The 106,943-nt window shown below is 37.3% G+C and overlaps 12 protein-coding genes across 28 annotated transcripts in view; 4 read left to right on the top strand and 8 right to left on the bottom strand.

The window, feature by feature from the left end:
• LOC137951935 (uncharacterized) overlaps positions 1 to 573 on the bottom strand; it is a 2,440-nt gene extending 1,867 nt beyond the window's left edge. The window contains exon 1 of the mRNA XM_068798930.1: positions 185 to 573. Within this exon, the coding sequence (XP_068655031.1) occupies positions 212 to 520 (309 nt within the window). The 5' untranslated portion in view covers positions 521 to 573 and the 3' untranslated portion in view covers positions 185 to 211. The remainder of the gene's footprint in view (positions 1 to 184) is intronic.
• A 5,491-nt stretch (positions 574 to 6,064) lies between these two features.
• On the top strand, positions 6,065 to 16,409 carry LOC137951641 (protein NARROW LEAF 1-like). 5 transcript variants are annotated; one of them, XM_068798444.1, is made up of 7 exons: positions 7,287 to 7,530; positions 8,298 to 8,581; positions 9,174 to 9,693; positions 10,285 to 10,428; positions 12,609 to 12,849; positions 14,727 to 15,227; positions 15,570 to 16,409. In XM_068798444.1, the coding sequence occupies exons 3-7, from the start codon at positions 9,196 to 9,198 to the stop codon at positions 15,992 to 15,994; spliced, it is 1,809 nt and encodes a 602-aa protein (XP_068654545.1). In that variant the 5' UTR covers positions 7,287 to 7,530; positions 8,298 to 8,581; positions 9,174 to 9,195; the 3' UTR covers positions 15,995 to 16,409. The 5 variants fall into 5 exon arrangements, with proteins under 5 accessions (XP_068654548.1, XP_068654545.1, XP_068654544.1 ...); XM_068798447.1 differs by lacking the exons at positions 7,287 to 7,530; positions 8,298 to 8,581 and adding an exon at positions 6,065 to 6,186; XM_068798443.1 differs by lacking the exon at positions 8,298 to 8,581.
• Positions 16,410 to 21,634: 5,225 nt separating this feature from the next.
• On the top strand, positions 21,635 to 25,306 carry LOC137951408 (uncharacterized). 3 transcript variants are annotated; one of them, XR_011112125.1, is made up of 4 exons: positions 21,635 to 21,932; positions 22,809 to 23,895; positions 24,277 to 24,754; positions 25,223 to 25,301. XR_011112125.1 is itself a non-coding variant. In XM_068798044.1 (4 exons), the coding sequence occupies exons 2-4, from the start codon at positions 22,857 to 22,859 to the stop codon at positions 25,239 to 25,241; spliced, it is 1,389 nt and encodes a 462-aa protein (XP_068654145.1). In that variant the 5' UTR covers positions 21,635 to 21,932; positions 22,809 to 22,856; the 3' UTR covers positions 25,242 to 25,306. The 3 variants fall into 3 exon arrangements, 2 of the variants coding, with proteins under 2 accessions (XP_068654145.1, XP_068654144.1); XM_068798044.1 differs by having other exon boundaries at positions 24,277 to 24,607; positions 25,223 to 25,306; XM_068798043.1 differs by having other exon boundaries at positions 24,277 to 25,226.
• LOC137951410 (scarecrow-like protein 23) lies at positions 25,226 to 28,966 on the bottom strand. 10 transcript variants are annotated; one of them, XM_068798052.1, is made up of 4 exons: positions 27,411 to 28,966; positions 27,255 to 27,315; positions 26,671 to 26,867; positions 25,226 to 25,881 (listed from the first exon to the last, which is right to left on the bottom strand). In XM_068798052.1, the coding sequence occupies exons 1-2, from the start codon at positions 28,749 to 28,751 to the stop codon at positions 27,265 to 27,267; spliced, it is 1,392 nt and encodes a 463-aa protein (XP_068654153.1). In that variant the 5' UTR covers positions 28,752 to 28,966; the 3' UTR covers positions 25,226 to 25,881; positions 26,671 to 26,867; positions 27,255 to 27,264. The 10 variants fall into 10 exon arrangements, with proteins under 10 accessions (XP_068654153.1, XP_068654147.1, XP_068654152.1 ...); XM_068798046.1 differs by having other exon boundaries at positions 26,671 to 27,070; positions 27,175 to 27,315; XM_068798051.1 differs by having other exon boundaries at positions 26,985 to 27,315.
• Positions 28,967 to 29,706: 740 nt separating this feature from the next.
• LOC137951962 (RNA polymerase II C-terminal domain phosphatase-like 4) lies at positions 29,707 to 44,087 on the bottom strand. Its single transcript, XM_068798964.1, has 9 exons — positions 43,877 to 44,087; positions 42,677 to 42,952; positions 41,966 to 42,042; positions 41,746 to 41,870; positions 41,482 to 41,644; positions 40,342 to 40,634; positions 38,551 to 38,739; positions 38,437 to 38,475; positions 29,707 to 30,198 (listed from the first exon to the last, which is right to left on the bottom strand). Exons 2-9 carry the CDS (start codon positions 42,838 to 42,840, stop codon positions 29,884 to 29,886), a joined length of 1,365 nt encoding a protein of 454 aa, XP_068655065.1. The 5' UTR covers positions 42,841 to 42,952; positions 43,877 to 44,087; the 3' UTR covers positions 29,707 to 29,883.
• Positions 44,088 to 54,951: 10,864 nt separating this feature from the next.
• On the top strand, positions 54,952 to 62,090 carry LOC137951499 (lecithin-cholesterol acyltransferase-like 4). 2 transcript variants are annotated; one of them, XM_068798193.1, is made up of 12 exons: positions 54,952 to 55,380; positions 55,494 to 55,763; positions 56,770 to 56,861; positions 57,734 to 57,852; positions 58,521 to 58,656; positions 58,830 to 58,881; positions 59,120 to 59,220; positions 59,554 to 59,736; positions 59,858 to 60,015; positions 60,830 to 60,884; positions 61,207 to 61,260; positions 61,424 to 62,090. In XM_068798193.1, exons 2-12 carry the CDS (start codon positions 55,529 to 55,531, stop codon positions 61,841 to 61,843), a joined length of 1,605 nt encoding a protein of 534 aa, XP_068654294.1. In that variant the 5' UTR covers positions 54,952 to 55,380; positions 55,494 to 55,528; the 3' UTR covers positions 61,844 to 62,090. The 2 variants fall into 2 exon arrangements, with proteins under 2 accessions (XP_068654294.1, XP_068654293.1); XM_068798192.1 differs by having other exon boundaries at positions 54,952 to 55,763.
• A 111-nt stretch (positions 62,091 to 62,201) lies between these two features.
• On the top strand, positions 62,202 to 63,028 carry LOC137951501 (large ribosomal subunit protein eL27x-like). The gene has a single exon (XM_068798194.1). It carries the CDS (start codon positions 62,414 to 62,416, stop codon positions 62,819 to 62,821), a length of 408 nt encoding a protein of 135 aa, XP_068654295.1. The 5' UTR covers positions 62,202 to 62,413; the 3' UTR covers positions 62,822 to 63,028.
• Positions 63,029 to 64,787: 1,759 nt separating this feature from the next.
• LOC137952298 (protein CYSTEINE-RICH TRANSMEMBRANE MODULE 9-like) lies at positions 64,788 to 65,837 on the bottom strand. Its single transcript, XM_068799425.1, has 3 exons — positions 65,417 to 65,837; positions 65,103 to 65,289; positions 64,788 to 65,015 (listed from the first exon to the last, which is right to left on the bottom strand). The coding sequence occupies exons 1-3, from the start codon at positions 65,442 to 65,444 to the stop codon at positions 64,970 to 64,972; spliced, it is 261 nt and encodes an 86-aa protein (XP_068655526.1). The 5' UTR covers positions 65,445 to 65,837; the 3' UTR covers positions 64,788 to 64,969.
• Positions 65,838 to 77,776: 11,939 nt separating this feature from the next.
• On the bottom strand, positions 77,777 to 78,647 carry LOC137951287 (uncharacterized protein PHLOEM PROTEIN 2-LIKE A4-like). The gene is made up of 3 exons (XM_068797874.1): positions 78,597 to 78,647; positions 78,271 to 78,404; positions 77,777 to 78,188 (listed from the first exon to the last, which is right to left on the bottom strand). Exons 1-3 carry the CDS (start codon positions 78,645 to 78,647, stop codon positions 77,798 to 77,800), a joined length of 576 nt encoding a protein of 191 aa, XP_068653975.1. The 3' UTR covers positions 77,777 to 77,797.
• A 6,010-nt stretch (positions 78,648 to 84,657) lies between these two features.
• LOC137952350 (uncharacterized protein PHLOEM PROTEIN 2-LIKE A4-like) lies at positions 84,658 to 85,683 on the bottom strand. The gene is made up of 3 exons (XM_068799490.1): positions 85,605 to 85,683; positions 85,386 to 85,510; positions 84,658 to 85,292 (listed from the first exon to the last, which is right to left on the bottom strand). Exons 1-3 carry the CDS (start codon positions 85,656 to 85,658, stop codon positions 84,887 to 84,889), a joined length of 585 nt encoding a protein of 194 aa, XP_068655591.1. The 5' UTR covers positions 85,659 to 85,683; the 3' UTR covers positions 84,658 to 84,886.
• Positions 85,684 to 97,547: 11,864 nt separating this feature from the next.
• On the bottom strand, positions 97,548 to 98,231 carry LOC137952206 (auxin-responsive protein SAUR71-like). Its single transcript, XM_068799282.1, has one exon. The coding sequence runs from the start codon at positions 98,140 to 98,142 to the stop codon at positions 97,726 to 97,728; it is 417 nt and encodes a 138-aa protein (XP_068655383.1). The 5' UTR covers positions 98,143 to 98,231; the 3' UTR covers positions 97,548 to 97,725.
• A 4,352-nt stretch (positions 98,232 to 102,583) lies between these two features.
• Positions 102,584 to 104,050, bottom strand: LOC137951288 (tetrahydroberberine oxidase-like). The gene has a single exon (XM_068797875.1). The coding sequence runs from the start codon at positions 104,048 to 104,050 to the stop codon at positions 102,584 to 102,586; it is 1,467 nt and encodes a 488-aa protein (XP_068653976.1).
• Between the last annotated feature and the right edge of the window lie 2,893 nt (positions 104,051 to 106,943).

A 106,943-nucleotide genomic window follows, 5' to 3' on the forward strand; every position in this document is an offset into this window, starting at 1 on the left:
TCATCAGCTGAGCCTGATTGCAACTATTTTTGGGGTCAGGAAAACAGAACAAAAAATATAGCACCTCATAATACAGAAAATAGCCTAATTAAGAGGTGGCTGAGCCATATCAAAGAACACTTTAACAAAAAAAAAAAAAAAGAAGAACATAAAATTCAACTCTAAAAACCTGAGAAGAGAATACCGTGAGAAGGTAAGCGATCCGGTGCTCTCAGGTTTGATTTTGATGAAATGAAAGACAGGCAGAGAGATCGACTTGAGCCCTCTGGCACTGTTCCCGCTTCAGCTTGGTGCCACCACTGGCACACAGTGCCTGAACAGCATCCGACTCCGCGGGACAGCAGGTGGATACGATGCACAGGGCGAGTGCATGGTTGAGGTGACGACAGCCAAAATCTCGCTGGTACAGATCTCCGAAACGGCGATGACACTCGCATAGTGCCCGGTACTGCCGCTCGCAGCCCGCCACGGCCGCATCTCCGGCCGCCGTCTGCTTCTTCTGCAGTTTCGATGGGCCCATGAGAACTGCCGGATAGGTGTCGCCGCCACTGCTCGAATTACTTCTATCCAGTTTTATTTTGAGTAACCGGATTTCAGTGTCCGGGTACCCGATCGTTTACTTTATTCGAAAGGCCCGATGTTAAAGGAAAGTGGGTTTTTGACAAAAGCCCATGGATAATGGAAAAAATCCAATCTGGTCCATTCCCACCACATGATAAATTGACCATCTCCTGCCTAAACCGAGTCGGGTCAAGCCTGGTCAAGATGAGTCGGATCGGGTGTAGATCGCGTTCAACCCAACCCGAGACTTTCCCATTGCATTTCTTCACCTGATAAACCTCTCGACTGCAAAACGCCGGCCGTCGGAGTTCATATCTGTTGGGCACCATGTCCTCTGACCTCCATCCATCTTCTATCTCCTCCTACCTTCGTTCTCTTCACAACCTTTAGTAAGAAGCGGAAGAAAAAACTTACATTTATTTATTCAAACTTCAGAATTACAAGCCGCGATGTCTTTGCAATGTTAGATTTCAACTCATGAACTTCTAAACATAAATGAAATTCATAAAAACTTAAATGGAAAACACATATCCCGTCAGGGCAATCTATTGCAGAGCTCGTCTATGGCAACATCCATGCACCCTTATGTTAGACTATATCCAAATTTAAAACTCCTCTTTTCCATCAAAGAGATGAGAGACGACCACCATCCACCCAGGAAACCACCCAATGAATGGATCAATTATGGAAATTGACTTACATTCTTCAACTTGACTCATTCACATAATTAATATATATCATTGAATATTGATACATCTTCAAGAATGTTTCCTATGGATATAATATCTTTATACTCAAACAAAGAAGATTAATTTACATGAATCGTGGCGGTAAATCCTTTAGAGCAAGTATTATCTTCCACATATTACAATGCAATTGTCTCCTTTGAATGAGAACTTTATGTAGTACATTTCTTTATGAATGAGCTTCCATAATGCTCATTCATGATTATCTTACATTGTCATTCTCTAAATTTTATGTATACAACCAAATAAGAGAAAAAAAATTTAATGGAGTTTTTTAATTGATAAATTGCGATACAAACATAAAGAGAATCGCAATTACATAAATTACTTAATAGAACTGAGTCTCATATGTTCAACACGTCCCTTATAAGAAAATGGTGCTAGACCCACTTTGTTTGCTTTAACATGTTCTTGAATAACTAAAAACTTTATGTCAATATGTTTACTACGTCTTCCGCTCTTATTGTTCTTGGCCAAAAACACTGATGCAGAATAATCGCAATTTTGTGAATGACAAACATTACTCACTAATCACCCATTTCTACCTTTGAGAGTCAGTGCCTGGGTTAGGACACCGTGATGGAGAAATTTATTATTAAATATATATTATTTGGTTCAAGTGAGGATTACTGTCATTACCTCACAGCTTGGTGGAAAGTGTTAGAATATATTATATAATTAGGGTGATACTAATATAATTAGTTTATATTTCTTATAACCTCTCCATTCTTGTTTTTGGGTCTTTTTGTTTTTCTCCGTGAGTTAAATCCGTAGTATTTGGGTTTTTGTTGGCGCCCGAAGTCGAAAATGATGGAGTGAACTGGTTGCGAGGTGGTCGTCGAGCCCGGTGAACAAGATTGGATAAGCAGAGCTTAATGGGGTGGCTAGGACATAAAACCCGAGCCTTGGTTACCCAATGAGCGGCCTGGATGAGACTCGACATCATCTACGTGAAGAGAACAATTCTCCAGTGCAGGTTTGAGCCTCAAGATAATTTCTTCAAGCCGCTGGGACCGTTTCTCGATCAGTCGACTGAAGCGAGTTCAAATTTGAGCAGGAATTAAAGGATGGGAGGGTTGAGATATAGTTGATGTAAATCCAAAGGCTTTTGTGGATGGCGTCGTGAAGGGTTATGAGAAGTTGAGTGATGAGTGAAAATCGAAGTATTTGGAGTTTTTGTAATCGAATCATTTGGTGGAGCTACTGAATCATTATACCTAGGAGTGGAAGATGGAGTGGAAGATCGACTTGTGTTGAAACCATTGGGTTAAAAGGCTCGAACCTTTTAGGAAAGCAACCCCACATATCTTATACAAGGATGACCCGGTCGATACAAACACAAATTCCAATAACTTGGAAGAGATTGGGTTGCGAAGCTCCTGATGATGATGATGAAAAGGTATGGGATGGAAGTTGTGATGGTGGTAATGCAAAGGAGAGTGATGGAGATAGTTTGCCTGAGAATGAAATTGATGCCTGGCATCGTACTGAAGTAGTGAATTCAATTAAAGATGAATAAAATTTCAGTGGTGATTACTGTGAGGAGGATGAGAATGATGCGGTGGCTATGGGACATGGTGAGGATGGTGTATTGGGCATGGACGAAGAGAGGTACAGAGCAGAAGAAAGCAAGGAATATTGGGATGCGCAGTTTCGAAAAGCTCTAAGCAGTACTGAAGCAATAGAGAACTTAGTTAAAAATTCTGTTGAGAGATATATTCCATTTTACAAGAAACAGTTGCAAACAATGTATGAGGAGATCGAGGAGAAGGAGAGAGAATCATAATTACGAGCAATGTATGAACAGAGTGAGAAAATAGAGATGGAGATGTCTCTGATATGGACTCTTGGCTCACTTGGTCATTGCTAAGTTGCTCAAAGTGATATCTGCTCCAGTTGAACAGCAAGAAAAGGTTTTTGGAATTCTGCTATCAGTTGATGGCAAAAAGATTCTCAGATTGATAGATTCTTTTGAAATTCTGCTAACTGGACTAGGTTGATGTCAGAAATGAGCGAAGACAATTTTCTGGGACTTGCTATCGCATGCTTTGAGCGGAAAGTTGTCTAATTGCACATCAGCTTGTCAGAACAAAGATAAGTAAGGGCTAAAGTTGGTCTCGTCTGTATAATCCATAAGATTTCAGAAAGGTACAAAGACTTGGGAGGATTCTAATAATTTTTTCAGTTCTTGAAGGAAAACAATGTCTAGCAAAGAAAATAAGCAATGGAAAAGAGAAACCAGTCTGGGGAAGAGTATTTTTTCTTTGAAAACGTTTCCTAGTAAAACATGTGCAACCAACTAAGGCTTAAATACAGATTATTTTACAAAAAACATTACTGTTGCATTTCAACCCAGTAATCTCAGTTCCACTGTGAATGAGAAAGATCAAACAATTAAGATCTTTACAGTTCAGCTCAAGTCTATCTGAAAATGATTAGCAGAAGTTAGGAAATCATATCTCAACTAATAACCATGAGAAAGGTCGTGTTAAAGTTGTATCCTGGTTTATCTCAAAATGAATAGCCAAAGGTAGGAGGTTATGTCACCCCTGATAACTAGACTATTTGCATCGATAAAGATATACTGCTGTAATAATCCATCAGAGAAAGGAAAAGAGAAAACAAAATGTAAACAAAGAAACTCAAGCACAACTTACTGTGTCTTTTCCAGAAACAAAATGGGAACAACAAAACTTAAACATGCTTAACAGCTACTTTTAAGAAAAACTAAAGTAGGCAATAGAAGAGAATTTGCAATTGAAGAGAATGGCAAACTGAAACAAGAAAAAGAGAGAGGAAATCATTTCAGCAAAGAAAATCCAAATGTTTAATGAACTTAAAGTGAAATTCCAGCATATACAGTCTGTAAGAATTAAGAAAATGTCACTTCTTTTCACTGGGGGGAGGCAACTGGAGAGAAACCAAACAGGGGAATAAATGATACTTTGACATCATGTTCCAAACACTTCAAACTGTTAGCAATACAACTCAATACAGCTCTGTATACAAAAATGAAGTTACTTGCTGTCAACAAATTCTTCAGTACAACTTGCATATCCCTGTTTCATTCTTCTTGGTCATCCCACACACTGGAATCCTCCCTTTAATGCAAAATAAAGCACATCTTATTGTAGATAGCAATCCTTGTTAAGAATAGTCCTATATGACTTTAGGATAAGAAAACTCTTGTTTGTGTTACTTGAGAAGAGATCTTATAGCTCCATCTAGTCATTCTGAGTTAGACTTAAACCCATTTTAACCTCCACTCTACAAGATCTCTTTCATTTTCCACAGGATAGCCCCCTTTTCAGCAGTGTCTACTTCTCTTACTCTTTCATCTCTTGAAATGGTAATTGGTGTAGAAGAAATGAAAGAAATTGTTCCTCAAGTGCTTCTTGCTGAACACTATCATTTAATCTATTCCTCATGTAGCATTGAGGAATCTAAGAAGGTAAATCACATTAAAACAATTTGGATTTTTCTTGAGTTGTTCATAAAAAAGAAAATTTTCTAACAATGACTTATAAAGATTGAAATCTCATGCTCAGAGTTTGATTCAGTCAATACATAAGAAATGTAATATACTTGAGAGTTTCAATCCTTTCCATATCTGAGTCTTACAAGCAGAAACATAAAAATTAATCAATCAATACTCTGAACTTGTATTAAAAAGTAGAACCCTTTTTTAGTTACAAGTAGAAGGGGAGGAACCGATCAAGACCAAATCTGGTGCCTCAAAAATTTTCCCACTATTGGAGCAGAGACATCAAACTGAGGGAGAGGGAGACATGGAGAACTTGTACTAAAGGTTGTGGAGAGGCATCAGCAAGACGAGATAGTCAACCAGATGAGTGAGAGCCCCTGGTTATGCTGTCCAGAACCAAGTGACTTCACCAAAGCTATAAATTTACTTTAGAGAGTGGAAACATTGCTCATACTCCACCTACTGTCAGTTCAAATGAAAAAAACTAATTTTTCATTCCATATTGTGACTTTCTATGTCTCTGCTACCCGCACGAGTTTGATGTTCTAGAGAAGCAAGAACATCCGCAGGTTAATCATGGGCGAGCTTTAAACGGTGGGAGACATCTACCCTACATGAATGGTGCCATTCAGGAGATCAGAAGGATACATATATCAACATCGGATACGTATAATGACTCTTCCCTAATTGATCACTTTTCTAAACACTTAAAAAAACCAGTGAGTCAACCTCACACCAGCGCCCCTCCAATTGAGCCTGTTCTGGGGGCCCCCCACCTCCCGTAATCAAGCAATCACACTGTTAACAAATCAAATTTACACGCCGTACCACAGAAAAATATTAATTCGTACAAATTAAACATCTGTCAGCACCTCACGAAGCCCTAATAATGGATGTGGGGCGCCAATCACCACCGCCGGCTCTACACCAGGCCCCACCCTCGACGATCACACCTCGAGAACACCGCCCGGTCTCACCCCGTGTCCACATCCCAAAAGCTGGATGACGAGGCACGTTACCGGCACAGGCCGGTCGGACCCGTCCGGTGGACGGGGGTGGGTCCGGCTGTCTGGCCGGATATGGGTCGCCTTTCAGTTTTTGCCACGTCTGGGGAGAATCGAGAGCATCTGTGACGTTAAATCCCAGGGAGTGGAGAAGATAAGATAGAGTGGGTGTTTTTGATAAGTGATGAGACTTGGCTGAGTTGCAGAGTAATTATATGAGAGAGAGTGATTGGGAGTTGTCTGTGAAAATGTGTTAGAGCGAGGGTCAACCGCTAAATCATGATATCATCAGCCAAAGTCTCTATCTGTAGGGCGAGAGAAAAAGTGCCTCAAAGGATGTCGTTTTACAGTGCAGATGACAAGTGGCAGAGGTGATCGTACTACTGATATGGTAGGCCCTCTCCAACATCTATCATTTGTTTGTGGAAAGATGTAGGTTCGGTGTTTTTTTTTATATTTTTACCATTTTTTGCGGATGGGGAATGTGGTTGATTCTGCTGAAAGGGCAGTTTGGCATATGTGATCTGATGCTCTTTTCCTGTTCTGGGTATGAAAGATTTGATGCCTGTGAGTTTTTTTCTTTTTTTTTTATTGAACTTGCATCTGTTCTTCTGGGTGTACCTTTCGATGCTTGTGAGTGGTAACCGGTAAGCGACGGCCTGGATCAAGTAAAGAGAAAAAAGGTTTTGTTTTCCCTGCAGGAATTAAAAGAGAGAATCTTCCAGTGCAGTTCACGCTTCAACGTTCAAAAAAATCCGAAGAGAAGAACTCTGAAACAAAAGTGCATAACCCAGTAAGTAAATTTGATAGCAGGGGAGAAGGAGGGGAAAGAAACACAAAAACAAATCTCTCACTGAATGATCTTTGGAGTTGTGCAACTTTAGGGGGGCAAACGTCAACGGGGCCAAAAAAAAAAAAAAAAACAATTTCATTTTTTTTTTAAATGAAGTATATGGGGCAATGGGGCCTAAAGCCTGAAACTTTCGAAGATAAAATAATTTTTTTGCTTTTTGTTAGATATGTTACATCTTGGATGTAAAATTAGTCCTCTCGTTTTCTGTTTTTTTTACTCCCCCTTCTTACTATCTTGTAAGTCCTTCCTTTGTCCCACCATTAAAATCTTCCTATATCAGCAGTCTCAACCCATGCCAAGCTAGTGAAGACAACCGAAAAGAAGAGGAAAAGCAGAAAATACAGAAATAGTACTGAAAAAATAAGCTGAAAATGCTGAACGGAAAAATATTTTTAATCTGTATATTATACTATTATTGTTTCTTCCACTAAACTCCAAAACGGAACCAATAATACAATAATTGGATACTTAGATCTTTATCTTTTTCAGCTGAATTGATAAAAAGGAAAAACAAGAGGTTCAAGTATCTCTGATTAAACCTTAAAGTGCTAAGAGTCTCAGGCGCTTAAAATGTAATTTCAGGCTTTTCCTCTTTTTTCCATAAATACTTGTGGTCGACTCCTCTCTCCTCGGACCAAACTCCGCATAGTGTATAGACTATAGCTTAGTGTACCCTTCATTTGTTTTCTCATAAAAAGCTACTTCATTTGCAAGGTGCTTTCATGGGTTTCTCTAACAAACCTCCTGAAAGTCCTGCAAGCTGGCTGAAGAGATTCCTGCACGGATCTGCCAGATGGGCGAGGTGTGAAAAGTTCTAGGTCATGAGACTTTTCAAAAGAGGCCCGGATTTAATACCGACCTTATGAATTCTTTAACTGATAGGTGAGTTTCTTCAATTAGCTTTCCAAGGCGAGTTTTTAAACAACTTTTAGTCGATTTTTCATTGCATGAAGGAGGCGGAATTCCCCTTATCTCCTTTTACTGGTGTTGCTTCTGCCTTCTAGTTTGTTACTGCATGCTTGCCCTGTAAAGCTTCCGAAAGGGAGTACCTTTCGTTTATAATGTTTCGAGTGAGTGAAGTTTCCCTTATTGTTCCATATTGCCGAAACACTGTAGTGTATTATTAGTTAATTTTGATTTTTTTTTTATTTCGGGGTCGTCTTCCCCTCTGGTGACTGCTTGGCCATTAGATTTCGTCTTGCTGTCCCTTTTGCCTCCATTCTGCTGCAACGCCGGTCGAAAATGGGATTTTTTAAGATTCCTTATTTTGCATGTGCAATCAGTACATTTCAAATATCTATCTCCTCTGATCGTTGTTTCTTTTGGTTGCATCGTCATGTACCATTTAAGCTTACAGAACTTTTTTCCAAAGGGATTTTTCTCATTTCTTATCGTGTCTGTGTCTGTGATCATTGTGACTTCCTATGAAGTATGCGCTTTTTAGTTATGCTTGGCTATTGTTATCGTTTTTCCTATGAAATGTTTTTTGTTTTCTTGGTGGGTCCGTTTCTGATCAAGGATGGATTAATTTTTGCAATTTATGTTACATGTCTTTTGCATTTTCTGAGACCGAGAAAGAATGGATAGAGCTCCTTTTTGGTTCTGTTTTTGCTTTTTTTTTATTTATTTTTACTATTTGCCTTCCGAAGGTACATTTCGAGGCACTGATTTGGTACTACACTGTGACTGACAGCAAAGACTGACATCTGGTCAACGTTTTCTCCAGTTATCCTTCTATATTCAAGATGTAGAAAATTGGTTTGTGCTCCCTTGTTTACATTAGAAGGGAGTTTAAGGTAGAACTACCTTAGATTTTGCTTTTCACTTGGGTTGTCTTCGAAAACTTCACTAGGAAAATCTTTCACGGGTATGCTTATTGAGGAGCTCCATCAATGTGTTCTCTCTATTTGTGAGAGTATGTTGGTGGCCCAAGGTAACTTGTATTTATTTCTTTCATTGCTCTGGTGCAAACAGGAAAAAAGACCCGACATTTAATTGATTTTGCTGTCGTTTTTTTCTTTTTTTATTTTTAGATATTTTGTGGGTTTGTTCTGCTTGTTCAAAGAACATGTTGGTTACTTATGTACATATTTAGACACGTATTCTAATTCTAAAAAGAATATGCTACAACACACAAAATTCCTTCTTTTTCACTCTGGTGAAGTGTAGGGTTACATTTTTCCTTTCTGTTCCTGATTAGGAGTGCTTTAACATTTTGATTCTCTGCAAGGCTTAATCACTACGATGCTTTGATTTTGTTTTTCCTTGTCTTTTCTGCCTCCACGCTTAATGACTCAAACATCTTGCTTGTTGGATTTTGATGTTTAGACTTAACTAATGTTTTTTCTTGTGTTTTATTTCTTTGTCTATGCCCTTCTTGTGAACAACTGCAATTTGGAATTCTGTCAGCATCATAAAGCTGTTCTTCATTTTCTTTTGTCAACTTAAGCTAGATTTTGTAGTTTGCAATTTTTTCAGGATCAATTCATAGTCATCTGAAAGTGCATAATAATTCCCATGATCAGTTCCATGTAGGTTTACTAGAAAATGGATAAGCGCCGAGCACTGGACTTGCACGGCCGCCACTCTGCCTCTACCCAATCAGAAGAATCTGTATTGGATCTTGAAAGAACATTCTGCTGTCATCCTAACATGCACTCCTCAAGCCCGCCAACTCTCCAACCATTTGCATCTGGGGGTCAACATTCTGAGAGCAATGCAGCCTACTTCTCGTGGCCAACCTCCACTCGGCTAAATGGTGCTGCTGAGGGTCGTGCAAATTATTTTGGTAACCTTCAAAAGGGGGTTTTGCCTGAAACTCTGGATCGCTTGCCAACAGGACAACAAGCTACCACTTTGCTTGAACTAATGACTATAAGGGCATTTCATAGTAAGATATTGCGCCGCTATAGTCTAGGGACAGCCATTGGATTTCGGATTCGACAGGGGATTTTGACAGATATACCAGCTATTCTTGTTTTTGTTGCTCGAAAAGTTCATCGTCAATGGCTTAACCACATCCAGTGTTTACCGTCACACCTTGAGGTGAGGAAAGGTGGTAGGACCTGAATGATGTCGATACCTCCATATACTCCATGGAGGCAAAATACAAACTCGAATATCATTGGAGAAAAGGATGGTAATCCTGAGACTTAATAGGGGAGTTATATTGTGATAACTTTTGAAATGCTGGAAGTTTAGACCGTGGACTTGCTAAAGAATTAAATAGTTTTTGGCCAAAAAATAGTAGTTGACTAGGTGGAAGTTCAAAGTAGTCACAAAAAAATCACCATACAAAGACTTTGTTAAGGTTTTCTGAAGCTCCAAAAAATTATGTCCATGACTGTTCTACTTCACTATATTTCTTAAATAAGTTAAACCCTTTTTGAGAGGATCATCAGGTTCCATGATTTGAAATGAGCACTCCCAGCAATTGCTCTTAGGGGTGATTGGAGTTAACTAAATGATCTTTTGAACAATCATAGACAACTGAAGTGTGTACATCAACATTTACAAAGTGCCATTTGCATGTGGTTGAAACAGTCCAAAAATATAGATTTTGTTTCTTTGTGATCTTTTACCTATTATCTTTTATGGGTCTGAAATTGAAGTTGTGCCTATTTCTTTGGTTGATAGGGACCTGGAGGTGTATGGTGTGCTGTAGATGTTGTGGAATTTTCCTATTATGGTGCACCAGCACCGACTCCCAAAGAACAACTGTACTCTGAGCTTGTAGATGGGCTACGGGGAAGTGATCCATGCATTGGTTCGGGTTCTCAGGTATTATATTTATTTCTAACATGACATGGTGGTTCAATAATGTATATAGATTGCTTTTGTCTCGATTCTGGCATTATGATGTCTAATCCACTAGTAACCAGATCACTGTTGGACAAGCATGATATCAGTTATGAAGAGATGGATGTGAATGTTGGATAATTAATCATGAGAATAACCTCCAGGTTGCTTTGATATTAGTAGTGATAGTGAATGATACTGTTGTTTGATCTCTTTGTTTCCTCAGTAGTAGTTGTCGATGCATTGGCTGGAGTACTTTTAGGGAAACATAGTCGAGCTTAGTGCTATCTATCATCTATGATATGAGTTAGTTGATATGAATTAGTTGGTAGTTTTTATCAAATTGCCTCATTAAGAGACATTTTCAAATCAGAAAATGTGATTTAAACTTGAAAATTTGTACCTGATAAAAGAATGGTCTAAATTGATCTGCTAAATAAGTGGGTGGTACAATATTTTTAATATATATCATGATTACCTGGTACTAACTGAGTAATTTATTCATAATATTGTTATAAAAGTAATTACCATGGCATGTCTTCCTGTAGGATTATTAGGCTCTTGACAAAATCTGTTGAACTTTATGGTATGCTTACTAATTTTTTATCTCTATTAATTCATTTTTTAAATGTGATTGGAATTGTTGTTACTTTTCTAGATAAAATAAGTCAATGGAATAAGTACTTTTTTAATTACCCTATTATCTTTTATCTGCAACTTTTCCTATTGATTTATTACCCTAATATAGCTTTGGTTGATATCACTTCAACACATTGTTTTAAATGCGGCTCCCCTCCCGTAATCAATTGTATTTTTTTTCAGTTGTTTCTCTTTTCTTCTGGTGGTCTTCCTGCCCCCTGTTTTTGTTCTCTAAATGAAATTTCCCATATTTAAAGTATATTTTGCGTAAAAACGAGACATGAGTTCAAATATTTTTCTTGCTAGACTTATTACCACTTTTTTCTGTGTTCCTGTGCATTAACAGGATCAGGTGAATATACTGTTGGTTCTGCCATCTAAAACATAATGCTTCTCTAAAAGGATAAGTTCTTACTGAAGTTGAAAGAGTGTTGGGACATACTCATCATTGAAACTTTGTATCTTTTTAACATTAATAAAGAATGTTTCTTTGGATTTGTTGCTTGAGTTCCATCCAGTTATGAAAGTAAAATGTGCGAGACAGTTGTGGCACGTTTTCTTTCATTCTATGTACTTATTCATCCTTATTCAAAGTTTTCTTTAGGGATATGAGGCCCCCAACATTATTGAAATGAGGCTTTGATGGTGATGATGATACGAGGAATATCAACCAAACCTACAGTGTTGTCTGTTTAAAGTGTATTTTTCTTGTTATTGTTTGTATATCAAAATGATGTTATCTTTTTTGTAAGAAATAAGAAAAGGCAACTGTTCGATTATCTAAGGCACTGAGGTCATGTGCGCTTTTGTGACTTGGTGAAATATCCATCGTTGGAAACCTAATGTGGGTTTTGACACATAACCCCCTTCATTTCACTTTTCATTTACTGGCTCACATGAAACTGTGTACAGAATCATGTTTTATGAGATCCGAGAAAGGTTTTCTTGCCATTGTCAACCTATCATCATTTAATTAAGCACTTCTTCTAATTCTGAGAAGAGCTGGGCCGACAACAAGACCTTCTAATGTTGTATCTTAACTTTCTGGTTTTTTAACATCCAAATCTGTGAATTGAATCCATCCAGTTATTTTCATATTTGATTTGGATACTGAAAATTTTCGCATGTTAATGAGCGCTTTAGTGTTCATTCATTTCAAACAACTTCATGATGTGTCATTTTGTCCTCCTTCCTATTTAAAATTTGTGAAGTTGGGTCCAAAGCCCATCCCAAAATGAATAGCTACCTTAGAGAGCCTCTTTCCTAACTAATAAACTCACGATCCTTGTATTCACTAATCCATGTGGGACCATTCCTTAACAAAATTAAGTACTTAAGGGTATATAGTTTGACAATTAAATGGGTCTCCTTGAGTAGATCACAAATGTTTTTCCCCCCATTTACAGTATGCATCAGTTGATCTCAAATATGTTATGAAATATGATTGTTGCAAGAATATTATCACCTTTTCCATATTCCTGCCTTAGCTATCTTCATAAGTTGGTAATCTTGCTTCTGCTTAGGTTGCGAGTCAAGAAACTTATGGAACTCTTGGTGCGATTGTGAAGAGCAAGACAGGCAACCGGCAAGTGGGGTTTCTCACTAATCGCCATGTTGCAGTGGACTTAGATTATCCAAACCAGAAGATGTTTCATCCTTTACCACCTAATTTGGGGCCTGGGGTTTATTTGGGTGCCGTTGAAAGAGCAACATCATTCATCACAGATGATCTTTGGTATGGAATATTTGCAGGAACAAACCCAGGTAATGTGGTTCCTTTTTGCTGTAGCTTTTATATTCACTGAAACTAGGTCAACATTTGAGGATTTTTTGTTTCTTACAGAAATAAATTATTCTAAGGAATCTCATGTTCATCATCGTATGCTTTTAAGGAATTTTATCCTTATTCTTAGGGTTGTCAACGATCATCTTTCTATATGCTGACATCTATTGATCTTGCTGTAACTGGTCCTTGTTCATTCCCTCTTATTTATAGGTTGAATTGGATATGAAAGTTGTTTTATTTATTAAATAGATTTTTGGGGCTTGTAGTTTCATTGTGGAACCAGTTCTGATCTCTACCCCTTTCTGCAATATTTGTTAAAAAAAATCTTTCTGCATGCCAAGTGGATCTGGTTCACCATAGGACGTGGTTGATAAACTTATTATTTAGTGGATAATTTTTCATGCCAATGCAAATATGAGTAGACATGATTGGAATTCTTTCCCCTATCTACAATTCATGTAAGAGCTTCCAAAACTCGTCATGACCAATCTGACCTTGTACATGGAGATGATTTGAGAGGCAAGGTCCTTGCTGTGGTATTTTAATCTGGTGTCACTACTATTGGGGGTTTTTCTGCCAAGCCTATCTCACACATATTCTCTGAAGGTTTATACTTGCTTGATAACTATGCAATTGGTTTGTTTGGTCTATGTTTGCACCATATATTGTTTGATTTCCACATATGTTAAAACATATCTCTTGTAGTTCCACGTATGCATGCATCAGTCCCTTTTTTCTTTTGACACCACTGTGTTTACATTATAATGTGACAGGTAAAAGGGAGAAAATAGACCAAAACAAACACATTTATTGGAACTATAAGCGTCCAAAAGACAAATGCTGGAAAAAATCTAAAAGGAGCAACTGGAAACTCACACTTTATGGAGTAGAAAGTTGGATTATCAACAAGCAGCATCTTCAGAAGATGTGTGTGGCAAGAGTTGAGAATATTGATGTTAGAATTTTTGTTGGAAAACACTAAGATGAGATAACGAGAGAAAGTTATTTGAGATGGATTAGATATTGTGAGTGTTACTGTAGAAATCTAAGTTTATGAAGAAAAAGGAAGGAGAAGTTGCGAGAGAGAAGTTTTGGCAACAAGCTGGACTGAGTAGGGGTTGAGTTTGAGCCCTAATCCCGTTTCTTATAACTTTAAGTAAAAGTTTTATAGAATGTCCAAAATGCTCCTCTATCATAAAGTACATGAACTTCTCCTCAAGAGAAATAAAACATAAACTAAGAGTCTAATGTTACATAAACTTTCCTAAGAATTAAGGTGGACAATTTACCACAAGTGCCCATAAGTGAAAAGTTCTAACACCCTTCAATGTTGCATTACTCAACAGTTTGCATAGTACTGCCCCTATCATCAGTGGTTTCTTTGGTGATGGGCATTAGGAATGATGAAAACAACATAAAATTTGCACAAAACCAATATAACCTTGATTGGTAAATGATAAATTGTTGAGATATTACTCAGCTGCTGCTGTTGGCGATGAAGATACATTATGTTCACAAGAAGATATTAAAGTCCAATTATTCTCCTCATAACATATCCATCTTGTGTACCCTTTTTTTACTCTGCTTTTGCTTTTACTTTGTGGCTGAAATGTGCTGTAACATTGTTCCAATACTGGGATCTGTAGTGTGCATTACCTTATTGTTACTTTCAAATGCTCAGATGACCTGAGGTGGCATGATTAAGCTGTGAAATGTTTTAGTCTTAGTGCTGAATTGCAATACCATTGAAACAAAGCACATCTTTGTCTGATTCTATCTTTTCTGTCATTTACTTCTACTGATTAAGATCCGTCTGATCCCTCCACGTGCCCAATACGATTCGGTGCACATGCAGAAACATTTGTGCGTGCTGATGGAGCCTTTATTCCATTTGCTGATGATTTTGAGATCTCCCATGTGACAACATCAATAAAAGGTGTGGGTGAAATTGGTGAAGTTATGTGTGTGGATTTGCAATCTCCAATCAATAGCCTAATCGGTAAACAAGTTGTAAAAGTTGGAAGAAGTTCTGGTTTGACTACAGGAACTGTAATGGCTTATGCTCTAGAGTATAATGATGAAAAAGGAATTTGTTTCTTCACTGATTTTCTTGTTGTCGGGGAAAACCAACAGACCTTTGATTTGGAAGGGGATAGTGGGAGTCTTATTTTACTGACAGGGAAGGATGGTGGGAAGCCAAGGCCCATAGGGATTATTTGGGGGGGAACAGCAAATCGTGGGCGGTTAAAGTTGAAAAGTGGTCATGGGCCTGAGAATTGGACTAGTGGAGTTGACCTTGGACGGCTCCTTGATCTTCTTGAACTTGATCTTATCACAACGAATGAGGGTTTACAAGGTGATTAAAATCATAATGATTGTTGTATCTTTTCTGGTTGCAATTTTTATTATTCATGTTGCATTAAGGTTCTGTAAATGCAAATCAGTGTTAGCATCGTTGATCTTATTGGCCACTGCCAACAGAGTCTTCCATTCTGGGTTAAATACTCAGATAAATTTTTTTCTTAATTTGGACAAAGTAAAGGCATTTCTCAGAGTTATTGATTGTCCTGCATGGCTCAGAAATGGAAGTCCTGCTTGGCCTTGCAAAGGCTATCAGAAGATCACCATGCCCTTGTTGCAATTTAGTTTGATTGGATTGTAACTGATTGTTTTATGTTTTTCCTTCTTACATTTCCAGAAGCTGTTCAAGAACAAAGAAGTGCCTCAGCTGCGGTTGATTCTGCAGTGGGTGAGTGCTCCCCTCCAGATGGCACGCTTCCAAAGGAGAAAAATGAAGAAATTTTTGAGCCTCTGGGTTTGAATATTCGACCATATCAGCCGGAAGGGGCATCAGGCTCAGGGATGAACACAGCTTTTACCCATGAGTTCCAAGTTGACCGGGTTGAAACTGCACCAAACATGGAGGAACATCAGTTCATCCCAAGCTTTATTGATGCATCTTTATTACACAAGGATGAAGAAGTGGAACCAGCATCAAAGAATCTTTCTGCCTTAAGGAATCCCACAGACGAAGAAGACCTTTGTGTTTCTTTACAGTTGGGAGAAAGAGAACCTAAGAGACAGAGATCAGATGTTGGGTTTAGCATAGAAAACCCTAAGTGAGGTTGCTTGATTGTTAGGATTCTTGGTGAGTTCTAATGCAAGCCAGAACGCGCATGCATTGAGTTGGAACTATTTTGGTTCGTCAGGTTCTACTACAAGCGGGAACATATGCATATTTGATTTGAATTACAGGGATGACATATAAGCTAGTTTCTTCAGCCCTGGTAAGAGCAAGGGGAGGATCTGAATGGGTTTTAAATCATCAGCCTTCCAGTCAGTCATGTATTTTTGCAGCTCTGCATCTTTCTTAAAATAGCTTGTGGGCATTGGGTCATAGTGTTGGAAAACTTCAGGATAACATGATTATCCTTTCATTGGATATATTTAAATGAGGTAATTAGCAAAAATACTTGAGGAAATTGTCTCAAACTTCTCTTTTAGTTATCTCTAACCTCACCTCACAGGTTGAACGAGCTTGCTTACTGTGAGTCCTTAAGCCTTACTTAATGTGGGGATTGGACTTCTGAATGCTACTATTTAAATCTTTTCCAGATAGGCATGATTAGACCCAAGAGACATCACAGTATGCTTTTAGGGTTCTTTTGATGTTTATCATGTGATGGTTAGAGGTAATGGATTCTCAAGTATGAAAATTTGTTGTAATGTATAAAAAACTGGGCGAAGTTGAAGTTAAAACCTGAAAAGAAAAAGAAAAAAAGTGAAAAGAAGCTTAAGACTCTTGCCCTTCCATCCGTTTTAATCTGCAAAGACTTGTAAATTTCCTTCTTCTGCAGGTGTGCCATGAAAGGTGGGAAAGCCTGTGAACAAGAAAATATCACTATATCACAGACAAGGAACGTCACATTTACAAAGACATGTCCATTCTTGCGGGAAGAAAAGAATAGAAAAACAATCGAGGCTTCGACAGGGGATTAAAAAGCCATTAGTGGGCTTTTGATGGTGGGTGTCCGGAGTGGTGCCAAAGCCAAAATTATTGAAAATGACAAGGCCATCAAGCATAATTTAGAACACTTAACAGCGTAAAGGCAAAACACTGACGTGATGTGAGGAAGAAGAAGACATAATCGCCTTTAAAATGCTGGTTTAGCGTTAGTTTAGTGATAACTACGTGGAAAGAAGTGTGATGATAAGGTTCATGAACTTTCCTGATGATTTTCTACCATGCTAGGTCTGAGTGTTGGGGTTGTTGAGGTGTCTCACCAAGATAAGAATAGAGAAAAGATGACTGATCCAATACGAAAAACCATTTGGTGCGAAACGCTAACTCAACCATTAAAAATCATGATCAACTATCTGAAACACAGCCATTTTATATCAAATGATTTTTCGTATTTGATCAGTGGGTGGGTTATAAGAAAAAAATGTTACGCAAATTACAAACGATCTGAGACAATCTATGGGAACCATTTACATAGTCACATTTGACTCAAGAATATTTTATTAAAAAAATCTCAGAACAAAGAACAGATTTGAGCAGGATATTTTATTAAGAAAATCTCAGAACAAGAACAGTTTTGAGCTTTAAATGTATGATTAAGAACTAAACATATTAAATTAGGATTATGCATGCACACATGTGGTGCCATGCTCTCACTAGTAACATCATCATTGCCATTAGAGAACCATCAAAGAAGTATAGCTTAATTGAAATTATTACCCACACCATTATGAGTTTTTATGCCTAAAACAAGAGTTCCGGATTTAAGAAATCAACATGGGTTTCCAGACCTGGCCATCTCATCATTAACAAGAATTACATAGATGGCAAGAAATGACTCAAAAGTCCGATCTGGACTCACCTCTGGGTTAGTCAGAAGGGTTCGACTCGTTCAGTCCAAAATCCGATCCAATTAACCGAGTCATAAATCAACTAGGTGAGTCGAAACCATGCTCAAAAGTAGAGGGTTTTGAATGGTGTACTTGTGCAGAAGTGATCAAATCCAAACCCACCTCCTAACCAATAATGTTAAAGATTAGGTTAAATCTGCACCAAGTCATTGAATTAGACTACCCACCACATTTCTCCTTCACATGCATGTGATAAGGCCATGTGTGCATGTCTCTGTCGCGAAAGCACCTAAAAAACAAGAAAACACACATATTGTTACCTTCAATCCATGTGATTTAGCTATGAAGAATTGTCAAGGTTTGAATGACTGTGGACATGACATGCTTACCACTAAATTAGTTGTTGATCCTACCCCATGATGTGATTTAGTATGTTTCCATTTCTTAATCTTCTTCTACTGTTGACAGTTTTGGTTTAGAAAAAGTTAATACCCGATTTAATCGGTGATTACAACGTTTTATACTGATCATGTCGACTGTATTTTCAGGTAATTGATAACACTTATCTGGGCTTAATTAAAGTTTAAGTTCTACTTAGGGATGCTAAAATCATAAACATATGGTAGGATTAATCATAATACCCATTTTTTTTTCTTCAAAAGAAAGAAGAAGAAAAAGGTTGGTTCCATGGTATCCCCATAAAAAAACCCATTAAAATGTTTAATCTGGGGTTGCTTTTTCTGGCGTGGAGGGGTGAGTAGAAAGGAACCTGAGGAATCCATTTCTGTATCTGGTCCCTACCCAATTGCCCATATGGAGTTTCTTTTTGTCTCATCTACTCTTTCTCCCTCTCTCTCTCTCTCTCTCTCTCTCTCTCTCGACTACTGACTGCAAAATACCTGCCCGCCTTGGTTTCGTATGTCAGGACCAGAGAAATCACAAGGACGTCTGATTCAGAAAAGGAAAATTTTATCTGGGAAATTTCCGTTCGTGGCTGCAAATGGGTAGGAAACAGAAGAAGAGAAGTGACGATGAAAATGAAACTGCTTGATGTGTAAAAGACTTGAAATATCATAATTAGTTCAAATATGTCTCTGAATGATCCTACATGTGTTGCTTGTTTGAGAGATTCTAGCGCAGTGCCATGGCTTACCTCTACTTTATACAATTTTCCCTGATATGTCTCCTCCATTTGAGAGCAAACCAGTCATTCAAATTATGGGCCTCTTCTTTTATTCATGACATGCATCTGAATATATGGTTTGAAAATGCTTGCTATCTTTGAATAACACAGTTCAGATTTCCTATTCAATAAACGTAAGCTTATGTTTTTTTTTTGGCATCTTTTGCACTATTTTTTTCCAATATTTAGCTACCCATTTGATGGGGATTCACCCACTAAGATAAGGAAAAAGAAGAGAAAATCATGTAAAGACAAGGATCATTAGCATTAGAAATACCTTCTGCAAGGTGATGATGAGAAAGAGGGATTTACTGAAAGCCCAGATTGACCATTCCTTGTTGGTGATTGAGTGATTGAAGCTGCAAGATGATCTGATGAAAACACAACTACGTCCGCCGTTACCGAACCTTTTTCATTTGTGGAGAGCATATCTTCATTTCTCTTTCCATATGTATGGGCTTACCTGTCCATCAAATTGATGAAGTGCAAGTGCTCGAAGAAAGGACTATGTTGCTCAGATCATGCTGGCAGCTTCAAGCTCTCAAACCAACAAAACCGCAGACAAGGAAGAAGGCGGAGAAGAGAGATGTAGGCAGAAACACTGATAGTTTGGCCCCTCACCAAAACGATGTCGCAGACAAGAGAAAATGGTGAGAAGAAGCCCCAGAAGGTTCACTCGGTTCACTGACAAGGAAAACACAAAAGCACAGGCTATGCATGACACAGAAAGAGGAGAGGGAAGATCTCTCGTGACCCTCTTTCCCCTCAATATAAATGCAACCTCCCCACCTCTCTCTCCCATCTCTCACAGTGTCTTAAATGGTGCCTACTGATCCCTTGTTACAGCTATTGACAATGACCCACTTCTCTCTCTGGGAGAGGGAGAAAGAGAGGAAGATGAGATGGGATTTTTAGTGGGTGTAAAATAATCCAGTTTGTTTAAATCAAAATGTAAGAGAAGTCCAGGGTGGTGGAATCAGTTGAGAGCATGCCTCCTTGTCTTTTGCTTTGGGTGGTTCCCATGTCTCTGGTGTAATGGATTGACAAACAATGACATATGGACAAGTCCAGTAGAGGAGGACCACATCTTTTTTTACTTGATTATGGGATGCCTCACATGCTTTCCCTTGTAGGAATTTAATAAACTTCTTGGGTTTAGGGTTTCATGGACATCTCCATATTCATTTGCTTGCTGACACTTCAATTTCTTTAATCCACTTCAAACTGAACAGTAAAGAAAAGGCTTCTTTGTTGAGGAAGAACACTGTCCAGTTTTTTCTTCATTGGTAGTGTTGATGAAAGGAGAGCCAGTTGAACAGGAAAACCTTTAAAAAGTTGAAGAAACATTTAAATGTGATAACTACCTGTCCCAGGGCAATATAATGCAGAGAGTTTGGTCGCCTTGGCTTTCCATCATAACTGTTTGATCTTTCTGCTTCTTTTCCTTTTTCCTTTTTCAATTTTCTCTAGTGAGTGCAAGATTGCCTACCTCCACTTTGTTTTTCTCTGGACACTATCATGCAAACCAGTTAGGTCCTCTTGTTCCACATAATAACTCTTGAAAAAAGAAACAGGCAAGGATGCTTTGTTAAGCTTTGATTGATTCACTACTTTAAAAACACTGAAACAGTTTGGTCTATTATTACCTTTCATAATCTCAAACCTAAAAACATGGTGGCATCAACAACTTCAATTGAGGCATCCATGATAGCAAAAGAGAGATAATTTTCATGCTAGGGCCAAATTTGCTTTTCTTTTGGCTTCTAAAACCCCTAAGTTCCTAAATTACTAACTCAAAATTTAAGACTTTAATGAAAAAAAAATTAAGTGATTAGTGATTTTGGGGTAAATTAAGGGTCTTCTCTAAACATGATGAAGGTATAAAAATGTATTTATGAGAACGATAAAGATTAGATATATCACCTCCTATGATTAACAATGAATTGGGTTGCTTTTGTAGACCTGTCACATGTATGGTTACACTAACTTGTCGGGGCGAAAGTGGTTAAGGAAGAGTTTTCGATAATAAAGCAGATTTTGTCACATGTATGGTTACACTAACTTGTCGGGGCGAAAGTGGTTAAGGAAGAGTTTTCGATAATAAAGCAGATTTTAAGATTTGGATGTGAACTCCTCAACATAAAAGGCAATGGCCCTTCTAAGTTGACATTTAAGTAGTGTCTTGGAACAAAATTGTGCACACTAAAGTACACAACAAATCATGTCATTGAGCCACCACTTACCTAATCTTTAACCCTTTAGAAGAAACTTGACATAAAAATATGACCCACATTAATAAAATGGTTGCACCCTCTCAAGCATGAACCACAGTGGTATAAGGACCATCCCACCTTGCATGTGACCAAAAATCAGTCATCAGGACCATCAAATAAGCTAGTGGATCTACATCTATTGACCATTGATCAGATTTTCATAGGTAAAAAATGTGAAAAAGGCCTAATGGAATATACAAAACCTTCTAGGGTGGGGGCCCCCACAACACCTACTAGAGAGAGAGAGTTTTGTACTGGTTGTACCATCTGATAAAAGCCTTGCTTGAAACATACCGAACATTGCACATTCTATAACCTGATACGCCCAGCCGGCTCGCTGCTGAACAAAGTGGACCGTAACTGTGTCGGCGACAAGAGAGTCCAATAACTGAGTCATGTAACGGTCCGTGTGTACTCCCTACTTTTTCATGTCTCTCAATCGTTTTAGCTGATCCCCAACTCTCCAAACCACCCTAGTTGGCTCGTTCACAAATCACAATCACCTGTCGGTAACTCGGTACCGTCGCGTAAATCTTCTCGGCCACCGGACGAGCCAAGGGCCGATTATCATTTTGCCTACCGGAAACTGTGGAGGCTTCGCCACTTTGGAGCTCGCATAGGTTCTCTGTCAGTAGAACCTCGCAATCGACTTCGATCAGTCCCTTTTTATGTTTTACCCATTTCGCATTCGATTCGAATACTCTCGGCAAAGGGTGATTCCAGCGCGTACAAGGTCGGTCTCTCCTTTGATCCCTTCTTCTTATTCGTGTTCACTTTGTTCGCTTCCTCTGGTTTCTTAATGGATTATGCTTGAAAATTTTGGTGGAAGTTAGAGGTGTTCTTTTCGGGTATGATTGGTTTTGATTGAGAATAGCTTGTTTGGAATTTGTATTTGTTTAACTGTGCACCTGTCAAAATAGGGATCAGCTACTGCTGACCTGGTTTTGTGAGCGGGAAATAATGTAATTGTGGGGGAGAGGGGAAATGGCTCGGCTGTTATGTGAGGACATGAAGATGCAGTCTCAGATGATGCGAGTGGAGGGCTATTTGACAAGGAAACTGAGAGGCCGGAAGAAGACAATAGCAAATTGTAGGAGCAAATCGCTTTTGCTAGCTATGTTCAGGAAATTGGCCTAGAATTTTTTTTCATTTGGAATGTTATACAAGAAAAGATAAGTTGAAGAAGAATAGAAACAAAGCTACAGAGGTGGTGATTCTCCCTTTCATTCTCTCTGTAATGGCTAAGATAATGAAATTGGAATTTGGTAAGTGCTTTGCAGTATTGAAAAGAACTATGTCATGTCTTCAATTTTAAGAGCTTTTAGCTGTCCGATTAACCTGAAATACTGTCCTGTTTGGTTCAATCTGAAAGTGAATTTTGTACTGGACCCCATCTCGTACAAGTTGAGATTATGGACAAAAACCCTGCCCAGACTAGAGCTTATCTACTTAGTAACTGGTTAAATACAGCAGGACTGATTTGCCTGCATTAGATAACTTTATTGGGAGGAATTGTCAAAGGCTTATTTTCATGTTAAAACTTAGATTATCTTTTAAGTATTGCCTGAAAATTTTTTAGTTTAATGTTTTTTTCTGAAATATTGTGCAGTGGATAGGTTTTTCCATCTGAGTTGGAGTACGTCTTGAATGGTATGCCATGGCTGGCACTGGCTTGCCATCCCTTGGTCGTGTGAGGCTCACTGATCTGATGGCAAATGAAGGGCTTCCATCTGATTCTTACAAGATCTCAGTGTCTACTCTCTCCCAATCCCTAGCCCAATATTCTGCTGCAATCATTCAATTTCCAACAAGTGAAGGAGCACTCTTGAGATCCGGTCTCGAATCCGCTCGCCTCTTCTTCCACCAGAGACAATATGCTGCTCCTGAGATGGTACCAGCCAATGATACTCGTGAATGGTGTAGGACTTCTGGTTACTATGCAGACCCACAGCTTTGGCAAGAGACATATGATTTCCGACCTGGCCTAACCCCAACTGAACCCCCTAACACAATGGGACTCTCTCCTGCTGGTTTGCCTGATATATTTTCCCTACTAGGCAAGGCAGCCAGAGAGATTTTAGATGCATTAAGCTTCTCTTTAAACTTGCGTAGTTTCCCTTTCACCGAAATTCTTGATAATTTTCCCCTTAGAAATCGAGAAATTTCATCATCAGTTCTATCAGTTTGTTGTCATTCAAGACCATCTTTCCAAGGGGGGCAACACCACTTGACAACACAAGATGATGGTCAGTTGGTCATGTATCCTGAACAGGACCACCAAGTAGATAAAAGCTTGATAACCCTTGTTAAGTCTGATCGGGCAGGTTTACATATAAGGGACTTTCATGAAAGGTGGGTACTTGTGGATGAGGACCTAGGGCCTCAAGAGGCAGTGGTCTACCCTGGTCTTGCTCTATACCAGGCAACCGCTGGCTATGTCAGTCCAGCACTCCATAGAACAGAAGTGAATAACTTGCAAGGCAATATGTATGGGAGGTGTTCTCTGTCTTTCAAGCTGATGCCAAGGTCCATGGCAAGCCTTAGCTGTTCAGAAATGAGAGCAGCAGGTCATGGAGTTGAAGCACAGTTCCAGTTGCCTGTACCAGTGGATGACTTCATGCAGAGATCACATCCCACAGATCAACTATTCACAAGGCAAAGCTTCCAAACTTATACTTTTCCACTAGCCCAAGATGGTAGGTCAGCATCTTCCTATATCTCATTTTGCTACTTTTGCTTGCTAGTGGATTAGTTTTTGTGCTTTTTGCATGGAAGGGCTTTGGGTTGAGATTCTCATTCTTCAAACTGCTTTCTGGCTTATCTTGGACGTTTTAGAGCCAACATGGTAATGGTTTCACTGTATTCAGGCTATGCAAAAACTGCTTTATACTAAATACACCATTCTTATCTGTGGAAATCTAACAGCTTTAGTGGGTTTGCTCCTTGACTCTTTCAACTGAGTGCCTACCTGTCTTCAAACCCTTAAGAGAACGAAAACCATGTCCTGTATGTGTTAACAATGCAGAACTTCAGAAATGATCTCAAGTAGTAAATTGATTCTATTCAATCTTATATAGGTTCTTTGAAGCCCTTATTGAAGAGGAGGAAGAGCAACCCTAGATGCAAACCACTGCCTCCTTCCAAGAGGCTCCGGCTTGAGGCGCAGAGGGTCCTGAAGGAGCGAGTCCAGGAAATTGCAGACAAGAAGGGTATCAAGCTAAGATTTTGCAATCTCAAGGAATGTGAAGGCCACATACAGTCATTGGACAGTCCCTGTGAGTCTATCCGTATGGAGATTGGATGGCCTCCAGGGGTCCCATTTGTTCACCCACATGACCTGCCAAATAAAGCAAAACGTTGTTTTCTTGAAGCATATGAACCTGGTTGGACATCATCCCAAGATATGGAGTTAAGTCTAATCAAACCCGGACAGGCCTGCCAACATTCAATTAACTATACTTTTGCACATTCAGATTTCTAAAACAGTCTTCCTGCATATGTAGATGCACGAGAGTAGACTTGCAACTAGCATACTTGATATTGTTCTTTTCTCAGGTAACTTGGAACACATAAAAGAGAATTATAAAAGGAGGAGATCAGTGAGAAAGAAAGTGAAATTATTAATCTTGGTTCTGCTTTATCAAATCTTTTATATCTGAAATAAAGTAATGTTAGCAACTACACTATTTTAGTGACTGAACTGAACTCTTTAAATCAACTTTGACATTTTCCAGTAAAAAAAAAGGTTATATGTACATTCTGTGAAACTTTTTCCTTGATTGTTTCTGTTCGACATTCCCGTATCTTTGGAGATTTTAAAATTTGATCTCAACTCACAAACTTGTGTATATAGTATGTACATTTTGCTTTAACAAAAACAAAAAAAAAAGTTATACATTTTGCATTATATTATGCATTTGGAAGTGGAAACAGACTTGAATGGGGATCATATGCTGGAAGTCTTAAGAAATTTTGTGCACATATGTGGCTGATCAATTTCATGCTTTCTGTGAATGACTGCAGATATAAACCCACGTTTTAAGGTATTTTCAGAAAATTGAGTATAGTGTCTTTTGCATCCACATTATAGATTACTGTGGCCAGAGGGAACCTGACTGCCCACCTAATATGAGCAAATGAAGAGTTTCATCAGTTTCCTTTGCTCTCATGATGGTTAGTTTACACCACATAATCTGAAAATTACAGAAAGATACCCCTCAATGTTTATGAATTTGACAAATAACAGAGCATTTATTTTTGTGTTTTTGCAGGATTCAACTGATATAACTTTCGATATGTGGCCATCCTTTGTCAGCCTGTTGGCAAACTCTGCCATCAAATAGTCGAGCACCAAATACATTGCCCTCGTGGAGTACAATTTTCTCCAAAACCCTGCAGGTGGAAAAGCATTCAGATTCTTATAACTTTGTAATAAAGATCAATGCAAGTGTAAATACAAAAGGTGAGCAGGACAACATCCCCTTGCTGTAATATGTGATCCCATAAATCCCCTCCTCTGTATCTATTCCATTCCTGTGCACAACACCATGTGAACAATAAATGGATGGGTATCTACCTATGTCTTGACATTACATCAACTGTTACTGCCTGAAGATGAAGGAAGAAAGAGCATCTGTTTTGGAGGATCATTATTACCTCTGCAGATCCTTCGGTATGGCAACCTGGATGAATCAGAAATCAGAAGATGGTTTAATAAAGTACTTGATACAGGACTCAGTTTTAGTTGAAGATGGTTTAATAGAGTACAGCTACAGGACAATTAATCCTTAGTTTAAATTTTTTTTAAAAGAAAAAAAAAACATTCGCAACGTACAAACTACAATCAGTTCCCGTAGGAAGAAAAGAGATTCCAGAGAATAAATGAATACAGAAGAAAATTCCACAAGGAACATTCCAAGGTGCAAGCCTGGTCCACCATGGCGGAATCTAGCAGATTTAAGTGTTTGTTTGTGGTGCCTCATTACAGACGCGAGGTCCAACGCGTTCATCACTCGACCCACTCCTCAAATGCAAAGGATTCCTACAACTCAAAAGCCAAATCCGAACATCTAAACATTTTGATTGAGACCACATGATCCAGTGAAATGCGAAATTAAGACCACGATTAAGCTAAATGACTCGATTAAGACCAATCCTCTTAGTCGAGTTTGACTCAAATTTTGAGGATTAGTGAAACCCTAAGTCAATCTCCAATATTATATCTATTATAAGTAAGCATGTAATGTTATGACTCATACTTAGGTCTTAAGTCACATTCAAGAACCCAAAAGGACACGCAGATAAACGCTGTTTTAATCTCTCTGTTTTTTTTATGGTAATCTGGTGATGTTATTCCTCTACTGTGAACCCATATACGACACGTAACAGCCAGTAGCATCTCCAAAGTCCAAAGAAGAAGACACAACACAGGGCAGGACAATCAGACGCCCAAAAAGATAATGGTTTCGTACCTGCCGAATAACGCGTCCTTGTCTCTGCTCTCTCCTCCACTCCTCTCTCTCTCTCTTTCTTCTCCCCCCGACTGCATCGGGCGGCGGCGATGGGACCGATAGCACGTCATCGATCACTAGTGTTCAGGCCTGCGAGACTGTACTCCCCCCATGTTTACCTGTGACAATGGCGGGTTCCCGATTCGGTTTCTTGAGTCCTGCATGATGGATTCAAAGGTGATTAAAAGTAAAACGAAGGATATGACTGGCCACTCACCTCTCTGTGATGCTTATATTTTAAACAATCTGTAAAGAGGAGGCTTGTCTGTTTAGACCACTTTGTCGATAGAGTCTCTGGGGACAATGAGAAATGGCTTTCCATGGATTTGGATCTGTTTGTTCATCTAATTGTCTTTTGCAACTGATAGAAAAAAGGCAGATGTATTTATTACCAGTCAGGCCTAATCTCAAAAAGATCTCTCAGTAGAGTGTTGGAAATTGAATCAACGTGAGAAGTTACATAACTTGGAAGGTCTCAGGGAGGCACCCATAATAATCGACCTCAACATCTCGTCTACCAAAACAGATCAATCTGAAGAGAATACCTGCACAAGATCAAATCTGAAGATTGAAGATGTAACGGACTGCAACAAGCTTATCCAAATTCTGCAAATTTCATGAATTGAGCTTGAATTACTCTCAAATCAGTGTTACATATCAGAACTTGGAAGTTTCCAACATTCAAAGCTGGGTTACTGAACTGAATCTCCGGTAATGGAGAGAGGCTGCCAGGCAGAAGCTGTAAGAAGGGAGAGATCCTTCCACCCTAATTTAAGGCACCCCCCTTCCTCCACCAGGGTATATCCCTTCCAAGGAAACATGCCCAATAACAGACTCGCCTGAGCAGCAGGGCTCCCGCTAAGGGACACCAGCCCGAATCCGGCCCGCCTGAGCTCCTCCCCCCATTTCTCCACCTTCACCTCGCCCGTCCTCTTCGGCCCGCCAACTGCCACGATGTTTCGGATCTCAGATCCGAAGAGCTGCCGCTCGACCAGGTGGCGCTCCCAGCTGTCTCCGGCGAGGCCGTCGCCGAGCGCGTCGAACAGCGCCGAGTAGTAGTGCAGCGCCTCCACGAACCGCCCCAGGAAGCCCCCGCCATGGCTGAGGTCCTGCTCGACGACGGTGATCAGCCGCGGCCGGACCACCTTGAGGAACCGCAACATACCGAGATCCGACCCGGTTATGTCGTACAGGGAATGCTGGAGCCAGTGGACAACCACGGCTTCCTGTGGCCCGCGGGGCACGAAGCGCGAGTACTCCGAAACGGATCCTATCTTCCCTTCCAGAGCTTGGAACTCGAACGGTAGCCCGAGGGAGCAGGCGAAGTCAGAGAGGCGCTTGCCTGTGGCTTCGAGCATCTCGGCCGAGGATCCGACGCCGGTGATCCTAACAGACTGAAATTTGCACGATCGGGACGCGAGGATGTGGAACAGGCCCGGCCACTGGAGACCTTGCATGATGTCGAGGTCGATGATGTGGAGGCGGTCGAAGCCGTCGAGCGACTGGAAAATGGCTTGGTTAGCGGTGAAGTGGGAGAATTTGATGAGAGGACTTATGGAGTTGTAGGACTGGAAGGAGAGAGAGATTTTCTGGCTGACGGCGGTGCGGTTGAGCGTGCGGGCGGATAGAGGCGAGTAGACGCCGAGAAAGGAGGAAAAGATGCGGGCCTGAAGAGCCTCCGCGAAGTAGGCAGCGACTCGCTCCGGCGAGGTTCCGAACGGCGAGGAGAGCTCGGAGATCTCCGGGAGGAGGTTACTGGCTTCCTCGAGTTTGTCCATGGAGACGGCTTCCGCGCACTGGAGGAGAAGACCGAGGAGACGTAGACCGGACGAATCCGTCGTCTGATCGTCCGACGACTCTTCCTCTTGCTCTTCATCCTCGGTTCTTCCAGCCGCCCGCTCTTCTGGCAAATTCGCGCGCTTGAGAGGCTGGTCGCAGGAATCAATATCCTCGCCGGCAGCGTCCATTTCTTCAGCTCCTCGCTTCGTGTTCCTCATCGGGTTTGCATTTGCTGGCGACCGTGGAAGCAGGCTCTGGAGCATGATCCTTCTTTTCCACGACCACTGCACAGAGCCAGAGTAATTTGTCTCTTCCAACCTAGGAAAACCCCAAGTTTTCTTCTCCTGCAACACGAATTACTATTGACGATCAACAAGAAGAAAGAAAAGAAGAAGAAGAAAGAAGAAGAAGCTTTGGAGCTTCGATCGCGAAGTTCGACGTTAACGTTGCCGCAGAAAAGCCGTTAAGTGTCCGGACGTCTGCCGTTTCAATATGTCGGAAGCGGAGTTTGATTGAGGCGTTAAAACGTCAACTATCCACTAATTAAACTAATAATTAATCACGAGGAGAGTACGAGGGTTCAAGTGTACACGCAGCCTCAAAGGCTGTGATCGTCTGATCCCGCGTCTACATAAGCATCTCACAACGCACACTCATTTTTCACAATTAGAACTAATTAATAAACTTGATGTCACTATTGGGTCAGAGAAGTAGATAATGCACAAGAGGTGGGCCCGAGGAGGCCCATTAAGTCATTCTCGAATGCAAAAGCGAGTAGGGCCCAGTTACTGAAAAGCGATGACTCTCGCGTAAGAGAAGTTTCGAAATAGGTGTTACTTGCGGGTGGGGAAACTTTTGTGATGGGATGATAACAAAAAGTCGAAATGTGGAGTGGTACAAAATGAGGGTCAATTTTGGAGGTGGGCCCATTCCATTCTTCTAAAAAGAACCATCGCCAGATTTTTCTCCCTATCTAATTTTTAGCTTTTTTTTTTTAAATAATTTTTTAATATCCTTATGATTGGATCATATAAAAGAGAGAATCTTAGGCCTATGTTATCGAATCTACGCAGGGTGGAAACTGATTAGGCAATTATAGAAAAGGTCGAGTTGGACACCTCTTGACTCAACCCCTCCGATGTCGATTCATAGGTCAACTCAGCAAATTGGATTTGGGAAGCATTCATAGGCTTTGGTTTAGCTGCTATTTCACTTGCAAGAAATGCCACATAATACAAGTTTTCATCCTCTCTATTTGAAGAATCCCAAGTCAAAATCATTTGATTGCTAATTTTTTTACAAAATTGTTCAAAGATGAGTTTACACATAGCACAACATGAAGAGTACAGTTGAAGAAGTTAGGAGCGACCATGGACCTAAGATGATGCTATTTTCTTACTGATTTTTTGAAGGGTGAGTGACAACATATTGCTCCTCTGGTTGCCGTTTCCACAAGAAACTTGCAGCTTCAACCCACCTTCGATGAACCAAAAACTTACCCTCCTGCATAGCCCAACGTGCCTTTTCTGTTCCTGGGTGCAATGAAACTACATGGGTTACTGATGAATCCACCTCGGCAGAACACACAGCCCCCATTTGTTCTGCCATCTTCCAAAGCGGGTGAGTTTCTGCTGGGAATTCTGTGGGAAATACATGACTGAACACTAATTTACATCCCTTTAAAATCTCTCCTCGAATTGCTTTGAGAACCTGCATGTATGATCATCAAATAATAAGACCAAGGAGATTCGGGTTTCTTAGCCAGAAGTTTCTTTCTGTACTTCTCAAAGACTTCATCTGTACCAGTTTAGAACCTCTTAGAGAAACAAAATCAAGAATTTACCACAGAAAATTCAAAAATACCATAGAAAATAAAGAACCCTGTGATTTTGCAAGTTTCTTTTTTGTTGAAAATGTACCCCAAGGGCATTTAGTCTTTTTTTACTCAAGGGTAATTTTGGAAGTTTTTCCTCCCTCTCTCTCATAGGATGAGTTATAAGCTGGTTCATGCTAAACTTAGATATTATTTGCTAGAGAATGTTCAGTTCAATATGACTTGGAGAAAAGGTATTTTGGTCCTTTTTGTGTTGTTACAAGTAATTATTTCAAGTTAATTTAGTTTTTTTTTTGTATATTTCTAAAAAAAAGAGTTTTCCTACAAAAAGTAGATTCCTATGGTTTATAGGTTTCAGGGACATGATTGTAATTTTACATATTTTTAAAATTATAAATAGAGGAAAGGAGTCCTAAACCCTAATTGTCTCCCACACCATTATCCTACAAATTTCACATGGTATCAAACCAGGACATCTGGAGTTAGGCCTAGTTTGTACTCAGCTCAGTTTATACATGTTTGTGCTGTCCACATCTTCGGCACATTATCCATATATGTGTAAGCATGGACATGAGGGGGAGGAATAATCACAGATAGATAAAATGTTAACAAAAATCACTGATTTATAAGATTGAGCAATAAACACTTGATGTGTTTCTACTCCAACTTTTTCTTGTCAAGTATAGGTATTCCATTGTTTTGTCAATTGACCTTGGTGCTGTAATTTACTAGTTGAATTGCTAGTTAGTTTTGATGATGGATTTAATGGTCAAATTTGGTAGTCTATTTTGGGGTGACTTTTCTGATTAGTGTTGACAGCTGTTATTTTAGTAAGTCTATCTTTGGTGTCTCTCATTATTGTGCACTTTGAATTATCGTTGATGTCAGCATGATTCTCCCATAAGTTTATTTTAATATTTTCTCCTACCTATCTCCCATTCCATCTCTAAAACAATGTGGAGGCTCTCTATTATTTGGTGAGATCAATTCCTTATGTTTTTTTTTTGGAACTCCTAGTTTATTTTTTTAACTCATAAGTACCTTGTGTGGTTTGAAATGTGTCAGGAAAATTTTCCTTGTGTTTTAAGAATTGAGTATGTCAATCCTTAGCTTGGGTTCCTTGGGTTGGTCTAATACCTGTGATTTTGTCTTTAGTGACATAATGCTGCTCCTGAAACTGGTGGTTTTTTTGCTGCTGTTAGGAGGTTGTGCCTCTATTTGAGCTCTAATTGACCCAATCTGGGATTTCTCTACTTGAAAGTTTTTTTGTCTATTAAAATAACAGTCTATGAGTATTTTGGTCATTTTACATAAACTGATTAATCCCAGCTTGTCCTGTTAGACAGATATCTTCATTATGTTCCTATGTTTCACGTTTCATGCAATTCCAAGTAGTATTGTATAAGTTATAGCAGTTTCGTAACAAGGGGCATTTCTATCCTTTCTTGTGATTATCACTTAAGTGGAGATTAAAAGAAGGGGATCGTGCTTTTTTTATGGGCACACACTTCAACACAGCCTTGGCTGCTTCCTCCCTCTCTCTATTCTTCTCAATTTCTTCCCCCTATTCCTCTCAAATCTTCTCAAGGTTCTCATTTTTCAATGTCATTGAAATTGTTACCATAAAGTCTGGTTCGAGTATTAAGTATTTAGAGATTGTTATCACTACTTTCGGTTAGAAATCCTATATTGCATTAATTTCATATTTTCTTATTTGTGTTACTCATATTTCTTCCACGATTTACTTGGGTTACGCCCTTTACTTAAGATTCTGAGTGTCCTGAACTTCACTAGATTTTTGTCATGTGATTTGTCCAATTAGACATCTCAAAGTGGTTTGTTGTTCAGAGGGAAATGGAAGAAAATGAATGTTAAAGGAGCTAGAGTTTCTACATGTTCATGCAGGAGACAACCACAATGTACTTCCCAGCTTCAGAGGGAGAAAGAGCAAAAGTATCTGAAAACTAATGAATTTCAGTCCAAGAACCATCCTACTATTGCAAGCTCAAAATTCAAAGCCACAAAATAATGACAAGCCACAAATTTTGAAGACCAATTATGTGATTTCTTTTATTTAATACTTCAAATTGGGAACTGTGAGGTAAATTTTTGCAACAAGCTAAAGCTATATGCTTTAGCTAGAGGAGCACATTGGAAGATATTTGTTAAAATACAAGTCAAAGGGTATTTTGGTCATTTCACATATTTTCCACATTGCTTTTTTATCTTATAGTATGGCTATTAGATAGAGAATATCTTATTTTATCTCTAGTTAAATTTTTATTCAATTTAGACAAGTATTTTAGGAGATGTAATTTTGAGTATTGAGGGACAGTTTTGTCCTTTTGTAAATTTTCACTTAAACCCTGATTATAAAGAAGCTGGATGGGACTTTCTGGCTCGGATTTCGAGGCAGCAAAATTGCTCACTCTTCCAGAACTCTTTTTTCTCTTCTATTTTCTCCCCAAATCACATATTTTTTATAGTATCAGAACAGTAACGCGAGTCTTGGGCAGGTTTCTTTCGATTTTATGGATCTTCTCTCCATTTTCAGCAATCTCCTAAAAGGTTTTTCCCAGATTTCTGGACAGGTAGGGTAAAAATTCCATTTTTCCCTTTTTCTGCCTATCTTAGCCTATTGGTTATGATCTTTGCTTCTATTTGATTGATTGTTGGAATTTAGAAGTGTTTGATGATCCCAATTTGAGGAAATTTCTCGAATCTGCCTACATCATCAACCCAATGTTTACGTCATCATCCATATAGCCTGCATCATCCTGATTTCTTGCAATTAGGTCATTCTTTCATTGATTTATGGTCTCAATTGCTAAAATTGATCATTATTTATTTGAAATTGAGTGAATTGGGTCCTGAATTGCTCTAATTGAATACGGTGTGGGGCTCACTTAACTGCACAAGCATAAAAATTTGGGAAAAGTATTTCCTTTTGGTTAATTAATGCTCTAGTGTACTAAGTTGTGGTATTTGGTGATATTTAATGGCTTATTCCAGCACACGAGTTGCTGTCCAGAGGACTGCTAAGAGCTCAAATGTAAAATTCTCTCGATTTATTCAGATAACTACGATCCGGTTGAGTGGATCAAATTATGTAAACTAGTCCAGATCAGTTTTGATGTATTCGAGGGTCAGAAAAATGGCAAAATATATAATCGATGATCCCCCAGTGCCTATTACTGAAGATTGGGTGGCAAAAGATAATTTAGTAATGACCTGGTTGGTCAACAGTATGGAATCCAGATTTAGTGACCAGATTTTGAGTTGCAGCACTGCTAAAGCAATGTGAACTACCTTGATTTCCATTTTATCTCAAAAAAATAATTTGTCAAGGATCTATGAGTTATATGTGAAGTTCTTTGATATGAAGCATAGAAGTAGATCAGTGACAGATTATTTCACTGAAAAGAGGGAGTACTACAGAAAATTAGTACATTCCATCCTTTTACTACAAATGTTGAAGACATTCGTAAGAAAAAAATCAGATTCAAGTAGCCCGATTTTTTTATGGTTTGGGGTCTGAGTATGATGCTATTAGAGCCCAACTATTTGTCAATGAGGATGTGACCACCCTTGAGCAAGCCTTTAACAAAGTTCATTGAGCTGAAGGTGTAGTTGTAAATAAGAATGAGTTAGGTGGAGATCTCTCAGAAACAAGTGCCACGATGGTTAGTATAGGTATGAATGCTTTGAATGCGTTTCACTCCCCCTCATGGATCATTGATTCAGGAGTCTCTACACACATGTCAAGTATGCTCTCCCTATGTCAATCCATTAGTCTATCTCAATCATATCGTCAAGCTCCTTTAGCTAATGGATCCACCTCTCATTCAGGGGGAGGGTACAGTTCACACTACTCCATAAATATCCTTAGGTTTTGTTTCATTTGTACCAAAGTTTCTAGTTAATCTCTTGTTGTGAGTCATATAACTATATCCTTAAATTTTTTAGTAACCTTATATCCTACTTCTTGTGTTTTCCAAGACTTGCAGACGAAGAGGACGATTGGTTCAGGACATGAGAAACGAGGGCTCTACATGTTGGATGATATATTCGTTTCTCGAGTTGTAGCTCTCACTACTGCAGATTCTTCTTACTTGTGGCATTTGCGCTTGGGACATCCCTCACTAACTACGTTGCGTCAATTTTTTCCTTCTTTGCCAGTCGATGTTTCATTTGATTGTGAATCCTGTCACCTGGGATAGCATTGTCGCTCCAGTTTCCAAGTTAGTTCTAGTCAAAACACCAAGTTGTTTGAATTAGTCCACTCTGATGTATGGGGTCCTATGTTGAGTTCCTAGCCCATTCGGTTTTTAAGTATTTTGTGTCGTTCATTGACAATTTCAGTCGAGTCACTTGGGTGTATCTCCTACTGGAGAAATTCAAAGTATTTGATGTATTCCTCAAAATTTTCAATGAAACAAAAAATCAATTTGGTGCATGTGTTCATGTGCTTCGTACTGACAATGGTTTGGAATATCTAACCATAAATTTTCAGTATTTTGAGTTTCTCATGGTATTACCCATCAAATGACTAGCCACTTATACACCACCACAAAATGGGGTGGCTGGACGTGAAAATAGACATCTCCTTGAGGTTACAAGGACACTATTATTGCATGTGAATGTTCCTAAATAGTTTTGGGGAGATACAGTTTTAGCTTCGTGCTACTTGGTTAATCGTATGTCCTCATTTGTTTTGAGTGATCAAGTTCCTCTTCAAGTTTTAAAGTCCAATTGTAAATTGTTTGATGTGGCTCCTTGTATTTTTGGATACTTATTTGGTTCATATGTTTGGAACTTCGATTGATAAGTTGTCACCTCGATCTGTCAAATGTGTTTTTTTGGGATATTCTCGTAGACAGAAAGGGTACAAATGTTATGATCCTATTCAATGGAAGATATATGTGTTAGCCGATGTGACCTTCTTTGAACATACTCCATATTTTTCGTCATCTACTGAGCTTCCTATATTACCTGAATCTCCTTTAGACAACCTTGCTCTTGTTGCAGTTTTGGATGTACCAGCTTCATCAAGTTCTTCATTGCCTCTTCGCGTTTACAACCATGACTCTCATGCTCCAACAGTGCCTCCAATAGTTACCTCTACAGAGGTCTCTTCTCATGATCCACCAGCTTCCTCATTGCCTGCAGATCCTGTTGTCTCTGATTTGAACTTGCCTATTTGTCTATGAAGAGAAAGGTAAATGATCTTGTACTTCTCATCCGATATCAAAATATGTGTATCTTGATTTTTTGTCCCCATCCTTCAAGTCCTTTGTTATGTCATTGTCTACTTCTCATATACCTCGTTTAGTGTACGAAGCCTAGTGCTCTCCAGAATGAAAAAAAACTATAGATAATGAGATGAGTGTTTTGGTGTCGCAAGGAACATGACATCTATGTGATCCACCTGCAAGAGCAACTACTGTGGGTTTCGTAGGCTTTATACTATCAAATATAATGTTGATGGCTCGATTGAACGATACTAAGCTCGACTAGTAGCGAAGGGGTATACGCAGACTTTTGGAGTTGATGTCTTTGAGACATTCTCTCCTGTGATCCGACTTACTTCGATATTTATCTTAAGATTTGTGGTTGCTAATAAGGGTTGGCTTCTCTTTCAACTCGATATGAATAATGTCTTTCTATATGGTGATCTACATGAGGAAGTGTATACGGAGTAACCTCTTGGGTATGTTGCTCAGGGGAAGATAGGAAAGGTGTGTAAGATGCAAAAAGCTATTTATGGACTTAAACAAAGTCCACGGGCTTGGTTTTAAAAGTTTAGTGATGTGATACTATAGTTTGGGTTCTATAGGAGCCATTATGATCATTTTATGTTCCTAATTAAAAGGAAGAATGATATGGTGGTTTTGGTTGTTTATGTAGATGACATTATGTTATCTGGTGATGATCTTGATGGTAATACAGAAGTTAAACAATATCTGGCCACACATTTTCAGACAAAGGATTCGGGGCTCTCTCAAGTAATTCTTTGGCATCAAAATCACTCGTTGCAAGTGAGATATTTTCTTTCTCAGAAAAATATATATTGGATATGTTCCAGGAGTGGTTTATTAGGTGCTAAACCCATAGACAACCCCATGGAAGTTAATCATAATCTACATAACACACAGGGTCCTACACTCAAGGATAAAACTCAATACCGATGGTTCGTAGGTAAATTGATCTATGCTACAGTTACCAGGCCGAATATCTCATTTGTTGTGGGAGTGGTGAGCCAGTTCATGGAAAATCCTCAGAAGTCCATATAGAAGTTGTTCAAAGGATTTTGAAGTACTTGAAGGGTGCACCTCGAAAGGGTCTTTTATATACTCAGAATGAGAAAGTTAATGTACTGGGGTAGCCTGATGCCGATTATGTAGGGTGTAAGATGGATAGACATTCTACGTTAGGCTAGGTAACCTGGACAAGTAAAAAACAGACAGTTGTGGCTAGGTCTAGTACAGAGGCCGAGTATCGAGCAATGACTCATACAGTTAGTGAGCTTATGTGGATTAAGTTTGTGCTTCTTGAGTAGGGAGCGTCCCTGCAATCTCGGATTGTGAGGTATCTGCTCCCTCTTCCTTTGTAAATTTTATTGTTTATAAATACATCTTTATCAAAAAAGAAAAAAAGTTTGTGCTTCTCAAGTTTGGTTTTAAGTCACCTTACCCTATGGTTAAGAATTGTAATAACCAAGCAACCATTTTTATTGCCAGGAACCCTATATTCCATGAGAGAATGAAACATATAGAGGTTGACTACCACTTCATTAGAGATGTAATTATGTAGGGGAAAGTGGAGGTGGTAACTCCTTATGTAAAGTCTTCAGACTAGTTGGGAGATATATTTACCAAGTCTATGGGAAGACGTGAACATGTATCCATTAGTAACAAGCTGAGATTGTTTGATATCTACTCTCCAGTTTGAGGGGGCGTGTTAAAATACAAGTCCAGGGGTATTTTAGTCATTTCCCATATTTTCCACATTACATTTTTCTCTTATAATATAGCTATTAAATAGAGAACATCTTATTCTATCTCTAGTTAGATTTTCATTCAATTTAGACATGTATTTTACAAGATGAAATTTTGAGTATTGAGGGGCATTTTTATCGTTTTGTAAATTTTCACTTAAACCCTGATTATAAAGAAACTGGAAGAGCCTTTCTGGCTCGGATTCCAAGGCAGCAAAGTTAGTCCTCTTCCAGAACTCTTTTTTTTCTTCTATTTTTTCCCCAAAGCACATATTTTGCAATATTATTTCAACTTAATTTAGTTTTTTGTATTTGATAAGAAAGTATTTCTCGTAGAAAGTATATTTCTAGAGTTTACAGGTTTCAAGAACAAGATTGTGATTTTGCACATTATTTATGTTATATATAGGGGAGAGGGATTCTAAAACCTAATTCTCCCTCACATTTTTATTCTACAAATTTTATAGGTGTATTTTTACTCTAAAAGAATATAAAAGAGGCTAAGGCCAACCTAATGCTCCCTCTTTGTAATTTCTGTATTTTCTTGTTTATATATATACATCTTTTTCAAAAAAAAAAAAAAAGGGCCAACCCCTGATCACATTGTCGCTATTCTCAAAAAAGGAGGGATCAAGATTTCTTGTTGGCAAAGTCCACCAAAAGAAATTATCAAACACAGACTTAAACTCTTACTATCACATAAATTGGCTAAACCTTCACAAAGCCTTTCCTAACAACAGCATGCGTACGTCGCCTACCTAGAAGCCCTAAGAAGATACATTCATTAAAACACCATGAAAATGGCTTGACAATATTGGTCATTGTCCTTCATATCATTGTTAATTGTTTTTGCTTCACCCATTGAGGGTTTTCCACTTGTATCCTTCTGCTCTAACTAAAATTTCTCATAGTTTTAAAAAAAAAAAAAAAAAGGAAAAGAAACATTGGTCAATTTCATAGCTAGGAGCGCCAATATATCATCACCACAACCTTACGTATTTCCCAACAAAGGCAGCCTAATATTCTAAAGAACACCATAAATAAGAAGCACCATAAAAAGTTTTCTAGTTTTCACATGGAAACTAAAAAAGGTACAAGCAAAGTTTTGAGGGACTACCAGTCTCACATCTCTGCTTGCAATATCTGTACTTTGCTCCTGTTGAAAGCCTGAGTTGTAAGTAGACAAAGATATAGACAGAAAACTAAAAACTATAATAAATTGTGTCCTTACCGAATCAAAGAACATCTGGTGGACCTTCTTGAGGACCTTAAGAACTGTTGCAAGTGCACCATCAGACTCGCTTTCATCTTGCTTCAACTCAGACAATGAAGGTCCAATTAAGCCAAATTGGTGAAAACTTGAAGCAAAATAGTGATATCTGTCCATTGGAATCAAGTTTTCCTTGTGCTTTTGCCATACCTATAGCAGTAATAAATGCAACTTATAATAGAATAAAATATATAAAAAAAAAAACTTCATGAGCAATTTTCTGATTAAGTGAAATTAATCAGATGATAAAGGAATAAGGCAAAAAGAAAAATTATGGCTCTTTGTCAGAAGATCCTGTTAGACAGTCAGATGGCAATATCCGCATGTCTCACAAAATTTTAAAAGTTTACTTTTCATGATAGCAAACTAAGCAATAATTTTATTGTTCTAGATGGAACAAACAACAGAGATCATAAAAATAAACGATGGACTACAACACACAGAAGATGATCAAAATAATACTTTTTGCCAAATGCAAGCTTCAAAGTAAACTAAATCCAAAGGAGAGCATAAGTCAGGCCAATTTCCAGGAAAGGACTAAAAATTTAAAAGTTTCTATTTATATAAGGGCTTGTTTTTCTGTTTAAAGAGATTCCAGAAGAAACATGAAATAATTGAATAGGATGTCAAATTTGGATTACTAGAAAGTTCATTCCCAAATCATTCATCTAATCAACAAGTAAACATTGATTTCTTAAAATCCCAATTTGTTAATGGTGACAAAATTTCATTAGTGTGGGAGAACAAATGCCATGGCAAGATTTTTATTTTTTTTACAGTGGTTTCTTAAAATACCAATTGTCCTGACAGCCAGGTCAACAGAATCATCCATTTTGTTATGGCAACCACCATACAGAGCCTAAGCAAAAATTATCTGATCCTTCCTAAGTCTGTAAAAATTAAGAATTTGAGACGATATGAATTTGAGTTAGTAAGCAAGGTAACACAGTCCTTGGTGGAAGCATTTCCATAATTGGAACTTCACTCAGCTCTAAACAACAACGAATGAGTATGCAATAAAGGTGCAGTACCACCATCATCATATTCTTATGTCAACTATCTTTGGGTAGAACCACCCTCCATTCTGCTCAATCCTTGGCTAATTCACATACTGATCTACCTTCCTCAATTATAAAACATCACTGAACTAACCTTCTTCATATTTTTCCTCATCCCTTATGTCCACATCAATCGAGACATTTCCCCTTTTCATGCAAAAAAATGTATATGCTCATTACTACTTTAAATGGTCTGGTTTTTTATCCCCTCCAGGGCCCTCTTCTTAAAGATTTCTCCTTTCTCACTTGTTTCAAGAATCTTTATACAGTCTGATAAAGAGGATGTTAAAAAACGCACAAGATTAAAAAAGAAAATTAGAACAAAAGAAAGATAAGTGGAATGGAGTGAATGGGAAGGGAATTCATTAGCTACAAAATCTTCAATTAATTTCTTCTATTTTTAACTCCACATTGAAATGCATAATGTCAGGAAGAGAACCAGGTTGTCAAATTCCACAAATTTGCAGTGTTGCACCCCTAAAGAAATCCTGAAGACAGTACCTGATGCACACAAGATTCTCCATCAAGTGATACTACACATTATTAACCACTAAAATCAGCAGTGTGGACCCTAATAAACTTGGTTGTAGGCACATAACTTAGAAGACAGCTAAGACATGCTTAGTCGAGTAGAGTTACAGCAAATGATATTAAAAAATAACAGATAGAAGGTTTTACCGGCAATCATACTTACCATCTCTGTGTCATCAAGGATCACCATAGCATTCTCAGCCCCCAAAACAACGTCAAGACCTTTTTGATGTTTCTGGGTACAATCAGCTTGTGAAATCACACGAGAACCACCAAAGTACACTCTCTCAGGATCCAGCAGCTTTGCTATTTCAAGAGCATAGGAATTCTCTGCCATTGTGTACACATACATCTCAAACAATTCACTTGCTTCTTTCAGGAAAGTGTGCACAAATGGCCTCAATTTTGTCAACATGTGCATCCTTTCCAATTTGTGCAGGCCCACACTCAAATCACCTATCAAATTTGGCATATCACAATCATTAAGAAGAAAATATCATAAGAAATGAAAGCAACTTCCTGAACATGAACAATATCTACTAGTGTGTGTGTGGCATGGAGCAAACAAGTAACACAGTGATTTTATTGGCTACCTAGAGTCATTCTAAGTGTGGAATGAGATAAAACATCATTGAACTAGTCCGCAAGCGGCCCTGTTAAAGAAGTCAGATGACTGTCTTTTCACGTTTTGTTTAAATTTAATTAGCAGAAATGGATGGATATAATGAAAATTTATAACCATAATGCGTGCAAATATCGATATTACAAGGGGTGTCTATTTCCGAAATTTCCCACATTAAGCATAATTAATTTTTATCCAAAAATGATAAAATATGAAATTTTTAAGAAGCATCACTAGTTCACTGTTTTAACATCACATATTGAAGCTCAGTGGTTATAGCAAAGCTCCCTTTAGGAACATTAATATATAGAAAGACAGCTTAGAAAGGGGAAGCAAAGACACATGCACAACTATTCTGAAAGTACACTGATAACCCAATTTTTTTCTCTAAAAATGTGCTGAAACCATGAATGAAACCCCCAATTCACTGCCTACAACATATCTGGAGAAACAAGAGAGGTCCTCCTAAAACTCTAGAAGAGACATTCCTTAACTACAATAATCAGGAATATTAGATTGAAAGTCCCAGTGCAACTGACCATAAGTTTTTTTTTTTTTTTTTTTGATAAAGATGTATTTATATAAACAAGAGAAAACTGACCATAAGTTTTAGAAGTACAGTATCACAACAGGGAGGAAATTTACTAAGAGAAACATAGAGTAACTATATGTTTTTTCAACCTTGCTTTAAATACTCCTCCCTTGAAGAAACATCGATAAGCCTGGTGGAATTCAGCAGTGTATGGTCCAAGTCTAAAATCAAGCGAAGCTTTCGTTCACGTAACAAGATCTTCGAATCTTTAACTCGAAGTCGAGCTATTTCTTCACTGCCAAGCCTTAAATGCTGAAATACAGTGTGATTTCAAACATCTTACTCAGATTAGATCAACCTAAATAAAACGATAAAAAAAAAAATTAAAAGATGTAAGTAGCTGGGCTTTCTACCTTATGAATGTATCCAAATGCAATTCCAGAATCATCATCTATCACTTGCCCACACGCCATACACATGCCTCCAAACATACCAGGATGAGGACACATTTTATTACTGACAGAAGCTTTGAGTGCATCTGCATATAAAATTATCTTAGCTCAACATTTGTGTACATGGTACTATTCCATGGAAGGCGCTTTTCACATGCACTCTAGGGACAGATAATAATACCCTTTTCCTTTGTTTCTGGAAGTGATTGCTTAGATTCCACAATGGCTTCTGGTTCACCCACTCTACGCCTCTTAAACCTGCAATTCAAGTCAAAAGTAAAACATTTAAAGCCAACCATTTTGAGATAGACCAAAGACACATAAAAACAATGGAATCCAATCACATCAACATGACATGCCACATCATTGGATGAGATATCTAAATCCAAGACAAGAGGAACCTACTCGACACCATCACCTCTTCCAATAACTCTCTAGAAATTCAGCTCTGAAAATCCACTAGGTTGATAAATTTGTTTTGTAACAATTAAAAAAAAAATGAAGCTCCCTCTTTTTCATCCATAAAATACTCCTCTTTTCCATGCCACATCATTGATGGAGAAGATGCCGACACAACAAACTCACAGAAAACTCCAATAAATTGGAAAACGAAATAAATTAAAGATTCCACCAAACCCCCTCACACAAAATTTCAACTTTAGATTTCAATGTCATTGAGTTAAAAGAAATAGAGCAAACAAAATTTTTCAGTAAAGATAGTTTAAGATAGGTTACAGAGAAATAGAGATAGAGAGGGAAAGAAAGAGCTTGAATTCCTTAATCAGTAAATCAAATGATCATAGCAAGTTCTAAGCATTTCTAACATCTATCTCACAGAAAATAAAAAGGTTCATAAATCATAAGTATGCTATCAAACATGCATGTCCCATACCTGTCTTGCTCAAGATCATCAGCAGCAGCAGCAGCAGCAGCATCAAAAATATCTTCAGCTAGATCTGGGGACTCCTCTGAAGAAGTTGATGCCAGCTCAGCATCAAGAATAGCAGCAAAGTCATCACTGCTTGAAGACAATGGTGAATCCGCCGCCAAATTCATGATTTATATACCATATTGCACCCAGTTCTCAAAGCTTAGGGCTCTCCCTCTCCCTCTCCCTTTATTCTTTTTGGTTCCAGTTAATAAAATTTAACTTATTCCAAGAAATAAACTGCAAGAAAGAAACTAATGAATAAAGTTCTGCTAAGCAGGAGTTTTAGAGAAAATAGACCATGCTAAAATTAATGGTACTATTATTTAATTTTAGCTTAAGTAAAATAAAATAAAGACATCTAGAAAAGATTATTCATTTTATCCACAACAAAAAACAGATGAGATACGATTATGTAAACACTTAAAATCAGTATGTGGGAGTGCAATTGGGTGGGAAGGGATATTCATGAATAGGTAAGTTTTTCCAGAGACTCAGATAGTTGAAAAGGCAAATACTATAAGACAAGACGGGGGAGAGGCAACTCCGGTGTCTAGCGAATCATATTCCCTCTGTATTGGACACGGATAAATGCCCAGGGTCAGATTATGCTGACCAAACCACGACTTAATTCATAACTAGAAACAGGAAACTTACTGGACTGGATGCCCATTTTCTGCATCTTCCTTTACACCAGCTACATCTAATACTATATCCTAGCATATTCAGGGGCAGAGGCAACTCATCTGTCTTAGGGATTATTTTCACCACATTACCATATCCCCCACATTATTTTCCCCCTGTCTTGGAGAGGGACATGCTCAGGTCAGATGATGATGGTAAACCCACGACTTAATTCATAACTATAAACAGGGAAACTTGCTGGACAGAATGCCCATTTTCTGCATCATCTTTTACATCAAGTACATCTAATAATATATCCTAGGAAATTCAGGTGCGACCCGCAGAAAGTAAAAAGAGGGCATTTCTTTTTCGGCCCAAGTTAACCAAAACAACGGACAACCACAGCTCTCCCCTCGCCGCTAAGCTTTTCACTTCAGCTAAACCTTTTTTTAGGTAACTAAAGTTTCAAACACTTAACATAACGATATCGTCTTCAGGAAATGAAGAAATAATTCTGATTTAATAGTCTCCACTTCCTACCTTTACTTTTCATCGTCGTTCGCTGATGGAAAGATGCCGCCGGGGAGGCTGGTCCATCACCTTGGATTTCTTTGCTGCAAAGGAAGAGTATAATGAGAGCGACCGAAGGAGGCAGACCGGAAAACGAAGGTGAAGGATGGTTTATGCCCGATTGTGCTCGTGCCTTGCGGGGACAAAGAATTTTGAATTCCTTTTCCCTTAAGACTCGAACTCTGCTTTGCTCCCCCCCCCTTTTTCTTTCCGGTGTTCCGACTCGGACTCGGAAACCGACTGGAGCAGATGAAAACCTGGGTCAGACACTGTGACTCCCGAAGTTGGATCGTCACTCAGAGCAGACTCGGAACAAAACAAAAAAAAGAGAATTCGTCCAGAATAGAAGGGGCGAGTCGACTTGATTGAGTTCTGGGTCGGCATGTTAGGTCAAAACACCATAGTTTCAACCAGGACTCGGGAACCAACTCAGGCACTTGAAAATCAGGCTGGGTCACTAGAGTTAGATCAAGACTCAGGTATACTTTTTAAGGTAGACTTACCTAGTCAAAGTGAAAATGAATTACTTTTTGTGTTATTGTACTTAACGGAAAGTATAATGGATAGTAATTTTTTTGTTAGTGTATACTGAAAAGTAAAGTGGAAAGTACATAAAAAATTTATTAATAAAATAATCTAATAGATTTAACTTTTATAAGATACTTTTTATTTAACTTTTCTATTAATAAGTTAAGATAGATTTTAATATGACAGAATTAATATATTAAAAAATTAAATTAAATTTATTTATTTAAATATAAATTAAATACTTAAACAATATTTACTTTTTGTAATATCTAAATTCTCACTCTTAAAATATTATTAAATATAATATTAAAATCATAAATTTATGTAAATAAATAAGAGGGTACTTTATTATACAAAATTATTTTTATAGATTTAATGTTATAATATAGTTTTATTTAACTAAACCAAAATATATTTCAATTTTTAAAATTAATAAATAATTAAAAATAAATTAAGATTATTTATTCAATTAAATATAAAAGAAATAAATGATTAAACAAAACCTTACTTTTATAATATCCAAATGTTAATCAAATTATTACTTTACAATATCTAAATTATCACTCATAAAATGGTCATTAATGATCATATTAAAAATAAATAATTTATATAAAAACAAAAATATACTTTATTATATAAATTTACTTTAATAGATTTAATTTTTATTTTATATATTTTTATTTGACTAAACTAAAATAATTTTTTACTTGTTTAAAATTAATAAATATTTTTAACAAATATATTTATTTAATTAATTATATTTTATTTTATTAAAATATAATGATCAAACAAAATCTTTCTTTTATAATATCCAAATTCTTAATCAAATTGTTAATTTTTTAATATCTAAATTCTCACTCTTAAATTATAAATAAAATATAATATTTAAATCATGATTTTATATAAATAAAAATAGTATTTAATTATATAAAATTAATCTGGTGGTTTTAATTTTAAACTAAGATAAATTCAACTTCTTTAAATTAATAAATAATTAAATTTTAAATTTTAATTAAATATATAAAATAAAATACTTAAACAAATGCTTAATTATTATATCCAAATGAAACAGTGAGAGGGCATAATTAGCATAACAAAATTGGGAGAGTGAGTGAGCCCAAGAGTGAAAGTGAATTCACTATCCTTAGGAAATGATTTCACTTACACTCGCTACTTACAGTATACACTAATAGGTTTTGGGTTATTTTCACTTTCAATTTCAGAGTGCACTAACCGGGCCTTAGGACGAACTACGGGCACTCGTACAAAATAGAATGTGCAAGTTTAGAATCCATTTATGATACACCCCATCCCAAATTTGGCTTGACGGAGTCGAATTATGAATCAGAATATCGTGCTTTCAATGTAATATGCATGATTAGCTACACTTAAAAAGTAGATTATTTACGAAAAAAGAAAATGAAAGTGAATTTCAATATGATTTATCCTCCCCAAAGAATATATTTTTTTGGAGTATGCTTTAACATGTTCTTTTGGTGTCTATTAACCTTGTGGAAAGTGCATAAGGAATTCATTAATAAAAATAATTTTAGGATGAGATAGTAAGAAGAATGAGGGTTCTAATGTAATTATTAATTACTCTAAGTTACCAAATGATTTTTAAGTTGCGAACATAAATTTTAATTTTTTTAAACAATTAAAAATTTATAAATTTAGGTAATTTAATACATTTGAATTGAACATATAACAATTTACATTAACTGTAAATTAATAAAAACAAAAATTAGATCAAAGCAATTTAAATTTTGATATAGTTATGAATTATAATTCCTAGTTCGTGTATATTCTTAATGAAATTAAACTATGATAAGAAAATATAAAAATTTAAGTGAAATAATTGAATAATTATAAAATAATGTACGTTTAATTTTATAAAATAATTGTCAACTAAATAATTTACTTAAAATAAATATATCTACTTCAAATAAGCATATGTGTGTTAGTAAATTAAATAAATTATTAAATTTTTTATTTTACATTATTTATATGAAAATAAATTATAATAAATGATTATTGCACGAAAAAATAATTTTAAAATAAATGGTAATAAAAAATATTATACAAATTTTAAACAAATAATTTAAAGGAAAAAAAAAAGAATACTCTCCTCATGTATCAATAGGAGGCCTTTTTCTATCAACCAGACAAGTTTTGGGAAGGGGGCGAAAGGGGGCCCCCCCCCTCCCATTATAGCTCTTGTCATCAAAATGGGAGGCCAGTGGTGTAAGAGAGAGGGCCTCCCTTATCCTTGTTCTTCACCATTCTCTATGAACAATAGGAGAGGAGGGACTTCTATGCCCCCCTTCATATTAGTTACTTACAATTAGAAGAACGAAGATGAGGAATGAATTCAGACAAATATATTAAAGGAAAGTGAATTTCCAGTATGAGAGGTGGAATTCACATTCTATTGTTTTATGAAAACTTCATATTCTCTAGATAATGTGAATTGTAGGCCAACATTTCACATCCATTAATGCACTTTTAATCACTTGATGCAATTCACATTACACTTCAATTTTCCAAGTGCACTAGCAAAACCTTACATAGACTAGAGTTTTAATTAAAAAGTGAGTGACCTTAAAAAATAAGACACTCAGTTGTCATAAATGAGATATGTTTGAGGTCAATGGTCCCATTTATAGAACAAATAAGAGTCATTTTGATAGAACCCTCTTGAAAATATCCTATCTCTTTTCTTGAAAGTGCAAGAAAGAGTTGGGAGAGAGATGGAAAAAGGGAAGAAGAACTAAGAGAAAGAGGTTAAGAAGGCTAGAATAAAGGAGAGAGAGAGAGAGAGAGAGAGAGAGAGAGAGAGAGAGAGAGAGAGAGAAGATATGAGATGGGTTAGGGAAGAGTAGAGAGGGAGAAGGGAGGAATAAGAGAGAAAATAAATCAATGTTTTGGCTCGTTCACTCTAGTCTTATATTTATAATATTTCGATTACATAAAATAAGAAACTTCTACTATGACTTTAGTAAACGACTTTGACTAAGATTTTGGACTTTATAAATTTAAAAATTATATCAAATAGGAAAGCAAGACTTCTAAGTGGAAACTCTAACTAAGACTCATATCTTAACATAACTTTAAATACATTCCAAGAATACCCCCAGAGTGTCACTCCCTATATTTTTTTAAAAATAAATGCTCCCAAATTATAATTTGTACCCTTCTCATAGCTTGGTCACATGTTTTTCTTTATAAAATTGGGTTTTATCATCCACCACTCATAGAAGATCAACTTTGCCTCAAAGGTTGAAGTATAGGAAAACCATTGTACGATTATTTTTTTCAATCTTCCAAGTTATGTATTTCTTGTTATGCTTGTTTTCCTTCTGTTGTTTGGCGTTGTTGAGTCGATGCTTGATATACTTGAGGGCTAGATCTTCGTGCAACTAGTTTATTCTACAGTAGCAACCTATGGTATTGGATAATGGTGGGTGGTCATATCAAATGTAGCATGGTGGTGCATGGGATGGATGGAGAATATGAGAGAGTTGGGTGAGTGGTTGAGAGAGTAGCTTGGCTTGGTGGGAAGGTCGGTGAGGATGGTTTGGGCAACAAGGGTGGTCGTGGTGGGGGTGGATAGACAAAAACAAGTATTGGATGTGGGTAATTTGTCAAAAGGTTGATATGAGGGGGAAGGAGGCATTGGGAATTTTTTTTTATTCATGACTCCATCCAAAGAGAAAGTTTTCCCCACTTAGGGTGCTAAAGTGGAGAGTTTTACATCCACAATAGAAATATGGTAACCCCAAGAAGTAACTTTGGCAAGAATTTTAGCAACTTCTTCCTTTCTAGGGGTTGGAAGTGCAACATCTTTTATGTCTTTTTCTGTACTTCTAGTTAGGGGTGGCATCGAGCCGAGCCGAGCTCGAACCTGCTTATGTTCGAGTCGAGCTTGATTTAAATATTTCGAGCCGAGCTTCGAGCCGAGCCCGAACCTGCTTATGTTCGAGTCGAGGTTGATTTAAATATTTCGAGCCGAGCTTTGAGCCGAGCCTCGTCTCGAGCCTAAAATTGTTATCGAGCTCGAGCCCAACGAGTTCGAGCCGAGCTTGAACCTCAACATACATTTAAAACTTTTCAAAAAATATATATCGAATAAAATGTATATAAAATTATGCATACATTTTACATAAAATTGGGCATGACCTCTACATAAAATCGGGCATAACTTATATATATAATATGTGTATAAGATTGGGCATAACCTCTACTTAAAATTGAGCATAATCTATATATATAATACTTGTATAAAATTCGACATGACCTCTACTTAAAATTGGGCATAATCAATATACATAATACCTGCATAAACACTTCATGAAATTGTTTATACACTCCATAAAATAATCTAAACACTCCATACACTGCATAACATTATAAATAAACTCCATACAATAATCAAACACAACAAAATTAAATAAAATATCACTATCAATTTATAATCACCCAAATAAAAACTATAAATCCTTTAAATAAAATCCTATTACTATTACAGACTTACTAGAAAATTACAAGAAATATTTTAAATTTTTCTTAGGAAAGTTAAATGGACCTCTTATTGCCTTTTCTAAAGAAAAATCTTACTTAGAAAATTATATGATTTTTAATAAAAAATTTCAATTAGAAAAATGTTTAAAAAAACATGAGACACTAATAGTTTATAGAAAATTATTTCTATAAAATTTATTTTAAATTTTTTCCAGAGGAATTTTTTTTTTTTTAATTTTATGATCTCGCACGTGCGAGATCATCTTCTCGCGAGGGAGGGGGGAGATTATTTCTCCCCTGTTCTGGTTTTTCGCCGAGACGACGCGGAGGGAAGGGGGTTATGGCACTGGGGAGGACCTATCGTCGGGGATGACGGCCACGACGGAGGCGACGGCGATGGAAGCGGCGGTGACGGAAGCAGAGGCGACGACGAGGAGAGGAAGAAATCGAACGGACGGCCACAGAGGCGGCCGACGAGCAGCTGCGACGGCGGTAGAGACGGTTGCGTCAGCGGTAGAGGCAGTGACAACAACCGATGGGAAGGGTCGGTAGTGACGAGGGGGGAAGAAAAATTTTCCCCCCCTCGCTCTCGCTCCCGCTCCCCTGCTCGCTCGCGATCCCGTTACCGATTCATACCGATCCGACTCACTTTGAGCCGGCTCACGAGCCGACGAACCGAACCTAGCTTCGGTCGAGCTCGGCTCGTTAAGGTAAACGAGCCGATTTTGGTGCTCGAGCTCGATAGATGACGAATTGAACTGAACCGAACCGAGCCGGCTCGGTTCGAAGCCACCCCTACTTCTAGTGTTCTCGATGGCTTGGAAAGATTGACCCATTGATGGTTGGTTGCAATAGGTTTTACTCAAGTTGAAGGTAGAGATTTTGTTGATACATTTCATTTTGCGTGTAGAAAAGAATCAATAAAAAGTTTAGGCCATAGTTACCTTTAAGACTTTGAGTTGCATCAAGAAGATGTAAAGACTACTTTTCTCATTGGAGATTTGTATGAGAACATCTATATGAAGCAATCTGAAAGATTCAAAGTATAAGGGCAAGAAATTCATAACATATTATATGGTATTAAACAAGTTCATCATCAATGACATTTAAAATTTCATGAGGCAATAACAAAATATAAATTTAATGAAAACCATTTGACATTTTGTTTATCTAAAGATTTGTGGGAGCAAGGAACTCATCTTAACTTTGTATGTTGATTATTATAATTTCAGGAATGATGTCATGTCAAATACTACTACAAAAGATCACATAAATTTGAAATGAAAGATCTTGGTGAAACTCCGTATATTTTAGGAATAAAAATCTATCCAGACAAAAATTTGAAATTGTTTTGGATTATCTCGAGAAGGGTATCTAAATACCACATTAAAAAGATTTGACATGAAAATTTATAATTTAGTTTTATCACCTATTATAAAAGGTCAAAATTTTGATAAAAATGATTATCTACAAAATGAGTTTCAAAAACTTGATATGGACGGATATCCTCATGTCTCTATAGTTTGAAGTCTAATGTTTACAATGACATGTATAAGACCAGACTTATGCTATGTGGTTGGGCTTTTGGGAAGATATCAAGCAAACCTAGGTCCAACACATTATGAGGCTACAAAAAGAGTTTAATATGCGTTAAAATCACTAAGTTACATATGATGGTACACTATATCGATCCACTATAAATAAAAGGATATTCAGACTTTGACTAAAAAAGGTTGTCCTAATACATTAAAGTCTACATCTGGGTATATCTTTGTGTTTGGTGATGATGGTATTTCATGATGTAGTAAAATACAAGATTGCATAACTCAATCTATAATGGAAATCAAATATATTACTTACCCATAAGCTACAAAAGAAACCATGTAGTTGAAATAATTGATTATAGAGTTTCAGATAGTGGATAGTATAAAGGACCCAATAACTATTGTATGTGCCAATAATACAGCTATAACTCTTACGAAATATTCTAGATGTCGTATTGTCTCCAAAACATATTCAAGTCAAGTATTATGTGAGAGAATAAGTTCAAAAGAAATAGATACATTGTTTCTTATAGATCATCTCAACAGACGTTGACTAATCCATTCACTATGCCACTACCAATCAAAGTGTTCAATAAACATGTGTAAGATAAGGGAGTGAAACTCTTGCATATGTGAATGAGTTTGTAGTACATGTACTCTCTTGAAACTTTTTGATGAGTTATTGTATAGTACACTATGCTATGCATGATCATGTACTCATGTGTTATATTATCACGATAGTTGTAAAGTGCCAAGTTGTCCTAGGGAATGCTAGTGAATAGGTTTTAATTTCACATGTGTCAAGGGTGCACTAGGGCAAATATCCTATGAGGTTCTTAATAGAACTTTTGCCCTTGGAAATGGCATAGACCATTGGGTGGGTGGAGCAACTCCTGAACTATGCTTGGGTTGGGGATGTATGAGGGCAAACACACTCAAATACCTTCATGTTAGATATGTTGTAAATCTCAACCATTGAATCTATATGACTTGTGCTTTATGCATATGAAGCAATTATTGTTTATGGAAAGTATTGTTTGCTAGTAGTAGTTCTTGAAGTTTTGACATATAGAAAGAAGTCAAACAACATATGAAAGCAAATGCAATTCATTTATATTAACTATAGATATGACCAACATTGGTGTTAGTCTAACATTATAATAAAATATGGTTTTATACAGATTTTAAGCAAGTGGAAGATTTTTGGTACAATGGCCTTAAGAAACCATTTAACACAATAATTATATTATTAGCTTATTAATTAAATCAAAAAATAGATTAGAAAAGAGAAATCTTGATGAGGCAGTTTCCTTCCCCCTGTTAAATATTCAACATCCACAAAACAGTCTATATCCTATTTTTACGAAATCTAGCTGACTCATTATGCTTTAAGAATAAAAAAGGTGTTGTTGGATGCTCTTTTAACAGAAACAGATAAATAGAAAGAGGATTAGGCAAAAACACACACACAATATGGCTTTCACACTTCTCACTCATGAAATTATATATAAACAAAAGGAATAAAGTCAGTTTTGTTTTACAAATCCGCCACCAAAGTCATGACTTATACATTGCACCAATTCTCATAGCTTAAGGATCACTTTCTCCCTCTCCCTTGCCTTTTTTTCTAGTTTAATAAATTTGCACCATTTCAAGAAATAGACAACAGCAAAGACAATCACGAATATGGTTTTGATAAGCAAAATCAGGTGTTCCATAACAAACATGATGAGATAAAATCCAATGAATACTTCAAATTCGGTAGCTGGGAGTGCATTTGGTTGGGGAGGGATGCTCATGAATCCGTAGAGAGAGAGAGAGAGAGAGAGATTGGCTGAAAAGACAAACGCATTGGAGGAGAAGGATATTGGAACATAGGCAACTCTTGTGTGTTGTAGACAAATGCTATTTTTCCTCTTTCTTGGAGATGACACATGCTCGGGTTAGACGATGTCGATAAACCCATAACCAAATTCATAACTAAATCCAACTACATCAACTATGTTGATTTCTAGGGCCAAAACACAAACATAAGAGATCTCAAGGGAAGGAGAGAAGAGAGAAATTCTAGCTCTTGGGAGAGAGGAGAGAAGAAAATGAGGGAGAGAAGGAAGAGGAAAAGAGAGAGTTGTATGGACGAATTTGAGCCACAAGGAAGATGCTTGGATACTCTACCCCATGTCATGATGTTGTATTTATAGTTGTGTGAAAGTGTTTACAATAACTACAATATCTTTAGAGCTATATGCTTCAAAAGAAAAAAATATATAAAACTTGTATAATTATAATTTTATGTCATCTCTATGAAAATTTTCCTTATTTACTAGTCATGCCACCCCTACGCACGTGGGTGTCTCTTAACACTCCCCCTCAAGCTGGTGTGTGTAACTTCACTTGAAAATAATCTTGGTCAATGAACTTATGTGCTTGAAAAATAAATTTTGATTGCCTTGCTTTGACTCATCTTGTTTTTATTCACATCTTGCTTGTAGTTTTCATCTTGTCTCTCCCTTAGTTAGATATTTTAACCACATAAAATTTGATTACCACAAAAAGCGAACTTCTTTCTTGTACTTCTTCTACGTCTCCCCCATAAACTGAGGATCTTTTTGCTCTTTACCAAGAGACCGAACTTGCACATCATAATGATGAGGGAAGAAAAATAACTCATAGTCGTATGATAAAACTCTATACACCAGTTAAAACGGTTATAGTCTAAAACACACTCTGCTCAATTTCAATGGAGGAAAAATAACCCAACTTTAGGGCATAGCAAGGAGACTACTTATTTTTTAAGGGTAACTCAAACACAAATCACACATTGGGTGAAGAATACAATAGTTGAATTAGCTGGATGTTGGGCACACACTTATACTTTTAGGTAGTTGGTTTATAAACATTGCTTTGAAGTGATTTTATCAAACACAAATTAAAAAAAAAAAATCTTTCAGGAGTTAAGGTATGAATAAAAAGATAGTAGCTCTCATACTTCAAACGGGAAAAGGTGCACAATGTGGCTCTTCATACTCCCAATTAAAAAGGAGGCACTTTTAGACCAATGATAAAAAGGGACCGAGTTTTAATCAAGAGGGAGTTACAAAATAATAATTTATCTATGAACATGATGATTAAGGAAACTTAAAAACCTCCCAATATGAAAGTTTTGAGATGGAACATCATAATAAAAAAAATTTAAACATAGACTTCTCATATAAGGCAATTATTTTTAACACAACTTGACCAATTTGGAAACAAAATATTCAAGAGGTGATTTTTGGAATGAGAGATGTTTTAGGACTCTAAGATTTGGAATCTAGAATTAGGAAACAAAACTTTCTAAATAAAAAAAATTTAGATTTTGTCAAAAAAGGAAACTAAACTCATAATGGGAAAAAACTTCTCTTAAGGAAACTAATGTAATGTGAGATCAAACAAAAAAAAACTTTTAAGGAAAGAAAGACTCTCAAATTGGTAAAATCTTAACTAGATTTTGAAAATAAATAGGAAACTCAACCAACATTAGCAACTAAAAAATTGAATAAAAAATCAACTTTAATTATGATATTTGCACGCAACATGATACCAACGTGACCTTTTTTTCTTGTTATGGTTCTCAAACAATATATGTAAAAATTAGTCAAGAAACTTGTTCATTTAAAAACACTGTATAGAGAAATGGATTTTAGTATATAGGAGATTTAACAAGCTTACATCAATACGACTATTATAGGAGCCAAATTTGATCAATTGATAGAATTGAATTTAATCATTCCATGTGTAAAACTGTAGCAAAACCTAAAGTGCTCTAACCCACTTGATTAGGTCATTTCAGTTGGTTCAACTAGTGAAAAAATTGACTAATAGTTGAATTATTTAAAAATTTGAAACGTATCTAGTATGATTGATCTATTATATAGTTCTCCTCTCTCTCTCTCTCTTTTCTTTTATTTTCTTATGTAATTGGGGAGACCTGTACCCTATTTGTTTACACAATCAACAAGATTCGCTTGATGGTCTGGTCGGTTATTTCTTAATTTAAATGTTGATTTCAAATTATAAAATCAACACCATCATTTAGGATTCCAAAGAGAACAAAAAAATAGTTAGCAAAGTGATATTTTAACTAAATAAAATATTTAAAAAATATAAATATCACATAATGTATAAACATTTAAATTAAAAGATAAAAGACACAATGTCTAATAGGTGGAAAAGTACCTGCCCGCTTCCCTCTCTCTATCCTGGTTCAACCCAATTCAATCCACGACCAAACACATGGTTATATGACAAGGTTGTGTGTATTTTTAGAATTAAGTTATGATAAGGGACGTTATCGGAAAATCGAATAATAAAGGGAGGACCGAGGACGGTACGAAATTACGAATAGGACAGAGATGGCGTATAGGAAGGAAAAGCTGTCGTCGTTGTGCCGTGGCGGCCTGTAGTCTTAACTACTTCGATCGCTGGCTTGTGTTCTTTACGCTAAAAAGGTTGAACAGAAAGGAAGAACCGAAGAAGCGAGACAACAACCCCTTTCTTCTTATCATCTTCCTTTTCCCCTGTAAAATACCCCTTCATCTTCCTCCTCGTGTGTATACTTCTCTCTTCTTCAATTCCTTCGCTTGATTGTTCTCGATCGGTTGCCGTAGATTAATTACGCGACCTTTGAACCGTCTATGATTTCCAACATCTTGCCTTCAAATTATTAGCTTTGGTTGTTTGGATCTGCCTTTCGTCCTTCCTATTTTTTCAAAGGAACTGAACGGTCTTTGTATACTTTGCTGATTTTTCGTTGTTTCGTGGGGAGGGTTCTAGTGACAAGTTTCCGATGTCTGAGGATTTATGCGTTTTTAGTTCCATTTAGTACATTTATGTTTCAAGGTTAGCTTTGGCTTGAAGTTTAGAACGGATTCTTGTTCTTTGGTGCTCGAGATTTGGGGCAAGGGGGGGGAAACTTCGGCTGAGAGTGTGAAGTTTTTTTTGAACTTTTTCAGTTGGAAGGAGGAAGGGTTCAAGAATATTGTAAAGGATGGCGGTGCTTGAAGAGATAATTCAGCTGATTGAGGAATGGATGAGGTCGGGCAACAACAAAGAGCCGTATGTGAACCCAAATCTTGACCCCGTTTTGTTGGTTCCTGGAATTGCGGGTTCGATTTTGAATGCTGTAACTGAAGATGGACTTGAAGAGCGAATATGGGTTCGAGTCTTAGGTGCTGATCATGAGTTTCGGACAAAACTTTGGTCACGTTTTGATCCTTCCACAGGTGACTTTTGAGGTTCTATTCTATGGTTGTGAATATATATATTCCTTTGACGTTTTCTTCTAATCTATATTAATAAGTGAGTGAATAGCTAAGTACGTTATTGTCGTTACTGGCGATTGGGGGAGTTTTACTAGTTCCTTTCTATATGGTCTACTTGCAAACTTTTAGTTTTCTTTCGGTCAGTTAAAGTGAGCCTGTGGTTGGTTTACTTTTTGCTTTTGTTTCTTATTGGTGAAGATCCTAGTTTACTCATTTATCATTTTGAAGTGACCGAATATCACACAATCTAGAAACAAGGTGGGAGTATTTTTATACTGCTCAAATTGTGGTCTCAGTGAGTCTACTTTAGCGGATAACTTGAGGTATCACTTGTTGTTTGCTTGTCATTCATTTGATCATAGTTCATCACTGTGACAAATGGGTTCTATCTTGAGCACTTAAAGTACAGCTATCATCATTCTATGAACATCTTTGTTGATAGTCGAAGATGCATCAGCATCTGCATTGTTGGCTGCAGCAGCTTCTATTTCACAAATTTGTCCAAAGTCTTAAAATGCAGCTTCTGTTGCATTGCATACCCAGAGAAGTACTTTAATGCCCTGCTAGAATGGAGGTTTCTATCGATCAACAAGTTAAATGCTGTTTTGATTTATACATTTGTAATATACTGTTTTCTACACAACCACTCCCGTACCTCTTTAGCTCTTCAGTATATATCAAGAATAGAGTCAACTTTCGCTGTGGGGTTTCCTCTCCTTCTCTTAAATTTGGTTCTGCTGTTTACAGAGCTTAGAATGATCATATCATACTATCGGGCTATCTTGGATGATTGAACCCTCTTTTCTGTTCCTAATTATTCTTTTGATAAATATCTATTAGGTTTTATTACCCTTTGGATATGCGTCTTCTCTACAGCTGGGCATCCAAGATATTTGTTGTTTGCTACACAGCATCATCAGTGGAGCAGTCAACCTGACATAGATTTTGTTTGAATGCCATGTAACAGGAAAAACTGTCTCATTGGATTCAAAAACACGTATAGTTGTGCCTGAGGACAGATATGGATTGTTTGCAATTGATAACCTTGACCCTGACATGGTAAATGTCTAGCATTATACTTTCTTATGCAGAACATTCAGCTTCCAATTCCCATTTTCCAATTTAACTTCAACCTTTCCATATTTTTTGGGAAAAAGGATTGAACTTTAACATGTGAGACATGTTTAATGGCTCTTAGACTGTTTTGCTGTTGATTTATTGCATAAGTATGATCACTTGAAACATCTTCTTTATTTGTCCTGTTGTTGTTGTCCCTCATAAACAGGAAGGTGGAAAAATTGTATGTTTGGAAGCTGAGCATGACGCTCAAACTTTTTCGAGAAAAAAATAGTTTCATCAACAAGACCAACAGGCAACAAAGCCAAACAGTGGTTTTAGTTACAAGGAAAAATTGATGGTTATCGATCCACTCCATAAACTCTCGGAGGACCTGAATGGAGAAAGCCATGGATCTATCATGATAGTGAAAAACATTACTGTATTCCCTGTCCAGGATTACCTTATGAGAAGCCATCAATGTCTAGTTTAATGATACCTGGATTAGGAGGAACCGAGATACTAATTTAGACCCGTGAATTACTGAGAGTAATAGAAGACTTTTTAAGTTGAAGGGTAATGCTTTTAAAAGTTCATGTTGTTCTTTTTGAAGCACATCTAGTGCAAAGATTATCATAAAATATCACATCAAAATATTCTGGAATGATGCTTACAGACTCCTTTGCCTGCGTACTTTACTTCCATTGCATTTAGAGAGCATGCTTGTTTATCACTTTTTTTTCCCGCAAAGAACATACACTTTGTGTAAGAACAACTATGTTCTTTGCTTTCTGAATTAAATGCCAATAATATTCACCATAATGATGAAAAATATCAGCATTTAACTTCTTGGTTGCTTCATTTTTCTCTTGCAGATTGTTGGACGTGATTGTGTTTGCTATTTTCATGATATGATAGAGCAAATGATCAAGTGGGGCTTTCAAGAGGGCAAAACACTCTTTGGATTTGGCTATGATTTCCGCCAGAGCAATAGGTTTGTCCTGCATTTATGTCCAAAAGCTGATAAAGAGTCTTATTATTAAAATAACACTTGTTCTTCCTTTGAAGAAATGGGGCTGCCTTCTAGGAAGAGATGGTTCTTGACATTGTTATGAGATCATCAAACGCACATTCTCCATATTAGTTTATTCTTCTGTAGATTGTATGGACCATGTTTTTGTTTGCATCAGCTAAGCAAGGGGCACACCACTCTCAGATTAGTACTGTGATACAACAGTCAAGGGTCTCTAACTAGTTTTTGTACATGGCAACAGTGTTTCTAGGTTTCATCACTTGTTATCACTTTAGGACAGACAGGTACTGCTGGAATATAAAATTTTGTCATTTCCTTATTTGCTCAATATCTTTTCAACTTTTCTTCCTTTTCGTCTCCTGGGTTCAAGTAGTGGAGTGCTAACTCAGTGACAGACAATTTAGCGTGCATTGGTTTCTCAGTGCAAACTTGTTGTTAGAGAATCCTATCTATTGGATTATACTACCTGATTGTTTTTATTTTATTGTTGAACTATTTTTGTGCTTATTTCCAGTTTTATCCAGATCATATCTTCTTCATAAAGTTCTCATCATTTTCAAAGAATAAAATTACTTCCTTTCCTTGTAATTACTGAATTCTTGGATGTCAACCCTCTATACTTGTTGAAGGTTCCAGGAGACGATGGATCAGTTCTCTGCTAAATTAGAGTCAGTCTACACTTCTTCAGGACACAAGAAAATAAATGTTATAACTCATTCTATGGGTGGCTTGCTTGTGAAATGCTTCATGGCGCTTCACACTGATGTAAGTGTGTGTCTGTGTGTTATATTCGTACAATACCCTTTTCTACTTTTATGTGTGTATACATTCTATTCCTACAACATTCTTTTCTTCTTTTATTTTTACCTTGTATAAGCAGGTTGTGTCACTAAATATACCTGATTGACTATTCATACACGTTATTTGTTCTTCCGTAGGTTTTTGAGAAGTATGTGAAGAGCTGGATTGCAATTGCTGCACCATTTCGGGGTATGTAGGTTGCTTGTATTTGATGTCTGATAGACTTAAAAATGTTTCATGATGGCCTTATTGTGCTGGAGAGAGATATTTTGGTATAGACATCTGTCATGAGCAAGATAGATATTTCCTACAGATAAAAATGATCTTTCTTTCATTATTGCTAGTGGAGGTGTTTTTCTGGTTCCATCATTCACAAGCAGTTGAATGATTTTGAAACTCTATAACTTAAGCATGATTGTATGATTAGGTGCACCTGGATATATCACAACCAGTCTCCTGAATGGAATGTCCTTTGTTGATGGATGGGAGCAGAACTTTTTCATCTCTAAGTGGAGCATGCACCAGCTGGTATGATCCATGATGTCCCGTTTCCAGCCTTAAATATTCTTGTTGGTTATGGAATCTTTCTCCTTGAAATCTGTAGGCATCTATATACCCATTTCTCCCTAACTCACATCTAGTGCAACTTGCCAAGCGAGCTAGTACTAATCTTCCTGCTATATTTCTTTCTACCAGTCTTTAGTATTGAAAGACACTGTCTTTTCTTCATTCTAGCAATAAAGGTTTTTGTTTCTGTTTTTTTGTTTTGCTTCTCTTTTTCTTTCTTGGGGAAGAGCCATAGAGAGTATCTGCCCCATAATATTTGATAAAATCACTCACGGAATAGTGCTTTTGCTGCAGTTGATTGAATGCCCATCAATATATGAACTGATGGGCTGCCCTGATTATAATTGGCGTACTGTCCCACTTCTACAGTTATGGCGGGAAAGACATGATAGCTCTGGCAATGCTAGTACTATTTTAGAATCTTATGAACCCCCAGAAGCCATTCCCCTCATGGCTGAATCTCTTTCAAATAACAAGGTATTCAATTGAAGAAGCACAAAACAAAAATTCCAAGTTTCTTTTAATAATTTCCGCTTTACGGTTATCCCAAAATATTCGCTTTAGTAGTAGAAGATGACAATTTAATATCTGTGACTAGGTTAACTATGATGGAGTTGAGTTGCCTTCACCATTCAATCTAGAGATCTTAAAATGGGCTCGTGAAACTCAAAAAATTCTCTCAACTGCTGAGGTTCCTTCAAGCGTCAAATTTTATAACATTTACGGGACTAATTATGGCACACCTCATAGTGTTTGGTAATGTTTCTTTCAGCTCAGTGTCAACGTTTATGCACAATTTGCAGGCTTGTATTAAGTGTGAGTGGTTTTGGTTTCTTTTTCTTTGTCCAAATAGTTAGGTTATTAAAACTAGTTCAAGTTTGAACAAAATATCTCTTTACAACAATGCTCGATCTCACAACTGGAAATGGAAAATTGGAGTGGAATTCCGTTCTTTTCCAACTATTCTTAGTCTGTTATTTGATTTACTTGTATATTTTAACATTGATACTGGCTAATCTGTCTCAGGTGAGAATCTGTTTTGAGTGATTTTTTATGTTCATGCAATATGTGTGGACTTCTTTTTGGCCCTGCTTAAAATACCTTTATGAACTTAGATTACTATCCGTATTTTGATGTCCTATTTATTTAATTTTCAGACAGTGAGATGTAGTTTACCTTTTAATGGTCTTTAAGTTAACATATGGATTGTTTACCTGTGATCTAAAAAAACTGCTATTATTGTTCCTGCTATATTCTTCAACCACTACATATGTATATACATATGTTTTATTTATATCTATGTATGTTATGCTTTCTTTTTTTTTCTTTGGTTTCAACTAACTAATACCCTATTTTTAGTTGATAATTTGAAATGGATTCTGAAACGCAATTAATAATTATGCTGAAAAGAGTAGACTGATCTGAAAGGCATGGTGTTTCACAAGTTCTATTTATTTGAGAAGATTTATGAGAGTTTTTTTTCCTTCATGTACTCATCTGTTATCATTAAATCAACTTTCTTCGAGTAAAAAAAATAAAATTAAATCAACTTTCTTCTTTCACTCAACAGCTACGGAAGTGAGCAGACACCAATTTCAGACCTACAGCAAATTTTGCTATTCCAGGTTTACTTTCTTTTATGTTTTTTTTTGTTTCTATTGCAATTCAGTGTTTTTGTTTTTTGCTATTTTATAGTATGGGAATATCAACTTGGCTAAATTATTCAGCAAGTTAAATTTTTACTTGAGTTATATTATACTTAAGTTTTTATTGACTTTAAAAGAAAAGATTATATTACATGATATCTGTTGAAGGCTAAGGATAAAACACTTCCCGAAGTAGGCGAGTCATTAAAGCTAAATTAAAAAATTGCTGCAGCTTAACATATCTCAACTGTTTGTGCTTTTGTCATTGGTAGACTTCAAATTTATCACCTGTGTATTTCAGGCAAGATACATCTGTGTAGATGGTGATGGGACTGTTCCCGTGGAATCAGGCAAGGTGAGTTCATTTGAATTAATGTTGTAATAAAGATTTTTCTACTGTTACGGTTTTGGCCATGGATGATCACCACTATAAAGATTTGTTTAAAGAAAAAGGGTTCCAATTCTTAGCTTTCTTGAACATCTTGAAATGTGTCTGTGTACTGCTCTCCCCTTTTCAGGCCGACGGGTTCAATGCAGAAGCCAGGGTTGGAGTCCCTGGGGACCACCGGGGAATAATCTGTGATCCTCATGTATTCCGTATACTGAAGCATTGGCTGAAGGTGGACTCAGATCCTTTCTACAACCCACTAAACGACTACGTCATTCTTCCCACAGCATTTGAGTTTGAAAAGCACAACGAAGATGGCTTCGAGGTCACATCAGTGAAAGAAGAATGGGAGATAATCTCAGGAGATAACAAACATGAAGAAGAATCTGCTCTGTTGGATCAGACAACTGTAATCGGCTGTGTCTCAATTTCTAACACGGGGAAGGATCCTGCACTGGAAGAAGCAGAAGCCACTGTCATGGTCCATCCCCATCTTGATGGAAAGCAACATGTAGAAGTTGTTGGGTTAAGTGTGGCGATTACTGGCTGACTTTGGAGTTTCAGAGTTTAAGGTCGAGTCTCCAGTGCAGTAAGACTGAAGGGCTCAGTTCCTGTGTATGTAATCTATGGTAGTGTGAATATAATTTGCAAGACACTATAAAATGTACAAATGCTGGAATTGCTGAGGCAACAATAAAACGTAATTTAAGATTGCTATTGGCATTCTCCATTTGTTTTGGCAATTAATCACTTTGGAATGCTTCAGTTCTTTGCTTTGCTTTCTTTGGGTGGAATAAAAAGAGCTCTTAAGCTTGGTTGTTTCAAATATAGTAGTCAAATTGGTAGCTAGTCCGGCAATTTCTACAAATATGAGCTTGTGTAAAGGGACGATTTTGATTTTATCTCACGAGGAGACGACATAGCTGAGGATATCTGGAGGCCCGTTGATCCGAAGTGTACGATGATCTAAGGGCCGCCAGCGATCAGCTCCAGAAGATACCCTCGTTAAACCCTACCCGAGTCGACGATCGAGTATCCCTCGTCTGCTCTTCCTTCAGCCTTCACTCCTCGACGAGCAGAGGCGCCGGCTACGGACCGAAGGTACGAAGGTAGCGGAGACATGGTGAAGTTTCTGAAGCCCGGCAAGGCGGTGATCCTCTTACAAGGCCGATTCGCCGGCCGGAAAGCAGTCATCATCCGTTCCTTCGACGATGGTACTCGGGACCGCTCGTACGGTCACTGCTTGGTCGCCGGCATCTCCAAGTACCCGAAGAAGGTGATTCGCAAGGACTCGGCGAAGAAGACCGCGAAGAAGTCGAGAGTGAAGGCTTTCGTCAAGCTCGTCAACTACAACCACATTATGCCCACCCGGTACACCCTTGATGTTGATCTCAAGGATGTCGTCTCTCTCGATGTCCTCCAGTCGCGTGATAAGAAAGTTGCGGCGGCGAAGGAGACTAAGGCCAAGCTCGAGGAGAGATTTAAGACGGGGAAGAATCGATGGTTTTTTAGCAAGCTCAGGTTCTAGATACTGATTCATGGAGAGGTTGGTTCTTTCTCTTCTTAAAATTGGTACCCTTTCTGAGTTTTCTGGTTTTGTTTGTTGAGTGATTTTTCTATTACCTGTTAAAGAACATTTCAGCTTTTTGTCAGGGAAATTATAGTCAAGAATTCATCAGTTTTAGAAGTATTGGAATGTATCTCTTCTTCATTATTTACTGTTTCAAGTCAGGTACCTGCTCTGCTTATTTTGATTTGAAGCACTTTTAGATCTTGCCAGACATCACTGTAGTGAAACTTTCTCGTTTCTGGGTTTCATATTTAATCGATAGTTTTGTTCTGAAAGCGAGAATTTATTGAGAGAGAAGGACTTGCAAAGACGGCAAGAGAAACTGAAACAAAAATGAAGAAAACAGTGATGTTGATAGGAAAAATGAGTGAAAAGCAGCTCCTGGCCATGGAGCAATTGAGGTCGAACGATGCAATATCCGAAATCTCTACCATTTGTGGTAAGAATTGCCGTGGATGGCGCTTTGCCTGTCTTACACCAACTGATTGCCATGGTGGCGGTTGCTCTCTGTTGCACCAAACTGATTGCTATGGATGAGACGTCCTCGAGGAGTAGAGGACACGAGAATTAATGACGAGCCAAACACAACTCAGCAAAGGATCCGTCTCCCAAAGTTAGCAGTGATTGGAGGGGCACCTTGTTTGGCCTTTCTTTCCGATTAAGCAGTATCCTTTGCTTGTAAAGGAGATTTGGGTTTTCAGGATTGACATGAACCTAAGTGCAAATTTCATCCCTGATCAACTTGGGCTAAGGCCATTACCAGATAATTCTGTCATAAGAGAGCATTTATCTCGGTTCCAACAGATTCCCTATTGAAACTTCTCTTAAGGCACAGTTGAGGGAAGAGTATAAGGCATCCAATCATCTTCTTTGTAGTTATACTTAGCAACAATCATCTCTTCCTCTATAGCCATGGGGAGAAGCTTCCCTTTCTGAGAGGAGGTGTGTGGCCTATCAAATGTCTCCAGAATAGAGGCCCAAAGGTTCTTACGAGGCTGGTTAACTGCTAGTGGTAGTCCAACGTAAATGGTATCCTGTTGCACGTATTCTCCACAAATCTTAAACGTATTTAACAGTTAATTTTTGCTCTGTTATGAACCTCGTAGGTAACCAGTACCAGAGAATCAGGGATAGTTATCGAAGGCTTATTCATCTTGACTAGTACTCTTTGTAACTTCTTCTTGAGGTAGTCAAGTAGCTCTTGCACAACAAGGGCTAGATCAAAGATCTCTGCCTCGAAGGTAAGAATTATAGAGACAAAAACATATTTTGTTTGCAATTATCTTTGAAGGCACTTGGGAACAAAGGGCAATGAAACAGGACCTGGGGGCTGCTCGTGAGGCAGCAGAAGTAAATTCCAAAAAGTGCTTCACGGTGTCTGATTTGAAGAAATGCCCAGCCACCTTCATGGGTTTCCGCAACTTTGACTCCAACTCGGTCTTCATCCTCCCAAGTTTGTTCCGCTGTGTTTTGGAATTTTTGATTCATCCTGAGTTTGTCTTCATTCATTAAATATTATATTTTTTAAAATTTATATTAAAATTATTATATCATATAATAAAAAATCTCCCAAAAATTATTATTTTATTTTAAAAATTTAAATTTGGGACTTGGTTGGTAGTGTCTGCAAGCCGTCGTTTTAGAACAAAGCTGATGCTTTGATTCTGAAACGATTTACACAGAGAAAAACAGGTTTTGTCTCAAGGAAGTTCAACCGTCATTCAATTATCATTTATTGAATTCTTATCCTTTCATCCTGGTTTTATCACATTTCTAGGCAGAACTCCTAGCTTTCGTTGCATTCTAAGTCTAAACTCATCGTTTACATCACAGAACAGCAATTAAAGCGACCCTCGCAAAAGTTCATTCCCATCATCTCAAACTGGGTATTGTTTCTGTAGAAGATTCATCTGCAACTCTTAAATAAATGAATGAACAAACCCACCATGTACTAATCTTGAACAATATAATAAAATGAATACATGATCGTCACCCACAGAATATCAGGAGAGATTATTACATGGTCTCTTCCCCTTCATCAATCATTGATACATAACAAGACACAAATATGAACTAGCGAAAGCTATAAAAGTCCCTCCAAATTCCTCAGAAACACGCGTCCAAGACGCAGCAGCAACACAGAGCAGCACAGCTGAAAAATAGGGAAAAAGATTCAGGACAACAATTGAGCAACAAATAAGCATCGGTATAACTTAGAGGAGAACTGAGAAGTACTCACCATCCCTTCCAGAAGCCATCGCCTCTGTCCCTGGTTTCAACTGGTTGCTGAGGATAAGCAGTCCCCTCTTTCATCGGGTAGCCGGCCGGCGGCGGAGCAACGTACTGCGGATACCCCTCAGCCGGGTAGGATTGAGGAGGATACCCCTGTGCTGGTGGAGGATATGCCGTTGTGGGAGGTGGGTACACTGCCAAACACATCAAAACCCAGAAAACAGATTAACAATCGAGATATCTCAACAACCCATCCAACACAAAAAACGTAAAGATCCCAATCAGGTAAAATAGTAAGGGATCGAAGAGAAGAAATGATACCTGGAGCTTGGTGCTGATCGTAACTCATGTTTGAAGTCTGAAAACTCTTTACGGTCGAAGGAACAAGGAGAAGAAATCTAATTTAAAGATTGTCAAGGCAAGAGCAGGCAGTGGGTGGAGACAAAGAAGATCGTGGGAGAGGTTGAAGATTAGGTGTAAGCGATTATGTCACACAAATAATAGAACCCCTTGGGCAACACTGTATATGTACAAAGATGGCCAGGAAAATCAAACCGCGTGGGGATCAGCACGTTGTGAAGGTGCCGGTCGAGTCTTCTCAGAAGGAGACACGTTTAAGTGCGACGCGTTTTGCCAATTGAAAATTTGAAAAGCAGAGTTTTTTGGAAAATGTTCTGAAATCTCAAGAAAATCGTCGGTCTCCAATCTCCATGGCCGGTGCAGGACTCTTCTAGAAGCCGCCAACGAATCTTGAGCGCGTCGCCGGAAGCTAAAAATTTATTAATGAGTATTTGCCTGTGCCTAGGCGGCAGAGAAATTAATAGTAAAGAGCTACAGATTTCAGGTTTTATTGGACCAGCCACGGAAAAGCGTTGTAGAAGAAGAGACGTGTTCAGTTTTCAGATATAGACGACATCGGTCATGAAGTTGTTGTCGTTCACGCAAGCTCTGAGTATCGAGGAAGGAGAGAATGCTTAGGATTGAGCTGCTCAATGAGCCATGGCTGTTGCCTATATCTGGGGAGCTCCGAATCATGGGTTTCAGTCTTAATCGCTAAATAATTGTTTAGCGATTATCTATATTGGATTACGTTTTTGCAATATCTCAAATATGAGATTGCGAAAGCAATTAAACAAAGCTACTTAAATGTTGCATTTTAAAGTAAAATCAAGTTCAAATATCAAAGCTCATTAAGTTTGAAGGGAAAAACTGTTAAACCCAATTGGAGATTCCCTTAATCTTTGTCTCCTCGGGGCATCATTGAGTGTCTCTCCTTGGCGACAGGTAAATAACATGAAGAAGAGAGAAGCTGGACTTCTCTGCCGATGAGACGTCTTTTTACCTTTTCTCCCAACGTTTCTCTCAGATTTCCCCAGATGTCCACATCGTTCTTTTCTGTTTGGGACAAGAAGCTTCCTTTGCATTCAGGTAGACGAGTTATTAAGGGTGTTTGGCCGGACAAAATGTGAAGCAGAGAAGCTGTCGTTTGCTGCACCTGGGGAAGCTTCAGCTGTCTTTGTCTAATAAAAGCTATCCGAAAATTGGGGCAGAATCGACGGGGCGGCTGCCTGCAAATGAGCTGTGCTTGGAGTCGTTGAAACTACCGCCAAGATGGCTTTCTTTGTGGTTTTTTTTTATCTGTTCTCGTACTTGTTTCCTGCCAAATCTTTGTGGACACGGTTCTGTAATCGCAAGTTGTGTGGTATCAGCTAAGCCAAACCCAGCTCAACCTGCCTATCTTCGAGCCCAGTTTTATTTAAATATTATGAACCTAGTCTCGAGCCTGTTATTTGAGATCGAGTCCAAAAATTTTGAGTGAGCTTTGAGCCGAGCTCAAACTTTAATTTACATTTAAATTTTTTTTTTTAAAAAATATATAAAATAAATTATATATTTTACATAAAATTGGATATGACTTCTATATAAAATTGGGTATAACTTATATATATAATATATGTATAAAATTAGACATAACCTCTACTTAAAATTGAGCATAATCTATGTATATAATACCTAAATAAAATTCGGCATGACCTCTACTTAAAATTGGGCATAATCTATATACATAATACCTGCATAAACACTCCATAAAATTGTCTTTACATTCCATAAACACTCAATGAAATTGTTTATACACTCCATAAAATAGTCTAAACACTCCATATACACTGCATAACATTATAAATAAACTCCATACAATAATCAAACACAACAAAACAAAATAAAATATCAATATCAATTTACAATCACCCAAGTAAAAACTATAAATCATTTAAATAAAATCCTATTACTATTAGTGACTTGTTAGAAAATTACAAGAAATATTTTAAATTTTTCTTAGGAAAGATAAATGGACCTCTTATTGCCTCTTCTAGGGAAATAAATAAAAATTAATAATTAATCTAATATATTATTATACTTATCGATACATTTTTAATCAAATAAAATGTCAAACAAAAAATTGCAATGAAAATTGCTTCATGCTAAAAGTATTACAACATCAAATGTTAAATACTTATTCAAAAAATTTCTATACAGTTTTTTACCCCATCTTGGTAGTAAAATCTTACTTAGAAAATTATATGATTTTTTAATAAGAATTTTAAATTAGAAAAATGTTTACAAAAAACATGAGATACTAATAGTTCATTGAAACTTATTTATATAAAATATATTTTTAATTTGTTCAAGAGCTATGAGGAAGGAGAGTTTAATGAAAAAGTTTTTTTTTTTTTTTTTACTTTATGATCTCGCACATACGAAATCATCTTTGAGCGGGGGAGGGGGGAAATTATTTCTCCCCTGAACTTACTGGTTCTGGTTTTTTGCCAAGACAACGTTGAGGGAAGGGGGTTACGACGCCGGGGAGGACCTGTCGTCGGGGATGATGGCTGCGACGGCGGTGGCGACGACGACGGAAGCGGCAACGACGGAAACAGAGTCGACCACGAGGAATGGAAGAAATCGAAATGACGGCCACAAAGGTGGCCGACGAGTAGCTGTTGACGACGATAGAGGTGGCGACAATAGCTAATGGGAGGGGCTCGACGGTGACGAGAGGAGGAAAAAAATTCCCCCCCCCCACTCTCGCTCCCGACTCACCTCGAGCCGGCTCGCGAGCCGACGAACCGAACCTAGCTTCAGTCGAGCTCAACTCGTTAATTTAAACGAGCCAATTTCGGAGCTCGAGATCGAGAGATAACGAATCGAACTGAGCCGAACTTGAGCCACTCGCGAGCCGACTCAGTTCGAAGCCACCCCTACTCAAGAGTATTTTTGGTGTGGGTAAATCATGTGGCATGTGAGCTTTTTATCCGATTTCATTGAGCTTATTAATCGTAAATAGTTCTTTCTAAGATGTTTGAATTCTACTTGGCTTTAGTTGGTTTGATTTGATGTAAACCAAAGTAATAAATTGCATTTAGTTTTGTATGCTTCAATGGGAGCCGACTATGAAACACTCGTATTTCTAAAGTGATTTTAAAAAAAAAAACACTCGTGGTAACTTAATAAATTTGACCAATTATAATTTTTTTTCATAAAATATACATTTTTTTAGATAAAAAATCTGATATATTTCGAACTCTTTAATCTTGCCAAATTGAGTACTTTTTTTTTTTGTCAGCATGACCATTGACTCTTCTGAGATTTGTCAAAGTCCTAGGCAAGAGTCCTTCCCAGGAGGTCACCCATCCTATAATTACTCTTGCCCAAGTTCACTTAACTTCGGAGTTCTGAGTCAGATACCTAGCCAATACAACCCGAAAAGACTAGTCGTTTAAGGTGCGGAAAGCTAAGTATCTAACTCAGAACACAAACTCTAACAAGAGTGGACGGAACCACTCTGACACCCACCCCGCCCATTCTGGAGCCGCTTCTCACGGGATACGAACGCGGGCCGCGGCGTGCCTAGCTCTGATACCATGTCAAAGTCCTAGGCAAAAGTACTTCCCAGGAGGTCACCCATCCTAGAATTACTCTCGCCCAGGCTCGCTTAACTACGAAGTTCTGAGTCAGATACCTAGCCAATACAACCCGAAAAGACTAGTCGTTTAAGGTGCGGAAAGCTAAGTATCTAACTCAGAACACAAACTCTAACAAGAGTGGACGGAACCACTCTGACAAGATTGATATCTGCCTCCACATAACTCAAATTAAGAATTGGTTAGATAAGTAAGAAAATAGACTTACAAAATTTTCTTTTAATGTATAATTCTAAATATAAAGTCTCATTCTTGATGGTATAAAATAGTTCGAAAGTTGAAACTTTCTACTGCTGCTTGAACCTCTCTTGAAGTCCAACCTTTTGCTTATTCAAATATTGATTTTTCTTTGTAGAAAAAATTGATTTACCAAATTACTTTTGCGTTAGAAAGTAGACTAGAATGTCTTTCGGTAAATATATATATTTGAATATGAAAAGTTCAGTATGGAGGTGCGAATGCCAAGAAAACAATGGGTATTAGAAGGAAGAAAAAAATAGAATATAAACCTAAACTACTAGAGATGATAGATCAAAATGATCACATTATTTCTGTGAGTTGACCTAATAAACATTCAAAACCCACTCTAATACTATGTTGATTTTTTGTAGAAGAGAAATACTTCACTAACTTGATGTAATTTGAGTACAATGAACCTCTATTTTTAATAGAGTAAACAAGTAAAATCCAATTACAATTAAATTACCCTTATCCTAGGTACACCCAAAATTAAATACTAACAGATAAGTCCTAGAATAATTGAACATAAATAAAAGACTAATATAACTAAAATACCTTTAATTGAAACTCTTTTGTGAAACCTCATCCAATGAGACACCTGTAAGACTATACCATATTAATTAATGATTTTTGTAACTTGTTGTTGTGAGAGTTATGTAAGACTTTTTCATATATGCTCTTCAAAAAGTTTTGTTCATTCCGAGGAAGCAACTGAATTTTCTCGTGCTATTTGTGGTACAAACAAAAATGGTGAGACTACAATTCTAGAAGTTGTTCGTAAGAATTTCAATTCTTGGGGAAGGAGGAATTATTGGAGCCAAATAATAGAATGCGAATAATAAGTTGAACTAAGTGATGTTTGATAATCAATAAATAAAAAAATCTCCAATGTGCTCATCCTTCATATTTCTTCTATTTTCCCCCTCAAGCTAGAAGATAAGGTCAATGATCCCAGCTTGAAGTCAACAAATATTTTGCAAGCTCAAGTGTTAATCAACCTCTTGTATGATCAAGTAAAAGAAGGCTAGTATTAACGACTTCACTAGCTTAAATATTGTAAACCAAGTAACTCAAACCAAGCCAAATATTTCAATCTTTTTTGCCTTAATTTTTTAGGCAAGGATACCAAATCAAATTCTTTGTAATCATTCAAAATACCAACACAATCTCACAAAATTCATCTCTTGAAAAATCTTTTAAATAAAGTAGTTTCCTCCTTCAATTGGTTCCAACTTAGCAATCAAAGAAAACACCTTTCCTTACTTTTTTTCTTGAAATTTTTAGGCAAGGCAATCTTTGAAAAATAAATTAAGAAAAGTTTTTGAAAATAATATGATTTTCTAAAGATTCTTTCCAGATATTGTCAGTTAAAAAATAAAAATTTTCCAAGGTTAGATCATGAGATATTTTCCTGATATTGTTGATCAATAACAACAACTCAAAAAGTTAAGCAAAAAATTTAGCTTAAATCCGGATCTTATGCAATAGTATACCAACTTGACCTTTGACTCTTGCAATACGAATATCTCCTTAAATATAGATCAGATTGACATAAAATTTTCTCCATATGAAACTAGAATTAAATACCTTTAAAAAAGTATAACTTCTCTTCATATAATATATCTCTTTTGAGATCAATAATCTGATAGATTTCTAACTCTGTAATCTGCCTGAACTAAGTGCTCTTTCTTCTTTGACCAACATAACCATTGACTCTTCCGAGATTGATATCTCCATCTAAAAAACTCAGAATGAGATTTTGTTTAATATGTAAGAAAATAGACTATGTATTTCTTTTGATATATATTTCTCCATATAAATTCTAACTTTTGATGGCATAAAATGGCTCAAAATTTGAAGCTTTCTACCGTTGCACAAAACTTTTCTGCTGCTTTACCTTTGCTACTTCATATGTCGATTTCTCTTTCTACAAAAATATGATTTCAACAATGTTTTTTGAGTTGGAAACTAGACTAAAAAAAGTTATATAATTTTCTAAATGAAAAATATGAAAAAGAGAGTGAAACATCCAATGAAATATAGAAATTTGTGAAATAAGACTTAAGGAAAAACGAGAAACTCCTCTTTGTTTTTTTCTTTTTCTTTTTCTTTTTCTTTTTCTTCCTCCCTTTCTTCTCCATTTTTTCTCCATCTTTTTCTCCTTTTACATCTCAGATCATTGCCCACTCTGATACCATGTTGAAACTTAGGATTCCATGATGTATAATCATAATAGAAGAGGATTAAAGAGTGAGAAGAAGATGAAGAGTTGATGAGAGACCGTTTTAGGAGGAGAAGAGGAAGAGTGGCGAATTTAGAGAAAAGAGGAGGTGATTAGGGTAATGGACTTATCCAAACCATCCCCCTTAAGTTGTATATATATAATATTAATATTTCAAGAATACCTTTCACCCTAGTAAGAGTGAATAAGAGACATAAATCATAAACTATTTATGTCAGTGCCATCTTTATGAGATGACTCTTTATTTACCATCATGCTACCACTGTAGGGTATGTGGGCCTTCTCCTTGGTCTGTGGGCTTAAGCCCATCTTCCACACACTTGGACATGTGGTTTTGGGCCTATCTTCCAACAATTCACCAACACTAATGGCCACCATTAGTGCTCAACATACGACTCTTCAGTGGCACAATAAGTTAGGACATCCTTCTCTTCAGTCACTATTGAATGTTTGGAAAAGTGGAAAACTTTATTAACTTGATGTAATTTGAGTACACGAGCCCCTATTTATAATAGAAGAAAGTAAAAAGTCAAATTACAATTAAAGTACCTTTGTCCCAATTACACCCAAAGTCTAACACTTAGAGATAAGTCCTAACATAATTAAACAACTCAACATAAATAGAAGACTAACATAACTAAAACACGTTTAAACTGATATTTTTCTATGAGACTCTTGTAAAATTCCACCATATTAATTCTGGCTCTGTGAGACCTCTTACTTTGAGAGTCATGTAAGAGCCTACCATATATTATCTTCAACTCTCTCCCTCAAACTAGACTTTATGCTTTAGCTTGCAATGAAAAAAATTCTTGGTCTTCAATTTTATTTGCAGCAAAAAAATCTTCATAGATGTAAAAATTGCATCTTTTGTGCTCCCTTTTTCTTGAATATTTTGGTCACATAAAAATTACCACAACATGTGGAACAAAATACCTCTTTCTTGTACTTCTTCTTCTACTTCTCCCCCTCAAGCTATGGATAAAAAAAATATAGAAACCCAGCTTGGACAAAGCACAATATGAGTGAAGAAAATCACTCCTAGCCATATGACAAAACTCTATACACCAATCAGAATGCTCATAGTTTGAAACACACTCCGCATAATTTTAAAGGCGAAAAATTAGCCCAACTTTAGGGCTTAAAAAAGAGACTACTCACTTTTTAAGGGTAGTTCAAACACAAATCATCTATTGGGTAAAGAATAAAAGACTTGACTCAAGCTTGATGCTACAAATACTCCTATACTTTCTAGGTAGTGGCTCTAGGCATAACTCTGAAGTGATAAAAACACAAGATGATAAACTTAAAAAAATATTTGTGGTAAACAACATTAACCGGAAGGAAGCGACTATGTAATACTCATACTTCCAAAGTGACCTTTTTTTTTGGAATTTTAAGAGAGACTATAATGATAGAACTTAATAAACTTGACCAAATATAACTTTTTTTTGGGGTGATCACAATTTTTTTGAGTTAACTATGCGGAAGATATACAACCAAGTAACAAAAACCCAACTTAAAAACAATTTTGTTGCAAGATATTGCATATCTTGAATGAACACATCATGGAGTGATTAAGTTGGGCAAAAAATATCTGATTAAAAGACAAAATTAGCTAAAAACTTGGATTTTAGGAGAAAGGCAAACTCAAATAACGTATATGCTTGGAGAGATAATAGGAGAGAAAATAGGAACAAATGGGAGATTTTTGGTAGAATTGACCTTTGATACTTCTTATATCAATATCTTCAAAACTATAGCTCATAATCACAAAAGGTTTATTTCTAAAGAAATCAGACTCAAATATTTTTAATTTGATATCTATTTTAACATAAAAAATATTCGTTCTTGAATATTTAATGACCTCTTGATTCTCTTCGTTTTGTAGCTTGACCCTTACTAACTCCAATGTGAATATCACCTTATAAAAAAATCGTATTGAGAATTAGTTGAATAAATAAGAAATTAGACTTATAGATATTTCTTCGGAAACATAATTCTTCCTGTAAACTATCGTTCTTGATGGCATAAGACGGCTTGAAAATTGAATCTTTTTGCTGCTGCTCGAACCTCTCTTACAATCTAACCTTTTCTACTTCAAATATCAATTTCTCTTTGTAGAAAACTCCAATAGCCAAAACTATTGTTGATTTCGAAAGTAGACTCAGATATTTTTCATAAATATATAATTTACACAATGAAAAATCCAATATGGAGGTGCAAAAGACAAGAAAAAAATTGGTATTGGGACTAATATGAGAGAAAAAAGATAAAATATGAACCTAAACTGCTAGAGATGATAGATAAGAAAATGATTGCATTCTCTGTGGGTTGACCAAGTCAATTCACATAACTTGCTTTGATACCATGTGAGGTTGGGTCCAAGGCCCATCCCAAAATAACTAGCTAACTTAGGAAGCCTCTTTCCCAATTAATATACTCAAGATCTTTGTACACACTAATCCATTTGAGACTATTCCTTAACATTGTCCTTGTAGGCCCTCTTTTGTGGCTCTACATGTGGATAATTTGGGTGAAGACCCACAAATGAGTACATGCTTTGATATCATGTTGAATTTATGGAAAATAGGAAAACTTCATTAACTTTATGTAATATGAGTACATGTGCCCCTATTTATAATAGAAGAAAGTAATAGAGTTCAATTACAATTAAAGTACCCTTGTCCCAATTACACCCAAAGTTTAACACTTAAAGATAAGTCCTAACATAACTAAACAACTCAACATAAATAGAAAACTTACATAACTAAAACACTTTTAAACTAAGACTCTTCAGTGAGACCACATTTTGTGAGACTCTTGTAAGACTCCACGATATTAATTTTGGCTTTGTGAGACTTCTTACTATGAGAATCATGTAAGAGACTTCCATATCTTCTCTTCAACAATCACTCAAATAGATTATTCCTACATTATAGTCCATTTCTAGTCTCAACTGTGAAGACTGTCCAGTGAGTAAACACCATCATACCTATTCTCCACACTGTGAAACCAAGAGTGTTGCCCCATTTTTTTTAGTTCAGATTGATATATGGGGCCCTACGAACATCTCCAATGTTCCCCGGTCTGAGTACTTCGTTACATTTGTGGATGACTTCTCCTGAGTTACATGGTTGCTCCTATTAAAAGAGAGATTAAAAGTTTTACCTCTCTTTAAGTCTTTTTGTGCCATGGTGTCTACCCAGTTCAACACTACCTTAAAAACTATTTGGTCTGATAATGCCAAGACAATTTGTCTTCAAACTTCAAATTTTTTTGACAGGACAATAACATCATTCACCAAACCTCTTTTGTCTACACACCACAAGAAAATGGTCTGGCTAAAAGAAAAAATAGACACCTTCTTGAGGTTGCCCGTACTCTACTGTATCATATGCATGTGCCTCATTTCTACTGGCCCTATGCTCTTCTCACCGCATGTTATCTTATTAACAAGTTACCTTCTTCAGTGCTTAGTCAATAGACATCATATTCTTGTCTTTTTCCTAGTGATAAGCTATTTTCTCTTCCTTTGAGAGTTTTTAGGTGTACCTCTTTTGTTCATAATCCTTCCACACATATTACTAAATTGGATCCCAGGGCACTTAAATGTATCTTTTTGGGATACTCTCGTACTAAAAAAGGATATGTTTGTTACAATCCATCTTTTTGGAAATTGTTTGTTTCTAGCAATGTCACATTTTTTAGGATCAACCTTTTTATCCATCCACTGGCGTCCACCTAGTTTTTTTGCAGTCTAAATCTATTGTGACAATTGATGACCTCACACTTCTTGGCCATAGTGGTGTACCTGCCCTGTCCCCTGAAGCAATGATTGACACTACACCTATGGAGTCTCCAAATTCCTCTGTGGTAAGTTTTCCTTCCTTGCCCCTTATTTTTGGTCTTTTATTTGATACCCTACCTATTACTCTTAGAAAGAACCTACGGCCTACACCAGACCCTTTACCTCTCACCCCATTGCTCATTTTTATCCAGCCATCGGTTATCACTATTTTGTCAATTTCTTGCCTCCATTTCTTCTGTTATTATTTATCAATCTTCTCTAGAGGCCTTTCAGAATCCAGGATGAAAAATAGTCATGGACGAAGAAATAGCAGCTCTTTACGAGAATCACACATTGTGCCTTGTTTCCTTACCATCTGGTAAAAAGCCAGTAGGCTGTAAATGGCTGTCAAAAAAAATCTTGATGGCACGATGGATCACCTTAAAGCCTGACTTGTGGCTAAAGGATATATCTAATATTATGAGATTGATTATGAGAAAACCTTTTCTCTTGTTGCCAAGCTGAACTCAATGCGTCTCTTGTTATCTTTGACTGTTAATTCTTTATGACCTATCTTTTAGCTAGATGTAAAAAATGCATTCCTCAATGGCAACATTAAGGAGGAAATTTATATACAACAACCTACATGATATGTGATTGAGGGAGAGTTGGTGTGCCACCTTACAAAATCCTTATACGGTCTAACAATATTGAAAGCTTTGTCGATGTGGATTGGGCTGAATCACTAGAGGATAGAAAATCTACTTCAGGATATTGCACTCTAGTTGGAGGTAACCTTGTTACATGGAGGAGTAAAAAACAAAATGTGGTTGCAAGGTCTTGTTCAGAAGAAAAATACAGAGCCATGACACATGTGATAAGTGAGCTTCAATGGATTAAATATCTTCTAGCTGAATTTGGATCCCCCAAAGAAGACCCTATGGAACTTTATTGTGATAATCAAGTAGCGATCCACATTGCCTCCAACCCAGTGTTTCATGAGCGTGAATCATTTCAAGGTGGACTGTCACTTTGTGAAAGAAAAGTTGCAAGCAGGAATCATAAGCCTTAAACATGTCTCAACTTATAGGCAACTCATTGATATGTTCTCAAAGTCAGTAAACTCCAAAATTCTCTCCACTACATGTACCAAGTTGAGGTTATACGATATTTTTTCACCACCAGATTGAGGGGGAGTGTTGAAAGTTATAGACAAACCTAAGTGGCATTATTGTAATATACTATTAACATATATAAATAAAGGTTAAGAGGGAAGGTTTGGATATCTTCCACAACCCTTATTCTCCCTGTTGGAAGATACGGTGGACTGCCATTTTATATGGGAAGATCCTATTCACCATTTGTAGCAAGCTGGACGTTCATGATGTTCTCTCACGCCCAAATTGAGGGGGAGTGTTGGAAGATGGGCCCAAACCCACACGACCAAGGAAGGCCCACACATCCAAGAGATGTGAAAGATGGGCTCAACGCTCACATATCAAGGAGAAGGCCCATAGACCCACATAGTGATGGCATTGGTGTAAACTTTCCAAGGGTCAAAATATTTGAAATAATTAATTTAAAATGCAAAAAATAGGAAAATAAGTATCTTAAATAATTTATGCTTTGGCTTATTTTCTATTTTTCTTATTTTTAACAGGTTTTGACTTGTCAAGAATATTCAAGTAAGCTTCAGCTTGCTTCTTCACATCACTCTCACCTCCCCAACAAAAAACATTTTTTTCTAAAGTCATTTCGGGAAAAAGAGAGAAAAGTGATCTTCATTGGAGTCTTACTAAATCAGGGGTTAGGGAGATAAGAGTTCAATCTTAATCTGAATATCACTACACCCCAATAAGCATCTAAAAATTCCCTTAATGTCGAATCCAAAATTCTATATTCAGCTGTCAAAATCCGTCAACCCTTGGATCATGGATTCAGAGTTCCGGGGGATGAAGAACTGTTGAATTCCTTCAAGAATAATGCCAGATTCTTCAAGGACGAAGGAGAAAGAGCTTGAAATTCTTCAGGTAATATCTGCGTAGCTTGCACGTATTTTCCCAAACTTGATTCTTTTCCCAAATCTAAGTCAAACTCATCTAAGATAGTTCATCTCAGCCAAAGTCTTTGAAGGCCCAAAGGAGACGGGTGTGACTACGCCAGATTCGAATCACTGGATTCATTCTTGAATTAAGACTGATTCTTAGGTGCGTTTTGTGAACACACAACAAGCCTTCACGATTTATCTCAAATTAACATAGACAAAATAAGGAGCAGATTACATGGGAGATGTTTTATTTTCTGTCATGGCAGTTCTTGAAATAACTGCTTATTTAAAAACTAGCTTATGAGGTCTCTTGACTGCAAAACCATAAAAAAAAAAAAAAAAAAAAACTGACAACAAAAATGCACAAGCTTCTCCTTGCCATCTTCATCAATCAGTGAACCTAGGCTTTGGGTTTTATCTTTACTCCTGCAAGCACCATGCTGCCTTTCCACCAGTCACTCTCAGTTTCATACATGCCAAAATAAACAGTCCCTTTACTTCCATGCCCAAAACTGAACTCCCCACCCCTGATCTCATGCCACTTATTGTTCTTCTTTCTGTAAGGCTCCAAGTTCTCTCTTCTCTGTGCAAGTTGTGATCCGTCTGAGGCCACCTTGAATTTGATGGGCACGTTATGCCAACCGAATGCATCCACATTGAACTTCACTACCCAGAAGATTTCATACGTCTTTGGCTGTGAAAGATGAAAAAAGTTATTAATCTTCAAACAGTCCAGTTTCCCAGAGACTTGAACCCAGTTCACTTGCAGGAGCTCTGCACCTAATTGGAGCCTGAAGAAAGATGAAATGAAATGACTGTCAATGTTAAGTTACCGGCAGAAATGAGAGAAAGGAGCTGAGGTTAATTACAGACGTGGGTCCTTGTTGGTCATGGAGGGGAGTCCACTGCCAGAAACGCCTGTCATTGCCCCATACAATGTTAAGGGCTCTTGCAGAGATAAAAAGGGTGTCCACCATTCCTTCTTTCTTAATGCTGCAATATTCTTCCTGCATGAATTATAATACTCACAAAATGACACTTTTATCAAAATAATCTTTAACATGTAACTACGCAAACAAACAGTTCCCTAATGACATGAAAAAATCCAGAAGAGCTTCTTCATTCAGTAAAATATTTTCACTAGTGAACCCAGATGATAGCCGAAGAAAAAATTTAAGCAAGAATTCTACAGTTTTTACCACTGGGAGAGCACAGTAGTGGGAACCAGAGCCTTGCCGAAGCTCACTCATTGCTTCTACCTGATTTGAGCTGATTGAACTCTGAAAACTATTTAAGATTTCTGATATGTGATGGGAACCAAAACTTGTCATGGAGGAAGGCATGGAGTGAGCATATATTTATAGCTTTTGTAAAGACTTAACTCATGGTAACAAAAGTTTGCATCTTCCATCAGCTGAGCAGGCTCTCTGCTGCGATTTTGGTTTCAGGGATAAGGGAATGGGGGGTGGTGCAGGCTTAGAGCTTTCGGCAGCTGCGTGTACCCATCTGCTCCAAAGTTATTCTCTTTTGGCTGCTGTCAGAAAATGTTAGTCTGCAAAGGTTAAAAGTAGAAGGATTCGACTACATAATTGACTGTTGGAGCTAAAGGATTCAATGCCTCCCACTCCACCCCCCATTACTGAAGTCGATCCCACAATGCAGATTTTCGAATTATAACAATGTCAAAAAATGATTCAGAGGGTCATAGTTCTCCAAATTTTATAGGTGACTTACCAACATATTTAGTAGTAAAAATATGATTTATTAATTAATTTTATGAATTTTTTGGAATATATTTTTTACTTATTTTTTTTAAAAATTCTAAAATCGACTCTAATGGCTAATTTTTTGATCATTGAGAAACGTGTTGTATATGTGAAATTCGACTTACACTTCAAGATATACTTGCTCACATGAATTTCAAAGCTCCCAAGTGCTCCCAAGTGCTATCTCAAAGGGCTAAAGGCTAAGTTTGCCATGGAAAGCTAAAGTATTTATGTTTTGTTGTTTTTAAGATCTGTTTTCAATACTTACTTTCTGAATTGTGGAAGTTGTCTTTATGCTTAAATCATTTTGGGCTTGATTATTATATCATCTATCTGGAATTTAAAAATCCTTCCATATAGCCAACTTTTCTAAAGCCCTCAAAAGCTTTGATCTTTGAAACTCATATCATTAGTGTTGTTGAAAATTGCTGGTATATGTGTAATTTGAACACTTAAGTTGCAAAATCTGTATAGTCTAATTGAGAGTCATAAAATTTCTTAATTGTGGCCTAGATACTTGTACCTAGGAGTTGTTGATCATAAGTCCCAAGGTGTTTGGGTTAGTGCTATATTTGAGTATTCGAGACTCTAAGTTGTAGATGTTGTTTGGATGATTATACTGAAATATTTTAATTCTAGGGCAAAAGATCTTTGGAGTGGAGTAGCAATCTAAAAATCTTTATTTTAAATCAATATAAAAATAATAAGAGAGGGAACAAAGCGAGAGAAAAGAATAAGAGAGGGAGATACGGACGTTGGAAAATTTTATGGTTGATAAAAAACCATATTTCCTTTATTCTATTATCTCACTTACAACCATGAAAGAGTTATACCAAATATAAAACTTACATTGGTAAACATGTCTAATTCACCTCTATCTAATTACAACTTTAGAATATAATACCCTATAGTAGAATTATCAAAAGACCCTTGACCTTTAACTTCATCGAAACCATAAAAATGCGAGTATGATTGATTCAGGTGAAGTGTACACCTATCCGGAGCGGTTACTAGTTCTAATGGGAAAGACACAATTGTAATTACTTCAGAAAGGTTGACTGGACTAAACTGTCTCAATTGGGCCAAATCTATCAGAATGTACTTGAAAGACAATAAGAAGACTAAATTTATTCTAGATGATCCTCTAGACCCTAAGAATGATGATTGGGTAGTAGAGGACAATCAAGTTATGACTTGGATTATGAATAATATTTATTCTATATTGAAAAATCAAGTAAAGAATTGTGAAATTGAGAAAACTATGTGAGTGTCCTTGGAGTCATTGTATGTACAAGAGAGTAACTTATCTTGAGTGTATGAATTATACACCAACTTCTTTAGGCTTTAGAGGGGGTAATAGATCTATTATCGAGTACTATAATGCATTTTTGGGAATTTGGCAGGAAAATAATGTGTATCATCCTTTTACTATAGATGAACAAGAGTTAAGAAATACTTGTTGCAAAATTTCTTGATGGCCTAGGTTCGGAATTTGATGAGATTTAAGGTCTAAGTACTTGTTTTAGATGAAGGGCCTACATTGTCCATCCTTTTTAACCGAATTATGCGAGCTGAGACAACAATTGTACCAAAAGGGGGTAAAGGTGTTAAAATGTTGGAAGTTAGTGCACTTCATACTTCTAGTTCTATTTGGGGTTCCATAGAATCTTTCAAAGATCTTACTAATGGTGGCAAAGGCATAGGTAGAGACAAATCTAATCGAGGCCGAGGTGATGGCAGGTTCAATAGGAAGTGCACTCATTGTGGAAGAACTAATCACTTCTCGGATAGGTGCTCGATTAAATTTGGCAAACTAACACGAGCCAATTTTACTATTCATGACAACTATAGAACCCTTCCTGAGGTTGTAAATTTTGTTACACTAGGGGCTCTAGATGAGATGTCCCGATTACTTTAGCAACAACAATAGATTGTGCAGCATATGACTCTGCTTTTAGTTGCCTCCTTTACAACATTTGTAGCTAAAACTTTAGATCCTATTACCACTCTAGAAAGCTCTAGTATGTATGTTCTTCATTTCATGGTCTATTTGGGTTCTTGACTTAAAGGCTACCGCTCATATGTCAGTCATTGAATATAAAACATGTTAATCTAGATGATGGGTCTATTTCCTTAGTTCAAGGAGTTGGTATTGTCATTCTTAAATCTTTCTTATCTCCTCTGTTAGCTTTACTTTTTCCTAAATTTCCTTTAAATATGTTCTCTATTAGTTAACTAGCCAAGTCGATCAATTGTTCCTTGATATTCTATCGTATTCATTGTATATTTTAGGATCTCACAACAAAGAAGATGATTGGTTCTACTCGTGAGAGACAAGAAACTAAAAGAAACGAAATAAGACAATAGATAACGAGTACCTTTCCTTAAACCCTTCCAAAGAGCAATAGGAAGATACAAGTCATTTACCTTAGGATCCTTAGATGAGTCATGGCCTGGCATGAGAGAGGAGGTTGTAGGCTAAGAAGAGGGCAAGAAGTGGCAAGAAGTAAGGAAGGACCTGTACTGACACAATGAAAGTATGTAACAAACATATTACAAAAGTACGGGTTGTCATGAGCCAAACCAGTTGATACCCCAATGGAAGTTGGTTGTGATCTCCATGAGGATCAAAATGCAGAATTAAATGATAAGACATGCATCAAACATTGGTTGGTAAGCTTATATATGATATAGTTACTCGACTAGATATTTCATGTGCAGTGAGTGTAGAGAACTGGATTATGGACTCCAATATAAGGTTCATTTGGAAGAACCAAATAGAACCTTAAACTATTTGAAAGGGACGCCAAGAAAATGTCTCATTTTAAACCCAGTGATCACCTGAAAACTGAAGCCTTTTCTAATGCAAACTATATTGGTTGCAAACTCGATATGAAGTCTACTAGTGGTTACTATGTGTTTCTGGATAGAAGCTTGATAAGCTTGAAGAGTAAAAAACAAAATATAGTTGCTCGGTTTATTACCGAAGTAGAGTATATAGCAACAACACATACTATTAGTGAATTGATGTAGGTAAAGTTTGTGACACATGAGTAGGGTTTTTTTTCCAGAATGAACCCATGATTATGTATTGCGACAATTAACCAACAATCTTTATTACTAGAAATTTGGTATTTCATGAGGGGACAAAATACATTGAGGTGGTTTATCATTTTATTCGTGATGTTGTTATGAGAAAGGAGGTAGTCATCCCATATGTTCAATTCAATATGGAAAACAATTTTAGTGATATATTCACTAATACCCTTGGAAAGCGTAAATTTATGTGTTAGAAAATCTACTCAGGAACATTTTGGTCATTTCACCTCAACAAATATTTTCTAATTTTTATGTTATCTTGTTTTGCATGTTTAGTTATGTCTATGGTCCAAATTTCATATAAATAGGATGTGTAGAATGAGAGATATAAAAAGTCAAGTGGTTTAAGTGTGAAGGGTATTTTTGTAATTATTCTAAACCTATCATTAAATGCAGAAGGTGGTCTAGCACGACTCCTAATGAATTCTATTTATGTTAGTTCTTCTCAACTCTCCTCTATCCCTCCTCTCTATTTCTCCCAAATCTTTACTTTTTTTAGTTATAAAACCCACAATGGATCACATACTTGAACCAAGTTCAACTAGACACGAGCCTTTTTCTGTGTGAATAACATCTAAGACCTAAGAAAAAGAAAAATCCGGACTGGTTAGTCGATCACATATAGGAAAATTTAGGATACTTCCTCCTCTTGGCAAGAAAAAAAGGGAGGAGACCCCCTCTCCCTCCCTCTCCCATCTCTGCAAAATATTTTTGTAGAGAGGGGGAGGGCCATGGGCATCGTTAAACAACTTTAGTGTGAATAGTGTTGATTAGGGGTGGCTTCGAACCAAGCCGGCTCGCGAGCGGCTCAATTCGATTTGGTATACTTGGATCTCGAATCGAGTTCGATATCCAACTACGACTCGTTTGAGTTAACGAGTTGAGCTCGATCGAATCAAGGTTCAGCTCGAGAGCTCATGAACCGGCTCATTAACGGGCTTGTGAGTCGTGGGATCGGGAGCGGGAACGGGAGTGGGGGAGAGGGGGGGGGGGGGGCAATTTTGTAGAAACACTTGTGAAAGTCACACTCCCCCCCTCCCTCCCCATTGAAGACGATTTCACATGTGTGAAAGTCACACGTGCGAGATCATAAACAAGTAAAAAAAAAAAACTCTTTGTCCCTTCCTTATGGCTCTTGAAGAAATTGAAAAGACATTTTTTGTAGAAATACGTTTCTAGAGACTATTAGTGGTTTTTTCAATAAATGTTGAAAAATATTTTTAGTAGAAATATAGGGACTATTAGTGCCTCATGTTTTTTGAAAATATTTTTCTAATTAGAAATTCTTATTAAAAATCATATAATTTTCTAAGTAAGATTTTCTTGCCAAGATGGGCTAGAAAACCGTATAGAAAAATTTTGAATAAGTATTTGACAGTTGATGCTATAATACTTTTAGCATGAGGCAATTTTCATAGCAATTTTGTGTTTGACATTTTATTTGATTAAAAATTTATCGATAAGTATAGTAATATATTAGATTGATTATTAATTTTTATTTATTTCCCTAGAAGAGGCAATAAGAGGTCTATTTAACTTTCCTAAGAAAATTTTAAAATATTTCTTGTAATTTTCTAGTAAGTCACTAATAGTAATAGGATTTTATTTAAAGTTTTTTTTTGGAAATATGTATCCTAGGAAAAACATTTCTAGTTTTTCCTAGAATATAAATTTTCAACCAGGGGCACTAAGGAGGCCATAGTAAATTTATGGCCATATACAAAAATTACAAAATAAGCTAGATAACATTTGGGATAAAAAAGATTAATATTGGTGGGTTCTAATCCATTATCAAGATTCAATCCCGAACCTCCCCTATCATTAGTTTTTTGAAAATGTATGCATAATTTTATATATAATTTATTTGACTTATATTTTATGTAGAGTATTAAATGTAGGTTAACCTCGAACTCGGTTAAAATTAATAAGCTCGAGCTCGATTAAAATTTTAGGCTCGAGGCTAGGGTGGCTCGAGCTCAAGTTAAAAATCCTTAAATCAAACTCGGCTCGAACATAGGAAGGTTCAAACTCAGTTGGATTCGATGTTACCCTTATGCCCAATTTTAAGTAGAGGCCATGCCCAATTTTGTGTAAAATGTATGTATAATTTTATATATAATTTATGTGACATGTATTTTTTGAAAAGTTTTAAATGTATGATGGAGCTCGAACTCGAGATAAGTAATTTTTTAAAAGTTTTAAATGAATATTAAAGCTCGAGCTCAGCACGAACATAGGCAGGTTCGGACTCGGCTCAGCTCAATACCACCCCTAAGTGTTGATGCACTCGCATTCTGAAAATAATATTTCGATTTCGTGATAATATTTCTGTTTAGTTTATCCCTACTGTCGATTTATTGAAATTAGACACTACGAATTATGTGGTGTGGGAATATCTAAGTTAAGATCTTTATTAATGGCGAAAAAGCCTTAGATTACATACATGAAACGGGAGAAGCTCCACCACCACCTATTCACGGTTGAAGAGACCACAAACCCACTCTTTCACAACACAAGAAAATTAACATCCCAGCATCAACTCTCCAAGCAAATCTTCGCTATACTCTGCTTCTCCTATATTCGACTCATATTTCCTCTCAAAACCAGTCAGTAACTCGAAATTTCTAGGCTGGAATCTCAGTGTGAACGTTCTTGGGCATTATTTTCACTCCTGCAATGACGATGCTGCCCTTCCACCAATCAGTCTCGGTCTCGAACAAACCAAAATCAACCTCGGTGTTCTTACCAGGCTCGACGGTGAACTCCCCACCATAGATTTCGTGCCAGTGATTGTCCTTCATGTAATGGTCGAGATTCCCGGCTCTATGCCAGTGGTGTCCATTTGATACTCCCTTGAATTTGACTGGAGCTTTCTGCCAACCAAACGCGTCCACATTGAACTTGATCACCCAGAAGATCTCGTACGTCTTTGATTCTGACGCGTCGAAGTAGTTCTTGATCTTCGAGCAGTCGAGTTTGCAGATGACTTCGAGCCAGTTCACTTGAAGGAGCTCGGCCCCAGTATTGAATCTGCAAAAGAAGATTAAAACTAATTAATGCCAATCTTCAGTTGACTAATTTTCACGAGTCTGGATCGGTTTTCATTGATGAAGATGAATTTACTGTAAGAGCTGTTCTTCTTTGGGGAGATCAATCATTCTCCAGTAACGTAGATCGTTGCCCCATACGATGCTGAAGGCCTTGGCGGAGACGTAGAGTGCGCCACCGTGTGGTTTAGACCATTCATCCTGGGAAGAGAAAAAAAACATGTTTCTTCTGTTAAAAACGAAGAAAATGGAAGAGAAACAGAAACAGGAATTCTTCTTCATGGGGCATAATTACCACTGGGAGAGCCGAGTAGTGAGACCTAGAACCATGACCAGCGTTCTCACTCATCTTGGTTCTGCTTTGCTTGAATGCCGAAGAGTTGTAATAATGCCAGAAGAGAGCCTGGAGTAATTCACATTTATAGATCCATCTACACCAGCTAAAGAATCTCGTGAGTGGAAATCAGTCACTTTAAACCAAGTTCTGATGCATGCCAGTAACCCAGATGCTCTCTGCAACATTTTCAGTACGTATTTTTCCTGTCTTAACAGAAAGAACTTACAGCAAAACAGGAAAAGATGCAGCTTCCGGGCATCGGCTAGCTTTACGAAATCCCAACTTTGTTTACGTGTCTGATAAGGATCGAGAAATTCCTTGTTCGGGATGAAGGAGACTGGAACTTTCCAAGATGCGCCATCTGTGGCATGAGCATGAAAGTGAAAGATGTTAAAATGGACCATCGGAGAGGCAAGGAATAATAAAAGAAAGAAGGAAAGTTGTGGGAGTTCTTTGCGTGGACCATTTTATGCTGGAAGTAAAGTATATCTTGGTTCAAGCTAACGTAGTTTTGCTTTAGCTGAATCCCTGAGATTTTTGCTTGCAGAAAAAAAAAAAAAAAAAAAAAAAAACTAATCCTACTCCAAAGTCCAAACATTCCATTTGAATCAACTACACAAATGTTTGTTTGAAATCCTCATCAATTGTTTTCCTTTTAAAAGTCTCAATTAACATCAACCTTGACTGCTTTAAAGTGAAAAGACTGGATGATTATCCATGAGGATTGAAGCTATTTTGGATGTGGCCACAATCTAGATTACAAAAAATATTAATAAAAGCCAATCTAGATGGTAACATGACTTCTTTTTCTCCCTTTTTTTTATTCGACTTTTGCTTGTCCCTCTTTGGAACATATCAACTGAAAAGAATCCATCTCATGTTCACACTTGAGCTGTTTTAATAGAACCTCACAAGTGACTGACCTCATTGTTTCTTCTACTAGAATGTTACATAATTCTGAACCCAAAGAATAAAAATGGATTCAAATACTTATGAGAAAGAATTTGCTACTTGGGATGGAGTTCCAAAGCCAAAATTAACCAACATAACAAGAATTTAGGTTTTTGATATGATATAAAGTACCCTTTTGGACATCTAATAAAATATCTAATCAGAGAATTTTGTATATGAATTTACTTAGAACTTTTTTGAGTATTCGAATTGTACGATATGATACTCCTATCTTTATCATAAACCTTTTAGATTGGCGTCTTTCGATTTTTTTCTTGTGGTGTTTGCTTGTTTTGTTAAAATTAAAGTCACTAAAAATATCATGTAAATTAGATAGCCCTTCCAAACAATTCATATATTTTGACAAATCCTATGCTCGACATGAAATTTAAAATGTCACAAATTTACCATTAAAGTAGTTAGATAAAATTTACTACTACTCAAGTAGGATGAGTGAAGCATTGTCTAGAATTTGAATACCTTGTTGGTCTCAAGATCCAGTTAAGATAATTTTGAGATAAAAAATACCCATTAAGATAATTTTTGTGTGCATTAAATATGCCTTGTAACTCAAAAAGCAAGCCCCAAAGAAAATTTATGGCAGCATATCGATTTGACTGACTAAGGACCACGCAAATAACTCATACAAAAAGGGAAACAAGCAACTCATGTTAGAAAGTACACCGTCTTAACACCTTAACAACATTGTTTGATAGAAAATGAAAGAAATTTTTTTTTTTGTTGAAGACCGTTTGCCCACACATTAAAATGACTAGGCCAAAGAGGCAAGAAGCATAAGAATGCAACAGGAGTCAACATATTTGACCAAATGGTAAAATCATGTCAGTATCTATTATTTTTATGATAACAAAATGGGTGACTTGAAAGTGTACTATTAATATTGTTATTAATGTATTTTAGACGCATGCTTTCCAGTACATGCTCAAGAAAAAAAATGATAACTCAAGTAGCCAAATCAAGACCCAAAGCAAAAACACATTAAAAATTGTTGTTGAGAAAAACTTATAAAAAGAAGAAGAACAAAGATTTGAAAACTACAGTCAAAGTCAAATAAGACATCTCAAAAACTCTAACATGTAAGTAAATAGTCAACCAAACTTCAATTTTTAAGCACATTTATGTTATGGAGCTTTAGGACATAAATATTTTTAAAATCATGTTTAGCCGATGCATACGAATGGTTAAAACTTACGAGAACACCTTCAGATAATTTTGCTTAGAAGCCTTATAGAAAATTGGCAATTGGGCATGATCAGTTATTATTTGGTAATAATTAACCATCCATTGTACAGTCTGACAAAAATATAAAACATGATCGATCATACCCATAGTATTGATCAATTCGACAAAGCTATGCTAGAATAAGCTATAAGGCATGACGGATCATCCCTATTGGATTGATTGATCATACCTAGTCCATGAATTAAAATTATAAGGCATGATAGATCATACCTATAGTATTGATTGATGATCATACATAACCATGACTATAAAGGACATAAAGCATGATCAATCATACCCTTTACATGATCAATCCTACCGACTTTTTTCAAAACCAAGGCTATAAAGCATGATTGATCAATCGAGTAGGTTTGATCGATCAATCGTAATTTTTTGCAAGACATAAAAACCTATTGATCGATATTATGATGGATCAATAAGTCTAAAGAGCCATAAAAATATACCCATTACACATGATCAATTGATCATAATTTTTCAGTGATCGATCAATGTGTTTGTTAGCTTTTTGGTAACAAGAAAAATGGACTAGTTGGGCTAGGAGACTTATAAATAGGGTCCCAAACCCGTCAAAAATAAGTTGTTGATCATATATTGGTATATCATAGTTAAAGAGAATTTTAAATTTGAAATCTTTATTTTTTTAAATACTTCTCATACCTCTCAAAATTCCAAGGCATCATAGTTTCATAAAAAACCATTCATTTTAAATCCAAATTGCAACATCGTTTGGCTAAATTTATCAAACCAAGCCCTAGGAAACTGTTTCAAACCATACATTGATTTTCTCAATCTACATACAGACTCCCCCTTGACTATAAGTCCAAGTGGTTGATGCATATAGATCTCCTGCTCAATGTCATATTTAAAAAAGTATTTTTCACATCTTGTTGATATACTGACTAAGAAAAATTTGCAACAAGTGACAACAAGATATATATCGAATTTAACTTGGCCACATGGGAGAAAGTTTCCTTCTAATCAACTTCATAACATCGGGTGTACCCCATTGCTACTAAATGAGCTTTAAGATGGGCCACGAAACCATCTGGATTGTGCTTAACAATAAAGGTCCATTTGCAGCCAACAAGTTTCTTCCCCGGAGGGAAGTGGAACCAAGGTCCAAGTCTAATCCTCATATAAGGCATTTATTTCATCTTTCATCGCCGCCTTCCATCCTGGATGCCTTAGGGCCTCCTGATATTACTGTGGGATAAATACAGACAAAATAGATGTAAGGAAATGATAATAAGAAAGAGACAAATTATGGTGAGAAACAAAATTGGATATGAGATGAGAAGTAGAGGGTCCAGTACCTGTCCTAGGTTCCTTGCAAAGACCAATATGCTTAGTATCAAAGGTTGGACCAAATATAGGAGGAGAAAACAGACTTACCTCAGAAGGATACATAGACTCCATAGGTGTCATATCGGCCGATGTTTTAGGGGGCTGAAGAGAGATGTTTACATCAATAGCCACAATAGGCTACAAGGTTACAAAAACTGAAGAAAGCTGTGGATGAATATTCTTGGAGTAAAAGGGTTTATCTTCAAATAAGGTTACAAACGTATCCTTTTTGGGTGTGAGTAACTCAAAAAAATACACTTAATAACCCTCACATCTAACTTACTTTTCTGTGTGGATGTGACAAACAATTTTTGAGAGAGGGGTTATAGCAAACGTATCCTTTTTGGGTGTGAGTAACCCAAAAAAATACACTTAATAGCCCTTAGATCTAACTTACTTTTCTGTGTGGATGTGGCATGAACAAAACAAGTACGACCAAATACCTCAAGGGAAGGAAAAATGGGTCCTCATCCAAAAATAATGAGGACTATGGGGACTTATTATTAACAACAGAGGATGACAACCAATTTTTGAAAAAATAGTCTATGAGAATCGCACAAGGCCAATAAAAGTAGGGCACATTCATTGAGTAAAGAAGGCCACGAGTCACCCTAAGAAGATGTAGATTCTTTCTTTCAGCTATACCATGCTATTGAAGGGAGTAAGCATATGAGATCTGATGGATATGAGATCTGATGGATAATGTATTATTTGGCATTGTCAAAGCAAAGTAATTTTAACTTATGATTGAATTGAGTTGAGACCATGGAATAAAATTATTTAAAAATAAAAAAGATTTTAGATCTATCCTTGAATAAAAATAGCCATGTAACTCTAGTAAAAATCATCGACAAGCATAATGAAGTACATAGCTCGAGAAATATTCAAACGTACACCAAAATGAACCAAAGAAAAGAGAGTAACACCTTTAAGTTCAACTCCAGGAGAGTAAGTAGTTCTTTGGAGTTTTCTCAATTGAAACACCTCACAATTCAAACGAGAAAGAGTTTGCAAAGAAGGAAACAAGTGTTGAATTGATGACACTGGCAGATGCCCTAATCTGTTGTGCCATAGTTGTGCCTCTGTTGAAGAAGTAGAAATTGTAGTCACTTGAGGCAAATGTAAGTAATAAATACCCCCTTTTTCATGGCCTCCACCTATTTCGTCGTCAAATCCTAAAAAACACAAGAAGGGGGAAAAGTAATAAAACAATTAAACTTCTTGGGTAATTGTCTTTTAGACAATAAATTTAACTAAACTGAAGAACAAATAAAATATCAGTAAGCTGAAGTGTGGGAGTAGCAAAGGAGGATCCCTTCCTAAGGACTTTGGTTGGGGATCCATTTGCTAAGGTAACAAATTTGTTTGGTAGACATGGGGACAAAGAATGTAAAAGACTTTTATTACCTATGAGATGCTCAGAGCCCCCTGAGTAAATAATCTAAGATGAAGAAGAGGAAGTGGCTGAAATCATATATGAGATAGTAGTAACAACAATAGTAGTGGAGGAAGATGTTGATGTGGGTACCATCAAAGTCTTTAGCATCTGTAATAACTCAAAGTCATCATTTGAGACTATCTTCTTTCCGTATTGCGACTCGGTTTTCTCTTCATTCTTTCCATTATTATTAACCGAGGCCTGATTGGCAATAGCCCAATTCAATGAGTGCACATTTTGTTATCAGTCCTTGAGGATATTGAACCAGCTCTACCACCTCTTCCTCTACCTCCTCTGAAATTTCTACCACGCTCTTTGTTGGTTCAATTTTACCCCTGTTACGTGAGTACATAGCTAAAGATAACTCAACCTGAGGGGAGGAACAAGAGTCCAGAATCTGAAGTAATGTAGCAATTATATCATCAAAGGATGGAAGTGAAGTTGAACTACGGAGTTGTGATTTAGCCACCTCTAGGTATGACTTAATATTGGTCAAACATATAGCAGCTTCTAGAGCTTTCCGTTGTTTTTCCTGAACCAAGATATCAGTAGATTAGGGCTAAGATATTTTTTATTCCATAATAAGCCCTCTAAAATGAGTCAAGTAATCATACAAATTGTCCCCCTGTTTTGTATTAAATAGTTTGAAAGATATCATATAATTTCTGAAAATTTCTCAGTACTAGAATATAATTCAACACGTGATTTTCTATATTATTCATTAACCAACTGATAACAAGTGTGTCATCTTTAAGCCATTTAGTGTAGGAGTTATCTTTCTCATCAACGGGTGGAACTGGTATTGTCAAGTGTCCTAAGAGATCTCTAGTGATAAGGAATCTCTTAACCGACTGTGACCAACTCAAGTAATTTGATAACCTTCTTAAGGGTATAGTAGTGATCTTAAGTAAGTCACTTTTACTACCCATATTTACATAATCATTAGCCACAAAAACTTATCAACAAGTCACCAACCCACATGTGACAAAAAGGTCTTGCATGCAATGTATCAACCGAGAGAGAGAGAGAGAGAGAGAGAGAGAGAGAGAGAGAGAGAGAGAGAGAGAGAGAGAGAGAGAGAGAGAGAGAGAGAGAGAGAGAGAGGTCAATCCAAAACCAACCATAATCATGCCCTTAAATAAGTAATTAAATACTCCAAGTGCTGGTCATACCATCTAGGATAGATTTCATATCTTCCTTATTCAATAAATAATCTTAGAATCAAATCAATTTTAAGATATCTTGGACCAAATCAGAATCTTTGCAAAGAAGAAAGAGAGAGAGAGAGAGAGAGGTCAATCCGAAACCAACCAATAATCTAGCGTAATCATGCACTTAAATAAGTAATTAAATACTCCACGTGTTGGTCATACCATCTAGGATAGATTTCATATCTTCCTTAATCAAGAAATAATCTTAGAATCAAATCAAATCTTAAGATATCTTGGACCAAATCAGAATCTTTGTAAAGAAGGAAACTTTCCTTCTAGATTAAGTGTGTCAACTTATAATCAAATCACAACCTTTGACTTCCCTTTTCTTCTTGAATATTTTAGTTACGAAAATCTGGAGAATAAAACCACAATTGGAAGGCTATATTGTTTCAAAATTCAGCAACTTTTTGTTTTTTAAAAAATCCTCCTCTCTGCAATCAAGAACAAGTCTTCAAAGAGCTTTATAGAGAGCAAATCAGACAAATAATAACATGTAGTAATCTTCAACAATCTCAAACATTCTTTTGATCATGGTAATCTACAGATACAACAAAAAAACTAATAGATATTGATCCAACATATAATTTTCCAATGAAAAAATTAAACTTATATGCATAAACTGTTACTTTATTGAACTTGCATGATTTAGAGCAAATTGAGTACTAAAATCTTATGCTAAAGCATAAAGCATAAAGCATAAAGCATATAAACACATAACCTTCTATCCAAATTGAACAAGAAAGCTCATAGATCAATCATCTTTTCGAGATCAAATATTAGTAAAACATCTCATCAAAGAAGGGAGAAAAATAACATCTTTGAACAATCTGAATCTTTGCTTCACCAACAAGAGTCCCACGTGAAGCTTGATAAAAAAAATTTAATTTTAACACCATTTTAACCTCGGGATCTTAAACCCATAACTTTGAAACCATGTTGGATCTAGGATCCCATGATAAATAATGTTAACTAATTTGTCAAAGGTGAAAAGAAAATGAAGAGAAGGAAGAAAAGAAAGAAGAAGAGAGAAAGAGAGAAAGAGAGAAAGAGTGAGGGTTGGCTTGAGAGAGTTTGAGAAAGAGGGAAGGAGGATTAGGGATTGAGTGACATGCCTAATCCTCTCCCTCGTCATCTATTTATAATAATGAAAAGTTATATATTTACATCAATACCCTTTACCCTAAGAAGAGAGGAAAGAGATAAGAAATGAAGATATTTTACATCATTGCCACTATACTCGAGTTATATCTTTCAACATAGAGGGCATCTATGATGTAAATATCTTTAATCTTTTATAAGAGAAGATACAACTAACGAATATATGCTAAGGAGAGATATGAACCACAATTCAATGACTTTAGTTATTTGATCTAAAGGAAGAACCTTAAAAGATAGTTGGGTCCCAACAAAACAAAATGTTCTTATTCTAATCCATCTCCTTAAACTTTTGGTAAGTCTGCATTAAAATAAAAATATCATATTAGTATCACACTACACAAAGGAAGTGGGCATATCGATTCAACTTTGCTACCAAGCAAAGTGTAGATAAAGCACAAACTGAATCCTATGCTATCCAACTAGCATAACCAAGGCTAAAATGTTCTTCCATAACTACAAAATAGCATAATCAATGCTAAAGTGTTTCTGTATAACTACTTTCTACAAGCTTCTAGATTCATCAAATAAGACTACTTCTAATAATAACTTAGGTACTACGACTCTGCTAGATAACTTGGAATTGGGAGGCGGGTGAGGTTGGACTCAAGCATCTTGCTTCCTTTCCACCTAGATAGAATGCTCCCAAATCTGGACAATGATACTTTGATGTTGCAGGCATAAAAAAAATTTAAACTACTGACTATCAAAATTACAAAGACGGTGTCAATAGTTGATTAATGATCAAAATTAAAGTTTGGATAAATTACTAGGATGATCAAAATCCAACCAATGAGTCAATTGTGAGGGTTTGTGAAGCTCTATGATTAGATCTAGTGGCCTAAATCTTATCAGAGTTGACACATATATCCTCGCGTTGCTGACATGTAGTATTGTATGAGAGTGTAACCCACGTAAAAGAGGTGGCACAATGTCAACACGTTGCATCATATGAGAGTGGTACCTAAGGGGAAAAAGTGACATATGGATGACATATGACAATATTGTAAGAGAATGTCACCTTAAACAATGAGGTGACACATAGTTGATATATAACATTATAAGAGAGTGCCACCTAAGGAAAGTGTCACTTAAGAAGAGGTGGCATAATTGACTTATGGCATTGTAAGAAAGTGTCACGTAAGAAAATGAGGTGGCATTTAGTTGACATAGAGCATTGTTCAAAAGCGTCACCAAGTATTATTTTCAATTACATGTGGAACTAATCAAGGGGAGAGAAAAATAATGACGGTGATTGAATCACCTCTACCACCCTATAAATAAGGATCTCCTTTAGGGTTGAAGAGTACTTTGGGAGAGTTGAAAATTTTTTAGACTTTGTGTGGGAAAACTCTGCTCATTAAAAAAAAAAAGAAGCTCTATTGCTCTCCAAAACATCCAAAGTTTCAAGTTTTAAAACTTCTGTCGGATTCTTGTAGTAAAGTGTTACAATGTGGGACCCACCATGAGGACATGAGATGCTAAGAGGAGTCATCAGACGAGTTGGCATGAGTTGGAAGATAAGAAGCATGAACTGGAATGAGTTGGAAGATTTGAAGATCAAGTGAGACCCACAAAGATACCACGAACTGGTATCCTTATCACATGAGCTGGAAGATCAAGTGGGACCCACAAAGATAACCGCAAACTGGCATCTTTATCCTATGGTCATGTCCTCATAGAAGAGGTTTAGTTTGAGTTGTGTTCTCCACTTCTCTCTCGTGAAGAGTTCTTCTCTTGCCTAAACTTTTTTTTTCTCTTCTCTCTTCTCTACCCGATAGCTCTCTCTCCCTTTCCTTTTCTTTTTCCCTCTCTCACCTTGCTCGAGATATCAGTAAAGGGGTCTTAAATTCAACATAAAGTAGCATCAATCAATCATTTTTTGCCACCCCTATCCTTGGACCCATTACATGCAATACAAAATCAAATTTTCTTATCATGTACCAAGGGAAGACTAGTTATAAAGTTGAAGTTAGTCAACCAAGAAAATTCTAGTTCATTTGTCAAGCACTGAGGGGGTTAGTCCACAATGAACTTGAATTGAAGTGAAGAATTGAATTGAAGTAAAATGAATTGATTCAACTTCAACTCATGTTTGGGTGTTAGTATAGATGAGTTCAAGTGGCTGGATAACAGATTCCAGTGTTAGTGCTCCCAAATGAAAAATATGATATAAAGAAGAGACTGAGTAACTTTTGTATAATATACTTAAATAAAGCATATACCTAAACATATAATTAACAAAAATAAACGTGGTTACTACACTTATAAGTGATTTAACGTGTAGTATTAGAATATATTAATATCCTAATTAATGAAAAACTATATTATATTACTTAATGATTATAGTTTATTATAAATTAAAACAATAATTACTTGTGATTAGAATAAATTATATAAAATTAATAAAAAAATTAAAAAATAACATAAGAGAATATAATAAATAAACCTAATGGTTTAATTAATTATAACAATTGGATAATTAAACCAATTAATGATTAAAGTTTATTATAAATTAATATACTAATTACGTGTGACTAGAATAAATTATTTAAAAAAAATAAAAAAATAAAAAATAACATAAATGAATATAATAAATAAATAAATTATTTTTTAATAACATAAGATATAGTTTAACATTAAAACTCACTATTTTAATAAAAAATAAAAAAATACATATAAATAAATAAATATATTAATTTATCAATAACATAATATATATTTTACATATTATTAATTAATAATATATTAACAAAAAATGAAACATTAATGGTTTAATTAATTGGATAATTAAACCAATTATGATGATGATTTAATTTTTCCTAACTTAGGAAAAATTAAACATCTTCTTCGTCTTCCTCAGCGGGCCAGCAGGCAACGACGATGGCGGCGGGCAACGGCGACGGAGGCGATGCTCCGACGGTATGCCGAGAGGGAGAAAATAGGGAGGCCGAGAGAGAAGAGAAGCCCGAAGGCCGAGGGGCTCTGTGACGGGGGGGGGGGGGGGGGAGAGAGGGAGGTCGAGAGAGAAGAGAAGCTAGGAGGTCGGGAGGCCGAGAGGCTCTACGATAGAGGCTCGGCCTCCCGTGCTCTGTGACGGAGGTCGAGAGGGAGGAAGGCTGATGGGGTGGGGGAAGAGGGAGGAGAAAAAAAAAACACTTTGCTGACGGGTCGCGAAGGGAGCAGAGATCGGCGGGAGATAAAGGGCCAAGGAGAGGGAGAGGAGAATAGCGGGAGGGGGGGTGGGGGGGAAGCTGATGGTTATCAAAATAGGTAGGAAACAACTTTTCCCCGTTTTTGCCTGAGCGGGCCTGGACTAACCCCTCCCCCCCCCCCCCCCCGAATGACTCTAATTAACCTTATGCATAGAGATCGAAATGGAGGAAAAAATTAGAGATATGATCACACTTCAATTGAAATCTAATAATTTTCTCTTGTCATTATACTTACGGGCCTTTTGTGGACTGATCCTCCCTATACATTTTCAATTGCAAACAAAAAGCACGAGTAGACTCTATTAAATATATGCAACTAATTCATTGATTATATTCTAAAATACCAGTTCAAAATTAATGTATTTGGTGTCTATAAATTACATATTTTAATAAGGGTTTTGGCCTTTTGATCCATTTGCATAGGCTTTCAATTGTATTTGGCAGCAATGGCGGCACTGGTGGGGTGGTGCCGCCACAACCATCCTTGGTCTCTCCTGCCAATTGTAGGGGAGGTGGGAGGGTAGGTTTCCCAGTTAAAGAAACCTTGTTGACCCTCATGGAAACAACAATACGAGCATGGGCTGGCCTGATCCCGTTTCCCTCATCCTGCAAAAGAAATAGGCCCAATCCCTGCTTATGGCCCATTTAGCCCCAATATGCCAGCCCATCTCCCTTCCTCAGGGCAGGAGACTGCTGTTCCCATTTGGAGACCGCAGAAACGAAAGGGAAACCAAAAACGGAAAAACCGCCAAAATCTTTCTCAGCGCCATGTTCAATTCTGGTCTTCATCTGCTTCTGATGAGCTTCCTGCTTTCTTCCGATGTTGGGGAACCTTCCGCAGTTCTTCACTCTCCACGGTGTGTTCTTGAAACCCAGATATTTAAACTCCGGGCATGCGTTGCAGGAGATAACCAAACCAGGAGAAGAAAAACGGTTTTTGTTTCGCGAGAACGGCAACTGTTGGGAAATACAACTGTTAATCTTTTACTAAAACACAGAAATTCGAAAAATGAGTTACGTACTGAGGAGTTGAAAGGGAGAGGGACAAGGGTACTTCCAACATACCCCGCGAAAGAGTATAAAGCCCTTGCTTCCAAGACAAGGAATTTCCTCCCCAACCGCACCAGAAACGACAGAATTACAAATTCACATCTGCAGCATCTGCTGCGTTTCTCTTTTCCTCCACTCAAAAACAGTGGGAAGGGGAAAAGGAGTTCTAGAATCCGAAGATTGCTGGGTGGGTGAATGCTTGAACGAATATCTCACTCTCTCTGCCCACACAAATCAGAAACAAAAAAAAAGAGTAGTAATCGAACTGCCTTATGTATGTTTTTTTATTTTATTTTAATTTCCATGAACTAAACTTTCTTCTTTACAGCCCACTCTCCGGAAAACCGAAAGCTCTTGTTCTATTCTCTCAAACTATATACAATACCCTCCACCAAATAAAAAAAGATGTAATTAAACAAAAAAGGAGAAAGCAAGAAGCGCAAGCGAGCTCAAACGAACTCCTCTGGGAAGAATAACCGCACGATCTCCAGATCTTCCTCAACCCTATCAAACCTCCTATCATTCAAAATCTCCAAAACTCTCTCGAACACAAACACTGCACAAGGAATCCTTAACACACCCTGCTGCTCGTACCCGTACTCCTGCGCCGACTTCTTCAGTAGCTCCACGAACACGGGACGGTTCAGCAACTCCGCGCTCACAATAAACCGCTCCATCTCCTCTCCGACGTACACTGGAACATGCCCCTGCGGCACCACCCCGAGGCTCGACCCCCCAGATCGCCGTCCCCTCGACCATTTCGGATCCCATCTTCGCGACATGGACGGCGTGGTCGAATCCGACCGTAACAGAAAATAGCTCGACGAGTCCGCAACTCTGGACAATCTACGAATCAGCTGCTTCATCCTGCAGACTAACCCAGACCTTCAAAGCTAGAAAAAAATGGCGGATGGATCGATCAACCGAGAGCGAGAGAGTGGAGAAGAAACGGAGAGAGGGGGAAGAAGGGAGGCGTAGTGGGCTTGGGTTCGGAAAGCGATATAAATAAGTAATTAAATAATGTAAAAAGTAAAAAAAAAAAGAGTACAGATTGAGAGTACTTGGCGGGTACACGTCGAGATTTACTTAAAAAAACGTCACCCGGGTCGTACCGGCCGAGACGAGATTCAGTTTACTGAGTATTGTAGCTGACGTGGCGAGAGATATGTGGAAAGAAGGGGCCGAGGACCGAGGAAGAATGAAAATATCGCGGAGAACGAAAAATAGCGGAGAAGAAAAGGATAAACCGGGGGAAAACGTTGGGAGCGTGATTGGCGTCGCTACTTTTTTTTCCGTAGTCCGTTGCAGTACAATTTTCCGTGAGCCCATCTCGTGTCGTCTTCTGGCCTTTTAACCACTTATCGCTTCTTGTTCCGACATTTTCCGTTTCGTATCGTAAAAAATGTTCCGACATTCTTCTCTAATTACAAAACCAACACGGGTGAACGTGGGCCCATGTGGTTGATTATTTTTCGGTTGGATCAGAAATTCCGGTCCATTCTGTCAACTAGAGTTATGAGTTGTTTTATAGGAAAGTGGGTGAGACGTCGTAATTACAATCCGGTCCGACTAGCTTCGGCCAAATTGATGGACCGTTTGGTCACCTAAAATTGGATATATTAATGTAACAGGCTAACGCAATAAATAGTGACCCAAAAAATATAGTAATAATAATAATTTTTAATAATTTCCCTCCATTTATGCGGGCATTCTCGTCATTTCAAAGTATGACTGGAACGTTTCCGTGACACGAACGGTTTCACGAAACGGTGGAATGGTCGGTAAATGTGTCAAACGAGAGCCTGATATTGACCGGATAAGTTCTCCGATTTGCCTCCCGCCGCTTTCCGGTTCTCCAGAAAATAAAATCCAACGATCACCGTTTGATTTACCAAGGCGAGTCCGATGAGGTCCCACATATTCCAAGTCGGTGCCTGCGCTCCGTACACGTTACTGAGATTTGGTCGCGACCAGGGCGGGGCGGTCCGACACGCCGAGATTTCTTCGGCGTTCGGAAAGTGCTTCCGTTCCCGCCACGAAATAAGGCGCAGGGCCCACGTGGGCCCACATTATTACCTCTGTGACGATCCACCTAAGCCCGTGGTCCTGAGTCGTCAATGTGCCACAGGCGTAAAAGGGTTTTCTCGTGTAAAGCCAAGATTAAGCATCGGTTTTCAACAGTAGGGCTCGCTGCCTGCGTGGTGTTTCCGCTTTGTGACAAAGGCACGTTACTTTACTGGGTCCCACGAGGGCCGACGGAAGTGTCTGTAACGTGGCGCCTTTGTCTATGACACTGGCGACTCCCACTTGTGGACATGAAAAATGTCCGATTGAGTCAGATCGACATGTAAAGTGGTGACTTTTCGCGTCCAGTTGAGACGTGCATGGCTGCGAGTCGCGTCGAAGTTTAAAATTAATTTTGTTTTAATAAAGTTAAACTCAGTCTGACTTGATTTTGATCCAGAAACTTCAGCTTAATTGCCTGGAATGGACCCATTCTAGGGAAGGCATCGAGTCAAATTCCTCTTACACTCCCAGTTAACTAGGACACGGACCCCCGTCCGAAATGCGAAACCCAAATTTGTGCTCGATGATCAATGATCAGGGTGGCACGCGGATCACACCGACAGAAATGGGGGCCAGAGCCGAGAGTGCGATCTCCTTACGAGGGGGGGCAACTTCGGCGTCGCTTTCACGTCCACTTTTTGGCTGGGGGCAGGACGAGGGAGTACGGAAGGAAACAGCCGACCATTTCCGCTTGCTGACATGGGGTTCCATCAGCGGGGTCTTTCATAAAGACCTTTTTTCCGGTTTTATTTTTAAAAAAAGGAATATTCCTTTCATTGGCTCCCACAAGATGGTCCACGTGGCTTGTTTGGTTGCGTCAGTTACGCCGTTTCAGATAGAATAAAAGGGAAGTTTCGAAACTCCCTTTCCGAATTTTTGCTACTACAGCATTGACGACTGCCGTCGCCCGCATCTAGGTGTCCCCGTCCGTTCAATCGTGATCTAACGGCAACCTACAACTCTCTTACAGGGCTGACAAGGTCGGGATCGGGTTCAAGAAAACCGGATCCACTCTGCCAACCTCCTAAGGCAGTGGAGACCGGATCAGGTTTTAAGAATTCGACCCGACCCGATTTGAGGACCCCACTGAGTTTTAACTCCGTGGGTCAGAAACGGGATTGAAGAAAAAAAACCTGTAGAGGTTCAAGGCAGGGACCTGTTTTATCAAATCTGATCCAAACCCGGTTTGACACCAATCCTAATCCGATCTAATAAAATTATAATTATTTTTTTAAAAAATAAATTATTACATATTTTTTTCCAGCTGTGTAAAAATCAGTATTTTGGATTAATGGGATTAATTTATAAAAAAAGGAGTTGATAAATTACTCTCAACTTTCCCCTTTTTCCACTAACAACTTCAAAGAGTCAGAGTTCCAAAGCAAGTCAAATCTTCCATTTTGGACTCCTAGAGTTTGAAGTTTGAAGGCATCCATCCATTCCTTGCCCTTCCAAGGTGGTCTAACAAGGTCACACTCCATATTAATGTGGTTGGCCCTATCTTGTCCACCCTTAGTTGGCAAGGGAACTGAAAATACAAAAGTTGAAATAAAAGGGTATTGGAATTTTAAGTTTGTTCCTTTTCTTGGATTCTCATCCAATTATGTAACATGTTCATGTGCTCCATTCCATGACAACGTTATCGGTCTTTTCTTTTTAAGATTGATTTTGCTTGTGACATCGTATCCTCCCAATTGTAACTAGATATGTGTCAAATGTTACACATGTCGGGCGGTGATAGAAATTTTTTTGAAGGTTACATTCCAACTCAAATCTTCAAAATTGGTATTTTATTTTCAATGATAGATAGCAAGAATGAAGAAGGGATCACAGCTAACCAAATCAAACCTGATTTAAATGTACCCTAAGCCTATGGCAACAATGAAGTCTCACATGTGGACACTCTTTAAACATATCTCATTTGATGTTGTTGCCTCTCCTGGGCACATTAGAGGGTAGGGACCAAAACTAGAACCGGCAGATTGTGATGTGTCACCGACATTTTTGACATGATTTCTAGATCTAAGGATTGAAGGATTGGGGCGGATTTTTCCTTAGACTTGGAGATTTTCATGTAATTATGCTTAATTATTTTATTTTTCCTATGTTGAGTTTTTATTGTTAAATTCTCGTCAAAAATGACTGCAAATGAGACATTATTGTCAACCGTACTCGGAGCATCACGGCCAAGTACTTGTTTGTCCGTTTGTGAGGAAAGAAAAGTCCAAGCTGCTTGGACTGGTGTAGTTGGGGGTAGGGAGATGTGCTCATTAATTCATGACCTAACCCTAACCCATGGTCTCGTTCTCATTCTTGGTTTTGCAGTGATTTTGCAGTGATTTTTTTTTTATAACCAAGTAAAATTTTATTTTATGAACCAATTATGTTATAAAAATCGATTTCATAATGATATCGATTAGATGTTATTTTATTGAAAATAAAATAAAATAAAAAGAAAGAGAAATAATTCGACAAAGGGAATTTAAACGCCCTATATCCAACATTCAAATTGCCCTTGTACTTACATTTCTATAACTATTTAATTTGTTTTATGGAGCAAGATATGGAAATAAAATATTGGTAGTCCTAAATTGGCAATTTTGTGACCCATCTAGTGCCATTTTTCAAGAAATACTAGAAAACTATATCTAAGGTAGAAATTGGCGGTCAAAGAGCATTAATGTCCCTTTATTTCCTGAAAAATATTAACCTATTTTTTAGGAATGAATTTTCTATCTTTTATTTAAAAATTATGTTAATAATTATAGGGAAAATAAGATTTTAAATTATAAATTTCATAAAAAAAATTATAAACAAAAGAAATAAAGCTAACTTTTCTTAGAATTAACATTTTCAACCAGGGGAAGAAGTCACTTTCCTATTAAATGGAAGGGATTGCATGACCTTGTCTTCTTCTTAAATTATGATTGATTGAATCATTGACATACATCGTATATAACATAACTGGTTGGGTGAAACCCAGTCTTATGTATGGGGGAGGGAAGAGCAACTCCCTCTGTTTCGATGCAAGGCTTTGCACCGAGAAGGGGAATGGGGGGGAGGGAGGTGTGGCCCTTCTTCTTGCTTGTTGCCTATATCTTGTGTCTTTTAACTGCAAGTAGATTTGCATTACATTTCAGAGCAAGAGTGTAACAAGAGAGTCAGAGACAGAGCTAATGTTACAAAGAGGTGTTTGCTCCCAAAGCCTCTACCCACAGTCATTCCACTAAACTGACCCAGTTAAAGAGGTGGAATGCTTTGTTCATTCCTGAAAAAGTTCTCTGGATCAATCTTACCTTTCACCAGTGCCAGCCTCCTAAAGTTAACACCAAAATATTTCTCCCCCCAGACCTTAGATTGTGGGTAACTTGGCTTGTCTGGATCATTCTTCCCCAAGTCTAGATCCTTACAGTTGATATATTGGCCTCTGGGTGACTTTGATACATATGGACTCAAGTAGTTGTACAGCTTCCTAATCCAACCCAGTTGCCTTTCTTCATCCTCATCACTTTGCCAAGTAAACAAGTACTGTATATTGTATCGATTACCTTTTCTATGTGGGAATGGGATCTCAGAGTCAGAGATCTCGCTCATTCTCCCGCCCATGGGATCCCAAATCATCATCCCGTTGGGATCTTCCATCAAAATCTTCCAAGCTTCTTCCATGGCGTTTTTTGGAATGATTTCCTTAACGTAGTCATATTTTATCTTGTAAGCTGGTTGGACTGGTGATCTTGATCTGTCTAATAAAGCATTTCTGGGCGATCCATCTGGCAATCCTGCAAAAGGAAAAACTGAATCGATCCAACTCATTTCTGTGCAGTGTTTGGGCTCCAGACCCAGCTCAGGGAAGCTGTTCTGGATCAGAGGGAGGCTCTTGTTGACACCCCATAAAGCCAATGCTCGGAAGGAGGCTCGGATTGTCATTTGTTTAGTTGTGTCAGCTACATTCGCAGCTTGAAGTGTCACTGCTAGATAGATGCGTTCATGGAGTTTGTCTGCTATTTTCTGCCATTTGTAGACGAGCTCTGTAGCACCTTCTTCTCTGTTCTTGGCAATGTTGCAGAGAGTCACGGCAGGAGGAACATAAACCAGCTTGATCTTCCATGAAAGGATCACACCAAAACTTGCTCCCCCACCACCTCTGAGAGCCCAAAACAGGTCTTCACCCATGGATCTTCTATCCAGCAGTCTCCCATTAACATCGATTATTTTAGCGTCCAGAATGTTATCAGCTGCGAGACCATACATCCTCACCATGTTGCCGGTGCCTCCCCCACTCAGATGCCCACCAACGCCCACTGTGTGGCAGTATCCCGCCGGGAAGCCATGGATCGAGCTTTTCTCAGCTATACTATGATACACCTCGCCAAGAGTTGCTCCGGCCTGAACCCAAGCCGTGCCATCATCTTCATTGACGGAAATATATCGGAGACGGGAGAGATCAATCAGCACAAACGGGTTATGAGAGGTATAAGACAGGCCTTCGAAGTCGTGCCCCCCGCTTCGAACTCTCACCTGCGTATCGTGCTTCTTGCAGCAGATTACAGACGCTTGAATCTGGGAATAATTTGTAGGTGCGACGATCAGGAGAGGTCTAGAGTTTGAAGATGACAGGAATCTCGTGTTCCTGATAGATGATTGCAAGAGAGAAGAGTAAGACGATGTATTCGGGGTGTGAACGACTCCATGGCTGTAGAATCCCATATGATTTTGGATGCATCCGAGTAAGGGCTCATGTGCTGAAACTAAAGAACCTGGGAGAAGAAAGAAGAGAAGAGCAGTGACTGCTCTGAAGCACAATTTCTTCATTTGGTTCGTTCGACAGTTGGATCGACCATGGCAGTTTAAATGCCTTCTGATCATCGGATTACAAGCACAGCTCGTTAGATTCGTCACTTCATTCCAAGAAAGAGTAAACCAGAATCCTTCACGTTTGCTTAAAATAACAATTAATGGGATTTGGTGCTACGTTCACATCTGATGAATCGCACTTGTTTCCATGTGAGTATGACAGTCATCAAGATCAAAACACGGTACCTCCACACCTTCAATCATGCAACATAGAAAAAATTATGGAACCGAGGATGAGCTTAAGATTTGATTACTTTCAATCACAAAACGTGAATGAAATGAGACCCATTTCGGTAGGTGATAGGTTTCATTCACTTTCTATATGTGAAGGGAGAGAACTAGTACTTTATTCACTTTTCTTGTCTGCTTAAAAGAGAAATTCTACTACTGCTAATACATGGGATAGCAGATTTGAACTATCTTAAAAGATACAAACTCTACTAGTGCTAATACATCTGATGGGAGGGAACTGTGGACAATAACTCAAAACACATTAGAAAGGTGGGATAATCTGTTCATTGCTCAAGAAATTATGCCTGCCAACCTGAGCCTTCACAAGGGATTTCATGCCCTGCTATTTCGTTCGTCTTTCCCCCCGAAGGCTCCCAGACCATTATCCCTGATCCCTGTTCCAGAAACAACTCCGACAGCCCCCTCAGTGCAGTTTTAGAATAGGATTTTTCACAAGGTCGGATTTATCCTTGAAAGAGGCCTTTGCACCTGGTGGTGGCTCCCTGGTGAGCAGAACCTCTCTGGGTGAACCAGATGGGTATCCTCCGAAGGTGATAATAGAGTCTATCCAGGTAGTCTTCTGACATTATTTTTCCTTCAAACCCAGCTTAGGGAAGCACTCACTGATCAGCTCGAGGAGCTCTATTGATCCACCAAAGAGACAAGGAATCAAATGTTGCTCTGGAGTGTGCTATTGCTCCCATTATGTTCACCTTGCAACAAGACTTTGATGAATAGATTGTAATCATAAATGAATTTCTACATTGAAATTCATATATAAAATTTAAATGGAAGCAAGAACAGTCGATTACCTCACACCATGACAATCAAATTCCAGAAGTTGAAGTTCGTCTCCTCTATTTAGAAACACCTCGATGGAAATGTCACAACCTGCTACTAGACCAGATCCGTCGTTCATAAAACCTTCCTTTTCCCATCAAAAGAGAGGGAGTGGTTAAACCTAAAAATAGGGAAACGACTAATATTTTTCCACTTGACCTATTCAATACTTAATATGTATCATTCAATATTGATACATTCTCAAACATTCCCATAAACATAATATCCTTAGACCCAAACAAAAAAAAATTAAATTGCATGAATCGTGAAGGTAAGTACTTTAGAACAAGTATTACCATCTATGTATTACAATGCAACTATCTTCTTTTGAATGATAACCATATGTGGCATATATCTGTATGAATGAAGTTCCAAATACTCATTTAGGATCATCAAACTTAAACTTCATTATCTAAACTTTATATATAGAACTAAATAAGAGAAGACACCCACTTGACCCATTCAATACTTAATATGTATCATTCAATATTGATACATTCTCAAACCTTCCCATAAATATAATATCCCTATACCCAAACAAAAAAAATTAAATTGCATGAATCGTGATGGTAAGTCCTTTAGAACAAGTATTATCATCTACATATTACAATGCAACTATCTCCTTTTGAATGATAACCATATGTGGCATATATCTTTATGAATGAAGTTCCAAATGCTCATTTAAGATCATCAAACTTAAACATACATTGTCATTCTCTAAACTTTATGTATAGAACTAAATAAGAGAAGACAAATTTGAAATTAACGAAGTTTTTGGATTGACAAAAATGCGATACAAACATAAAGGGAATCTCAATCACATAAAATTACCTAGTAGAACTAAGTATGTGTTCAACATGTCAATGGATCATCAATCATTAATCTAGTGTTGATGTGTTACACAACCACCTGGTGGTGGCTCCTTGTTGAGCAAAACCTCTCTGGGTGAACTAGATGGGTATCCTCCAAAGGTGATTATAGAGTCTATCCAGGTAGTCTTTCGGCAGTATTTTTCCTTTCGACCCAACTTAGGGATGTCAAAAGGCTGGCCAATACAACCTAAAAGACTAGTTGTTTAAGTGTGGAAAGCCAACCTAATCAAGAGAGGTGGACCAGAACCACCTTTGATACCCACCTCGCCCCTTATCGCTCCCTGTGGGATTCTAAGGTGGGATGTGTCAAACCTGACTCTGATACCATGTCAAACGCCTAACCAATAGGACTTCCTAGGAGGTCACCCATCCTAGTATTACTCTTACCCAAGTGCGTTTAACTTCGGAGTTTTGAGTCAGACGCCTAGCCAATACAACCCAAAAGACCAGTCTGCTAGATGCAGAAAGCACAACACTTAACCAGAGTGGATGGAACCACTCTAACACTCACCGTTCCCGGGTTCGAGACCGCTGCACTTTGGGATTCGAACGTGGAATATAGGTGCCTAACTCTGATACTATGTCAAACGCCTATGCAATATGATTTCCCAGGAGGTCACCCATCCTAATACTACTCTTGCCCAAACGCGCTTAACTTCGGAGTTCTGAGTCAGATGCCTAACCAATACAAACAAAAAGACCGGTCTGTTAGCACTTAACCAGAGTGGACGAAACCACTCTGACAAGGGAAACACTCACTGATCAACTTGAGGAGCCACCAAGAGACAAGGAATCAAATGTTG

Source organism: Aristolochia californica, unplaced genomic scaffold, assembly GCF_029961685.1.
Source record: "Aristolochia californica isolate CCGP_79_NKW_82.1479 unplaced genomic scaffold, dmAriCali1.0.hap1 SCAF_15, whole genome shotgun sequence".
NCBI classification, from domain to species: Eukaryota; Viridiplantae; Streptophyta; class Magnoliopsida; order Piperales; family Aristolochiaceae; genus Aristolochia; species Aristolochia californica.

Bases quoted from the DNA above. Each gene is read 5' to 3' on its own strand.
- LOC137952350 (XM_068799490.1), bottom strand. From the start codon at position 85,658: ATGAGTGAGAACGCTGGTCATGGTTCTAGGTCTCACTACTCGGCTCTC. The intron at 85,511-85,604 runs GTAATTATGCCC...TTCTCTTCCCAG, and splicing joins ACTACTCGGCTCTCCCAGTG to GATGAATGGTCTAAACCACA. The intron at 85,293-85,385 runs GTAAATTCATCT...CTTCTTTTGCAG, and splicing joins AAAGAAGAACAGCTCTTACA to ATTCAATACTGGGGCCGAGC.
- LOC137951287 (XM_068797874.1), bottom strand. From the start codon at position 78,647: ATGAGTGAGCTTCGGCAAGGCTCTGGTTCCCACTACTGTGCTCTCCCA. The intron at 78,405-78,596 runs GTAAAAACTGTA...TAATTCATGCAG, and splicing joins ACTACTGTGCTCTCCCAGTG to GAAGAATATTGCAGCATTAA. The intron at 78,189-78,270 runs GTCTGTAATTAA...ATCTTTCTTCAG, and splicing joins CATGACCAACAAGGACCCAC to GCTCCAATTAGGTGCAGAGC.
- LOC137951408 (XM_068798043.1), top strand. From the start codon at position 22,857: ATGGCTGGCACTGGCTTGCCATCCCTTGGTCGTGTGAGGCTCACTGAT. The intron at 23,896-24,276 runs GTAGGTCAGCAT...AATCTTATATAG, and splicing joins TTTTCCACTAGCCCAAGATG to GTTCTTTGAAGCCCTTATTG.
- LOC137952206 (XM_068799282.1), bottom strand. From the start codon at position 98,142: ATGAAGCAGCTGATTCGTAGATTGTCCAGAGTTGCGGACTCGTCGAGC.
- LOC137951288 (XM_068797875.1), bottom strand. From the start codon at position 104,050: ATGGGATTCTACAGCCATGGAGTCGTTCACACCCCGAATACATCGTCT.
- LOC137951410 (XM_068798052.1), bottom strand. From the start codon at position 28,751: ATGCTCCAGAGCCTGCTTCCACGGTCGCCAGCAAATGCAAACCCGATG. The intron at 27,316-27,410 runs GTTCAGTAACCC...TGAAATTTGCAG, and splicing joins TCTCCATTACCGGAGATTCA to AATTTGGATAAGCTTGTTGC.
- LOC137951501 (XM_068798194.1), top strand. From the start codon at position 62,414: ATGGTGAAGTTTCTGAAGCCCGGCAAGGCGGTGATCCTCTTACAAGGC.
- LOC137951499 (XM_068798192.1), top strand. From the start codon at position 55,529: ATGGCGGTGCTTGAAGAGATAATTCAGCTGATTGAGGAATGGATGAGG. The intron at 58,657-58,829 runs GTAAGTGTGTGT...GTTCTTCCGTAG, and splicing joins TCATGGCGCTTCACACTGAT to GTTTTTGAGAAGTATGTGAA. The intron at 60,885-61,206 runs GTTTACTTTCTT...TGTGTATTTCAG, and splicing joins AGCAAATTTTGCTATTCCAG to GCAAGATACATCTGTGTAGA.
- LOC137951962 (XM_068798964.1), bottom strand. From the start codon at position 42,840: ATGAATTTGGCGGCGGATTCACCATTGTCTTCAAGCAGTGATGACTTT. The intron at 42,043-42,676 runs GTATGGGACATG...CTTGAATTGCAG, and splicing joins GATGATCTTGAGCAAGACAG to GTTTAAGAGGCGTAGAGTGG. The intron at 38,476-38,550 runs GTAAGGACACAA...GGCTTTCAACAG, and splicing joins ACCAGATGTTCTTTGATTCG to GAGCAAAGTACAGATATTGC.
- LOC137951641 (XM_068798447.1), top strand. From the start codon at position 9,196: ATGGATAAGCGCCGAGCACTGGACTTGCACGGCCGCCACTCTGCCTCT. The intron at 10,429-12,608 runs GTATTATATTTA...GCTTCTGCTTAG, and splicing joins GCATTGGTTCGGGTTCTCAG to GTTGCGAGTCAAGAAACTTA. The intron at 12,850-14,726 runs GTAATGTGGTTC...GTGCACATGCAG, and splicing joins ATTTGCAGGAACAAACCCAG to AAACATTTGTGCGTGCTGAT.
- LOC137952298 (XM_068799425.1), bottom strand. From the start codon at position 65,444: ATGAGTTACGATCAGCACCAAGCTCCAG. The intron at 65,290-65,416 runs GTATCATTTCTT...TGTGTTTGGCAG, and splicing joins CGATCAGCACCAAGCTCCAG to TGTACCCACCTCCCACAACG. The intron at 65,016-65,102 runs GTGAGTACTTCT...CCTATTTTTCAG, and splicing joins GATGGCTTCTGGAAGGGATG to CTGTGCTGCTCTGTGTTGCT.